Raw genomic sequence first — 127,297 nt, forward strand, 5'->3', positions numbered from 1 at the left:
ATTACACAAAATATAAACAAGAAGCTATGCTCATCAACAATCTCGATGAATACTTTGAAGACTCAATGCAATGAAGCAGATTAAATCAGTTTCAAAAAAAAAAAATCAAGCACATCAAATTCCATTTCCCACAATAGACACCCTAAATTGGTAAAAGATGCACTTCAATGTTGCGTAATTTACAAAACGAATACGCTATTTGCTTGTTTCAAATAGCAATTCTTAATAGAATTAGTGAATTAGGTAAAACATAGTTCGGTTTATTTTAGTTAGACTTCAACCAGTAATGTTTATGAAAAACAAATTTGTCTGTTTAAATTGAGTAATACCCCTATATAGCTTTAGGAATTAATTAACTAACAATTGAGCAACACCAAAAATTTCCAATATCAAAAAATGAGCAAGCTAATACTAACTATGAAAAGTGGAATAAGTAAAAGTTGACATGAAAAACTTAGTTTGAAGGGAGAAAGAGAACCTGGCTTTACTTTGTTGCTGAACTTTCCTAATTTCTTCATCTTGTTGTATAGCCTGAACTCATCAATTGATCAAATATTGTAAAATATTAATATCTTCAAATTTAAGAGAACGGAGAGAGAGAGAGAGAGAGAGAGAGAGAGGTGAGGAAGAGAAAGATACCTGTAGAGAAGTAAATTCCTCGGGAGCATCGGCTTTATCATCTTCTCTAGCAGACATGGCGGTTCTTTAAAAAGCTCAAAAGTTGAGAGTTCAAATTTCCAATTTGCAGGGTTTAGGGTTTCGATTATGAAATCGGAATGAAAATTTTCTTTTACCGTCGAGAACAATTGAAGTAGTGGGATGATTTATACGTGGATATTCACCAGCTCAATTTAATTGGTATTCGAGCTAAAATTCAAGTAAAAATTGAATAGTAGGTCCGAGTAGAATATCCGCATGCTTACTTGACAAAAGATAGCATATGATGGGTATTGAGATCATTTGGCATATATTGATGAATCAGAGATAACGTGCATATTTTATAAGCCATTAGGATTTTTCGTCCTATAGTCATATGGTTTTGTAACGGCATCTCTATTGCTTATAGAGTATGAGCACCTCGTGTTTATCCGATTATATACCGACATTCACAATAAGTCTAATTTAATTTAACTTAAGAGCAAGTATCTTAGGAGAAGATTCTGGTTCAATTCTCAATTTCTCATATAGCTCTTTCCTTCCTCCGGCCTACACTACAATCACAAAAATTTATTTTATCCACGGACAGAAGTGTTTGAAACAACAGCTTATCCTTTAAATGAAGTCGTTGTTCGAAACATGACTTACCTTTAGTTACTCTTTTACTAAAAAAAAAGATTATGCCAAGTTACGACACCAAGCTGATAACGAGACCCTGATTAGGTTAGGACCAAGGACGGGATCCTGCTTTGGAGAAGCAAACCTCAACGCCCAAGGTCCTTGTTCTTGCGCTTCTCATCCCGAGGATCACACAACGATATACTAAACTTTGATCTTCACAATGACCAACAGCTCACGCTTACAGACCCTTTTCCTCAAATTCCTAAAGGGCGATGCATAAAAAATGGGATTGGGGAAACAACAGTTGAGATAGTAAGCTCACATTAAACTTCCATTTTATGATACAACTAATGATTCGGTTTTAAGAATCCGATTGTTAGAGGACCAAATTACAGGATATATTTTACAAGTAGTTAATCTAGCACCTCAAACATTCTTCTCGCCAGCTAACAAAACTTCTTACGTAACACGAAGCTTCAGCACGTCTAACATGTCAATAAACAACACAGCAAGTACAAGCTATTCCGTTTAAACCTTTTCCTGCATTCGTTTCAACTTCCGATTTAAAACCTTTTTAAAATCAGAATCCGACAAAGACAATATTTGGTTCAACAGCAACTTCACCCCAAACTCTCTGACAAGGGCATATCTCGGCTTAATCCTTTCTTCTAAACTATAGCCAAAGAATTGGGGGAACTTGACAAGTTCTGACTGAGGAAAGCCCATAGTTAAAAAGAAGTTCCATTTTGGCATCAAGTTTTCTTCCAAACTAAAAGTATACAAGGTTCCATACCTTTGGATCATGGTCCTTAAATCCTCCAAACTATATCCTTTCTCCAGGAAAAATTCAGTGATAGGCTTTAGGTTTCCCTCGATGCTTAGTCCAAAAGTCTGCGGTGATCTTTGCAAAACAATAGTTATATCTATACCAAGCAAAGAAAAGTATTCTGCTGTAGGGCGCAAGTTATCCTCAACACTGTAACTTATAATATTTGGGCAACGGGTCAGAATCTTGCCAACATCCTCTACGGTGAGACCCATTTCATACAGAAAATCAACCGTCGACATTAGCTTTTGCCGGCTATACGTAAGAAGGGGGGGAAAACGGTATATCACTTTTGCCCATTTTTTCTTATCCAAACCTAAGCTCTCCAAGAACTTCATGGTGGGTATTAGGTTTTCGGAAAGACTAATTCCACATAACTGAGGTCTCTTACGAAGAATTATTGGAATTTCTGATTTTGGAATTCCAAGCTCAAGAAGAAATTCAACGACAGGCCTAACTTTTCCTTCCAAGCTGTAGTAGGCAAAAGCTGGGAACCTTCGTGTGACCTGCTGAATTTCCTCGAGATCCATTCCAAGTTCTATCAGATAAATAACATGCTGGGGAAGCTCTTCAGTAGGGACCGAACCACTGACCCGTGCCATTGCCTTAAGCTTCCGTGACTTGAAATTTACATCGGGTAGCTTTTTAGTGTCTAAAACCACATTTGGGGACACAGTTTCTGCTGTTATGTTTAATTTAGCAGGAGTATCTGGAAAGTTCTCCACCATGTCTACCAGATTACTTCCATGTTCTTTTTGGAGGTTTTCAAGGTAAGGAATAAGTGCATCTCTGATTTCCAGGGTCGTAAGCTCTCTACCTGCAAGGTAAAGAGAAACAAGAAACCATTTTATATCATACAAAGGCCTCTATGATAAATGGAAAAAATAAATTGATGTATAAAAACGGAAGGCAAACCTACGAGATAACGAGACTTATGAATAGAGTGAAGTTGGGAGACAAGGTGTTCAATGAAGAGATCTGACTTGTTTATGGTTCTTGCCGCAGCTGCATTGCTCAATCCCTGTTTTTTCAGGAATAACGTTAAAACAGCTTTGGCCTCTTCTTTCTCTGCTGCTAATAAAGTCAGGGGCACTCCTCTTAGACTCACAGCATTTACAGGCATTTCTAAGGCATCAAAAGATCACTACCATTAGAATACTTGTCAGTGCAGGATCAAAATCTATAAGAAACAAGTTGAACAACAAGAATTACGTATCACACTTTGCTTGATGATAATAAGTTTTAACTTGGTGTTGGGAAATGCTAGACACAAGTTAAAAAAGTTTACATGCCTACACATCATTGCTAAAGTCTTAATATGATAAGCAACAGGCACAGGAACTCGAGTCTTGCTTACACTTTTATTTTTAATGTAAGAACATTAGTTCTAGATGTTTCAGTGAATTTCTCTTTGGAGTTTTCTTCTTCACTTAGATTATTGCTTCCCAAGCAATTTAGCAAGGTATATGCTGTATCTGAATATTATATCTTCAGTTGTATTTTGTGATTATCATGAAAATTTTCTTAAGCGCATAAAAAATTTAATTTTGTATTGGAGCAAAAAGTTCCCACGCTGCAAAATGCAGTTGTTCAGCTAAATCCTAGCACCTTTCAACACCCATACATCAGCAACCATAGAATCTCATTGCCGCATCATCAAAACACATGAATTGAACAGCTTGTCGATTCACTTATTTTTCTTTCTTGGCAAATAGCCTCAATAAACAAAATAACAACTTGAAGCTCCAAATCCTTTCTCTTCTTCACAGTTCTTTCCTCATCCGCACAGGGAACTTCAACTCTTCTTTCCTCATTCAGAGTGCACTCCTCCTCTTCTAACTAAGTACTAAGCCACTTTTTCTATGAGCTTTTCTTCCTCACCTCATCTTTCCACATTATCTCAATTACGACTTCATCATCTCAATTACGACTTTTAACTTCCTTGTCAGCTTCTCTTCATTGCCTACTCTCTTGGTTGAATTCCTTACATCAACACTCCAAATTTTCTCCAAAGGGTTCAACTTCCGAAGAGCTTCCTCAACTTCTTGCAAGTGAATTAAATATGGCCCTTCTTATGGCAATGAAAGCACACCTTCACCATAGTTCACTTTTGCCTTCACCTTTCCTCGGTTTCCTCTTCTTTTCACCTCATGTCCAATCTTTTGATGGATTTCACTCACCGTTACCACTACACTTAGTGGCATCCTCAACTCCTTTATCATGAATAAGAACAAAGACTTTTCTTGTATTTTTCCTTCCACTATTTCCAACAAATTATTTCTCTCATCAAGGGTTTCAGTAAACCCTATTTGTATCAACAAGCCTTCAATCAATCTACTCTCAATTGAGAAGTTCAACCCTCCATCAACATGGCAGTTTGACACATCAACCTTCTTACCCCAACTTTCTCCCTCCACAAATTCAAAATCTCATATTTGGCTTCCAAGTAACCAACAACCTTAGTGATAAACAACCAAAAGCTTTTGGTACCACTTGTCATGAAGCAAAGTTATAATCAGTGTAAGAAAAAACACAACTAATACAATCAATGAAATAGAAAAAAAAACATAATTTATCTTGAACCAGCAAAAATAGTTCCTCTATTCTGAAATACTTGCTACATTACGATTATTAACCCTATTCATTGTTCAAGCTTATTTTATATATTGCACCTAATGTGTAAGAAAAACTGTCATCTAATCCCATATTTTCATTATATTATCTTTTTATAATTTTTATTTATGCATTATTTAAGGTATAAGTAATCAAAAATATGCATGAGCTTGCATAAAATGTAAAAAGTAGCAAGTACAATGCAACGGAGGAAGTATTTTTTATTGATGTTGTTCAACAATCAAATCCATAGATCTACAATGAGATCAAGCACACTCTAGCTTTTCATGTACCTCGCGCTCTCTACGCTCTCAATGGTGAGCTTAACTTAGCTCACAACCTCTTTAATAGGGTTCACATTTCACTCACAGCCTGTAGACAATGGCGAAGCCCTCCTTTTAGCTCTCTCTAGAACTCTTGAAGGTTACTCGCACTCTCTTCTCAAATTGTGACTTTCCCCTTTTGTTCTCTCTTGAACTTGTAATGCATCACATATGGCGTATTACGGGCATTATCTAGTTATTTATTAGCTTGTAAGATAGGTTAGCAGTGGAAAGTAGTATAAACAGAGGGAGAGAGAAAGAGATGGGTTACAATATGGCGTTTATATTAATACAAATCGCTGTTACATTACAATTTCAGTCCTATTTCGGCTGTTACTACAATCTGCCATTTTTTGCCTTAAATTACAGCAGTTTCTTGTTACACCCGAACCTGAGTTTATCACAGTTGGTATCAGTATGCTTTTTGATGATGCGTCGAGTAGGAGAATCAACGATCATCTAATTTACCACCAAGCTCAAAAGGATTTGGTGGCTTCTAAACTTGCTGAACACCAAAAACGGTGGGGAGCTCAAAAACAAACCATTGATAAAGTCAAGCTTGAAGTCAACAAATATCCTAAATTTGATTATTCTTGTCTTCCAAAACCCTGTAACAATCTTGTAGTCCTTTACTGTCACAATGGTGGCAACCAGTTCAATCAGAAACTTACCGACCTCTTCGCTTATATTTTTTCAAGCCCAATATGTACACTTATATTGATGAAGAGGATGATGACCTTGAGAACTCAAGGTTGGCCCTGATATTGAGAATAAGGTTCCCGATTATAAGCAATTACAACTATTCCCTAAAGAAAAGCGGGAGGAATTTGTGTGTGAGGGTATATGCCTATATGGGCACTGAGATTTTGGAAGCAAAATGATGTTGAATCATTTATGATACAATTTTAAGACTGTATTCTTGAGAATATAAACGGAAAGAAGCCATTGAAGGAGATGAAACAAGGAGAGGTTGTAGGATTTTAGACAAGGGAGATCTAGAAATTCCATGTGAAGAAAATGACGCTGCAAGGGAGGCTTTTTCAAGAAGGTAAAGCGGAAACGAATTTGTGTGTGAGGGTATATGCCTATATGGGCACTGAGATTTTGGAAGCAAAATGATGTTGAATCATTTATGATACAATTTTGAGACTGTATTCTTGAGAATATAAACAGAAAGAAGCCATTGAAGGAGATGAAACAAGGAGAGGTTGTAGGATTTTAGACAAGGGAGATCTAGAAATTCCATGTGAAGAAAATGACGCTGCAAGGGAGGCTTTTTCAAGAAGGTTAAGCGGAAACGAATGGTGGGGAGGATGGCCATGGGAACATGTCGAAAAACATGGAAATGGGTTAGGTCTCTCGCATGAAACTAGAGAAAATGGAAGTGATGATAGGAAACTCTGGTGGCAAGAGAGAACTTGCGATTGAAGAGGCCGATTCCCAAGTCCCAAGAGGAGATAAGGGAGAAGAGCCCGGTGGAAGGTGGTCATCTTGTGGAGGCAAAAGCTTAAAAAAAAATGAGAACATCAGCATAGAAAATCGAGAGAGAAAAAGAAAAAAAAAAAAAAAAAAAACCTAAGTTCAGAAGCCATATTTTCATGTATGTCTGAAAATATAGTTATTAATTGGCCTGAAAAATTGAGAGGGATCAAAATGTAGGGCTACAAAAAAAGAGGAGTTAGAAAAGGAAAGAAATGAAAGAATATGAAAAATCACAATAACATGACTTATGATCGAACCTCTTTAAGCTAAATAAAGGTGTTATGGATGCGAATGAAAGATTAAGATGCAGGGAACCCAAAGAAGAGGAAGAACATGCTTTAGCATTGTGAGTTAGGGGTCCTATAGAGGGCCCAATCCAACGTGGAGGTATGTTGGGTCCAGGTTTCGGAGGGGCTTGAAATTAGTATGGAAAAAGAAGAGGGAAAGAAGAGGAGAGAAAAAATCTAAGAGAAAGAGGAACTTGCAGTAGCAAACACTAATAGGAAGGGTTTTCGATTGGTTTGTAGGAAAAAGAGAATGTTGTTAAGGGAGAATGTTGGATTGTGGCATCATGAAAAGTTATTTTCAAGTTGTTTTTTGTCATGGGGTTACCATCACCCAACCGGTCAAAAAGGGGACAACCCACCCACAGATTATTTCAAATGAAATTGAACCCTTAATTTCAGACAAACAACAAAAGACTTAGGCCTTCTTCAAATTACAATACCAACCCAAAAAGTCCTCAAACTTGATTTTTGACATGATAAATTGGTCCTTTACTCACCCAATTTCTTTTAATTGCATTCTCTTTAAAACCTAAACTCTTACAATTAAAGATCAAGTCTATTTTCATCTACCTTGAGGACAAGGTGGATATTTTTGGTGTTTGGTATGCAATGCGTCACATGGGAGTAAATAGGGATTATCTAGTTAATTCGTTAGCTTGGAAAATAAGTTTATAGAGGCGTGTACTATAAATAAAGGCGGAAAGAGAAAACGCATCTAGAAAATATTTTGGGTTGAGTTTCTAACTTATTTTGGAGAGCAAGCCTCTCGAAAACTTGTAATTACTATTTCGCTATTATAAACATGTCAATAATATTATCACATACTCCTATATAACAATACAAATCACTATTACATCACATTTCAAGTCATACCTCACTTCTTACTAAAATGTGCAATTACACCCATACATGGCATACCAAATTGCAAAAACAAGATTGTATCGCATCGCATTAGTCGTGTTGTAAAGATTTTAAAAAGTCGAACATATAATTTTCGTGTTCTAAGCTGTAGAGAAATCACGTTATGGGCCATTTTGAGAGATATCTCATAGGCTAATATTTGGCATTACGGTAGCCACATCTCCATGTCATTACCATGATCGTAATCTTTACTGCATTTTTGCACTATATGGCATACACATTTCATCAAAGAACTCTCTAGAGGCAATACACGTTCTTTCTCTTTAATTTATCCTTTCTAAGGCCCCTGAATGAAATTAGGTTTATGTCTAGATCCACATTTGATTCTTGCATACCTTAGCTTAATTAATAAAGTAAATGAATTTCTTAAGCAAAAAAATTAGAATAAACAACTTATGTCAAGATCCACATTTGATTCTTGCATACCTTAGCTTCATTAATAAAATAAATGAATTTCTCAAGCAAAAAAAATTAGAATAAACAACTTACTTCAAGGTAATATGATTTGCGATATATTCAAAGCGATGATAAGATAGGTAATCACAAACCATGTTTCCCTTATATAGTATTTGGCTAATTATTTTAAATTCCTTTCCTCGTATTCTATCTTAGAATTTGCCCAAACACAATTTCCCTCCCACTTACAAAACCCTTAAACTCCTCTATACCAAACTATTAACCAAAAATGACCATCATTGCGCATCCACTTAAACACCAATTAACTGCCTCTAAGATGCTACCCCAACCCCAACATTAGACATCACCACACTATCCACCTTAAAGTCAAAAACACCACCACACCCTTATTAGTGTAACCTCCACTAACCATTGCACCACCAAAAGTAAGCACAACATCTAGAATATCACCCCTCACCACCACTGCACCACCAAAACCATCAATGTTTCCAAACCCAACACATTACCCCAAAAACATGAAAATTATCACAACATTTGAAATCACCGCCAAACTGAGAAATGGAGAATAGACAACAAAGGACTTAGAGATAATCATTTAACAAAAGCGTGAAGAATGGCTTTCAAGAGTTGGATTCGATCATGAAAACTTCATATTTTGCAAATGATGTCCAATGTCCAACTATTCAAAAGAATCTTGGATATCTGATATCCGACAACTCAAAAAATCCAAATATTCGAAGATCTGAATTCTTAAAAAATTGATATCTGAATCCGTATCCGAATTTTCGAATCGAATATCCTTTCTGAATTATAATTTCGAATCGAATATCCTAATATTCAAATCGGATATCAGATCGAATCATCAAATTTTTGGATCATCAGATAGTTTTGCTCATCCCTGCCCGAAACACAATTTTGCAATATGGCTCAAATATCTATGCACATATGCGCCCAATTTGGAAAATGAACTATTTTGAGGTAATTCAGATGTTTGGTATTCGATTTTGAGTTAGAACATATCAGATCTAAAGACCAAAACATTTCGATTTTTATAAGGATAACTTTCATTCTACTTTCGATTTTTACTACCTGAAAAATTTCAGATTTCATTATCATACCATAGTGTCATTTCTAAGATAACTTATACTCTTCCACAATGTCAATAAATGAATTTGAAATGCAAGAGTTGGGGATGTTTGGGAAGAACAACATGGGTTAAATGCACATAAAAACAAAGCACAATAACAATTGAACAACACACAAAGATAAATGAGGTATCTTTGGATACCTCCCCCTCTAAATAAGTTTACTTTCTTTAATGGAACAACATACACTAATGAATAAACATCACACAGCCTTTGAAAACACTCTCTCAAGATAAAGACCTCACCTTTAATGGTGGTCTCTCTCAAACACACTAGTACAAGAAAAAGGAACTCTATTGATATGAACCCTAGTCGCCTCTAGTGTAATAGCCTTTCTCTATTGATTTCCTAAACCTATTTGAGCCTTTAAATAGCCAACAATATGTTAGGAAAAAATGCCTTGCTCCCAAGCCAAAATCCCGCAAAACAGAAAACATCAGTTTTGGCCTGTATTATTTTGCTCGATCGAGCGGCCTTTAGTGGCCAACTACTGACCTTGTGCACTTGCTACCTCGTGCGAGAACTCCCTCCTTTGAGCCTTGCTTCGTTCAAGGCACAGCTTGAGACTCTCCTTGAGTGTTTGTCTTGTTCAAGCTATGTCTTGCCTTGCCCAAGACACTCCAAAACATCTCCATTCATCACTTCATCAAGCGACCTAAAGCTTATCCTTCCATTACACACATCACCACTCTCAAGTGTGCATGCCATGGAGTATGCTACTAGGTGATCAAAGTCACCTTCTACATCATGAGAGCTGATTCTTGCTTTAACAGAATTTAATCTTACCCTAATATTGTGCATGATTCTTCTATTTCCCAAACTACTCTTACCGTAGGACACACCAATCCAACATCACCCATTTGCAACCTCTAATTAGATTATTCCTTGTCCCTTCCATATACAAATCTTCAATTGGAATTTTCCCGATTCCCCACCAAATTCTAGCCCAAAATGAGCATCCGAGTACCCAGTTCAAATTCCATCTACCCTAAGTCACTACAATCTAAAACAGAACTTTCAGAAAACAACTGAGATAGTATATTGAACCCTTATTAAAAGCAATAGAGTATATAAGATAAAATGCCAAACACAAATGTTCAACTTCAACAACAATAATGGGTTAAAACTAAAAGTGATTTATTACCTTGGGCAAAACGTGCTTCCGTATGCTGCCTCCGAGAAAGTTTAACAGTTGGGGAGTTGCGCAATGAAAAGACGACGCTGGTAACAAACACGAGAGGGGGTCCGTGCAATTGGCACAAGTCTCGCTTAATAAGCACAGTGCTGTGGAAGTTCGCCGGAATGTCACTGTAAGTCATCGTTACCATAGATCCTGAACTCGTCGCCATTGACGGTGTTGCTCAGATAGTGGAAGTACAGATGGCGGAGTGAAGGGTTTGAGTTTGGGTTTGTGAAATAGATGGGTTAATGAAATTTGTTACTTCATCGATTCCTAATTGACGTTCTGATTTGTATTTTGGACGGTTATGTTTATCATTATTGTATTTATCTAAATACCAAGTAATTTCTAATTATATATCATGTTTTGTTTTTGATACTTTTATGTGTTTGTAATTATTAATGTGATTTTATTCATAAATTTATTTTTTTTATTATTAGTTTGTATAATTAGTTAGAGTTAGTTGAATGAATGTTGCTATTATTATATATATACATACATAGGGTTAGTTGAACAAATGTTGTTATTAGAATATACATATTAATATTATTAGGGTTAAATAGGATTAATTACTTAGTTTTAGGGGTAATTAGGGCTAAGTATATATTTTGATTTATGTGTGTTAACTTTATTTTGAATTAATTAATCACACTCAGGATGACAAAATATCATTCTTGGATGTATGAAAGTATTGAATCGTCAGAATTTATTAATGGCATATTAGAATTTTGTAGATAGTGTTAATATCCTTAGAGAGCACATACTTCGACGTGGATTTAGGCCTTAATATCATGTTTGGGTTTGCCATGGTGAGGAGGAAGTTTACAAAGAAAAAAGTGTTAATGAGGATGCCAATGAAGATGTAGTAGATCGTGTTGATGGGTATGAGACAGATGAAGAGAATGTCAATGAGGATGTAGATCATGTTGATGAGATGATGGAGGGAATCGAGGATGAGTGAGGAAAACGTCCTCGTGTTTTTGACTTGTTGACAGAGGCTTCTCAAAAGCCTTTTGTACCCTAGATGTACAACGTTCACCAAACTAATAGTCGTGTTGACAATTTTCAACATTAAGTCAAAGTTTAATTGGAGTGAAACTAGTTTTACTATGTTATTAGAAGATTCAATGAACTTCCAAAATCGACATATTATGCCAAAAAGCTCATGTGTCCTTTTGGCTTAGGGTACCAGAAGATTCATGCGTGTTCGAATGATTGTGTATTGTATCGGAATGAAAATGAGAACATAGAAGATTGTCCTAGGTGTGGGTTATCGCGTTACAAGCATAAAGGGGCTCGGGATACTAAAGGGCCGCCGGCTAAGGTATTATGGTATCTGCCAATAATTCCTAGATTCAAGCGCTTGTTTTCTATAAAGAAAGATGCGTTAAATTTGAGGTGGCATGCAGATAGAGTGAAGAAAGGCTACCTGCTCACACATCCATCTGATTCTCCGGAGTGGAAGAGTATTGATAGGTTGCATAAAACATTTGGGGATGAAGTTCCTAATTTAAGGCTCAGACTGTGTACGGATGGAATGAACCCATTCGGCAATCTTAATTCTCAACATAGTACTTGACCGGTATTGTTAGTGATCTATAATTTGCCACCTTGGTTGTGTATGAAGCGTAAGCACATTATGCTTTCGCTTCTTATCTTGGGTCCTAAACAACTTGACAATGACATAGATGTATATATTGCATCTTTCGTTGAGGATTTGAGAAAGATGTGGGATGAAGGCGTTTTCGTGTATGATGCACATGCTAATGAGGAGTTCACCTTGCGTGTAATGCCTTTATGCACCGTTAATGATTTTCCGGCATATGGCAACTTATCAAGTATAAGAAAAAAGGGAAAAAAGCATACCCAATATGTATCGATGACATGGAATCCACGTGGATTCCTAAGTGCAATCATGTATTCATACACCATCGAAAGTTCCTCCTACGAGATCACTAATATCGTAAGAAGAAAAAGATGTTCAACGGGGAGGTTGAGGACCGTGTAGCTCGTCGACCGTTGACCAGTTATGAGGTTTACGAACAGGTTAACGGATTTGAAACTGTATTTGGTAAAACAAGGCAAGTGCAAGGGGGTGAAGACCGACTATGGAAAAAAGTATCAATCTTTTGGAAGCTTTCATATTAGAGAGATCTACATGTTAGGCATTGTCTTGACGTTATGCATAGAGAAAAATATATGCGATGCCATACTCGGGATGCTCATGAACATTCCGGGTAAGACAAAGGATGTTAAGGTCGTGCGAGATTACTTTGAATGTAAGGGTATTCGTCCAGAGTTGTGGCCACAAGTTAAGATGAGTAAGAAAAGAAATAGAGCTGATGAAGTTGGTGGCAGTAACAAGGGAAAGAGTAGTAAGAAGAAGATGAGTAATGAAAAAAATTATTTGCCTCCAACTTGCTACACATTGTCCAAGGTAGAGAAGGGGACATTTTGTGAGTCTTTGTATGGCATTAAGGTTCCGTCTGGGTACTCATCCAACATAAAGAGATTTGTGACCCTAAATGCTGAGTTGAAGTTGGGAAGCATGAAATCTCACAATTGCCATGTAATGATGCAAGTGTTCTTACCAATTGCAATCCGTGAAATACTACCAAAACAAGTGAGATATGCTATTACCGAGCTATGTTCGTTTTTCAACACAATTTGTAGTAAAGTTCTTGATCCCTTTAAACTTGATGCTCTTCAAGTCGACGTGATTGTAACTTGATGCAACTTTGAGATGTATTTTCCACCTTCTTTTTTTGACATAATGGTTTATCTTATTGTCCATCTCATTCGTGAAATCAAGCTTTTGGGTCCAGTTTTTGTAAGGTAGTGTTATCCTTTTGAAAGGCACATGTGAGTTTTATAAAACAAAGTGAGAAATCCAGCACAACCCGAGGGGAGTATGATTCAAGGCTAATATGTAAATTTTATTAACCGCAAGCGCATGGTATACGTGTAGCTAAACGGGTCGAACTCAGGGAAGCGAGTTAACTAATTTGTTCGATTTATGACTACGAGACACGGATCAATAAGTAGTTGGGTTGAGAAACTAATACTATAATGCAAATAAAACTAATAATTAAAGTTAAGACAATGATTAATACGAAGATAATAATAATATGACAAATCTTGGGCGTCGGGAATCACCTAATTCTAACATTGGAGTCAATTACTCTCATAATTGTACGAATTTAAGTCATTAGAATAATTAAACGTAATCTAATTAACCTCAAGCTTTCTCTCTATTGATCAATATCGGTTTAAGACTTTACTAGTGTTAATCCTCAAACTTCCCTTTTATTGGCTAAACTAATAGGAATTTAACTTAAATATATCTCAATCCTAAATTAATCTTAATCTCAAACTTCCATTTTATTGAAAAGGTTAATAAAGATATTTAAATTAAGATTCATTAAGCATAGGTTTAATCGTAGACCCAAATTTCACACAATTAATTGATAAAATATCATCTCATGCTTCGAATTAGGGTTTTTACCCTAACCCTAGAGAGGAAAACTACTCACTAGACATGATGATAAACATGCAATTAATGATGAATGAAAACCAAACTGAAATACTACACATGACAATGACGAATAATTTAATGCAAAAGGACAAGTAAATAAGTAATAAAGCAAGAACACTTACTAATTCAGATGAACATAAACGCAAATTGCAATGAAAAATAAAAATGTAACAACAGAGTGCAACAATGAAAGCTCTCAAAGAAGAACAAAAAGAAAAATTCTGAAAAATTAAAAATTAAAACTGACTTAATGATAAAAAAAAAATAACTACCACTATTTATAGTGGCTCCAAAAAGTAATCGTCAAAACGCACGAAAAAGGCACCTGATGTGCTGGCGACGACTCGTGACATCAGGGGCGACGACTCGTCGCTTTTGTTTTGCCTGAGGTATCTGAGTTCAGTGAATGTGTGACAAGTCGTGGCAAGTTGGAGACGACTCGTCGCTTAGCCTTTGGATTGATATACATAGATCAGTAAGTATGCGACGAGTCGTGGCATATGTAGGACGACTCGTTGCTTTGGCTCTAAAATGCTCTGATGACTTCAGTGGATATGCGATGAGTCATGGTTGAATGGGGACGACTCGTCGCTTTTGTTTTGGACTTCATTTGCTCTGCGACGAGTCGTGGCTTTTTAATGCTCCTTAACTAGGACTCGTTTCTTTCTCTTGGGGCTTGTTTGGCTCGATCTCTTCACTTCTTATAGGGGTCTTAGGTTATTTCTCCAAGCCTTCACCCTCTTATCACCCCCGGAATCTAATAAAACTCCGATTTTTGCCTCAAAATTACATAAAATACAATATTAAACATATGAGACAACAATATCAAATAACACTATCAACACTACCTAAAACCCACTAAAACATCACATAAGGAGCATAAAAATAACATGAATAAGTGCATATAATCGCACTTATCAAAGGCACTGTGAGCGATGAGATTGGTAACTTCATAACCGAGTATATGGCCATGGCAAAGCCTATTGGACTTCCCACGTCTTGACATGAAGGAAGGCTTGAGGAAAAAGGAACAATTGGCTCCAAATCGATCACACCTCCTCAAGACAATCTTCAACAAGCACACTTGTATGTGTTGCATCATATTTCAGAAGTCCATTCTTTTTTGAATGAGCATTTTGATATATTACGCGCCAAATATCCTTCTAAAGGGGATAGGGCATTAATGTAGTTGCATAATAAGACGTTTATTGATTGGTTTCATAATCGAGTAATATGTGATGAACTCAAGGGTGTATCTGAAATTGCTAAGTGGTTAGCTTTTGGTCCTCGTGAGAATGTCAACAAATATGAGGGTTACAAGGTCAATGGGTTTACATTTTGGACTAAGGGTCAAGATAAGAAGTCATCTTATATACAGAATAGTGGGGTTTCTATTGTGGCGTCATGTACATTTTACGCGAGTGCCAAGGATCAATCGTCGGTTGATGCTAAATTGGTATAGTTCGCGCGGGTACATGAAATATGGGAGCTTAACTACTCTAGTTTCACTATTGGTCTTTTCAAATGCAAGTGGAGAGATAGTAATCGCCGATGTGTAAAAAGTGATGATCCTTGTGAATTCTCTCTTGTAGACTTAACTCATTTGTGTGATAGTGATGAGCCATTTATCCTAGCCACACAGGCCAAGCAAGTGTTCTACATTGTAGACCCATCTGATAAAAAATGGTCTATTGTTGTACCGAGAAAAAGAAGTATCCTAGGTTTGGGTGATGTTGAGGATAAAGAAGACTATGATGCTTTTGAAGACTCCCCGCCCTTTATCAATCCAAAATCCGTGAATGAATATGATGTAGATGTTAATTATATGCGTTAGATCACACAGAAGGAATACATTTGAATTAAGTGATTCACAAGGTATGAAGTCTAGATGCTTTTTTGGCACTTACTCGCTTAAATTAGTTCAAACTTAGTTTGTTTAGCATGAAACTTGGCACAAAACACTATTTGGTATATATTATTGTGTTGAAATGGTTAGAATCGAAAACAATAGTCATATGCTTGAAATTACGTACTAAGTTCCGTTTTAAAGGTTTTTTTTAAGCTTTTTTGGTACTTTCTCGCATAAAGTAGTTCAAACTTGGTTTGTTTGGCATGAAACTTAGCACACAACACTACTTGGTATATATTATTGTGTTCAAATGGTTAGAACTGAAAAAATAGTCATATCTTTGAAATTACGCGCAAAATTGCTGTAACACCCCGAGATTTTAATAACGTGAAAATTTAATATTTTAATAGTTTTTAAAGATTTTACGATTATATTTAATTAAATCTGAAATTAGTTTTAATAAATTTCTTGCATACATGAATTTAAATGTTAATTTATATATATATCAAAAATATAGTTACGATTTCTTAAATAAAGAGGCAATATAGTTACGATTTCTTAAATAAAGAGGCTCGAATCGAAATGATTATTTTATTAAAATGTGTGAGGCCGCGAAAGTGAATCTCTTAGTTAGATCTCGCAACAAAATGAACCGAGATAAAAAAAAATTAAATAAATAAATAAATAAAATAAGCTTAATAATAATAATAAAAAAAAAGAAACGGTATAAAAAAAAAATGAAACACACGAAACCCTAATGCGAAGCCGTCATTCTCCCTTCTCCCTTCTCCTCCTTTCCTTCCCTCCTTGCACCAGCAGCCGTCCTCCCCGCAGCCGCATCTCTTCTTCCTCCAAACCGGCAGCAACAGCCGGCTTTTCTTTCCCCACGCAAGCAGCAGCCACAGCACACTCTCCTCCTCCCTCGCTGTGTCTCGCCAGCAGCAGCCACGATCGCTGCCTTCTCCACAATCGCCAGCAGCCGCCACGGTCTAGACGCGTGGTGTTAACCGTCTAGTCTTCACTCCTTTCTAATTACCCCATTGTAAGCCCTCTCAAGTTCACTCTAAGTAATTTTGCTAGTTTTTAATCAGAATTTTACTAAGTTTATGAACTTGGAGTTAAATTTGTATGATTTTCATTAAATTCTTTTGTGGGTAAGAGTTTGATTGATGAATTGAACCTATTCATGATTTAAAGTTTGAAGTGTGATTAGAAATTATGGGATGCGTGTTGATTGTGTATTAGTTTGGTTTAATCTTATCATAGGTTATAGAAATAGTATTATCTTTAAATATGAAATAATTAGGGTTTGGATTTAGAAATGAAATTACAAATGATGTACGTCTATCTTATATTTTGATGGTGTGATGATTGATTAAATAACTTTAAAAGTTGTTTGAAACTTAGTTGATGGATTTTGTTGTGAAAATTAGTAATGGTGGTGATTGTAGTGCTTATGGAAGTGATCTTAGTTGTTAAATTGGGATAAATAGCTGCTAGTTGTTATGATTTGATTGTTGTGAATTACAAGTATTCTTATTAGGTTGTTATTGAAGTCATAATGCATAATCTTAGTAAGGCCATGAGAATGATGTCAACTTATTGTAAAAAGTTGTTAAGTTGCTTGTAGTGATGCTCGATTGTAGTCTCTCTAACTTGGGAGGATGTAGTGAAGAATGTTGCGATCTGACCACTTTAAGAATTGTCCTCACGTCATAATAGAGTTATATGTAACTTCGTGAGACTTAAGTGTGAATCGTCATAACTCAAAGTTAGTTGATGTAATGAAGCAGTCGACATAATCCTTTTATTCTTTGCCGATGGAAAAACTTGTGTTATTGTTGAATTAACGATGATGCTTGGTGTTGAATGAGATGCGTACGTGCTAAAAGTAATTGGAAACTTGTCGTGAATGGATGATAGAGGTTACTTGGTTTTTAGCTGGTATAACAAAGTAGTTAAGAGAACTTATAAGTTCTATTCCTAACTTGTATAGGTTCCCAGTTTATAAGAGGAAAGTAGACCCCTTAGTTGGGCGATTTTTGTAACTTGTGGTCGTGCATTGACGCTTGCAGGTACGTACACGCAGTAATTAATTATCATATTCATTGTTTCAAAGTATTATTCATATTTCATGATTATATGCATCGTATTAGAATTATAGATAGTCAGAAAGTAAGTCATGCTAGTGGATGGTCATAAATAGTGATATAGGCAAGTAGAGTGGAAGCATTAGGAGACTATGAGAACAAATTTCTAAATAGTAGAGAACGCACCATAGTTGTGTGTAGTATCGAAGTGTTTTTCCTACTTATTGAGCCTTGATTTATGATTAGTTGGCGTGACTCAGCTGGATTATGTCCGGTTGATTTATTAGTCCCCTAGGTGAGGTTCGACGGGACCACCGTAAGGGGGTATGAGCATGCTTGGGTCATTGGGCGCCGGGAGGCCGATAACGCCCTTTGACCGAGGTGTTACCATGAGGGCCTTGCAAACCCCAATATGGTGGCCTCTTTAGTTTTTCCCGAAGGTAGAACCCGAGTGGGTCAGCTGGAAGGGGCATGAGCTCATGCTTTGCCAATGGGCGCCGGGAGGCCGATAACGCCCTTGGCCGTGTCACTATGCCATGAATAGAGAAAGGATCCACTACCTTGAATATACCTTGAGAGGTTAGCAGTTGAAAGAGAAATTATGAACAAATAGAAGTGTTTAGACAAGTGAGTAGATTCATTATTGCCATACTATATCGTTACCTACAGTTTGTTCGATGACTATAATTGTTATAATTGTATTTATTACTGACGTGTGCATGTTGTTGTTGTTGTTTGCTCATGACTCTCTATGATGTTCCTGCTATGACGCATATGACTATGGTCATTATGTTGAGCAGCAGGAGGATCATAGCTTGGCATGTCAGGTATAGGAGCTTCTTTTGCTTTGCGTTGGGGAAAGAGCGGAGTACGATCGTAACAATTGTGTATAAATCGTCTTAATGCTTGTAGCTTCCATGATACTTGTAAAGTTTTCTTTTGGGGTTGTAAAATTTCTTTTGTATGGAGCCATGTGACTCCTCGTATGATCCATAGATCCGCTGCGTAGTTTTAGATGTACAGTAGGGAGAATACTTCTTTAGTATCCGTCAGATCGATGCGTTAACACTGGAACCACGATCCTCGTTAGAGTTGAAGTTTTGTGAAGCCGACGATGATTTGTTCCGTCGTGACGTATTCTTTTGAAAGGCGTTATAGGCCTTAGATTAGTTTAATCATGCTAATCAATTATAACTACATATATTCTATTCACATCCTCAGTTTTCAGTAGAGATGCTGTCGAAATTCCGCTCACTCACCCTTTTTAATTAATCCTTAGCGTTTATGTTAAGTATTTTCTCTTCTTTTCTTTTTATGTAACACCCGAATTTCCTCCCTTCCTTCACGATTCTGGTTACGTTTAAGGGGTTGGAAATTCAGGGGTGTTACAATTGCGTTTTTCAGGTTTTTTAAGTGTTTTGGCACTAACATCTATTATCTCTTAGTGCTTTCGAGTTTCGACAAGATAATAGTATTGATTGCAACTACTACACTCTCAAATTTATGGACGATCTCTTACAAGCTGTGAAGAATGTTGGAGTCGAAAATATTGATGTGGTATATATATATGTTACGTTCTTAAATTATAATATTATATATTTAAGGAAAAATTATAAGAAACTACCTAATCTCTATAGGTTTATTTGTAAAAACTACCTTATGTATTTTTTTTTTTGCAAAAACCTAACTAATCTGATATATTTCTCTGTAAATGACAACCACTTAACGGACAACGTTAGTTGACCGTTAAGTTTGAGGGTTTGATCAATTTAAGAGGTTAAATTGTCTATGTGGCAGGATCTCATTGGTTCTCGTTTTTTAAATAATTAAAATTAAAATACATAATTTAACAATATAAAAGATTTTTGACGTCATTTTTACCCATCATAACGATTTTTTTCTAAAAAATGGACGCCGTTATTAGTCATCTTATGGAGTAACTCGTTCGAAAATCCGGTTGAAACAAGTACTTATTCGCCTATTTTCCTATACGTAAACCGAAAATGATATTTGACGTCATTTTTACCCATCATAACGATTTTTTTCAAACAATGGAGGTCGCGATTATCCTTATGGGATAACTCTTTCGAAAATCTGGTCGAAACAAGTACTTATTCGCCTATTTCCCGACTCATAAACCGAAAAAGAAATTTAAAGTCATTTTTACCGATCATAATGATGATTTTTCAAAATCCGGACCTCGCAATTATTCTTATGGATAACTCTTTCGAAAATCCGGTCGGAACACACCCTTATGGGTAATCGCGAATATGCTGCTTCAAAAAATTAAATGGGCAAATAAGTACTTGTTTCAACCAGATTTTCGAAAGAGTTACCCCAAAAGGGTAATAACGACGTTCGTTTTTTTTGAAAAAAATTGTTATGATGGGTAAAAATGACGTCAAATATCTTTTATTTTTTTGTTTTGTTAAATTATGTGTTTTAATTTTAATTATTTAAAAAACGAGGACCAATAAGATACTTCCACATAGACAACTTAACCTCTCAAACTGGTTAAACCCTTAAACTTAACGATCAATTAACATTTTCCATTAAGTGGTTGTCATTTGCAGAGAAATATATCACATTAGGTAGTTTTTGCAAAAAAAAAAATACATAAGGTAGTTTTTTGCAAATAAACCTATAGATTAGGCAGTTTCTTATAATTTTTCCTATATTTAATATTATGTAAAATCTTAATGTAGTATTATATAAACTTTTTTAATTATTTCATATAATATTAAGATTTTATACAACACTCCAAGGAAAACACGCACTTTGAGAGAAGAGGAAATGCGCGAATTGAAGAACATGGTGGCCGTGTATCTTTCTAATTTATGAGTTTGGTAGTGTAATTAGTTTAGATTTTGGACTTATATATATATATATATATATATATATATATATATATATATATATATATATATATATATATATATATATATATATATATATATATATATAAAATTAAATTATTGTTAGATTTTAATATATATAATATATACTTTTGCCATTAATATTGTATATATGTATTATTTATGATATATATTATATATATATATATATGTTTATTACAATGATCGAGTGTATATTAGTGATGAATTTATGGTGCTTATTTGGTGATTGCAATTGTGTATATTAGAAATGAATATGCATTGGTTTATTAATAAAACGAAAAAAACCAAAAAAAAAAATTATTATATGCTGCGGTTCTATGGAAACCGCAGAATATATTGTGTTTTTTGAATTTAAAAAAACACACTATATTTTGCGGTTCCCTCAGGGCCGCAGCATACAATGCATTTTTGTGCTGCGGTTTTAAACCGCAACATTTAAAATAAGTCATCTGCTGCTATCACTAATACTTGGGGTTAACGCAGCATATAGTGGCCAAAAAAACCGCAGCAATTAAGGTTTTTTCCATTAGTGTGTATAACTCTAGGAAGTCAACTGTGAGAAGATGAGCAATTCCTTAGTTTGATTTTTTTTTATAAGACCAAATCAAATTAAAATTAATTTTGTTTGTGATTTGTAAAATTACCTAAATAAGCCAGTGTTTGATCACAATTTTTGGTCTTGGATTATGGATGATTATGGGTCAGGTCTAGATCGAGTTTAACCAGATGCAGACCCAATATCATTTACTTTTGTGGACCCATATCTAGACTCGGGCCCTTAGGGTCTAAATATTTTGGACATGAACCTAGATTGTTCGTCGTATTTGATGGAGCTAGAGTCATAATAGGGTTTTTAATGGATCTTGATTTAACTATTTACATTTACAGTTTTTTACATTAGATTCATCACCATCATTATAGGTTGTATATAAGTCTAAATTGAGTCCAAATAAATATAAAAATAGGTTTAGAGCTAATTTTAAATTAATTTTGAATTGTGTAATAGTATTAAATATAGAGCAGATTTGGTGAATCTGAAACAAATTTAACGGGTATAGATGTTAAATGGGTTTAGACAGAGAGATTGAGTTAGATATGGGTCTGAAGACCAAAGACCCAGACCGACCCTAACCAGACCCATACTAAGTTTTTCTTGAGGCTCGAAACCAAACCTGAATTCGCTGGGTCTCAAAAAATTAGACTCGGATCTAAAAATAGGGACAGATGTAGGACGAATCCAATAGAGTTTTAGACCCATAACCATCCCTACTTCGAATCATTAGTCAATTAAATTCAAAGAATAGGAGTATGAAATATGAGAAACATTTTTTTTCTCTTTTCGTTCCTTTTCTTTCATTCCATTTTTTAATTCAAAATTTTTTTTAATAGAATTTTATCTGATGTATTGAATTAGTTTTTATGTAATGATTTTTCAGAAAAATATCCATAAAGTTAGAATTATTCAAGGTTAAAAAGGGCTGGAATTATTTTCGAAAAATGAGTGGGGGATGGGATTATTCTAAACTTTTTTTTCTTATTTTATTTAAAATCAAAATCAAGCCAAACAATTTTTGAACTTGATAATGAATTCTAAACAACAAACCAAATTAAAAAACAAATGCAGTAAATCAAAACAATGAAAATCATAATAAGAAAAGTGAGGTGGAAAAAATGGAAGTTGAATTCTAGTTTAAAGGTATAATTTTGCTGCAAGTGCGCTCAAGTTTTCTTATTAGTAAGACTATTAGGTTCTTCAAATTCATATGTTAGGTTAGTGCAAAGTTTACTCATTTGTAGTTTAGTCCAATTTAAAAAGTGAAATTATATTTTAATTTGGATTCAAATTAAGTTTTTGATTTCTATTAGGATTAATCCTAATTCAAATCAAAATATTTTGACTTTTTTTATGTAAATCAAATTAACAGTATTGCCATATAATTTTTTTCGAATAACATTCAACCCTAACTATAGGCTACATCATAGAAATAAGGAAATTAAATTCTTTATCTATTTTATACTCATCATATGGTCTTATTATCGTATCTCACTTTTTATTTGTAGCCAATTTTTTTATTATCTAACAATCTTTGTTTTCAAGTGTGCCTCTCCCCTCTATTCATTTCCTTCAACTGATTCAAATTCCCTTTAAATATTAAGTAGAAGAAAAAATTGCCTAAATAATAATTCGTTTTTAACTAATTTTCCTACGATAATCTCAACTTTTGATAAATAACAAATAATTTCAACTACTCATCTTTCTCAACGATCCTATTATATTTGCGTGTTTCCTTTCATAGACGTACAGGTGGAAAAAACTAGTGATACATAAAGAACTCTTAAACAGTTTATATCGATCTTATTCAAAAAATCAAAATGTATAGAACAATGTTAGCAAATTGGCAAAAATCAAATGAACTCACTCAACTGTACTTAGAGCAAGAAGAACTAAATATTAACATCTCCTTTTTGCTTGTACACTTGAGGGACAATCTTCCTTTGGCCCAAGGAAACCTTTGCATGACTATGATACGTTTTCCCCTAGTTCGTTCAATTCTTGAACTAAAATAAAATGATATTCTGTAGTATTTTGGATGAATTCTTGATTATCCTAGTTTGTCTGTTTATTGAACATTTAAATATATGATTGAAATTTAAGTACTGAAAGCTAAAATATTTATCATTAAATTTGTTTAAAATATATAAATATCAAGAAATCTAATATCCATTTTATTCAAACACATACAACTCGAAATTAAGTACTTAACCAATTCATTAATTTATATGGGGTATAACACAATATATTAGCAAACAAGCAAATTAGCAATAACATTATTGACCATTATTTAGAGTAAGTTCCAAAACAAAATGCAAATTACAAAATGGTATTGTCATCTCAATTACTCACAATATCTTGAATAAATATCCCCAAACTTTTGTAAGAAGACCCACCATCTTCTAAAGCTTTTCTACTTTTTTCTCGAATTTCTTTCACTCTCTTCCTAGCTTCATCATCCATACACATTAATCTCCTAACACCATACTCAACCTCTTCCGCACTCACTTGAAAATTAGCTTTAAATGTCTTAAAATCACGTCGATAATCCATCCTAATCTCGACTGCTAAACCAAGCTCCTTAACAAGCGAAAATGCATTCAGTTGTTGCTCAGCATAAAGTGGCCATGTTGCCATAGGAACCCCAAACCACAAACTCTCTAACGTCGAATTCCATCCACAATGCAACACAAACCCACCAATAGCAGAATGCTCTAATATCGACACTTGTGGGGCCCACCCTATAATTTTTCCTCTTTCAGCCGTACGGTCCATAAAGCCTTCAGGTAAGGCATCTTCAAACGTCCCGTCCTCACTTGGCTTTGCAAATTTACCCTCCGGAGGTGGTTTCCGAAGAGACCATAAAAATCGATACCCAGATTTCTCTAAACCATTAGCTATCTCTTTTACTTGATCTGCATCAAAACTTCCCATACTCCCAAAACAGAGGAACACCACTGAAGAACAGGGCTGATCATCAAGCCATTTCATGATTGACATATAATCTTGGTGGGACCCACTTGTACTGTTTTTCCCAAGCTCTAAAATGGGACCCACTGGATAAACAGGAGGGATACTACCGTTAGCTACAAGATCAAACAAAGCATCTGTACCAATTGTTTCTAGCTCTACAAATGTATTAATCAAAATACCCTTAGATTTTCTCAATCCTCTCGCTAGTTTTAGAGACACCGTGGACCCACGTTCTTTATCGACGAGTGAAGCAGGGAAGTTTTTCGCTCTGAGTCGGTTTACAAACCCGGGAATAACAAACTCGGTATCAGGGTTCTCGAACTGAGTAAAAATATCGACCCCTTCATCATCAGCCATTGATTGAAAATGTAAGAGTACATTCATAAGGTTAGCTCCGGATGTGTAAAACACATACCAAGGGACTTGAAATTCATCGGCAATATAACTCATGTCTAGACAGAACATATCGAGGATTAACCCGGAAAGCTTGGGTGAACCAGATCGAATCCTTTCCTCGATGGCATGCTTAATGAGGGGTTTTTGGAGGTCTAGGTAGGTCTGAAAGAAGGCTGGAGAAGATGGGTCAGGGGAATTCGAAAGAGGGGGTAAAGTGTGGAAGATGAGACGAGTTGGGTACTGATTTTCACGTTTTTGGGATTGGATGAAGGCGCTGAGAGTGGAAAATGACATAGGGAAGTTGATTACGAGGATGAAGATGGAAAAGCGATGGTCGCGTTGGAGGATGAGTTTAGCCATGTTTACAGTAGAGAGGAGATGACCCATTCCTGGTGTTGGAATGAAGACTAGCTCCATTGTTGAAGAGCTTGTCATGTTTGGGGAGGGGTGAAGATGCGTGTAGAAATAATGTATGGAGCTAATTATCTCTATGGAGAAGTATATGTGTGGTAGACTCGTAGTTTATTAAGGAAAGGATCGTTGATTATATATGTATAGACTAATCTCTAACTATAAGTTTAAACTTTTGATTAAATTGATTTTTTATTTTTTATTAACATAAAAATCAACGTAATAAGAGATGACATTCGAATCTCAATCACTTTTTATTTAAAGTGAAATGTTCAACACTAATTATAAAGAGATCGTGTGAGGGGTGTGTTAGAGGTATAATATACCATGGGGCCTTAACCAAGAGTTTATTACGCTTTGATTAAGTTGCTTCCTTGACAATTTCCATTAAATGCACAATATTAATCATTAATATTTTTGCTTTCATATGATAAAAAAACAAAAAATTAATATTATGAAAATATATAAATTAAGTTAAATTTAATAAGATCTCATTTGATTGTGTTTTGAACACAAAGAAGTATATGTCAAATAAAATTAATTAAAATCATAAATACTATTAATTTCATTGTATAGTAGCAAAAGGAAGTTTTATTGGGAGTATGTCATTTGTTTTTTATTAATTGGACTGTATTAATGAAAATTTCCTAATTTGCATTTTTATACTTACCATATTTACAAATCTGTAGTTTTGATAAAACTTATGCATTAATGGATGTAATAAATCAAAATTATTCTAATTACACTTTTAAATAAAAATTTAAAGAACAATACATATTGCCCGATAAAATATATATTGTCTAATAAAATAGTGAAATTACACTACAAAGAAAATTATATTGCAGAATAAATTACATTTATTTTATTATAATTGATAGTACACTATATATAACATTACACTGCAGAATTACATTGCGTATAAAAGTATACTGCAATTTTAGAAATTTTTAGAAATATATAATTGTCCTTTTTTACAATAATTTTTCTTTAAAACTGAAATGACCTAAAATCAGTCATTTAAATTGTTAAACTATCATAATTGTCGTTTTTTTCTAACAATCTTACGTCGCCGTTTCTAGAGTGACTAGAGGAAATAACTAAGAATTTTCATATGCGACAAAGATAATAAAAATATATATCATCGTACTGAGAATATAGTGTACAAAAAAGTATTTTAAAACTTATAAACTCTTTATTAATAAGGTATTTTTATTAATATAAATTTCATTAAAATATTAACTTATTTAAAAATTCGTCTATTACACATAATTATTAGAGATAGGAGACAGTATTCCGGAATGATTGGACTCTATGACAATAATATTATCTTTTTGGTGCATCGAAATTAAATGTGGCATTCATTCACTCACAAAATATATCTTGTCAATTTTTATTTGTCCTTCATGACCTAGTTTTTGGTTAGGAATTTTATCTAAAATACTTTAGTCATTCTTAATTACTTGTAAAATTAGAAATATTATATTAGCTATTTATTTATTATTTTTAATTTGTGATTATTTTTTCATCCATAAGTTAAAACATAATTAAATAAGATAAACTTATTTTAATATTAAATTTTTATAATTTTTTATTATATATAACTAAAATATTGAGTATCAAATTAGTTAAGTTGAGATAAAATTTTATTTTTTAGAAAAGTATTACTATCTTTTGGTTCAATAAAAAGTGTGGTACGTAATCATTCATAGTGAACAATGTATGTTCTTAGTTTTTTATTATTCTTTGTAACCTAGTTTTTGGTACCGGAGAATTTTATTAATGTAGAAAATTTTATTAATTGACCAATTACTATCAATTTATAGAGAGTTTTCTATATCAAACAAAACTGAATTTTACTTATGAAAATTCAAATTCAAATTCAATGAATTGTACCTTATATTTTATGTATTATACTTAATTGAACGAATGTTTTTTTATGAACTCAAAGTATGTCAATAACAATCAGTGTACTTAATTCACCAAGTGGCACGTTTCGAGTCTAGCTCCAATGAAAAGTCCAGATATGTATCGTTGAAAGTCAACTATGCTTGAGCATCGAACGGATAAATCATCTCTCCACCTTTAGTGTAGTGTTGTGCGTACTATATATCTCATATGACTAGTGGTTGTCTTTGTAATCTGGAGTTAAAAAAGAAAATAATGAAATTGTTTCTGCAAAATCTTAACATCATTATTATTCTTCTCCAAATAGAAGTTTCATAAATATCAGTATATCACAATAATTTGCGTTTGCATTTTTTTCCCGATATATAATCATTTGTTAGGACAAATCTTGATTACCGAAGAATTGATTATCTCTATGGAGAAGTATGTTGTGTTGTAGTTTAAGGAGAGGATGATTGATAAATCTTGATTACTTACAAAGAAGGATATAGGATGGCATAAGTAACAGTAACACCTATGCTAACAATGCCACAATATTACATGTGCAAGAGTAACAAACTGACACCACAAAAACTAACTACTTCTAATCTATTCACTAACTATGAATATATATTATCAAATTTGTATAATTTTTTATTGAAAAAATTATTATTAATAATTCAATCTTTTATTCATCTGCGGTGAATAATCTTAATTTTGATTTATTTTTTAATAAGTTAACCTTTGCCTTTAGTTTGCTGTCATTAATAAAATATACTGATAGCAAACAAAGGGAAAAGGTTGAATTATTATAAAATAAAATGTTAAGTTGATAGCAAGTTAGGGACAAATGTTGAATTATTAAAAAAGAATTCAAAGGTAGATTATTCACAACGAATGGTTGAAAGGTTTATTAATATCAATTATTTCTTTTTACACGTAACTAAAGTTATTAAGGATTGAATTAATATATTAAACTGCGTGAAAATTCAAATATTACAACTTGAAGATATTTTGGAACGGATGAAATATATATAAAAATACATAAAGTAAAATTTCTATAAAATAATAAAATTTAGAGTCTAGAATTTTATTATTTTAGAGAGGTAGTACTATCTTTGTTTCGATAAAAAAAATGTGGTAATCATTCGCTTTGAACAATATAATATTTCTTGGTATTGTTTTTATTCTTTGTAGCCTAATTTTTGGTTAGAAATTTCACCTAAAATATATTCTCCTTGTTATCTAATGTTATGAATGGTATGTGTGACTTGAAAGCACAAGTTAATGTGTGTATTCATGTATGTGACTCTTGGTTTGTAGAATGCAAATGAATGTAATTATGTGGTGAGTATTCATGATGAATTATGGGTGTTAATGAAGATTAATGAAGAAGAAGAAGGGACTTGATTTATGGTAGCTCGATCAGAATTCTAACAGAAGGATCAGAAAGGTCGCTCGACCTACCCGCTCGACCGAGCGAGTCATTTTGGTAGGTCGAGCGGTCAGACAGAATGCTCCAGAATGCTGCTGATTCTCGCTCGACCGAGCCGCTCGACCGAGCGAGCTCCCTGTTTCGGTCGAGCGGATCCTCTGATATGCATGGGATGCTAGTTTTCGACCTTTCAAGTTCTTGGAGTTATTTCATATTATTCATTACTCAATATTAACTATGTATTCAAGTGAGCTATTGATATTCTAGTATCTAGTACTATATATAGGGCTCTCATAATCACACATCAAACACAACCCCTAAGCCAAACACATAGCCTTTTGTTTTTATCTCTTGCTCAATTGTAATTCTTCTTTTAGAAGTGTTGTTTATACTCATTCTTGATATAATATAAACAGAAACTACACACCACGGAGGACGTAGCCATCATTGGGTGAACCTCCTTAAATCCTTGTGTCTCTTTTGTTTAGTTTACATTGTCAAACGTTGTTTTGCTCATTGTTGTTTGTATTGTTCTTAGCATCGTAACGGTTTTGACAAGCGTTTTCATCTAATAATGTTCCCAAAAAGAATATTTACAGAATTTAAGAAAAATATAATCTTTTAGATAGTAAATATATTTTTTTAATTAAATATAAAGTTGTTGGAGAAAGATTACTACTATTGCATTGTTTAGTATTACCTATGAGATTTGGCGTGCTCGAAATGATGTTTGGAATTTCAAAGTTCTCATGGTGAATAAGATTTCTAAACAGGTGAAACTTGTTGTCAAGAATAGAGTTATCCACATTCCAATCAAAGGTGTTAACATATAACACCCTTATATTCGGAGTCTTTTTGATTAATTGAATTCAGTCCTGCTTCTCTTTATGCACATGAAGAATGAAAGTGAGCAAACCCTTCCTAGAAGGTGTGCTTCTCTTTCATGCAGATGCACATTAGGGAGGTGGTTCTTCTATTTTGAGGTACTATCTTGTACTGTTTGTTTCTGGATTAATGAAAATTTTTTATTTTTCAAAAAAAAATTAATGAGGAAAAATAGAAACCATAAACATTAAAAAAAATATTAAAAGAAAGTTGGTGGAAAAAATTGCTCAATTGGCCCAAGCCAGGACCAAAGAAATATATAACTTTTGGAGTGTGTTAATTTAAATTGTATTAATTTATAGAGGTTTTGCTGTACTTTCAATTCCTATATAGTAATAATGAATGAAATAAAAAATATGAATTTTCTTTAAGGCAAAATTATAAGAAACTACTTAATATATACCTCTTTTTTTAAAAAATTACCTTATGTAAAATTTTTTGCAAAAAACTACCTAATATAATACAAATGTTTGCAAATGACTACCTATTAACGATTTTCGTTTGTTGACTGTTAGTTTTACCCGTTGACCATCACGTGACCTAATAAATATCTCCTTCTTCTTAATTGAGCTTCGAAATTTCAAAAGCATTCTTTAATTACTCACTCATCAATGGCGTTTGGGTCTAGAATTCCATTGTGGTAGGTCTATTTTTTTAGAAACTAAATCTTGACTTTCGTTTTTGTATCAACTGTTATGTTTCTTAATTTTGGTGGAAAAATTATGGAATTCGTTATTGAATTCGTTTTGGTGTTAACTGTGTTTTGAAGACCATTTTCATTTTGTTGTTAACTGATTTATTTTGCTACTAGATTATGGAAAAATAATGGAATTTCATTGTTGAATGGGATTTGATTAGTATTGATTTTTAATGTTTCTGGGTATTGAATGTTTCTAGGAATGAATTTTTTTCTTAATTGTAATTCTATTGATTTTCAATATATTTTTAAGTTCGTTTAATATATTGATTTTTAATGTTTTTAGGTACTGGATGTTTCTATAAATGGAAATTTTCTCAATTGTAGTACTATTAACTTTTAATAAATTTTTATTTTTTTTCTTTTAATATATTGATTGATTTTTAATAGTATACTACTATTAGATTTTAATATATTAACTTTTAAGAGTTAGATGGTTGATTTCGCCTGTTTGAAAGAATGCTTCTGAAGTTCCAGACCCAAACGCCATTGATGAGTGAGTAATTGAAGAATGCTTCTGAAATTTCAAAGCTCAATTAAGAAGAAGGAGAGATTTATTAAGTCACGTGACACTCACGTGATGGTCAACGGGTAAAACTAACAGTCAACAAGCGAAAATCGTTAACAGGTAGTCTTTTGCAAACATTTGTATTATATTAGGTAGTTTTTTGCAAAAAATTTTACATACGGTAGTTTTTTTAAAGAAAGGGTATAAATTAGGTAGTTCCTTATAATTTTGTCTTTCTTTAAATATTATTTTCAATTAATTAATATTACAACCAAGGATTACCATATCTTAGACTTCATTTAGTTAGGATAGACTCCGAAATGAAGCACAAAAATAATAACTATCGGTAAAAAATTGCTTCGTACAAGCAAAAAGTCTAGCTTGGAGGAATTTCATGTCTTACTTTTATTATTAGCTTTAGCACCTATTGTTGAGATTTTGTGACTCAAATCGAGTTTAAAATCAGATTTAAGATGAACCAAGTGTGGTTCAAAAAGGTTGGATGCGTGGGGTGCGGAGATATGCGCCGGGCGCGGCCAAGCTTCTGTTTTGGAGACAAGGAAAGTCACGGCTCGCCACTGAATGTACGACCGCGAGTTTTCCAAGTGAAAGTTACTGTTTTGGGGAAACGTCAAGTCGCGACTTGCGACTAAATGGGCGGCCAGCAAGTTCGGTGTGACTTTTGCGGTTTTCAGTTTTCGCACGTTCTTTTTGATGGTTACTTAGTTTTTGAGCCGGTTTCTTTGTAATTGTCAACCTAATTTCTTTTTTATTAAGTGGCATACTATATAAACCTCTCTTGTAATTAGAGTTAGGGTATGCAATGCAACACAAAGTGAGGAAAACTAAGAGAGAAAAAGCTTGGAGAGGCATTGTTGTGGTTTCTTGTTCATCTTGTAATCTCCCAGTTTATAGTGAAAAGTTTATTCTCGGTGCCGATGGATGTAGCTATCACGTTGATAGTGAACCACGTTAATTTGTAAGTGTGATTTTTTTATTATTTATTTGAATCTCGATTTTTGCTTCCACTATTGTACAACACCCATTTTATGTGCTTAGTAGTTCGTACTTTGTTCCATGATACATATTCTAGGTTTTATCGGGATTTTATGCTTGTAAGGAGTTTTGTGTCACGTTTTACAAGTTAAATGTGATAGTAGAAGTAAAAATGGACTATATTAGAATATGGTAAAGTTGGGCCAAGAAGAATAGACAAAAAAAAGGCTAAATACGGTTGATATATATGTGCAATGGTTTTGTGGAAAAAAGTGTCCTTCATCACAATATTTGAGCTCTAGGCGAAATATAAAAAAGACTTTTGTATCTCTAAATTTTCGGTTCTTTCTTTCTCCAATTATAAATCATGTAATTTTTTTTCCACATATTAATGTCAAATAAATATACAAATTTAAGATCATATAATAATAAGGTATTTATGTACAAACTAATTATTGATAATAAAGATTAACTAAATTTGGTCCCATTTATAAGTTGGGCCTTAGACAATTGCACCTTAAAACTACTCTCAGGAACTACCTTGGCAAAAACTCATCCAATTGGATTATATTTAGTTAATAATAAATTAATAAATACCAATAAGCAAATTACAACCAATAAAAATCTATCACTATGATATCATATGATTCATATCACTATGAGATGGACTTATATATCAACTCATTTTTATTATTGGTTATTTTAAAATTGTAAATGATCACTTTAATTAACTCGCTAAATGTACATAAATAAGGCTTACAGAAATGCTCACCATAAGATGGTCTTATTTAAATATTTGTGCAAATTTTTTAAGCGATAAAATTTTTTATGACAGATTAACATGTGTTAAGTCTTTTTTTATGTATGCATCTTATATGATATATGATGATATAATATACAATAAAAATATAACGGCTAACGTCAAATAAATAAACATTTAATTAGTCTATAAGAAGGGTAATAAGGTTTAAGTTATAATAACAAGTAATGATAAAAATTTTAAAAGGGTTGTTAAAATCAAAAATCTGGATCCAATGGTGTCAAATTTATTCACGAACTTAAACTTTATCTATCTCATTATCATTATACCAGGTGATTCTTGTTCATGGAATATAACACACAAAATCAATAAAATAATTTTTTGACTCAAGAAAGACTTATAAAGAAAAGTAAAGCAAAATAAGACAAGATAAGACAAGACAATGCAAGATAAATATTAAGATTAATAACATGACTAAAAAAATAAAAACAATTATAAAAGCCTTTGCAATAAAAAAGTTATAAGTGACGTAAGTATTGGCTGACACAAGTGCGACATCTCCAATTAGTTTGATTTCTAGTTAAGCTCTCAAGGTGTTACTCACTCATGTCATTCGTAATTTGCTCTTTCCACATTTTGTTAAGCCCATCGTACCTTTTGTTTCCATCAGCCATGATTCTTTCCATCCTTCTCACACGTGCGCGTTCGTGACACATGTTCAAATCATCTCAATTTATCTATCTTTAATAAACACAACTATGCTTCAAAAAAAATCTACGTGCCACTTTTTATGATTTTTTTGTCTTTAAAATTTCACTAGTGTTTTTTTTCTTTGGACAAAGTGAAAATTTCATTAATCCAAACAAAGACAAAACAATCCAATCAGAGACAATTCTACACCTTTAAAAAATTACATCAGTATAAAAGTAAAATCCACCTTATAAGAAGAGTTGAACTACCTCACTCTTCGTAAGCATAAAGGCGAGAAGAGACTCAAAGGAGCATCAATACATAGCCTACTTAACAAAAAGCTATGTAAACCAAGTTTTACAATTTTCCAAAGGAAAAAGACAAAAAAATCTAATTTTCACATCATGTATAAGCTTCTTCATAAGACAATCAACTGTGCTCATACGAAGACGCCAAATTTGAATCATTTCTGGCCTTCCATATCAAATAAGCTAGGCTACAATATGCACATGATGATGAGGACCTTCTTGTATTTTGAGGTTCTCCAATTCTTGCTGGCAAGCTTGTGCATATCCAGTGGAAGATGAACTCCCAGCCAATTCTGCAAGCATTGGAGACATTGCTGGCTATAATGGCATTGAAAAAAGATGTGCTCCACAGATTCAGAACATAAACTGCACATGGGGCAAGTAGAATCAGTAGCTACCCCTATACGATGAAGCTTATCACATGATGAGCCACAAGATAAAGCGTGCTCGGGGAATAGAGAGTCTATTCCAAATAAACTTGTCCCATTTCACCATAGGGTTGGACACAACATAATGATGATAAATCTCATTAATCAAATATTTCTCCTGAAACAAACAAACAAACAAACAAACATAATGACAAATGTCACTATTATTATTATTATTATTATTATTATTATTATTATTATTATTTCATATAATAGAAGCAGACTTTATAAGAAGTTGTTGAGGAGTCGAGTAACAAGCTGAGCACCAACACCCTTTTGAATACAAAAAGCTAGTCTGTGAAAAATGTAAACCCTAGATTTAGTGCTACTAAAATTATTATTATTATTATTATAATAATTATTATTATTATTATTGTTATTGTTATTATTATTATTATTATTTTATCAAATAACAAATAATTAAATAATTAATAATTTAAATGAGCCCATTACTATTCATATTGAATTATTCTTTAAAATTAAAGTAATTAAAGCAATATTACTTTTAAATTTTCACATGTATATTAAAAAAGTATTTATTATAACGGTATGAAACTACTTAACTCTCTCTATCCAATGAAAATTTTTCCACATTTCTTTTTTATTTTGTCCGATAATTTTTATTTTTAGTGATGACCCACACTCGTTCTTCTTATCTACATATTTAACTTATATTTTCATCATATCTCCAAATTTTCTTGCTTTTCCATTAATTATACATTTTTTGCACTTTTTATTACTTCTCTTCATATACATCCAATTTCTACTTGGGGAAAAATTGGTGAGACAAAAAAAGAAATTAGACATCCTTGATCAAGTGCAATAACCAAATATAAATATGATAAATTATGAAGATAAAATATAATTTGATGATTTTAGGTGACCATAGCGTTTTATTATAAATCAACTTTGATCTATATATACTAAATGGATTAGTTTACAACTAATACTGATTATGATCGGATTCTACGAAATCACACATATAAGTATTGATCAAATGAAATTATACCAACTAATATAAAATGCTTATTGGTATTACAATAGGAGTTCATTTCATGGATTGATTGTGTGTTTTAATTAGAGTTTCAAAACACACATTAATATTCAATATGTTATTTGGAACATCACAAGACATATGAGGAGATAGTATTAATCTTGATTATGTGAACATAACAACTTAACAATTCATAAGAAGGACATAAGCTTAGTGTATGTACAATGCACTTCTTAGAATCATTTGCAATTGCTTTTTCTATAAAAATGCATAGTATTCTCTACATACATCATTTTAAACCCAAAAATTAATATAAAAATGATTTTTCATATCGTACTAGTAAATGAAGGCGATTCAATCGATATTTGTGGACTAATAATAGAGTGACAATAGTTTGACGATTTATTATCTTCGTACAATGCAGTGTATCATCATCCTCATATCTAGTGTATTCCGCTCATAGGAAACTATAATTAGGGTTTAGGGAGGGAAGAACGACGACAGCTTATACCCATAGAGAATAGTGCGGTCAAAGAGTTCCTTGGCTTAAGAAAAGTCTTAAAGAGAGAGAAATCTTGTACAATGCAGTGTATATCCAAAGCATTTGACATTCACATTTTGAGGGTATGATATGCTTATAATTTTAAATTAAAAGTTAAGAAAACTATTACATCTAGCTGAGTGTTTTAAGTCAATTTGAACACATGAGACCATAAATCGAAATCAAGATCACAATAAAATCCATAGAATAATTAATGAAATTAAAAAGGATATCCTAAAATTAGAGCCAAAATTCAGACAATATGAATACGATGATAATCGATTCCGTGCCTATTCCTTGTCCTAGTGTGGAGTTGATATCCAAGCTTCTTTGTAAAACTGAGCTAAAAGCCATTAATAATTGTAAGCTTCTCCCAAGAATGCGACAACACTGTGATTGAAGACAAAAATATTGGCAAGGCCTGTATTATCCGAAAGCAACCACGTCTTCAACACAACACTAAAACCAAGAACGAAACTCATCAAATCTTTTCGGATACCTCAGCGCTGACATCACTACCTTCACTTCTTTCCATGTAATTAAATCTGTTTTCTGTTTTTTATTTTCTTTCTTTTAGATTGTGTGAAAAGTCAAACGTTATAAGCATGGTTATTAAAATCACGATTCTGATCTACGATTTTACAATTTTACGATCCAAAAATAAGCGAGCGATTCGAATCGTCGGTAGAATCGTAAGTTGATAAAATCTTACGATTCAAATTAATATAAAATTTGTAGAGGTAGAATCATAACACGATTCTACGATTCTACCATTTACCTATTCAATTCTAGATATTTATTTTTGATTTAAAAAATTTTTCTTATGTACCAATTTTTCTTACAATTTAACAATCCATCATCATACTTTTAAAATTTTGAATTTCTTCATCTAGCTAGGTATGAAAATTTTAATTAATTATTAAATATTTTTCTATTTCATTCTAAAAAATGAAGTGAATAAAACTTTAATTAATAAATTTAAAATTTTGAGGCAAATAATTATGACTAGATAACAAATTTAAGTTTATTGTAGAACCTTACGATTTTACGATTCGATTCTACATGTCTGAATGATTTCAAGTAGAATCCGATTTTAACAACTTTGATTACAAGTGGTCCATTTGTTCTTTAAAAAAATCCCACAAGGAATGTTTACCATAATTAATAAAAATGGAATCTCTTAGATAGTAGATGCCCCCTCCGTTCCTTAAAGAAGTTCACATTTGTCATTTTGGTTGTTCTAATTATTGTTCTTATAAAGAATCTTTTTATTTCTATTACAAATTTTGAGCACAACTAACCTTATACATCTTCATTTTAATATTTTAATAATGCTTATGGTTCTCGCATATCTTACACTAACTTTATTTTTAACATTTTTATATTCATTATGGTCCATCCCACATGTTTTCACGAACTTTTTAAAAATATTTTTTATTAGTTGTATTTTTCTACTTTCTTTTAATATTTTAAATCTTTATGATCGTCACTTTACTCCATCAAATTTTTAATTTCATCATCATTAGTAAGGTTTGAGTGAGAGAAGATATAACACCCCGGCTCAACAGACGGCTGGTGACTACTCATGTAGACTGTAGACTGGCCCCACAAACCAACACAAGTCCTCCCAGCGCACTTAGGCCTCACTCGTGCGGCCCGGAAAAACTTTCTAGGAGGTCACCCATCCTAAGATTGCTCCCCACCAAGTACGCTTAACTGTGGAATTCTTAACAAATGGGCTACCATAAAAAGAACATGCATCTTGTCATGGTACTGTTTATTCAATTAATTTATTTATTTAATAATTAGCATCATATTACTAAAATACCCTTTGACCTTTTCAGTTGACCTTGACTTTTGGTCAACGAGCTTTTTCTGGAAGTCCCATCTTCCTTGAATGGCCCATGGGCCAGTTACCTCTAAAAAACCCTAACTCCCCACTCTCCCACAATGCATGGCTCTCCTTGTTTCAAGATGAATAACTGCCCACTCTTCCCATGATCAGTCCACCTCCCATTACTCCCACTACTCCCATGATAGTCCACTTCTTCTCAGAAACAACTTCCCTTCCTCACCATTATAAATAGGGGCTACCATCAAGAAGGGAGGATGATCTGAAACAACTTTCCTAGTATCCTTGCTTACACTACTTCCTTAGCCTTCCCAACCACTAGCACTAGCACTAGCAATCCCAATCCCGACCTTCCTTCTTGCATTCATTCTACAATCTGTCATTCATTAATTTCCGATCTACGTTCTAATTTGAGCGTCGGAGGGGTTTTCCGGGAGATCACCCCCGGACAAGGCTAACGTGTTGTGTTGCAGGAATTCAGGTCACTTCCTCTCACGAGTCGCTTCTCTTGATCACACTTCTACTTATCTCCAGGTATTTTGAGTGTCTTTTGCACTTCCTCGTTTCATCACCGAAACACATCTTGTTGATATGAGTAGTCTATTAATCCTTTTTAAAGCTAAATCTAGGATATCACAAAAGGTGACGGATAATCCATATCCGTTCTCCCTGTAAAGGGATCCATACTCCCTTCACAGGGTGGACTAGGGGAAAGCTGTCATTTTATCCCCAAAGTAGGAGCCCTGTTGCTTACCTGGGTTTCGATGCCGATTAAAGTTTTCGGTGGGGCTACACGCGTGGTATTTGTTGTCGTAGTCGGCGGCGGTGTCGTGGAGGGAAGAAAAAGCCGTTACAGGGAAGGATCCGTTTAACTACAGTACTTGTTGCTTTACAAGTAGTCGTTGACCACTCGAAGCTCAAAGTTTTTAACTCTTTTAAAAAATGGATATCAAATTTATTATTTAATAGGATAATATATCTGATATCAGTTTAAAGATTTTATTTTTCTTAATTCTCGTGAATATTATTTGTCGGAACTTTATTAGGAAAAGGATAGAGTACATTATTTTACTGAATAATAAATTTGATAATAATAAATTTGATGGAATAAAATAAGGACCATAAACAATAAAAGATATTAAAAGAAAGTTAGTGGAAAAATATGGGTACCAAAACTATTAAAAAAACATTTTTATAAAATTAGTGAGAAATATGTATGGACCATAAGCAATATAAAAATGTTAAAATAAAGTTAGTGGAAGAAATGTCAGGGACTATAAACATCATTTAAATATTAAAAAGAGGACGAATAAAGTATTTAGGAACGGATAGTATTTTTTTATGGTCCTAAAATATCCTCACACTTTCTTTTTTAAAGTATTCCTTACCTTTACAACATTTATATCTTAGATAGCATTCATATCATTATTTTTATTTTTATTTTTATTTATACATCCTCTGCTCTCTAGTGTTCTTACCCTTAAGTCCTCCTTCTCAATAAATTTAGAGGTGTTCATTCGGTTCGTCGAGTTGATTTCGAGCTAAGTCTTTCAGGTCAATTTGAAATTGGGTTCTGTGTCTATATTGTTTAATGTTTTAGATAATTGTAAATCATTTATGAAGTCGAGTCAAATCGAATTCGGTTATAAGATCAGATAAATTTCAGATCATTAAGTCCGTTTAGAACACCTCTTTATTTGTCGATTGTTAAACCACAAAAATTAATAGTTTGGTATAATGAGTTAAAGAAATGAGATACTCCCTTTGTCTCTAAGATTTTGCTACACAATTTATTTACTTATCCAATATACTGATTCAATTATTAATATAATTACAAAAATTGATTCATGATGCTTTCATTTAGACGAATCAATTAAGTGCCATTTGAGTATGTTTTTAATTATAGATCATGAATAAAATACTAATTAATACTAATTAATTTATTGTGCCCATAAAACAATTATTTAAAAAATGTTTGGAGGATGAAGAAATTTTTAGATTTAAGAGAGAAAATATATAAATGTAAAAGTAGCGATGCCTTGTCCAAAAATAAAAGTTAAGCAAATATATTAAAGCATACTAAAATAAAATGAGACATATCCAGTTAATTTAAGGCGTAAAAAATACTTTGTTCTAATAATCCGATTATATCAACAAATAAGATTCAAATCTAATCTTGTTCTATAATCAAAATATATCAACAAATAATTATCAAGTAAGATATAAAATTCAATTAAGGTAATTATTAATCATAATATATCAACAAATAATAATCAAATCAAATCTTGTTCCATAATCAAATTTATCCCTTTTTTTTAGTATTAATTAATGATAATAAGCATATAGATAGTAAACAATATATCAATAGATGATAGTACTCAAATATCTTCAAAAATAGGAGTAATCAAGTATTCTATTTATTCCTTTGAATTTGGTATTAGAATGATATTTTTCATTCTGATATGTCATATCATTAACATATTTAGTAAAAATTTCAAAGATACATAAATATTTGGCTTATATATTTCAACCAACATAACTAGAAATGAAAAGTGAATACTCTTAGTTGAACATACAATTTAAGACTAAATTCATCACTTGCCAAATAATCATCCACAATTCCGGATAAAAGTTATTTGGATAAAACTGTAAATCAATCTATCTAAGCCGAATAATAAATATAATTTCGACTTTTCATAAATTTGTTTGGATGTTAATTAGGAATTTCTAAACTGAAATATTTTGTTTTGTGTTAAGTTTGAGCCTATCAAATACTGAAAAACCAAAATTCTGAATCGAATTAAAAATATTAACTCACTTTACTTTAGTAGGCAATGCAAAAAAAAAAAAAACACTTAGCGCTCTTACAAACAAAGATAAGCTTTTAATTATTATTTTTTCATCCTAACTTTTGTTACTATGACTTTTAATTTTTTAATTAATTTATTTTAGTTTTTAAATTTGATTTGTAGTTTGATTTATTTTTAGGGAGAATATTTGGTTTGTTTTGGATTGTGATGACCAAATTTGATTTGGATTTAGATTGAAAAATAATAAACTGAATTAAATTTAGCCTAATTCGATTTTACGTAAAAATCAAATCACAAAGCAAACTTTCATGCCTATTCATAGTACTTCCTCTTTTCCTATGAAATTGTTCATCTTTTTATAACATAAATATTAATTTATATTTAGATAATAAGATAAAATATAACCAGAAAAAAGAAATGATTAGTATAGAAATATAGAGAGAAAATAACTTTGTCAATAAAATGAAAAAAGAAAGTGAGGTAATTACAAAGAAAAATAATAACGCAAATCATGATTCGATTCTCAAGATCAATAAATACATATGATAACCAATTATTAATAATTATACAATTAAATGTATATGTAGTTTAGCTTTCATGTATTATGGAATTAATGTTTAATTAATTTCTCTCTTCTGGTATGAAAAATATCTTACATAAGCAACAAAATGAAAAGTAACAGTACTTTCTCCCCGACCATTTCATAATAATTGATACACTTTCCTATTTTATCTATTTCAAAATATTTGGTACTTAATATATATATATATATATATATATATATATATATATATATATATATATATATATATATATATATATATATATATATATATATATATATATATACTCCCTCTTAATTATTTATCACTTGTATTTTGTCCCATTTAATTTTTAGTGACTATTATATCATTACTCTTAATTTGTATTTTATATTTAATCTATAAATTAAAATATAATCATATGTGATGTTATTTAACAATGTGTGATACTCCCTTCTATTCTTTTTATTTGTCCCATTTTTTATTGGGTAAAGTCACCTTATTTGTCTTATTTCTTTTTTTGTCATTGATTTTTTTACTTAAATATCCTTTGTTCACACATATAATGATCAAAATACCCCCACTCACACTACTTAAAAAGTTAAAATACCCCAATTACCCACCTTAACAATTAATCTAATCACTTAAAATACCCCAATTAGCACCTTTTTGATGGATCTTCTCCTACTCTTAATATCCTTGTCAAACCCAAATGTCCAAGTAAAAAGAATAGGAGGGACTATAATATTGCATATATATATATATATATATATATATATATATATATATATATATATAATTGGTAAGTCATACCATCTTCTTCATCCAAACATAAAACTAAAAGCAAACAAAAATGAAAAGCTCATCAGCGGAAATGGTATTCATTCCATCACCAGGAATGGGACACCTTCTCTCAGCCGTAGAAGTCTCCAAACGAATAATCCAACGAGATGAACGCCTTTCCATCGTCATTCTCATAATCGACGTCCCAATTACTTCAGCTTTAGTCACGTCCTTCATCAAATCCCAATCACAACACAATCCCTTCTCATCTCGTCTTATATTCGTCACTCTCCCTCCAGTTTGCAACCCACCTGATCCTTCTTGTTCCAACTTCTTTCAAGCCCTTATGAAGCTTTACAAGCCCCTCGTTAAACAAGCTGTCGAGGAAAGAATCCTGTTTGAGTCGTCCAGACGACTCGTGGGATTCATCCTCGACATGTTTTGTACAACCATGAATGATGTTGTTGCCGAGTTTAAGGTTCCGTCTTATGTGTTTTTCACTTCTGGAGCTAGTCTTTTGAATCTTATGTTGCATTTTCAGTCAATGGCTGATGAGGAAGGGATTGACATTGTTAATAGTGTCAAATCTGATTCTGAATTCAATGTTCCTGGATTTGTAAACCCGATTACAGGTAACCCGGCCCCCTTTCGAAAATGCAATTCTATTTTTAGCTATGTGGTTCCCTTATTATTATAATTAGGCTTTCAAGATAGTAGATCTATCTGTAATATCTAAGAAAATAAGAGATCATCAAAAATAGTAGATCCATGTGCAATATTAAATATTTTTAATATAAAAAATCTAAATTAGTTAAGGTTATTTGTAAATAACCATACAAAAACAAAAGAAAAATTAATAAAATAATTAAAATAAAAAAAGAAAAACAAAATCATTAAAATCATAACTCAAAAGCTTATAAGTACTTACCACCTACAAGTAATTTACCAAATTGATAAATCACCGTTATTTTTTAGCAAACCTCTTTTTAATCTTGAAAAAATGCAAGGACCACCTAAAAATATATGTTTTAAAATGAAAATGGGACAACAAATATGATTTGCCCATTTAGGAAAATGGGTAAAGCACCAGAGGAAGTACTATATCATATGATGTTTAATTAATTCAATAGTTTTTTTTTTTTAAAAAAAGATGTAGTTCAATGATTAGAGTAATTAAATATATTATAAAACGTTAAAAAATTAAATTTTAATTTAAACTATTATATACTTCCTCTGTTCTGTATTACATGCTACATTAGTATGGGCACAAATATTAAGGATTATGATCACCTACAATGTAGGTTACTGCTCACTTTATAGGATATTAATATTTTATTGTTGTTAATATTAAAAGAAAAAGGAAAAATAGTTTAGATAAGAAACATAATCTTATGTAGCAACAAAAACATAACAGAGGAAGTAAACATAATAAAAATCTTATCATTAGTAATAGACATTAAAAAAAACTGATTAGATCAAAGTTTAAAAAAATCAGAATAAGAACATGGATGAGAATCATTAATCCAAAACAGATCTCATCAACTACTAGAACCAGATCATCCTTTTCGTAATTTAAAACAAACCAAAAACAAAATCAAAAAAATAACATAATCAAAATCATAATCAAATTAAAATAAACATGAGAAAAAAAAAGAGATCAGATCCAACATTAAATAAATCGAAATAAGAACATGCAACAATATCATAAATCAAACCAGATCTGGTGAAAGACTAAAACCAGATCATGATTTTGGGATTAAAAACAGCTCAAAAACATAATCAAAAAAATAACAAAATCAATATCATAAACGTATTAAAATAAACATTAAATAAAAAAAAAACAGAGCAGATCAAAGTTTAAAAATATCAAAATAAGAACATGCAAGAGAATCATTAATCAAAACAGATTTCATCAACTACTAGAACCAGATCATCCTTTTCGGAATTTAAAACAAACCAAAAACAAAATCAAAAAAATAACATAATCAAAATCATAATCAAATTAAAATAAACATGAGAACTAGAGAAATTTCAGAAAACCCAGATGTAAAGCTTTAACCAAATACATAACCAAAGATCAGAAACGAAACCAGATCTAATCCCTCTTTTCGTCAAATATAGTGAAAGAAAACCAAAGAAATGAAATCAGATTCAAAGCCAAAGAATTGAAATTACAAACAAAGCCAAAGAGTTTGAGTTTTCTGAGATTGGTTAGAGAAAGAGAGAATGAGAGAGAGAGAGGGGGAAACGGCAATGGACGGGTAAAGAGATTAGGGTTAGGAGTGGGTAGGGGTTAGTTTATATAGGAAATTAATCAACGGTTAGATCAAGGCCAAACAAAATCCAACAGTTGATATCAATCCCACCATTATTATTAAGAAGTTGGGAAGGTTGGTTTAAATGGGAGAAATAATTAATTGAGATAGTGTATTTAAATGGAGAAAATAATTAATTGGGATAGTGGGTTATGGGAGATTAGGTGATTTTTTAATGAGAATAATAAATATGGAGGGAATATTAATTTTAATTGGGAATAGATAAAGATTAAATAATGGTAGGTAAAAAAGTTAGAGAGTTATAGAGTAGGATAAAAATAGGGGTAGGTAGAATTTTAAATGATTGTTTTATTACTAAAAATGGAAATGTAACAAGTAATATGAAATTACCAAAAATAAAATATGTAGCAAGTATTATGGAACGGAGGAAGTATTTTTTTAATAACTAATAAATTTTTATTACATTGTCATTAATCTTTATCTTTCATTATACATTCATTTTTTTAGTGTATGTGTTTATAATTTTGCTATTTTAAATTTATTAGTGTTTTTTTAAAGACTTATATAAAGTCAAAATACTTGATTTTTTTCAAAAATGGATAAATTTTAGAGAACAGTAAACTTCATTTATTAAATATAATTTTTAATATAATTCAAATTTATTTTAGTCTATATATTATATAATAAATGATTTGTTGATAAATGGATTATTTGATCACCTAATTCAAAATCTTGACTTTACCCTTACAGGTAAGATTATTCCATCAGTGTTCTTTGATAGGGAAAGTGGGAAGAATTTGATTCTAGAACATACTAGAAGGTTTCGGACTTCGAAAGGGATTTTGGTAAACACATTTAGTGAGCTTGAAAGTGTTGGGATTAATGCTTTGTTAGATATGGTAGCTAAAGATAAAATCCCTGCTGTTTATCCTGTGGGTCCAATTTTAGAGCTTGATAATAAGAGCAGAAGTGGATCTAAAGGACAAAATCATGAGTATATCATCGACTGGCTTAATGATCAACCTTCATCATCGGTTGTGTTCCTCTGTTTTGGTAGCATGGGAAGTTTTGATGAAGCTCAAGTTAAAGAGATAGCCAACGGTCTAGAAAACTCGGGGCATCGGTTTTTATGGTCGCTACGTAAACCGCCTCCTGAAGGTAAGTATTTTACTCCTTCCATTTTTAATACTCTCAGTTTCTCAAAACTGCTTTCATTTGCTATCTTGGGTTGCTACTATAAAGAATTTTCTATTTATATCCTAAGGTTTAGAGAAAATTAACTTGTTCATTAATTTAATTTTAACATTTATATATTATTTATGATCGAATTTTTTTTTCATTAAAATTTAGTCGGAATTGTAGTTGAAAAGTAAAGGCGGAAATTTTCCCTCCTTTTTCAATCTAAAAATTCCGACTAACACAAATTTAGTCAAAAATTCACTTGGAAAATTTCCGACTAAAAGTGAAACAATAGGAAGTCTAGTCGGAATTTCTAACTAACAAGGATTTAGTAGTTTTTTCGAAAATTCCGACTAACCCATTTCAGTTGGAAATTTAGTCGAACATTTTCAAGTGTTTTGTGTTAGTTGGAACTTTTAGTCGGTGTATGGTCTTTTTTCAGTGGTCGATCTCCATTTTTCTTCTTTTAGATTTCTGATATTATAAAATAATATATTAATCATATAAAAGATTCTATTTTTTTTTTGTGGAAACAAGAAGAATTTTATTATAATATTTATAGTTTCCACATATCTTCAACTAATTTTTTTAGCATTTTATATTGTTTATAAGTCTTTAAATATTCAATTATAAGTTTATTTATATTTTTTTAATGAATGTGATCTTTATAGTTTTCCTAGTTTTTTATTTTAATATTTTTTATTGCTTATGATCTCATTTTTTCTTCATTAACTTTATTATTTAATAATATATATTAAATATCTAAAAGATTCAATTTTTCTTAATCCCAAGAAATATTATTTGTTAGAACAATTTCAAGAAATGATGCGAGTAATTATTAAAATTCTAATTTTATTTTAATTTTATTTTCTAACAGGTAAAATTGGGATGCCAAGTGAGCACGAGACATATATAGACGCCTTACCTGAAGGCTTTCTGAACCGGACAGCCGGCAGAGGCAAAATCATCGAATGGGCCCCGCAAGTTTCGATATTATCTCATTCAGCTGTGGGTGGATTTGTATCGCATTGTGGATGGAACTCGACATTAGAGAGTTTATGGTTTGGAATACCAATGGCTACATGGCCGCTTTATGCTGAGCAACAACTAAATGCATTTGAGCTAGTTAACGAGTTGGGATTAGCAGTCGAGATTAGGATAGATTATCGACGAGATTGGAGGACAAGAGAAGAAAATTTTATAGTGACTGCTGAAGAGATTGAGAATGGGATTAAGAAACTAATGAGCATGGATGAAGAGACCAAACAAAGGGTAACAGAAATGAAAGACAAGGGTAGAAAATGTTTACAAGAAGGTGGATCTTCGTATGACTGCTTGGGCCGATTTATTCAGGACGTCTTCAATAACGTCTACTAGAGTTTTGTTGTCATAACTCATGTGCCATCAAATTTAGTTGTTAACTTTTGCTTTATAATGAAATAATTTTTTCTTTTGTTCTCTAAAATAGCTGTAATTGATCTAATAAATTTTCATATTAAAGAAATTAATACAAAGGAGTGTCTAGTTTCAATTTTTGTTTGATAATAATAATGTTCTTGTTTTAAGTTTAATATGTATTGTTTCGTTTCTTTTTTATTGTCTACTTTAATATTTACACGTTTTTAAGTTTAATACGAGGTTCACCCCAATATGGGCTCCGTCCTCGGTGGTGATTAGCTTGATTGTATTATGTGAAGAATCAATGGAGTTCTCAAGAACTCTTACAATGGAGTAATACACTTGGAGAACAAGAAACGAGAAAGAGAGAGTTTATGTTTGGCTAGGGTTTTGAATCACTTATGGAGTGAGTGTAGGGACTCCTATTTATACTAAAAGTCATTTACAAATGAATTGGAGAAGGCCCAAAATAAAACATTCCCGTATAAGCTTATCGCGCAAGAAACAGAGCGTGCTGCTGGGCCTCGCTCGACTGGTCGACCAAAATGGGGTCCTGGTCGAGCGGATCAATTCTTGGTTGAGCGGAGGATCAAAACAGCTACTGACTCGGTCAAGCTTGTTCACTCGATCGAGCAGAAGTGTATACTAGTCGAGCAGCTCCTAAACACCTCTCTACATCATCATACACATACCCACACACATCCATACACCATCACACATCATCATATTTTATTGGTGCACTCAAAGTCACACCAAAATTCCAACAGAAAAGAATAAATCTATAAATGAGAACCATCAAGAAGATGCTCAATTGAATGAACCTAACCGAGGTTTGAGGGAAAGGCAATCTCAAAGAGATGTCCAAGTTATCACAGAGAGGAAAGATCTTTTCACAACCCTCTCTAATAAGGTAAAGATATCTTACATGAAATTCATTCGATGAAACCAAGAATCTGAACTAACACCTACAATCTTGTAAAATTGGAAGTCTTCAAAGTGTTTTTAAAATATGGCCATAGTAATATAATTCCTCCGTTCTGAAATACTTGCTACATTTCGTTTTGGGCACTATTCATCGTTCAAGCTTATTTTATATATTGTGGCTAATATGTAAGTAAAAATATAGTTAGGTGGGATCTTGTTCGAATCGTCTAATCGAATACTTTCATAATATTAACTTTTTATAATTTTTAAAAGTGCATAAGTCAACATATAAAATGAACAAAATAGCACATTGAATTGCGTAAAAAGTCAAATATAGCAAGTATAATGGAACGGAGGAAGTATATCTCTTATCTTTTACCTTTTTCTAGATTCATCTTTTTTCTTCTCATAATATCAATTTTCATAGTTTTCATATATAATCTCAAACTTGTACTTAAACTTATATGCAAACTTATATTGCTTATTTGGGCAATGATTAAGTGATGATGAAGTCCCTGTACTTTGACAATTATATTTATTTTCTTTAAGTAAGTACACACTACCAATGTTGTGTTCTTAGAATATATTTTAAGATGATCATCATATCATCATCATCATACAATATACTAATTTATAAGCATTTGTATCATTTGTCACTATATCACCACTTCATATAATTATATAAGCATTTGTTTCAAGTGTTACTTCGTATAAGCGTTTATGATGCCAAGTGTCATGTCACTCCTTTCAACAAAACTCTCACATGCTTGTTGTACAATACTCTATGTATTGCATTTGCTTACTCTATATAATCTTACATTTTCAAATTAGACCGAAACTTTTCAACTCATCCATTTAATCAAACAACAATTATCCATCACCTATTTAATGGATGACCCAATTTATCTTGCATTTTCTTATTAAATTTTATTATTATTAAACTACTTATCTCCTTTACCTACTTTATGTATATCATATATATCAACATTTAATTTTCACATTAATAATATTAAAACTAACCTTTAAAGTACTCCTCCCACTCCAATTAATTTGAATTCTTTTCTTTTTCACAATGCAATATTACTACATTGATGATTATTATTAATATAACATTATTATTAACATTATATATATATATATATATATATATATATATATATATATATATATATATATATATATATATGTATATATACATATACATATATATATATATATATATATATATATATATATATATATACATATATATATATATATATATATATATATATATATATATATATATATATATATACATATATATATATATATATATATACATATATATATATATACATATATATATATATATATGTATATATAATATATATATATATGTATATATATATATATATATGTATATATATATATATATATATATATATATATATATATATATATATATATATATGTATATATATATATATATATATATATATATATATATATATATATATATATATATATATATATATATATATATATATATATATATATATATATATATCGTAATGTAGAAACGGAATTTCGAAACGGTAAACTGCAAAATCATTTCAACTCGCCCGTTTTGAATCAACTTGAGCGAGTTTTTGCACCATGCTAATGTAGAAACGGAAAAAAAAAATAGTTAACACGAAATATTAGCTATGGTTTAATGAATGATGCCAAGAATTAATTAAGATCAATAATATTTGGAGATTATCAAAGTTTAGTTAAAATAATTAAATAAGCTATAATTCCATAGAAATGGAGCAACAAGTACCTCTATTTCTCGAACACGAGCCTCCTGTAAAAGTTGTTGCTGGACTTTCTGTTATTTAGTTTGAGTTTTCAACGCCAAATGCACACGCCTTGGTTATACTCGAGGTTGAACAATAATCAACCATTGATGGTTGTGCTTTCTTATCGCAAAAGCTTGTAGAGAGAAAGAAAAGGAAAAAAATTACGGTTCATAAAAAATTGAGAGAGAAATTGAAAAGAGGTCAAAAAGTTTAGAGATACAAAGTAAGAAGAGTGGTTGAAAGAATTTGCAAATAATAGGTCATAAAGCTATATTTTGAATTATAAAAATTTGGCCCACTTATTACTTGTTCTAAGATTTTAAGATAAATTGTAAATTTTAAACTTTCTAAATAAGATATTTAGCCCAATTCAACATTTGAAATTCAATTCTATGGTGCCAAACAGGCCACTATTTCATTCATTATTATATGAATAAAGGAGTAAAAAGTATGTAATATGCACATTTTTTGGTGAAATTCCGAACCATATACTAGGTTACAACTTACAAAGGACAAATAAAAGATGAACAAGGTCATACAATGAGCGGTTACCACTTAGGCTCTTACCACACTTTCTATTGGCCCTAAAGATAACAAATTTGCCATATCAACAATGTCATCTATCCCATAGATTTAGAGTCCAATCTTTCCCAAAATTAATATGATCCTCAAATCTTTTTGTACCCTTATATGTAGCTATGATGCGCCCCTTAGACTACCACATACTCTTCCATACAGATAACTAGCTCCAAATATTATTTGTACACTTCTTCATCCCTGCCCAACACACCACCCTTGTTTCGTTCAATTATTATTTGCTTTTTAGTCATATTATTAATAAGGGAAATTACACATGATAGCATTCAGTTTTTATGAAATGTCAATGGTTGTACTTTTTTAAGAAAATTCCACATGATAGCATTCAATTTATGTACAAACTACTTGCCGTAGCATTTTCCGTTAAATTCTTGGTAAATTCCGTTTAATTCATTATTTTGTAAGTTTTTTCCACATGGTAGCATCCAATTTTTGTTTAATTCACAATTTTAACTTTAAATTCACCAATTTAATGTTTAAATAATGCCAACAATTTGAAAGAAAACAAAATTATTACAACATTGATGGACGTTAATGAATAAAACGGTGAATTAAACATTAAATTGGTGATTTAAAGTTAAAATTGTAAATTAAATAAAAACTGGATGCCATGTGGAAAAAACTTATAAAATGATGAATTAAACGAAATTTAACAAGAACTTAACGAAAAATACCACGGCAATTAATTTGTGCATAAACTGAAAGCTAACGTGTGAAATTTCCCTATTAATAATCATCAATTCAGGTCAGAGTCTCGTACCCGTATTACTCCAATGGAGATAGTGTTCATTCCAAGCCCAGGAATGGGTCATCTTATCTCAACTGTAAACATGGCTAAACTCATCCTTCAAGGCGATCATCGCTTTTCCATCTTCATCATCATAATCAACTCCCCTATGTCATTTTCGACCGTCAATTCCTTCATTGATTCCCAAAAACGTGATAATCAATACCCAACTCGTCTCATCTTCCACACTTTGCCCCCTCTTTTAAATCCTCCTGAACCGTCTTCTCCAACCTTCTTTCAGACCTTCCGAGACCTCCAAAAGCCCCTCGTTAAGCAGGCTATCGAGGAAAGGATTCAAGAAGGTTCACCCAAGCTTTCTGGGTTCATCCTCGATATGTTTTGTACAGACATGATTGACATTGCAGATCAATTTCAAGTCCCCTCGTATGTGTTCTTCACATCCGGAGCTAACCTTTTGAATGTCCTGTTTCATTTTCAATCATTAGCTGATGATGAAGGGGTTGATCTTTCAGCTGAGTTTGATGACCCGAATACCGAGTTTGCCATTTCCGGGTTTGTGAACCCGCTCAAAGAGAAGTACTTGCCTGCTGTATTGGTCGATAAAGAACTTGGGTCCGCTATGTTGATCAAACACGCAAAAGGTTTGAGAAAATCTAAGGGTATTTTGATTAATACATTTGTAGAGCTAGAAACAATTGGTACAGATGCTTTGTTTGATCTTGTAGCTAAGGGTAGTATCCCTCCTGTTTATCCAGTGGGTCCCATTTTAGAGCTCGGGAAAAACAGTACAAGTGGGTCCCACCAAGATTATATGTCAATAATGAAGTGGCTTGATGATCAGCCCTGTTCTTCAGTGGTGTTCCTCTGTTTTGGAAGTATGGGAAGCTTTGATGCCGATCAAGTAAAAGAGATAGCTAATGGTTTAGAGAAATCCGGGTATCGATTTTTATGGTCTCTTCGGAAACCACCTCCGGAGGGTAAATTTGCAAAGCCAAGTGAGGACGGTACGTTTGAAGATGCCTTACCTGAAGGCTTTATGGACCGTACGGCTGAAAGAGGAAAAATTATAGGGTGGGCCCCACAAGTGTCGATATTAGAGCATTTTGCTATTGGCGGGTTTGTGTCGCATTGTGGATGGAATTCGACGTTAGAAAGTATGTGGTTTGGTGTTCCTATGGCAACGTGGCCACTTTACGCTGAGCAACAATTGAATGCATTTTCGCTTGTTAAGGAGCTTGGCTTAGCAGTCGAGATTAGGATGGATTATCGACGTGATTTTAGATCAAATAAAGCCAATTTTCAGGTGACTGCTGAGGAGATTGAGTATGGTGTTAGAAAATTAATGTGTATGGATGATGGAGCTAGGAATAGAGCGAGTGAAATTCGAAGAAAGAGTAGAAAAGCTTTAGAAGATGGTGGATCTTCTCACAAAAGTTTACGGAGATTTATTGAGCATGTTTTGAGTAATGTTGGCTAGAGACTAAAATATGACTATCATTAAGTGGACGGCATTTTTGTTTTAGTGCTCCTCTAATAATAAATATATATGATGCTATTGCTGTGCTTGCTTGTTTTACTAATATGATTAATGTTAATTTTAAGAATCATATATTTCATTTTAGTTAGAACAAATAATGCTGAGTTCGTTTAGAGACTTAATTTGAAGAGTATATGCTGCTCAGAAAAAAATATTAATTTATTGTTAAATATGCAAGTTATTAGAGATAAACTAGTATATATATATATATTTGTGCAATGTACGAATGAATATATATATATATATATATATATATATATATATATATATATATATATATATATATATATATATATATATATATATATATATATATATAAACATACATACATATATACATATATATACATATACATATATATACATACATTTATATATATATATATATATATATATATATATATATATATATATATATATATATATTATATATATATATATATGTATATATATATAATATATATATATATATATATATATATATATATAATATATATATATATATATATATATATATATATATATATATATATAAAAGGAATAATGCAAGTACGTATTACTATGATCAAATTTATCGAGAGTATGACTTTTTTAAAACTAAAATTATATACTGAATTTTTTAAAAATATATTTATTGAATGCACTATTTTTCATTCACATAAATATATTAATTTCTAAGTTAGGTATATAAAATTGTTATAATAAATTATTAAACACTTTACCTAATTTACCTCCACATAGAAAAAAGATTCTAAATTAATAAAATATTGTTATGCAATCAAGTATGATCCAATAATATTATTTCATTTTTCAAGACTGCTTAAGAATAACATTTGTCATTTTTCAATATTTTTATTAGTATATACGATATGATGATATAATAATACTTTATATCAATATATAATATTATTCAAAATTAATTCCTTACATGCGTATAAAATATATTTTTGAAACAATTATCTCTTTAAGATTCTAATTTGGATATAAAGAATTAATGTATTGATATTTTTTAAATACTTACCTATAGGGGTATAAGTAATTTGGTGAAAAGCCGAACACCGAACCAAACCAAATCGAATAAGTAATTTGGTTTGACTATATTTTAAATTTGGTTTGGTTTGGACTGACTTTTAATTATAATTCGGTGTTCGGTTTGGACTCGGTATAAGGTCCAACAAAACAGAAAAACTGAAATCTTAAAGGCAAATTATATCTTCCATTTGATTTGTTTTAATTTTAGCCCTTATTTTTAGATTTTTGTTAAAAGTTTTTTACTTGTTCAAATTAAAAACCCTAAACTTATTAATATCTTTTTAGGAGCTTTAGAAAGAATAATTTTGAAACAATACATGCAAATTTGATTTTCGGTAGAAAATATATAAATCGGTACAATTCGGTCTATTCGGTTCAATTTGAATTGGTATTTTAAAATTCGGTTCGATTCATTTTGGATTATAAATATTTTAATTTGGATTTTGACTTGGACTGAAAATATCAAAACCAAATTTTATTCGGTTTGATTTGGATTTTTATCGAATCCAAACCAAAAACCAAACTTTCAACCCTAATTATTTCCTAATTTAACTTTAAATTTGGCAAAGCTATTAGAATTTGCCATGTGTTATTTTTCCATTTTTATTAGTATTTATTGGATTTGTATCGAATTCAAACCAAAAACCAAACTTTCATCTTTATTTACCTAATTTAACTTTAGTTCTGGCAAAACTATTAGAATTCGCCATGTGTTATTTTTTTATTAATATTTATAATTATGATTATGATTTATTATTTATGATATGATTATAATATTTTGCTCTTCCATATTTTACAAAATAAAAGCAATTCCGACACACACATGAAAAAACACTTTGAAAAACATATCAAGTATTTTCATTTTGCTTGCAACTTTTTGAAAAATATACAAAAGCTGGAACTTTTCTCTTAATATTGTAATTTAGGAACATATTTTTTATTGTGTCTATGGAAAACTTATTTACCATCATGCTAACGTCCATATAGGTGGATTTTTTTTTAAATCTGTCAAACCAAATCGCTACTTGAGATAGCATTTTGGTATTTAACTCAAATTACTATCTCAAAAGCGGATTTATCTCATTGATTTAAATTTATTTTTTTGATAATAATCAAACCGCCATCTAGTCTGACAACTTTATTTTTGCTAATATAGATCTTTACTCCGTGAAAAAGCAAACTAACATCTTAGATGAAGGTTGGTTGTTTAGTAATAATACCAAATTAATATGTATAATCACTAAACCGCTATCTATGATGACAATTTTCTTTTTCTTAATTTATTTTTAAAATATTGGCTATAACTAATCTCTATCTGAGAAAGCGATTTGTTTTGAAATTCTAACCAAACTGCATTCGCATAGGGTGGTTTGGTAAAAAAATTAAAAAAAACTCCCAACCTGATCACGGTAACATAAGAAATAAGTTTTCCATGGTTATAGTATGGAAAATAAGTTCTCAATTAACATTATCAAGGGCAAAGATTCAGCAGACGTTTATGTTGGAAACTTGATTACTCTCGACTGAAAATATTTAACAAAAGATTAAGTGAATAATTGAGAAAGAGGAATGGAAAAAATGAAGGTAAACGACTTTAAATTTTTGAGCTTGTTGTGTTGTCCTTCTTGTCTTCCTCACACGTGTGACTTCATATTGAATATCTTGCTATTCTCTTGTATATTGTTGGAGTTGTTGAGAGAAACATGGTTTTTGCATATTTCTCACTTCAATATGTTGGATAAATGATTTTAGGGGCTTAAATTTTAAACCTCTACAAATTTCACCACAAGCATACACTAAAAAAAAAAAGAAATTTAGACACTTTTTATGCGATGTTTTAATAAGTGTTCAAAATTTTAAATTCTACAATGCAACACTTTGCTGCCTTAAAATAAAACTTTTTATTTTGTTGATATTTTAACTGAGTTAGATGTTAAATAAAACTTTTTTATTTTACTATCTAGAAAAAAGAGTTTAGTTGCCTTGAGTTATCATTTGCCTCTCTATCATGCATCCTTGCTACATTTACATGATTGTTTAACTTCCTCAAAATATTATACATAGTGCATATAACCATGGACTGACCTAATCTTAAAATAAATAACATGCCCGTTAATTTAACATGCAAAAATATACTTCAAATATTACCAAATTTACAATAATCATATCAAAATCAAAACTACTAAATTAACTCAATCTAATAATAAAAATTGGTTAAAGTTAAACAAAAATATTTAAAGTATATCAGTTTAGGAGTTTACCCATAATCATTTAGATAAAATAACCAAGAAACCAATCTTCAATTGATAATATAGTCTTGTATATCAAACAATAAATATCCAAAATTTGAGTTTGGAAACCACATAGGTTCACTTAAAACGTCCAGTATTAGAATTCAGTTTGAGTTGTTACGGGTTATTTAAGAGGCATACAAAGATCATATCGTTAAAATTCCAACATGCAAAACACAAAATTAAACTAACAAAGCAGCTCGAACAAATTGCTTGTTCCAATGAGAGCTAGAGGCACTCGAATAAACATACTCCCTGCTTGAACAACTAAGTGCTCTTAAAAAGCTTTTGTCTACTTTCAACCCAAATCAGTTCGGACAAACATACTTCACACTTGATTATGTTGGGTCGTAAAAAAGACTTTTGTACATAAGATGAAAATTACAGAAATGCGTATGCTGAGGTTAGAGCTGTTCAAATATGACTTGATCCGAAAATCCGAATCGAAACCGAAAGTTAACCGACCCGAAAATATGTTTCTTTTTTAGGTTTATCGAATCGACATTAGCCGAACCGAAGTTGCACCCGAACTGATTTACGTCCGAAAATCGTAAATCGAACCCGGACTGCGACCTATTTTTATAACCGACATATAACCGTTAACCGAGATGACCCAAACCTAATAGTGACCAACCCGAGTCATACCCGACCCAATTCATGCTCAAAACCGAACTTGATCCAGCTAAAACCGACTTAACCTGAACGAATTTTTAATCGAAATGTTGTAAACCTGAACTAATTTTTAACATAGAGGTATGATCGACTCATATTCAATCATTTTATTAGTTAATCTAATGATGTGATAGAAATTTTAATAAATTAAATTTTATACATTCATGGTTTCATATATTTAGAGTTAATAATCAATGGTCAATGTTTATTTAACTATTTTTAATCAAATTAGATGAAAAATGATAAAACTTTAATTTTAATTTAAAATTTAGTCAAACAATTAAAAGTAACAAAGTAATAATCACTAACTGATTTGCATTTTAACTATTTCGTCTTAATTAAGGGGAGTCTTACCATCAATTAAAAGATGTCTAACAACTTAATCAGATATTCACTCGATCTATAGTAATTAGTAATTTGTAGCCGATTTCTACTAGAAAATAATACCCGAACCCCATCTGTACCCGGTAAAACTGAACCAATTATTAACTGATGACAGTCCGAGACCAATTGACTACTCAACATGAACTTCGACCGACACCGAACCGATGCTAACCCGATAGCTCAAATAACTGATCTTCAACCAGACCGTGACTAACCGACCTGACCCAAGTGTGACCTGCCATAACACGCATCCGAAAAATAACCGATCCGAAATACAACTAAACCGAATGACACCCGTTCGAAACCGACCCGATCACCCGAATGAACATTTTAGCTGAGGTGGATGTGCGGTCACACATTGATGGATCAAATTAGAAACTAAGAGTTTATAGAGAAATTAGGGGTTGCCTCTATTTCTGCATGAGTTACACCTCTCTGAGGACTTGAACCGAAATAGGGGTAGTTGGAGGTGCCTTATTCATGTTTTAGACTATTAATTCTCTTCCGCTTATTTGTTAGTGTTCTTGTTCTGGCTTTTACTTATTTTTTTTTTTTGTATTTTATTTATCTTTATATTGATGTTATTATTTATGTTTTTAAGGGTCAAGCTTGTGAGATAAGATGCAAGCTTGCGGAGTTAGCTTCAGCTTCAACTTATTCGTTGAAGGAATTTTTTCTTGATCTTTCTCGAGTTGAGGGACTCTTTGGTCGCACTCTCCTTTAAGGGTATGAGTTGCCGGCCTTTCTTCCCTCCCCAGACCCTGCTCATAATTTTTCGTTGCGTGGGACACACTCACTACAAAATAATTTGCTTTTACTGGGATATTTAGCAACATTTAATTTAAATGTCGCTATTTCAAATTACTAATAGTATATTTAGAGGATTTTGCGACATTTATTAGACCTTTTAGAAGCATATTAAAAAATCACACTAAAGTTTTTTGCAACATAGGATCTAGTGACATTTCTCACAAATGTCACTATAGACTATAGTAACAATTACATATGTCACTAAAGACCAAATAAAGTGTCGCTAAATCACTTTATGATAAAACTTTAAATAAAAACCAATAATTATTACGTTAAAAATATGAATAAAATACCACTATATTCAATATCGAAAAAATTAAATTTATTATATTGACTGGGTACGATGATAATGAATAATCAAATACCATATTAAGACAAATTATTTTTGCTTCAATTCAAACACGTATATTATGAAAACGTATATTATGGCAAAGTTACCGTTAATTCCCATCGCTGAGGGAAGGAAAATAAAAGTAAGACTGATGAGAGTTTTATAATTAGAGAAACGCGATGAGAAAAGTCAGCAACTAAAAAAAAATTGATGAGATAGCTAAGCCTAAGCTGGAAGCTTACTTACTCTTCTAAAGTACTCGTTACATTTTGATTATATGTACTATTTATCGTTCAAGCTGATCTTGTTTGAATCGTCTAATTGCATACTTTTATAATATTAACTTTTTACAATCGTCTAATCGTCTAATCAACATATAAACTAAGTTGCACTAAAACGGACACGGACACGACACGGGTACGGGAAAACACCAACTTAAAAATGGCGGACACGGGGACACGAAAATGGTAATATAATAAATATATCAAATTAAAGATAATTTTACAATCTTTCATTTGGTATATGTAAATAAACACTTTAAAAACATAAAACTCACATAGAATGCAAATAAATACCAAATAAACAATATGAGTATTTAAAAATAGTCATACAAACTAAGTATATGGTTAATATATATCTCTTTTAATTGTTTGGTTCTTCCTCCCTTTTCTCATTTTATTTACTACTACCTTCTATTATCTTTGATTTATCTCATTTTATATGGCAAAAAACAAAAGGAAAATGACAAAACAACAAAAACAATGAAAAATCAGAATTTGGTCATCTCTATTTCACTATTCATTATCCTTTCAAATTACTCTTCCCAAATTACTGATTCTGGAACGAGAAAAAAGGGTTCTTGCCATTGATTTCGAACAACCCACAGCAGCAGTGCAGCACCGACAACATCAAAGGCTCAAAGCACCAGGCAACAGCGGCGGAAGGCGTCTGTGATGGAGCAGCAGCCGGCGGTGGCGTGGTGCGGAAGTGCAACAGCGATAGTGGAGGTGAAGCCGTGGAGGAAGAGTTGTGTAGAGTTTTTAGGGTTAGAATGAAAGAGAGCTGAGAGGAGTGAGAGCAAGAGAGGGAAATCAGGGAATTCGAGTGTACTACTAATTGTTCATCTGTTTTCAATTTTTTTATTTTATTTATTTAATTTTTAAACGTGTCCTTGACTCTTGCCGTGTTGTGTCCTTGCCGTGTCCGCGTGTCCGGAAAAATATTAAAATATTGGACGCTTCATTTGGCGTGTCGGACACGGATTTTCGCGTGTCCGTGTCCGACACGTGTCCGACACGGGACACGCCTGTTCAGTGTCGTGTCCGTGTATCACAGCATATATATAAACAAAATAACGCATTGGATTGCGTAAAAAATAAAACGCAGCAAGTATAATAGAACGGAGGAAGTATAACCGAAAACCAAAAGCAATTATCTTTCTAAACTATAATCCTTATTATTTTTTTCAGGTGTACTCTTTAGAGACGGTCTTTTGTAAAGACGGCTCTCAAAAACTCAGCCCAAATCTAATTTGTATTAATTTAAAAAAAACTGCTGTTGAAGTCAAGTCGCGCGTGTCAAGTGGAATGTGAAAAATCACATAATATATTTGGTGTTATACCAGCATATATTTGAGGGTTATAACATAATTTATTTGGGGTTATAACATAATATATTTGAAGTTATAACCCTCAAATATATGCTGGTATAACACCAAATATATTATGTTATAACCCCAAATAAATGTTGTTATAACTTCAAATATATTATGTGACTTTTCACATTCCACTTAACACGCACGCTTTGATTTCAATATCTATTTTTTTTAAATAACATAAATTAGATATGGACTGGGCTTTTCAGAGCCGTCTTCACAAAAGACAATCTCAAGTAAGAATTTGTGTATTTTTTTAGATTTTTAGATGTGATTAATGGAATGAGTTAGACATTTCATTAGTTATTGTTTGATTTTAAAAAATTTTAATCCACTTTATTTCTTTGGATTAAGCATGAATCTTGTTATGTTTCCTTTCATATTTTAAGAATAATAAGAAGAAAGGAAAATTATTTTATTGTTTTTCTTACCATATTAATATCAAACAACCAATATATTTACACTTATTAATAGCATTTCTTTACTTAACCATTTCAATACTACTCCCTTTGTCCCGGTTAATTATTGGGAGCAAAGAGAATATTGTGATTTTTATGAAAAAGTGGATATTGGTAACTAGGGGTGACAAAAAAAACCGATCCGAAATATTCGATCCGGATTACCCGGTATCCGGTTATTAAAATCGGATAATTTACCCGATTTTTGCAAATCGGATCCGAATCCGGGTCACATTTTTTGGAAATCGGGTATCCGGTATCTGGTTTTAATATTATTATTATTATTATATTTATTTATTTATTTTTTTACTTTTTCATAAATAAAATAATGATGATATTTATTAAGTTAACCTTGGGTTGAATCTTAATATAATTTTTCTCCCACAGATATAATTTTTTTTTATAATTGTTCTTACTTAAACCAATGTGTAATAATATTATTCTTTAATTTCTTAATTTGTCTTTTATGACGAATTTAGTTAAAATTTTTAAAGAGTTAGCATTTGAACTTTATATAAAAAAATATTTTAAATAAAAATAGAGCTAAAAACGCATGGTTGAATGAAAAAAAGACAAAAAATAATAATAAAAAAATTCTAATTAAGAAAAATCGAGTATCCGATTTTCGACCCGGTTTAAACCGGGTCGGAACCGGATCACAATTTTAGGTATCTGAAAAAGCAGGTACCCGGATTTCCGGATCCGGGTCAACCCGGTATCCGGTTTTGAACACCACTATTGGTAACAAATGAATAGAGATAATGAAATGTGTGGATGATATGAAAAAAGAGTTAAAAATTTATGGATAAGATTTAAAAACAAGTGATGAACCATTGCCCAAAAATAGATTTGATGCAAAATAAACGAGACAGACCAAAATGACATCATCATCATCATCCTACCCAGTGTATTCCACTCATAGAAAAACTATGAACAGAGTCTAGGGAGGGAAAGATGGCGATAACTCATACCCATAAAGGAGAGCGCGACCAAAGAAGTCCCCCTACTCGAGACGATAAAGAGACGTAACTACACGGGAAAGATAACTTAAATGCCTGTAAATAAATAAATAAGTAGAACCAACTATAAAAAAAGAAAACAAAAACTAATAATAACACAAACGAGATAATCAAGAGGGCAAAAACACCAAAAGGTAAACTAAAACGACATCAATAGTCTAAAACATGGATATGGCACCTCCAACTAACCCTATCCCTAGTCAGGCCCTCAGAGAGGTTTAATTCATGCAAGTCAACTCTTATTTGCTCATCCTAAGTTCTCCTGAGTCTTTCTCGACTCCTCTTACCCTCTATTATAATACTTTCTACCCTCCTTACATGGGTTTTGAAAGTCTTTCTCTATACATGTCCAAACCACCTCAATCTATTTTCGTGCATTTTTCCAGAAATAGGAGCTACCCCTAGTTTGTCCCTAAACTCTTGGTTTCTAATTTGATCCACCAAAATAACAATTGATGCAAAATAAGATAGATAGAGTATTTTTTTATCTTTTATACCAAATGCTTATCTTTTTAAGCAATTAAATATATGAGATGTTTCTAAAGAGATTAAAAAATGATTCATTTCAATTCAAGTTAATATCTTATTTGCTTTTTACACATTATTCAATGCAACAATGCAATCAATCTTTAATTGTATAACGAAAAATTATAAAAAAATTAAATATTAATAAGCTTCACATCAAGACAAATCAAACAAAATTATACTTAATTATATTTAAACTTATAGATTAAAAATAAAATATAATTTAAAAAGTAAAATATTAATAGGGTAACTTGGACATTAACTCCAAATCGGGTAGAGTATTCTTTAATCACTTAGCCGTAGGCCGATCACCCCTAAATACCGCGTCTCCACTTGAGCGTCAAACGGACGGTGCTCATATACCCTATTTTTACTTTGCATTCTCCTCTCAACTTTTCCTTCCCCTTTCCATCTTCCAAACCAGAATTTGCCTTTTTCATTTTGTTCAATAATATCTCAAATACTCCTAATAAATCACAAATTTTGCTGTAAATTACTCGTATTTCCCTCTAACAAAACTTAAATATGCAGTAAAATCCTAGACTTAACGTGTAACAAAAAGAAGTTAGTTGAAAACTTGTATGCCATGAGCAGAACCAACAGAATCCACTGATTTAATTGCGTAAATTTCCTGTCTCTGTCCTCCTAGTTAATACACTCACAGAAAAATTGATGCAGTACCAGAATTTATTGTGATAGTTGATCTTCTCAACGGTTTCTTACAGCGACTTTTACTCTTTCAGAACCCCCATAAAATTTGACAAGACCTAGCTGTTTACTGTTTCCTAAGCTCATGAATTGAAGATAAAAGAAGGAAGAAAGAAGATGACTTCTATGGTGATGATCTACAGACTTGGGTTTCTTTTGATATTCGTTTCGGCAACAGAAGCAATTTTAAATTCAACTAATTGCTCAAGAATATGCAATGGAACAGAAATAAACTACCCTTTTGGATTCAGCCCTAATTGTGAGTTTCAATTAAACTGTACTATCGAGGGAAAAATGGAATTCAAAGGTTTAGAAATCAGGAATTTATCATGGGAAACCATATCACTGATTCTCCCACCGAATTGCACACGACCAATTCGTCAAATCAGTCGTTTTTTCGGCAAAAATTACGCTTTGACTACAAGAAATGGATTACTATTACAGAATTGTAGTACCCCTTTGTATGGATGCATGATTCCGGCAAATATAATAGAGACAAAATTTGGTGGGTGTGTAGGGAGGAGAGAGAATATGAGTTGTTATGCAACGGAGAATCCAATCGGAGGAGGTGGAATTTTGAGGTATGAGGATGTTGTGAACACTAGATGTGGGTTTTTGTATTCGTCAATTGTTGTGGATGATGTTGCTTCTGGAAATTATACTTCCGCTGCTTTGTTAGAGTTTCGGGCTATTCAGGTTGATTGGTGGTTGACCGGCATGTGTCGGTGTCACCCTAACGCTGTTTGTAGTACTGTTGGAGCTTCCGGTTTCCGGTGCCGGTGTAATGAAGGTTTTGTTGGTGATGGTTTCGTCAACGGCCGAGGTTGCCGGAACGGTAAGTCAATGTTTATGAATTTATATATTATCTATGTTTTTTATTGGTAATTTAATTTTGTTGTAGTTAGTATTCTATTTGTTTTGAGCTTATTGCCAACTAATCATTATACCTGGTCTCGCTCATAGACCAAGGTGGGGGAGATCCAAAATACAATCAAATGTTGTTAATGTATTAAGTATTGTTTTTAAAAAATATTGATAGGAAGCCTTGAATTTAAGATAATGTTGTCAACACCAATATTTTAACTAACTTAATCAATATACACTATATTTATTAGCATATTTCAAAATATTACTTGTTAAATGTTATCAGTTGACAGTATTGAACAAGGTTGCATCTGCCTCTTGACCAGGGGATGGTTGGCACTTGAGTCAATTGGAATCAAATAATCTTATTTTGTACTTCTAAGTTGTTGGTTTGGTTTTTAAATGATTTTAACATGAACTTGTTATTATTTGTGGATGTCAGCTTGTTTAGTTGGTAAAATCTCGTGAATGTCATACTTAGACATCGAATCTAGTCTCGAATGTTTCCATTGAAATTCATTTTGAAGAACTATTTGTTATGGTTTTGTTGGGTTGATAGGATTGATTTTTAGCAAGTAGTTATGAGTTGATGAAATAGTTTGGTCACTGGAAGGAAGTGGACAAATTTGACTAAGAATGGAGTAATAAAAAGGGGATTTTGCGTCCACCTAATTGGATATGGAATTGGATGCGTAAGTATTAGAAAATTGGAACCCATTGAACTGTATGTTTGATAGGGATTTCTGCGAAGTTGATGGGCTATTAAAGGCACATGGGACAGAGTTTGATATATTTTAGTTTAATTAATTAATAACTAACATATAGTCGGGCATTGACATTTGCAAATGATTTTTTCTTTAATGGTCAAACAAAGGTATGTGTTTAGATGTATGGGGATTCATGTGCTGTATTTGACTATATATATCCCAAGGAATAAAAAATGTGCTGATTTTATTTGCCGTGGGCAACTCAATATCTCCAGCCGATTTTTTATCATGTACCTTTACGCCATCCCCAATTAAAGAAGAAAAATGGTGGAAAAGCAGTTTTAAAATAGATAAAGAAATGAAAGCAGAGAACATGGCCTTGGAGTCATTTAATGTAGATCTTTTTTAAGTGTTAACTAGTATCCAGCCATCTTTTATCATGTACTGTCCGCCATCTTTTAGAAAAATGGGGAAATGGTGGGAAATTAGTTGGCCAATAATAATAGATGAAGAAATGAAAGCTGAGAACATGGTTTTGGTTTCATATAATGTAGATTTGTTAAATTTAAATTAGTATCTACTTGTTGATCAAAAAATGCCATTAGGGAATTTAGGCTTGGTTATGGATTCATCATTTTGTTTTGGGGGTTCTTTTGGGGATCCTTCTCTTAGGAAATGTCAAAGATTATCATATGATTAGATTTGATTGTAATCTTTACTAAAAATAGCTCTTAATTGGCTTTTTCAGAGGGTCAACTCATCTTGAACTTATTTGCCAAGGGGCAACTTGATGAAGGATTTTCAATAATCTAGCATGCATGATCATGGTTTATATAGTACTTGGTAAACTAGTGAGTTACAATGAGTACCTCTTGAAATTGTATGTGGTAATGGTGAATATTAGTGCTTCCATAGCTATAAGTAAGCGGGGCGAAATTCATTATTGGAGTCCATTATTACTTATTACATGGAGCAGAATGTGGTATGAGCCATGATGATGGTCAATACAAGAAAAAAACAGTACTTTAGGGTTGAATTGCATCAGAGAGACCGATAGAATCCTAGGTAAAAATTCATGAACACTTCCCCTTAATTAGGAACCTCTAATCAAACGACTAGCTAATGACTCATTTGGCTACATTCTCTTCTCCAATGTTAGATTTTATAAACGAGATTACGAGAATATAGTAAACCAAGTGGGATGGAGTAGAATTTCATATTTGTACTGAGAAATTTGTTGCAAGTGCCTTTGTGCCCCCAATATGTTTTTTTTTGGTTACTAGTGAGAAGATAAAACCCATAAGAAACTAATCACAACAAAATAAACACAAGACAAAACTAAAAAGACAAAGCTAAAAAATTAATGACTTAAACATGCTCCCTTACCCTCGTATGGGCTAGGCCAAACTACACTACTAAGGCCTATGGGAAACCATCTTGATGATGTTGAGTTCCTTAGGAATAGAGTAACTTTTTATGTTTGACAGAAATCAGCAGCTGTATTCACCTTGTGGTAATAATGCAAGATGGCAATACATATTTTCTTCATCTTAATAGAGATTGGCATCTCTTATGGAATTAGGGGAAGATAGAGGACCCTTAGGAAGATTGGAAGGCCTTCAATGTGATGTGGTAATGGTAGAATGTCCTAACAACCCGTTTGGTTAGTGGTACTAAATGGTGGTAATGAGAATGATTTATAGTGTAAAAGTTCATCAAAAGTTCCATATCATTCCCATGGTAATGCATTGGAATGAATTTTATGAAGAAAATGAGATGATTGAAGTTGGACAAGCATGGCCTTCAAGGTAGCCAAGAGATTCTTCAACCAAAATTACACTAGTTTTTCATTTCTATTACCACCGTTTATTACCACCTACCAAACGGGCTGTAAAAACGTTATTATCTTACCTAGTTCATATTCATATGTTCCTGCAAATGGAGTAAATGAAGCACTCGGGAAAAAAAAATTCACAGAGGATCCTAGCAGGAGATGTTATAAAATCAGATACGAAGGAGCTTCCTTCAATTGAGCATTTCGAGTACCTTGGATCCAATTTTCTTAAGGAGATCTTGATGAAGATATTACGCATATAATTCAGTGGGCGGGTCAAATAAAGAGTCTAAATACGATGAGACTGAGGTTCAGAAAATTTTAGCGGACTATTATTTGACCATAACTATTATATGGGTCAAATTGTTGCTTTTAAAAGAGACCATTGTAGATAGATGGGTATGGTTGAGATGCGGATATTAAGATGAATGAGTGGTCATACTCTAAATGATTTAATTGAAAATTAAAACATACAAAAGGGTCTTGCACTTGCAAACATTAAATGAAAAATGAGAGAAAATCGTTGACGTTGGTTTGCTTGTGTGCAAAGGCGTTCGAAAAATGCGAAAAATTACTATTATGAACTTTGAAGATTTCCCATGCTGGTTTGTTTTGGTTCATGTGGCTATCCCATGTGTTGAAAAGAACAAAAGTTTGGCATTGTTGTTGAGGCTAGTGAGAAATTATTGTTGAGATGATGGAGAAATAGGATCCTTATATTTGAGGAAGGGAGCTGGAGAGGGAATTTGAAAAGTCTGATTTGAAGGAGCTTTTGCCTTTTGGTAGAGGGAGGTAAAATATACGCCAGCATTACAGCCAAAATTTGCACTGAGGCTGTTTACATTTTACAATTGACCTTTAATTTTAAGATACAATAGTTTTTTGTTACTTTTACAAAGAATAAGAAGTTAGGATAATTTAAGAGTTATGTAATTACATTTCTTCGTAGTCTAACAATTAAATAACTACGAATCTTTCGCTCCAATCTGTAATATCTAACTACGAATCTTCTATTTCTAGTAATGCATAGTATTGCATACCATTTTATGTGGAACAATGGGAGTCTCTTTATGTAAATGAAATATGATAATGCAGGCATCTAGACCGATAGAAATCATAAAGGACTTGGGAAAAGTAAATAAACCAAGTTTCATTATTGATGAGCATTCACATGAAAGCAAACTTAAAACGGTTTGATTTTTTAATTTGACATCTATTGAAGGAAAGTTACCTACAATATGAACAATATACCTAGTTTATTTAGTTTCTTGTCATTTCTCTTGACTTCAGTTCTTTTTAAATGGGTATCATATCTTATCTGAAAGCAATTGTAATGCCTTTACTCATTTGGACTTTATTGATGCTGGATTTATGACTTTTAATGCTTGGCCGTGGTGAATTGGCATAATTTTTTTTATATAATAATAATTATAAATTTGCTACACTTTTACCTGTAATTTAAACTTTAGAACATGTCTCTATATATCTTTGATTGTTCAATTGACTGTTTTCTCTGATCATTTTTTCTCTGGACACTGAACAGGGTCGGTTTCAGCTGATGGTTTACCTAACCCTGGTCGAACTCGTAGAACTAAGTTCCCAGTTGTATTTGGAGGTATTCAATTTCTTCTACAACCACAACAACAATATTCTATTTCTCTAATGCTATAAAGTGGCTCCCACCTGAGGTGGGGTTTGAGAGGGTCGGATGTATGCAACATTACCCTTATTAATGATAAAACTAACAACGAGGTTTTTTCTGATTGACCCTTGGTAGCAAATATCATGACTAACTTTACATATATAAGAAGTGTACATGATTTAACTACTCATACTACTTCAGTCCATTATAATGCGAAACCAAAGAACTATATAAATCTTTGGCCCCTCCCAACATTATTTCATTTCTACTGCAGAATGTAGATATTCTTTGTAACCATCCTTTTTTGTGTGTTATCAGCTGCAGTGACATGATATAGTTTGGTTATCAACTTATTGGCTATTTGGCTATATTCTTAAAATGCTTGTTCATGTTCTAATTTAGCTCTTGAATATAGTAAAAAAAAATAGGAACTGATGACTAAGCAATGCATTTTACTTTTGATTTTTGCTTGTCGATTATCACTCGCCTTTTGGCTTTAGTACTCATCATTTGTAATTCCCGTTTACCCTCACCAGTAAAATTTCTAATATGTGATCATTCTAAGATACACTCTAAATCTTTTAGTTGCATATCATCTTTATTTGGAAGCTTTTAATGCTGCACCATTCCAATATTTTTGGAAGCTATTCCAATATTTTTGGAAGCTTTTAATGTTGCACCATTCCAATATTTTTGGAAGCTGCTAAAATGGCTCAACTGAATTTAAATGAAATCGGAAATTATAATCAAATGTGTTTGCTAACATGGTGTAACTGTTGAAAAACTGGCAGGCATTGCTGCTGGTACTGCTTCTATGTTGATATTTGCTGGTATTTGTTACTTTTATTGTCGTCGTTCTATCTTTATGAAAAGTCCAATGAGCGCAAAGCATCTTCTTTCTGATGCTGAAGGCAACACTCCTGTTCCTTTGTACCCTTATAAGGAGCTTGAAAGAGCTACAAACGGCTTTTCTGAAAAGCAAAGGTTAGGAACTGGAGCATATGGCACAGTTTATGTTGGAAGACTTCACAGCAATGAATATGTGGCTATTAAAAAGATTAAACATCGAGATACTGATAGTATTGAGCAAGTCATGAATGAGATCAAGCTTCTCTCCTCAGTCAGTCATCCGAATCTTGTTCGTCTTCTTGGTTGCTGCATAGAGAATGGTGAGCAGATCCTTGTGTATGAATTTATGCCAAATGGAACTCTTGCAGAGCATTTGCAGAGAGAAAGAGAAAGCGGCAAGGCCCTCCCTTGGACAGTACGGCTTACCATTGCTACAGAAACTGCCCAAGCCATCGCCTATCTTCACTCTGCAATGAATCCTCCGATATATCACCGAGACATAAAATCGAGTAACATACTCTTGGATATTGATTATAAATCTAAGGTAGCAGATTTCGGTCTTTCTAGGCTCGGGGGAATGGAATTATCCCACATCTCGACAGCTCCTCAAGGAACTCCGGGATATGTTGATCCTCAATACCATCAGAACTTTCATCTTTCTGACAAAAGTGATGTTTACAGTTTCGGGGTAGTCCTAGTTGAGATTATAACAGCAATGAAAGTAGTAGATTTCAACCGGCCTCATTCTGAGGTCAATTTGGCTGCCCTTGCTATTGACCGGATAGGAAAAGGACGGATTGATGAGATAATTGACCCTTATCTTGAGCTGCACAGGGATGCATGGACTTTGGCGTCTGTTCACAAGGTAGCGGAGCTTGCTTTTAGATGCCTAGCTTATCACAGAGACATGAGGCCATCCATGATGGAAGTTGCTCATGAACTAGAGCAAATTCGGCAAAGTGGGTGGATCTCCCTCGACGAGAATGTGTGCATGGGATCATCCGTTGTGTCTTCTTGTTCTTCACCACTTAATGGGAGCGAGCGATCATTTGGTGGTTTATCAATAAAGAAATCAGTAATAGGGAGCCAGAGGCTTATTATTACACAGAAGGCTATGAATCAGCTAGCTTCGTTGGAAGAGGGGAACGATAGTTCACCTGTATCAGTTCATGATCCATGGTTCAGCGAGCAAAGCTCACCTTCGACAAACAGCTTATTGAGTAATGTAATTCAGTAAGGTGGATGAAGTAATTCCGTCGTTGTATGATGTGCATAAATTGGTGATTTTCTGCTCATTCTGTTCATTCGTGTCGTTTTCCTTGTTGTACACACAAGGTGGTGGTACATATCTAGAACCGGAAAGTGAAACTATTGTACACATTATAATGTAGGATATGTATTGTAGTATGTTTATGTCCTGAAATCATTTATCTGCTTCACACACTTAAAAAGGTCTTATGATCTTACCGCAATTTTGGGCGAATTTTTATAGAAATCGTTGTTCCATTATGAGGATTTACTTTCACAAATGATCTCCATATTTATTTCATTTAGTAATGTTGTAGATGATGTTTGCTATTAAGGGTCAATCGAAAATAACCTTTTATCACTAACTAGAGGTGTTCATTTGGGTCATTGGATCGATTTCAGGTCACTTGTTTCGGGTCGGTTCAAAATAGGGTTGTATCTACACTGATTTTTACATAATTTTAAATTCATATTAACGTCGGGTCAAGGCGGGTTCGGTTATATAGTCGGATAAATATCGGATCATTTGTCGTAAACACCTCTATCACTAACAAAGATAAAGATAAGGTTACGTACATTCAACTGCTGATGGAATGATAGGAATGATGAGAGACAAAATCATAGTTGAAACTTGAAATGCAAGAAATGGTGCTCTTATTTTATAGAAAAAGTATCCTAAAAGCATGTAAACATTTTTAAACCATTATAAAGGATCTTTATCAAGAATATTTTGGTCAGAAATCATATTCTAAGTGCTTAAAAATTTGTTCTTTTAGTTAGTGTTTAGGTCAGATTCAGCCTTTACCACCTTATTATAGTAGTGTTAGAAACCGTGTATGAAATATATCTTTTTGGTCGGTTTGGTCTGTTTCCAAGTTGGCTCAACTTTGCTAAGCTTTAAAGCTTTTTAATACAACTGATTTCAAATGTGTGCATTCAATATAATATACTCCCTATGTTTCGGTTTAAATATATATTGTATATAACCCCAAGAGCTTTTTGGTTAAAATATATGACAGACAAATTGAAATACACAGAGTACAAATCATATGGAAACTAAAGTTTGTGAATGAACAAATATGATATTACAGCGAGTGTCACGTGATTCGCTAATCGCCTTGCGAATCGAAAAAAACGTATTGTGGCCGATTTTAGGCTATTTTTGACCATTTTGAGCGAATCACGAATCTAAAAGGCAAACTGACTAGCAAATTATTGCAGTAAATCAAGATTTTTGAGGATCAGACCCCAAAATGCCATTAACAATAGAAGTAGCAATTACAACACCAAAGACTTCAGCACCAGCAACTACACCAGCTTGAGCAAACCCACCAAAACTCCCTGCACTTTCAAACTGCTTTTCAGCTGCCACAACTCCTTTCTCAGCAGTTTCAATCCCTTTCTCGACGTTTTCGATTCCCTTTTCGACATTTTCGAAGCTTTCCTTCACTAGCTCCTCCGCTTGTTCTTCCGCCTTCTCTATCTTCTTTCGCAGCCCAAAGAGTGGGATGTCTTTGGCAAATGCTGATGGTAAATTGACTGCTGTTAGTGCTGTTGTTGCGGTTAAGAGGAAACAGTCTCTTCGGGTAAATGATGGTGGCCGGAGAGTGAGTCGTGGTGGGGTGTTGGTGGAGACGCAGTTACGGGTTGTATGTGGGGAGAATGTGGATTGGAGATGGATATTTGAGGCTGTGTACGCCATTGTTTGATCTCCTTCCTTTTCTGCTCAATTTGGTTGGTTGAAGAATAAAAACAGTGGACAATAGATTTGTGGTTTACATTTTGCGTTGAGTTGCCTATGTAAGCTTTGTATTCTGTTGATACTATTTGTCCTAACTACTTGTATGTTTGCAAGTGTTAGTTAGCTGAAGTTCTGGGTTGAAATTATTGATTTATTTGATTTGATCAGCTAAAAGTATTGACTGATAAGTTAAATGTTTAAGTCAGTTGTAAAAGAGATGTTTGATAAAAACTATTAATTAGTTATTGGTTGTTTATTAAAGAAATGTAGATAAAAAGCCATAAATCGATAAAAAAAACTATTATATGTATTTTTTTGGTTAAAATTATTTACCAAATAGAAATACTTTTTTTTAACTATTTGACTAATTAAAAAGTCAAAAACGAATAAAAATAACTAATAAAAAAACTAATTGCCAAACACGAGCTACTTCTATAGTTCTACTAATATGTCCTTTGGTGTGATTTTGTGGTTCTAGTTATATCAATCAAAGATTGGAATCCAATACAATTCAGAAGATTGGGTTTTGATTTAAAGCTTTGGAGCCAAAAATTAAATTATAAATATCTAAATCAATTTACAATCAGATATATTACATTTGTGAAATTGAAAGTAATATGATGAAGTGAATCTTCTTATGTTGGAACTTTTTATTGCTACTTGCTGCGCTATAAAAACTAATACTTTCTTTGGTTTTTAAATTTGCATCATAAAACTTAAAAAAAACTCATATATTTAAGTTTTAAATTTTAAGATGCAAACTCAAAAAAAAAAAACGGAGAGAATACTTCTATAAGAGCTTTTAACTACAAACATAGCATAATGTAAGAAACAAATGATATTAAAATTAAAGAGAGACAATGTGTGAATTGAAGTAAGAGCATTTGTTTTAGTGATCTAATTTTAGATCACATGACCAATTATTGGTGATCTAGATTGGGGTGGGTTGATAAAAAAATTGAGCAAAAGTAACCATGTGACCGGTTCTATTGAATGATTAACAGCTATTTTCGTAATTAATTAAATCTTTTATTAAAAAAAATTATACCAACGGTTATATTTTTTTAGATCTATAAAATGAGACCAATTTTGATATTTTTTGACATAATTATAAATTTATCTATCTATTTCCTATTTACCTACTTTTTTTGTTATAAAAACCAAAATAATCATCCCGAAATTCAAAAAAAAAACATGAATTTTCAAATAATCCAAATTATAGAAGAAATTCAAGTAAAAAAAATGAAAAAAATCTTCTAACAATTAAAGTACTCAAATTCAGTATCAAAATTTCCCATTTAATCATTCATTTTTGTCAAAATATTCCAAATTCTTCTTATTATATTCTTTAAAATATTCCAAATTCATCCTATTATATTCCTACAAATACCCAGAATTCTCAAATTATGTTTCATCACCATCATCAATCTCACAATGTTGACTCTAACAATGATAAATATTTAACTCCGATAAGGGATGTAGATGAAAATGAGATGGAGTTTGATGATGATGATGATGGTGATGAAAATGAAAGAAATGATCAAAATGATCAATATGCTGATTTTGTCATCAAGATGATGTTGATGCTAGCTTCTACACCCAACCATCATTTCACGATCTACTTTCACAATTTGGTTCACCAACAAACTTCACTCAATTAGTTCAACTATCCCAACAGCAACCTAATATTCAAACTCCTATACCTTCAAAGAAAAGTTGAGATTTAATTGAAGATATTGCTCTCATGTCTTTAGTTATGAACACAAATACAAATCCAATTGTCGGCACCAACCAAAAGATAAGAGTGAGGTGGCAAAAAGTTAAGGAAGCTTATTATAAAGCAACGAAGATGGCACGACCCCATCTGATCCCACAAAGAACCGTCGAGATGCTTAATGTTGTCGGGGTAGAGTTACTCTAACGTGTTTAAAATGGTCTGAAAGTTATGACGAGACTCTTGGGAGGAAAAAGAGTTGCACGAGAGACGAAGATGTGCTTAAAGAAGCGCATTTAATCCATCAAAAAAAACACGGTAACTTTAACTTGATTGAGCAATGGCAAATTTTAGGGAAATATAACAAGTGGAAGGAAGTGGTAAAAAGTAATGAAAAAAAACCATTGGATCAACGATCCTTGGTTTACTAACAACATTGATGCAACTGGTAAAAAGGTCTAAGTGCTTTATAAAAGTAAGTATTGCAGCTCTTCGTATGCTAGCATACGGGGTGGCTGTTGATCAAGTCGATAAGTACATCCAAATTAGCGAAAACACAGCACGAAAAGCACTTACTCGTTTCATAAAGGAAGTAATCAATCAATTTGGGCAACATTATTTGAGAAAACCAACACCACAAGATCTGACGAGATTATTAGCCTTTAGTGAAGAACGAGGATTCCCTGGCATGATTGATAATGTTGATTGTATGCATTGGGAGTGGAAGAATTTCCCAACAGCATGGAAAGGGAAATATCAAGGCCGAGCTGGTGTTGCAACATTAATTCTTGAAGTTGTCACTGATCTTGATGTATGGATATGGCATGCTTTTTTTGGGATGTCAGGTTCATATAATGATCTCAACGTACTATACCGATCACCTCTTTAGTTGATTTATTTGAAGGAAGGATACCGCTTGTCAATTTCACGGTGAATGGAAATCAATATGGAATGGCCTACTATCTCAAATGGCATTTTTGCTAAATGGGCTATTTTTATTCAGTCCTTACTAAACCACAAACACCAAAAGCAAGGCTATTTGCCCTCTCACTTACTTGGGATGAAGAACGACTCTCTGATATAATTACTTTTTGTATAATTATGCATAATATGATAATGGAAGATGAAAGAGATACATATACACACTATGCTAATGGTAGAGAGTTCATGGGAGATTGCTCACAAGGTCAATCGAAAAGGTACAAGTGGATTAAATGATGAGTTTGAGTATTACACAGATAGAATTGTTGATATCAACCGATACTTGACAAATAAGGATGATGTTGAAGATAGACAAACACATTTATTATTAAAAGATGAGTTTGTTGAAAATATCTGGCAAAAGTTTGGAAGGAATTGCAATTAATGTATCATTTAAAATTTTATTTTTTTTTAATTTGTGTATTTATTTTAGAAAAAATTTCCCAGAATAATTCGACCTTTACTCGATTTTCCTACAATAATTCCAATTATTGATTTATCATGAATAATTTGAACTTGGATTTTTGCCAAAAAAAACTATAATGACCGGTGACCTATACAATAGGTGATTTAAAAAAAAAAAATAGAAAATAAAAAATTTAATTAAAAAAACTAAAAGAAAAAAAAATTACCCATATCCATGCCCCTCCCAACCTCCACTATTCCATCCCATCTATTTGCACCTCCAAACCTGCCACCAATCCCTCCACAATAGTCACCACCCATCCTCTCTTCAACAACCACCAACCCAACAGTCTTCTCCACCGACCACCACCACTACAAGTCTTGTTGCGTCATTCACAACCGCTGATCAACACCGACCTTTGTTGAGTGGTCTTTTTTTGGGTGATGAAGATCATGAAAATTAATTGAAGGTGATGAAAAAGAGGGTAGGGTGTTATTGAGTAGGGTGAAGGATGGCATGGCAGTGCGTGAGTGAGGAAAGGGTATTCTGATTTTTTTTTATTTTTTTTCCTTTTTTTTTTATTATCTTTACCTATAAAAACCGATTATAATATGCACAATAATATTATACACAATAATATTCTTGGATAAGTGACTTAATAGTTTAGATTATTTCATTGTTAATCAATAGTTTAGATTATTGCAAGAAAATCAATTAAAAGTTGAATTATTCTAGGTAATTTTTCTTTTTATTTTATGTATGCGCATTGTAATATTTATTTGAATTTACTGAGTTTTTCTTAATAACTATTGATGTCAACAAATTTATATCTATTAAAAACTATTAATTTTATTAAAAGATTAAATTTTTTAATTATTAAAAAAGTAGATTTATTTTAATTAAATAAAAAACTATATTAAATTAGTATATAAAAATATTATTATGAAAAAAATAAAAATAAATATCAGATAAATTAAGAGAGAGATTGTATGGTAAGGTAAAAAAAAGTAAGAGAGAGAAGATATAACCTTTTAAAATAGGTCAATGTTAAAGAAGTTAGGTTAAAAGATGAACTTTTAAAATAGAGAAATATTGTGAAATAGTGGGATAATCTTTTTTTTTATAAAATTTTTAAAAATTGTGAGATTTTGATAGATTTACCTCAATATATATTTTATAATAAATATTATTTTTTAGAATTTTTTAAAATTCATAATTAAAATTATTTGACTTTTAAATTATATTGAAAACTATGCAAAAAATAATTAAAAAAAATAAAAACAAATGAGTATTATTTTATTATTTGAGAAATCAATGAGAAAAAAAACACACAACGAAAACCAAACTAATTGAAGTCATCTGCTTAATACATCTAAACCGACTCGAAATAAAAAAGAAATTAAAAAGCAGGGCGTTGCTAATTAAATTTATTTCTTGTTCTGTTTTTCCGCCACAACACCACCTCATAATTCCTACGGGTTTTCCATTTTCACCTCCCTGAAAATTCTTCCCTCTCCCTCCTTTACTCTACTTCCTTTCTAATTCCCCATTCCCATGGTGGCTGAACAATCGCCAACCCAGAATTCCTCATCAACAATTGAGGAAAACGGGGGTAATTTAAACCCTGATCCTTCCGAAACGACAAACGAGGCTACAATCCAGTCAAATGCGCCGGAACAGTCTGAATCCTCCATTAAAAACATTGAATCCTCCGAAATCTCAACCGTGACTGATCATGCGAAGTCTCTGGAATTCTCTGATGAACTAATGGAGAAAGGAAACTTGGCGTTTAAAGAAGGTGACTTCCCTGAAGCAGCGGAGTTGTTTAGTCGTGCCCTAGAAATCAGGTTAGGGTTTTGCCTGTTCCTGTTTGAAAGTTTCATTTTTACTTGGAAATGTGATTTACGGAGATTGGGGACTGTTTTTATGTAGTTGGATGATGTTTTGCATGAATTTTGAAGTTATTAGTTGAGATTTAGAGGATTACATTTTGATGCTGGTGCTATGTTGGTACTCCATGCTTCATCTATAGGGTTTAAGCGAGGTTTAATTGAATTCGTGATTTTAGGACAAGATTCAACATTTGATTCTTGTCGTCATTTTGCTAATATAGTAATGTGGTTAGTGCTATTGGTAATTGGACTTCTTGTTGGCAGAGCTCTGTTGGAATATACAGTAATACATTCATTAAATTGAGTAATTGGCCAGTTGTGAAAGTAAAGGTGATGGGAAAAAGTTATGTAAACTCACAACCTCCAAAACATTAGCTACACAACACATCTTTCCCTTTTCCATTTATTTCAATTATCTATCATGAAGATGTAAACTTAGATTTTTCATATAATTTTTCACTTTTGCCCGCAATGTCCCTCTTTTTAAATCTCTTAAAAGATCGATTTTCTATCTTCCTAACTAGTTTGTCAACAAACTACCTTAAACAATTTTCTCCCATCTTATAATCAATGTAAGCACCTATACCTTTTTTTTTTGTTTCAAATTCTATCTTTCAAAGTATATCTACTCATTCATCGGAACATCTGCTTTCCGATTACCCCATATCTCTACAAAATCATTCCTAAAAAGCCCAATATTTTGTCTAATGATTGTTCATAGAACTTACTGTTAAACTCCTAGGGCACACCTCAATCACATACTATACTCAAGTTATTTTCTTTATGTATGTCATTTGCGAAATTGTGCTAAAATGACATTTCATGTACACCGTTTTATTTCTACTTAATTTAAATCATTGCGACTTCAACTCTTGTACTATCATTCTAACTTTATATTTACCTCCTCCCCTATCTCATCTGCTAAAACAACATCGTCAGCAAGCAAGCAATTAGCGGCGGATCTAGAGATCTAGGGTTCAGAGTTTTATAGGGCACCATTTCGAAATTTCAGTAGAGTTCCATTTGTAAAATCAACAATTAAAATATTTTTTATATTTGCAAAATGACATGTAGAATTGCAATAATCTCAATACAAAGCCAAATTAATATATAAAAAGTAATGAATGAACAAGCCTTTATTTTAATAAAATTTAGCAAGTTTCAATAATTTTTTCGTATCAAAAATGAGAATCCATCACTAGGACTAAAGCAAGCCATACAAATGAGCAAATCATTGATTTTTTTACTGAATCGATTTTCAAGTGCATGTAATTGTTGATCAATCACACTTAGAAAAATCATAACATAAAGTTTGAAGAAAACCCATATCAATTATAGCATCAAAATAGTAAAATCACCAAATAAACCATCAAAAACAGCAAATTTAATCATGTGAACTTATAAACAAAGAACTCATTCAAGCCTTTTCAATTCGAAGACTGAAACCTGAAAATAGAATTTTCTAGAACCTTCACAAGAACACTTCTTGAGCATCTTTTCTACATTTTTCAACCAAGTAGGTTCATCAACAACAACCAACACCCTTAAACTAGCGGCAAATGTCTCACTTCTTGATGATGAAAACCCATCTTCCATTACCATTTTTAACAAGGCGTTAGAGGAGAAATCACAGTTGTAAGCTCTAATGACCAACACTCTCTAAATTTTAGGGAAATCTCAGTGACAGGCAGCGACACAGCGTCACAGTTGCCAGTCGGACAGGCGGATCATTATTGGCGGCTGGGCCTGGGGCAGGGGCAGGCGGTGACAGCGGCAGTGACTGGGGAAGGCAGTGACGGTGGAAGTGGCGACAGTTTAAGAATTTTTTATTTTTAGGGTTTTATGAGAGAGAAGGGAGAGTACTCATTGAGAGAATTTTGATTTTTTGAAAGATTGTAGTGTCGTGCTTTCCTTCACCCTTGAATTCTGAATCCTTTTCTATTTTTTTAAAAGTTACCTTGGGGCACGTGTCTGGGGGTGCCCAATAGTAGATCCGCCCCTGCACTCCACATGTCCTAACATTAGTCTTTACTTTTTTTGATACATATCTTACACCATATTAATGTATTTCCTGTGGTTTTTGTCATTGCATATTAGAGTACTTCTCTGGGTAATTTGATAAGATTGCGAAGTCATTTGCCTTTTTCAAGTCAATTAAAACCATTTGCAAGTCTTTTTTAATATTATTTACCTCATATCCAATGATTGTCTCATCAAATGAACTGGTTCTATCGTAGATCTTTATGACATTTGTTCCTTACTTTGATGGGCTAAAGATTTATTGTGTTTTAATTTCAGATTATGATGACTATAGTAAATGACTTATTATATCTTGCGCCCTTCTTATTTATGTGAAACTCCATATGATCTTTACCACCAATAGTCAATCAGGAACAACATCTTTGTTAGTGTTATAGGTTAATGTAGCTTACATTCGACCCTCAAACCCCACCTTAGGTGGGAGCCACTTAATGGCACTGGATAATAAAATGTGTTGCTGGTGTAGATATTTATGACATATGTCTGAATTGGTTCTCTAAAACATATACTCGTACGTATTTCTATTATTCTTTCCATAATTTCATAGTATAGCTAATGTGTTTTATGCCTCACACTTTGTCATGCACTCATGCCTATGTCCTTAGCCTTTTCTTGTTTTCTTGTTGTCATCCTATAAATATATTTTTCTCCTTTGTTAGAGTCCAGTTTGTCGAACACCACTTTGTAAGCTTTTAACTTTGCCTTGTGAATTGCTACTTCTACAATGATTTCATCTTTCTTATACGTGGTTAAGTTTTTGCATTCTTGCATTTGTCTAATGCAAGATGACAATCTTTATGTTTTTTTTTTCTTCTTCAGAGCATTCGGCTATGTTGTATTCTTTATTTCGATGATACTTCTTCGTACATCCCCTAAAATCTCCTGAGCTACTTGAGTAATACAATTGTTCATCTTTGTCTATGAACTCTTTAGGAACATTTAATTTTGCGTTCCTTTTTTACTTTCTTTTTCTTCAGGGGGACATTTAGAATAAGTAGTTTGTGTTGGGTAGCAAAATCTTTTAGCATAAACTTTTTTTCAGGGAACTACCTTTATCCATTCTTGTCAAATAGAATTCAATATGTGTTGCATTTACTTTAGTTTCTAAAAGTCACCAAATGAATGTCACTATTCTTGAATCATGTGTTAGCTACTAACAAGTATAAAAGTACAGAATCTAAGGACTCTTGTTATATTTGCGGTTTCATAACCAATCCCCCACAGACGCTTTTGTAGCCATTCTGGCTCTTAAAGTAAAAAATACGATAACGTTCGCGATTGCGTTAACGAAATGATAATGACGTAACAGGAGTGAAATGAAAGCTTCAAGAGGTTCGACAATGGAAAAACAAGATGAGCATAACAACCAAAAACAATAGAACAATGACACAATGATTTATGAGGTATCTTGGATACCTTCCCCTCAACAATGGTCTTAATTATAATGATTCAACAATAAAAATGTAAATAACCCTCCCTCTCTTGAGAATAAGCTCTCAAGATTACAAATACTAAATCAAAGTAAATAATTCTTTTGGTAAACACCCTAGCTTTCGCTCTTGAAATAGCCCTCTCTACAATGTGTTGTTGTGGTGATTGATTCTATGAATGATGTATCCTTTATATAGAAGAGGAATACATCATTCTAGAACTCCCTCTTAAGTCACCATCAAAACACAATTAACATCCAACAATAAACATTGCATATAACAAGTAATTAAGCACCCTCTTTATGCAAAATTAACATCTACAATTAACATAGCAATCAAACCAGAAATAATGCAACCTTTCAATGCCATCAATGTAGACCAAACTGACCAAAAAAGGAATCCAAAGCAGGTACTCAAACGAGCCCATGACCTGCTCAAACCCTGCACACAGACCTTCTGGATGCTTCTAACACTGCTATTGGGACGAGCACCCCTGCTGCAAGCTTTTGTTCTTCTTTCATTCGTTGCCTCAAGCAAGCAACCACCCTTCCATGCCTTGCCTCGTTCAAGGCAATTCCTCACCTTAATGAAGCCGTAAACGCTCCACATCGATCACTTCATTGATCGTTCCAAACACTATTTCACTACCATTCGACACATCCTCACCATCTTTCTCTAAAGTTACATGATAGGGCATATTTGATTAAGTGATCAAAGTCATTAGTTTTGGCACTTGCACTAACAGGGAATGATGTGTTTATCATAATGCCTAAATATCGGTCGAAACCAAAAGATATCCCTTGATACGGCCCAAAACGCAGTTTTTTTACACCTTTTCAATGCGGGAATATCAATTTGTTGCTTTTAAAAACCTTTAAAACGTGGCCAACGTGATGCAATGCGACCTTGTTTTTACACTATGTTGTGGCTTACTACTACAAGGCCCGTTTAAATTACCCCCAATATACAACTTACTGATCATCGGTATGTTATGAGGTATATTATCTACATCCACTCAAAATTTCATTTCGAGTGATTTCTCTCTTTTCACTTGTGGTGCATAAACACTTCAAACATATAAAATCTCTTTCCTATATATAATATTCGGTTTTATAATCCTATCAGTCTTACTACATACCTATACTACATCATTAATTGTTCGTTCATCCAGAATAACACCAACTCCAATCTTTCTGTTGTTTTTCTCGAACATTGTAATATATATTTGCGCCTTTTCCCTATTGTCTCTAATGTACTTTATCTCTTGTAAGCATTATATGTTAATCTTAACTTACCCTTGATTTTCGTTTACATCCTATTCTCATAGACTATGTACTTGAGGTCATTTTACACCATGATAAGGAATGTGGCGTGTCGCTTCTAGGCTCTAGCTGCAACCTTGTATATGTAACAAGCCATTTCTCATTTAACACTCTACTCAGTTAATGTGGCATGTCGCTTTCGCGTTGCAATCTAACAACTTTTGCTTACATTCCGCCGTCGTTGAGCAATTATGGCCCACGAGAATTGATTTTTGATTAATGGTCTTTAGATATAACTGTTTACTAAGATGGATGCCACAAATTTACGGCTTACCTTCAAACTGACAATGAGCAACTAGCATTCGTTGGTTAAGTTAAAAAGTATTATTGGAACCATGTAATAAAAACTCTCCCGTTAACACTTGTTATGTTATCTGTTTGAGAGGTTTCACGACGCTAAATCCCTTTATATAACGGTGGGTGAAATTTCATGGTCAAAATGACGCGTTGATCGTTACGCAATGTGTAATGCCTGTTATTCCGTCGTTATAACGATATTTCAACGTTACAATGTTATTTGTCTCCATGTTAAAACTTTATTAATACCCATTAACTTTAATTATTACGATCATTTAAATTATAGTTACTTATTTTAGTTGATAAACAAAGTTATTAATTAATAACTAATAATTTAATTAATTATACACTAAAAGAACCTCAAATATTGCAATTATGATAGCTATTGGCAAATTTTTTGCATTATAATAGTAGTTCAGCAACGAAAAGGCAATTATAAGTTCAAAACTCCCTTTGTGTGATTTTTTTTTTCAAAAATGACATTGTATCAGCCTCGATTTGCGGTATTATTCCATCTAACTGTTTTCTGCGACACCGTAGCCGTTTCCGCAAACGCATTTGCGACCATGGTTTTTTTTCTAGGATTTGAACTGGTTGAACTCATTATAACCTAATTGATCTTATACAAACTTATTGGAACTCTGGTGAACTTAAGTTAAACTTGAAAATGAGCTTTGTATTGAAATACTTGAAATATTCTACATCATTGTGATTTGTAGTTGCATATGACTCATTAAATCATGTACACTTCTTTTATATGAAGTTGCACATGAGGTTTGCTACCAAGGGTCAATCGGAAATAAATCTCTTTGTTAATTTTATTATTAACAAGGGTATGTTCGCGTACATCCGGTCTTCTAAAACCCTACCTTAATGGCATTGGGGTAATGGAATGTTGTATTGCGACAATCTAACGAGCATTATGTTTTTGGTTGAATGGTGTGAAATTCTAAATCTGGTGCGTCATTGAAGTATTGTGGGCGATGTTACCTAATTGGCTATTAGAGCTCTCATTTTTCCGAAAATATCCTAAAATGCAGTCCAGTTGATTTGTAAGATGATTGGTGAACTTCCTCTTGAAATAAGAAAAGCTTAAAATAGTTTAGAAGGCTTTGGTTTTTGAATTTTTAATTTGTGTTTATGAAGCGAAGCTTGTTCATTAGTTTTTGTATGGCTTTCCTTGTGCATGGATATTTTTGACATCATTGATTATGTTTAGGCAATACAACATGTTGCTTGCTTAGACGCTCCTTTATAATTGTTGGGACTTTTTGTTTATCAATTCTAGTGCGTAAGAGAAAACCCAATGTTAGAATATATGAATACTTTATAAGACAGGCAAATTTCATATATTTTAGATCAAAGGTGCTCGGTGTAGATGTTTGGAGTATATTTTCTTATCATTTTGTATATTGAGATTTTTTGTTGTCATGCTTGTAACATTACATTCTATCATTTTGTAGTTTAGTGGTTTTGTAACTTTCTCTAAGGTTTTCTTTGTTAGGTAATTGCAGTTTCTATGGACTATATGTCTATATTAAATCCTTAATGGCTTTTTGGAACACATGAAGATGTAATGTCTTAGGCTCTTAGCTTTCATTGATATTCGCTTTCATTGATATTCCAATCCCAAAATTTTTTATAGGTCGAAGTCCAATTGGTTAAAGAGAATAATTAAAGTTGCATAACTATGCTGCTGACTGCTATTCCTTCTCGACATTTAAGAGAACTATTGTTTGGCTTGTTTATAAAGTCCCTAGCCATCTTCACTTACTAATTTGTTTAGCTGCCGTTTTGCTGTTTTGCTCCGGGGTGAGAATTGATTTGTATTTTCTTATCCTTTTTGCAATTTTAATTGTTGAAACGGATCATTATTGTTGCTTCGCAGGGTTGCTCATTATGGTGAGCTTGCACCTGAATGCATTAAATCATACTACAAATATGGTATAGCATTGCTGAACAAAGCACAGGAGGAGGCTGATCCCTTGGGAGCTATGCCTAAGAAGGATGCAGAATCTCGGCAAGGTTCTTTTAAGAGAGAATCTGCAAAGAACTCTGTCGATGCTGAATCATCTATCGCCTCTGTATCAAGTAATGTTGAGCATTCTGCAAGTTCAAATCAGCAGCAGAGCACAGATGACGGTAATTCTATCAGTGTGTCTCTTAGATATCCATTATTTTCCCTCAAAGATCATTTTAGTACGATTTTTTCCTTGATATGTGGTAAAGAAGATTGTTTATTGTGATTTGTCAACACACATACGTTGCCATTATTATATATGCTTGAACACTTTTTTTGCTCCAAATTTATGTAAAAGAGGTATAATGCACTGCATATTCTCTCACTACTGTTTTTCCCTTTATTTGAAATAGTTCCCGACAAGGATGAGGGAGATGAAGAAAGCGATACAGAGGAACTTGCTGAAGCAGAGGAGGATGAATCTGACTTGGACTTGGCTTGGAAAATGCTTGATCTTGCTAGGGCCATATCAGAAAAGCACTCTAGGGAGACAATAGACATGGTTGATATATTGTCAGCTCTAGCTGAAGTTTCCCTTGAAAGAGGTATCATCTATAAATTTTTTTTAAAGCTGCCACGGACTACCTTTTGTTTTGTAACTGTTAAACCATCTTCACTGTTCTATTTAGCTTTCCTGGCTGTCTTATATCTTTTACTGGTACTGCTTTTCGCTATATCTGGTCCGACTTATTGGTTTCTCTTTGCAGAGGATATTGAGACATCTCTCAGTGATTATGAGAAAGCGCTTACGATCCTGGAGAGCGTGGTTGAACCAGACAGTCGTTACATTGCTGAATTGTATCCTTTTAGCTTTGATGAAGTCGGAAATTGTTGATGATTTAAAGTTTATCCAGGGATTTTAGATCATAAAATAATTCTTGGATATGGCTTCCCCTGCATAGCGCGTTAAGACATGTTCATGGCTCTAGTCAGGCTTCCTCCATCCCTTATGAATACCGTTAGTTCAGTGCTGATTGTTCTGGTATTTAGCGTGCTTTATTTGACATCCAATGTTTTTTATTAGCAGAATATAGATTTTATTTCGTTGTTTGTTCATTTGTCACCTTGATTATAAATGTAAGAAACTTTCGCATCTGCCTTTGCCTAGAGGTTGGCTCCAGGGCTCAAGAAGCCATTCCATATTGTGAGAAGGCTATATACATCTGTAAATCAAGGATGCAGCGCCTGTTAAATGAACTGAAAGGCATGCCTGGATTGACTACCTCAGCTTCTTATGATTCAGGTGAAGGTCTCAGTCATTCTTCCATCGAGTCCAAATCTGAAAATTCTGCTTCTGATAAACAAGCAGAGATTCAAACACTAAAGACGCTCTCCAGTGATCTAGAGAAGAAGGCAAGTTTCTCTCTCTTTTTATGTTGATGCACACAATTGCAGTCACGCTAACATACCCTATTCCCCAAGAATTCATATCACTACATTTTTAGGATCGACTTCTAAGCTAACTTCTGTCACCAGCTTGAAGATCTGCAGCAATTGGTGTCAAACCCAACATCTATCCTGACCGATATACTGGGATTGGCAGTAGCAAAATCAAAGGCTAATGAACAGGCCTCTGCTTCAGCAGGAGCAAGTTCATCGCGTGTTGGTGTTGTCGCTGGCAATGGAGATTTTGGTTCACCCACAGTATCCAGTGCTCACACTAATGCAACCAGCGAAGTTACTCATCTTGGTGTTTTGGGCAGGGGAGTCAAGCGTGTGAACATGAACGCTGAAAATGTAGAATCAAGCGCTAGTAAACGTGTTGATGTTAAACCTGACACAGGTGACAGTGGTGCTTGACCGGCTTCAGTCCCTTCAGATATCACTGCAATAGGATGGATTAGATACTTGTGAACTTCTCTCGCCCTAATTGAACGGTGTTCTTCATGCTTGTATGACATGGATCTTGGATAGTAGTTTGGCTTTGATTCCTGAAAATAATATGTTTGAGTGCCGGTTATGTTAATGTATGCTGTAGTTCTGCAGCCTGAGGGTGAGGGTTGCTGTGTTGGTCTGTTGTTTGTTGCCTTTATCAACTTCTCATGTGCCTTTCATTATAAGGATGGGGGAAGACGGGACTGTATTTAGCCCGTTTAGGAGGTAGCTAAAGGTGGTGTATCGTAATGTAAACCCCTTTGCAACGCACAATTGATATATTTAGAGCTAATTAAAAGTGTTTGCGGATACGGTCAAATTGTTGTTTGCTACAGGCTTGTGGGTTTTCATGTTAGGTTTTCAGGAACACCCTATTACGCTGGACATATTTTTTTCTAGAATCAAACCATCTGGGTCTGTTCTTTATGGCTTGCTATCCAGCCTATGTTGATTAGCTCTAACAACTTGCCTTATTTATTAAATGGTAAATTTTAGTATTAATCTTCACGCTTCTTTCCCTGATTAATCTAATTTGTCTTGTATGAGATAGTTTCATCATGACACAAATTTATATAATTAATTTATTTTTTTAATTGATTATTGATTAATTTAAGATTGTAATTGATCAATTTAAGATTATAAATAATCATTTTAGAGCTATAAAAATGATCACTTTAAGGTTATAATTGATCATTTTATAACTATAACTTTGTAAATGATTATTTTAAAATTATAAGTGATTATTTTAAGATTGTAGATCCAACGAAAATGGTTTTACCGTTCTACTATCTCATTTGAGATTTTGTGAAATTAATTATATTAAATTTACTTTGATATTTTCACCATTTGAAACAACGAATCACTTTAAAATGACTTAATTGGTTAGCAGATTAAATAAAAATTGACCCTATTTGATATGAAAACACCTAAAAATGTCATATTCGGAATTGAACTTAATGATCTGAAATTTCAACTGTCTGTCGTTTTGTTTATTTCATTGCAAACTTAAAAGAAAATGGAGCGCCAATTTTAATACTCTAGATAGCATTGGTCTGAGTTGGGTTTGATGTGTTTAAGGTCTTAAGTGGGTTACGAATAAATTTTAGCTTATACTTAAAATATTTTTACATTTTACAAGTTTTCATAAATATTAATACACTATATTTTATATAAGTCTAAATTAAGTCCAAATATATATAGAATTTAAATTTTTACTTGAGACCGTCTCTATAATAAACGTTTCAAGTTTGGGCCGGCCCAATTTTTAATTTTAAAAAAGAAAAATTAATCAAACTTTTTAAACACGTGCGTATAATTGGGTATATAATGATCTGTATTTGAAGTTATAATAATACATAGTTGGGTATATAATGGTTTGTATTTGGGGTTATAATATTATGTGTTTGGAGTTATAGTATTATATATTTGAGTATATGATAATCTGTGTTCAGAGTTATAACATTATATAGTTTGGTATATAATGGTTTGTGGTTGGAATTATAACATAATATATTTGAGTATATAATGGTCTGTATTTAGGGTTATAGTATTATATATTAGGGGGATTTAAAGTTATGTAGCTGGGTATATAATAGTCTGGTTTGGGATATAGTATTTTTATAACACTAACTATATTATATTATAATCCCAAATATATGTTGTTATAATCCTATATATATATATATATATATATATATATATATATATATATATATATATATATATATATATATATATATATATTATAACCTCAAACATATATTATTACAACTCAAAATATATTATGTTATAACCCCAAATATATTATGTTATAACCACATATATATCATGTTATAACCCTAAATATATGTTGTTATAACCCCATATATCTTATGTTATAACCGCAATTATATATATTGTTATAACTTCAAATAGATTATGTTATAACCCAAATAAATATTGTTATAAACCCCAAATATATGCTGGTATAACACCAAATATATCATGTTATAACCCTAATTAAATGTTGTTATAACAAATATATTATGTGACTTTTCACATTCCACTCACACGCGCGCTTTAATTTTAGCATCATTTTTTTTTAAATTAACATAAATTATATTTAGGCTAGGCTTTTGTGAGCCGTCTTTACAAAAGATGGTCTCTCAAGAGAACACCTATGTATAGAATAGGTTTGAACACAATTAAAATCATAATTTATTGTATGAGACAATTTTTTTTGTGAGATGGGTCTCATATATGTGTTAAAGAACCCAACTAATTATGCAAACTACAAAGTGTGAGTATATAAGCTCCTTGATTTAAAGTCTCTTACCGAGAGATGATTACTTACAAGAATAGCGGGTTAAAAATTTATTTTGGATTGTGTAACAAGTTAGTTTTATAGTGTGTTGGATCTTAACTGAGTCTAGAAAAATAGTCTAAATTAATTTTGGAGTTAAAGACCCGAGACCCAAACTCAAATCCATATAATTTTTAGATCAATATTAAAATTTAAATTCACCAAGTCTTAAAAAAATTAGACATAGACTCTAAAATTAGGGGTGGCTCTATGACCCTTCTTATAAAAGAAATAAAAAGAAAGACAATAGGCTGAGTTAGAATTGGGATAACACTCGCTCTCAGTGGATGGTCCTTGGTCATGACACCACTTTTAATATACAGCCTGTTCAGTAATGTGGTTAATGGTTAATTGGTTATCACTTTCAAATGAAGTATACAACAAGGTCAACAAACACTATATCCTCTGCCTTAGTTGACTTGACCTCATTTTTTGAAGATTCGTCTAATTTACAACAATTATACTATTATGTTACTTTAAGAATGGTTAATAATAGTGATATTTTTCTCACCATATGTTACTAGTCATAATAATTTCACATAAAAAATAGGGCCGGGTAAGACTATAATGATTTTTTGCATTAATCTGTTTGGCTTTGTTATAAAGCAAATAGATAAAGAAATGGACATTACGATAGGAATAGCATTTAAAAATTGTAATCATCTGTATAAACTATTTTGTGAAATTGCGTTTTTAAATGCAAGATTATTGTAATGTAAAGGAAGTCAAATGAAAAAGATCGAGGCTATGACTTCAGTATGTTAAAATCATCACTGATTTGAGATAAAAATTTGTTAATTTCCAATAAATTGAACTTATTAGTTAAATATTAAAACTACCTCTATTATTATTTATTGTTACACTTGTATTGTAACTACTGTTCATCAAACTATATTGTGTTTATATCTTGTTTTTTATTTATAAGCAAATACATAGTCAGTTAAAGATTATCATCATGTCCATTGTATATTCGCTCATAGGTTATATGGTCAAAGCATGGGCAAGAATGGAAGACGAAAAATCATATCCATAAAGAAGGATGCGGTCCTCAATTCGATAAATCCATAAAAAGGAAAGCAAAGCAAGATGAGACAAGACAAAAAATACAACAAGACATTGCTAAAAAAAAATAGTAAGGCTAATAACATGACCATAGAAATGTAAAAGCAATCAATCGTGAAGTTCTCCACCCTTTCCATTGACGCGTTTGTGTTTTTTCTAGACACGCGCAAAAACCATCTCAATCTACTTTCAGACATCTCTGTGGAGATCGGTGCAATTTGTAGCCTCTCTCTTTTTAATTAGTTTCTTGATCTTATCTATCATGGTGTGTCCACAAATCCACTTTAACATTCACATCCTTGCTATTTTTATCTCTTGCTTATATATCTTCTTATCTGGTCAATATTTTGTCCATAAACAATGTTGATTAGACTACAACTCGGTAAAGTTTATCTTTTAATTTGTTTGAGAATCTTCAATCACACAACACCCTTGTGGATGTTCTCCATTTGAGTCATCCAATATAAATTCAATGCATTAGATCTTCATCATTCTCCTCATTATTCTTCATTATTAATTCTAGATATTTCAACTTGATAGTTTGCACAATATCATCTCTTCAATCGATCACTTGAGGCTCTCCCTTCGGCTTCCCTGCTAAAATTGCATATTAAATATTCTGTATTATGATGACTTATTTACAATTTTTTTTATAATCGAAATGTCACTTATATTTTCTATTTATATATGAGATGATTATATTTTTTAGGATCTCACATAAATATTTTTTTTAATTTAGATTAGAGAAAATTGATAATCAAAGATGAATTTTTAAATCTAAATATAAAAAACGGTGGAATAAACGTGATAATGTAGCATGTGGTTAAAGAAACAAACATGAGGACTTAATAGGGGAATATCCACTTGCAAGTTGCAACCGATTAACATTCACGAGTACATAACGATTAACTACACCTACTAATTTTTTATTAATAAATTATTTGAAGTTAATAGCTTGTCACGAATTTGTATTGTACATTTGTACCTAATTAATTGTCTTTTGCACCTTGTCCAATGATTAGGTACAATTTATTTATCACTGTATTAAAAAAAAAAAGGTACAATTTATTTATTATTCAAAAAAAAAGGTACAATTTATTTTTTGTTTGAGCTATACCAAATTAATTAAACAATGTAGCGGGACAACATACCTCCGTTATCTTTTATTTTTAAATTTACAATGGTTTTTTAAAATTGGAATCTTTTAGTAACCAATAAAATTTTTTAAAATTACATAACTTACTTTTTAATCTATAAAAATTAACTTACATATTAATTTCCAATGAAAGATATGTAATAAACTTTTTAATATACCTAGTGAAATCTAATAACTTAGTACTTTCTCTACTTTCTAATGTTCTTCCCATTTATAATATTTTATTTTGAAGAGAGAAATTTAATTAAGATTTTTGAGACATATATAGATATAAAATATATGCATGTGAGATCACATTAGAGTCGTATTAATGTATACTTTTTTATTATATTGTTTATAATTTTTTATGATGCCAATTTTGAGATATTAAAACACAAAATTTACTTTATAAACTATTTAAAAAGTTAACGAGATGAACAAAAAAATACCGGAGCGGTATAACAAATATCAAATTCAAATTCTTTGAGTTTTTGAATTCAACTACTCCCTCTGTTCTCTAATGTTCTTCCCATTTAGAATATTTCATTTTAAGGAGAGAGAAATTTAATTAATGTTTTTGACATATATTTAGAAGATAAAATATATCCTTGTGAAATTTCGTTAGATTCATCCTAATGTGTACTTTTTTATTATGTATTTTTCATAATTTTTTATTTTGTGTATTTAGAGATATTTGAGGTTTAAAATATGCTTTAAAAACCGTGAAAAAAAACAAAGGGAGTACTATATATGAATTAAACTAAAAATGAGCAACTGCACTCTCAATTCAGCAAAAATCATGCGAATTCAGCAAGAATTTAATAATCAAATTCTTTCCCTCCCTTTTCAATCCTTTTTCATTACACTTTTTTTTTTTTGAATTTAGACGAGGCAATGAATAAATTCAATTATATTACACATCCTTTAACTTTATTTATTTCTAGATAAATAAAAAAAAAACAATAAACGCAACATTAATTAAGGTAAGCAAAGAGAAGTGGACCATAGAATCAGACATGGAATTAGATGAGGCAATCAATATACTGCCGTATGGAATGGAGTCTACAAGCTTAAATTTGGCCATGTAATCTTCTTTCTATTTAATTTCCTGCACAATCATTATCATCACTTTCATTTTAGAGTGGTATATGGTATTAGTTGGTGTAATAAAAATGTTTTATAGTGTAATGAAAGTTTGATCATAAAAAAATTTTTTTTCATAAATTTTTATTACAACCTAATATTATATGTTTAAATAGTAATGTATTAGAAATTATTTTGTGAAGAAAAATAATATTGTTGAAGAAGAATAAGCATGATTATTAAATTTGTCAAAAGACATTCCTATCAATATTACACTAGCTTTCCATTACAATTTCCACCATTTACTACCAATTACCAAACAGACAGTAAGTCTATTCTGTGATTTTGCACCATTTTTTTTTGGACAATATTTTCACTCTCTTTCTTATAATTTCATACACAAATTTATTATCTCTTTAATCTTTATCTTAATTAGTCATTTTTATCATTTATATATTTTATTGTCTTAATCTTCAATTTAATTTTAATTTTTTCACAATTTTCACACAAAAAGCAAATGATATTGAGAGGTAGAGGAGAATAATGCATTCAAAAATCAAATGTATAGACATTGCAAGCAGTTTCTATCACCTCATTGAAGAACAAAATTAATGCAATACTATTTACTACTCCTATTACCTACATACATACTCATTTTGGTGCTTAACGTTACAACCTACTTATTTATGGCGGTGGGGACTGCAGGGTTAGATAGATATCCCCATATTTATGGTTTTTCATCTACTACAATACTTGTAAGTCTGATTCTCTATATTTTTCATATTCCTTCGAATTTTGAATTTTGATTTTTAATTTGATTAAGGGTTGTCTTGCTTTTGTTTAACTTAATTTGCCATTAAATATTATGATTTGATCATAATTTTTATTAGTGAGATATACTTTATACAAAATGATGATTATAAGTTGTAGGCCATGCTTCTATGAAAGAATTATTAGACATAATCTTTGGCTTTAATTCCAAAAGTGTAGGGAATTTTTAATTAATTGGAGCTTTAATTTGAAGTTGCAATTGAAAGATAATTTAATTTAGCTTTGTGTAACCAGTGTGGCATATATCAAGCAATTAGTAGGAAAAATAATATTAATTTGGTCCTTTTTTTTTTGCTTCTTGTTAATTTTTGCACAGTTTTTAAAGTAAATTTTGAGCCTTAATATCTTTAAATACGTATCATAAAAAATTATAAAAATATATAGTGAAAAGTTATACATTAAAACGAATCAAACGAGATCTCACAGATATATTTTATCATCTATATATGTCTTAAAAATCTTAATCAAATTTCGCTCTTTAAAATAAAAGAGAAGAACACTAGTAAACGAAGGAAATATATTACTATGAATTAGTATTCAATTTGAAATTTATGGGTGCCTATTTGAACAAACAATTTGAAAATATCCTTGCATAGTTGAGTTCTATCTTACTTAAAGTATACATTTTTTTCCACTTTAAAACATAGCTAAAAAATAATATAAATAATCTTCAATGTAGGTGGAATATCAATACATATAACTAATATAAAATAACCTCATTTTAAAAAAATGGTTTATAATTTACTTTGTCATGATTTTTTTTCAATCCTTTAAAATGTGATGATGATGTAACCATCATTATTATTATCACACTTGTATCCTTATTTAATATATATATCATATAATAATGATTTAAACGAGTTTATTATTATTTATGTTCAATAACTTTTTGAAGTTAAAGACAATTAATACAATTAGTACACTAATTGCACAATGTTATATTTTTAGCTCTTTTAAATACTTTATTAGAAAAAAATTATCATCACTATGTATTACGTACACATATACTAATCATCATCATATTCATCATCTTACCCATTGTATGGGAAGAAATGTGGCAACTCATATCCATAAATAAGAATGCGATAAAAGAGTCTTTCGATTCGAAAAAGATCCACAGACAAATCTTATTATCAAAAATATATATAAATAATTTTTTTTGTGGGGACAGATCAGTGGAATGGGACGATAAATTTCGAAATAAAAGTAGAGTTATGATAGAGATGTATTATTAAATTAAAGAAATGCAACTGAAACATCAAATTCTTTTAGGAAAAGAGAAATGAAATAGTAATTTATTATTATTATTATTATTATTATTATATATAAATAATAAGTACTCTCTCCGTTTCTTTTTGTTCTTTTTATTTACTTTTTACACAGTTTTCAAACTAAATTTTAAACCCCAATATCTCTAAATACACATAATAAAAAATTATTAAAAATACATAATAAAAAAGTATACATTAAGACGAATCTAACGGGATCTCACGTGAATATATTTTATCTTCTAAACATGTGTCAAAAACATTAATTAAATTTCTCTCTCCATAAGATGAAATATTCTAAGTAGGAAGAACATTAGAGAATGGAAGAAGTATTTTTTAATTAGAAAATTTTTTAAAACAGCTTATTAGAAAAATAAAAACCACATGTTTATGAAAGACCAGCAAAAAGTTTCTTGTATGTTCATTCATGATTGCAATGGTGATGCTACACCCTTTTTATAGGGAAGAAGACCAAGCAAAAAAAGGCTTATGAAGAGCCGTTACAAAAGCAAGTAAAAAAGACAACAACCTACACAGAGAGTATTCTTTCTAGTACAAAGCCAGCTGGAATATTCTTGGGCTTAACACTCCCCCTCAAGCTGAGAGGAGGAAGGACGAACTCCAAGCTTGTGTAAAAGATGAGCATGCTGAGTAGTGGTAAGAATCTTAGTGAAGACGTCTGCAACTTGAGAATGCGAAGGAATGTTGGTAGATTGCACAGTATTAGCATTCACTTGTTCTCTGATGAAATGATAATCAATGTCCACGTGCTTGATTCGTTCATGATGAATTGGATTAGAAGCTATGGCCCAGGCAGCCTTGTTGTCATAATAGAGGATGGCAGCCTATATGCTTGAGTCCAAGATCTTTAAATAACTGTTTGAGCCATATGACTTTACAAATGGTGAGAGCCATGGCACGATAGTCGGCTTCTCCGTTGCTCCTTGCAACAATGCTTTGACGCTTTCCTTTCCATGATATGGGAGATTTCCCAAGCAAGATAAAAAAACCAGAAGTGGAACGCCTTGTGGCTGAGCAGCTTGCCCAATCACTATCACAATAAGCTGTTAGAGTGGCTAGAGATTGATTCGTCAACAGAATACCCTGAGCAGGTGAAGAGCTGAGATATCTGAGGACGCGTAAACCAGCTTGATAGTGAATATTTGTAACACTCCTAAATTTCCGACCTCTTATACTAAACTAAGACCGCAAAAGATGGGAGGAAATTCGGGTGTTATATTGAAATAAAATAAATAAAATAATATTAAATTTTAAAAGAAATTATGAGTAGAAATTTGGGTAGCATCTCTCCTAAAAATCGAACATGTGGTAAAGCAATTAGCACATTAAAAACATTAAACTTATTTAAGGCATCATTGCCTTTAAAATCTCACACCACGGCGGAATGATTCGTCGTCAGCTTCTCAAATCAACATGCCAAGTATGGATCGTGGTTCCAGTGTCAACGCTTGCGTTTAAAATGACTTAACTCTTTAAAAACCATACAAAGTTATAAACTACGCAGCGGAAAGACAAATATACAAAGGAGTACACAAGGCCTCATAATAAAACGTATACAACCAAAGTTTACAAAAGATAAAGAGCTACAAAATCGAAAGATAACGGTATGACACGGGTTATGCTTTGCCCTCATCACTCTCCCCCAATGCAATGCAATGCAAAAGAAGCTCCAATACCTGTCACGCCTGTCTATGATCCTCCTGCTGCTCGACGTCAGACCAAAGGCCAATGTGTCATAGCAGGACAATTATAGAAAGTCATCAAACAATCAAACATAAACACAAACACGTACACGTCAGTAACTAGCATCAAATATAATAAGGCCAACTACTAGGTGACATTATGTTATACAACAACATAAGATGATTTCATAAAGCACAAGCACAAATAGCAACCGTTTATTGTCCACCTATACTTTTTAATCTCATTACGTTCTTTCCAACCCGAACCATGTGTTCTTTGGTAGAATACAGGTCTTCACACTTCTCTTCTCAAAACATAAACTCTTGTAAAACACGCGTGGTATCAACTCAACCAAGGCATTAACAGACTACCTAACACATGACCTTATAGAGCTTGTCTATCTTTAGGTAAGTGTGATCATAGTCTATCTTTGGGATTGGTAATACCCTTAAGGTAACTTAAATTAGGCACACTTCTCACTAGCATAAACTATTACATCAATGAGTAAATTTTCTATCAATGAGTAAACTAACTATCAATGTGTAAGCTTTCTATCAATGAATGAACCTTCTATCATTAAATAACTTTCGATCAATAAATAAACTTTCTATCATTGAATAACTTTCTATCAGTGGATCTTTTCTCTACTTCATGGCATGGTGACACGGTCAAGGGCGTTATCGGCCTCCCGACGCCCATGGCAAAGTATAAGCTCATACCCCCTCCAGCTGACCCTCCCGGGTCCTACCTTCAGGCCAAACTAACACACTAGGATACTAATCCAGTGAAGAGGCCACCATATTGGGGGTTTGCAAGGCCTGCATGGTAACATCTCGGTCAAGGGGCGGTATCGGCTACTCGGCGCCCAATGACAAAAGTATGCTCATACCCCCATACGGTGATCCCCTCGGATCTCACCTAGGGGACTATTAAATCAACCGGACATAATCCAGTTGAGTCATGCCAGCTAATTATAATCTAATACTTTATCAAATGGGAATAACTCCCGCGTTCGACTATTAATGAGCGCCCTGGGATAGCAGAACGCCGAAACCTATTGAGCCACTCAAACAAAATATGAAATTCACCTATAAAGGAGTCTATCTAACTCCAAGTAAGGCATAATCCAATTCTTAAATAAATAAGGGGTTTGTCCCCGCCTTCGACTAAAACTCTCATTATCTAAACTATTCTAAGCGCAAGGATTTCATAGTCGATAACTCTTCATATAAAGTGTATTCACTAGTACCTCATAGTTTCGATACAATGCATATTATCACAATAAATAATAAACAATGATCTCTTAAAGGAAAAATGTATATAAGGGTTAATTACTGCGTGTACGTACTTGCAAGCGTCACTGCACGACCAAAAGTTACAAAAGTCACCTAACTAAGGTTGTACTTTCTTCTTATAAACTGGAAACCAATACAAGTTAGGAATAAAACTAATAAGTTCCCTTAACTACTTTGTCATACCAACTAAATGCACAAATAACCACTATCACCCATTCAACATGAGTTTTTGATAACTCTAGCACGCACACAACTTATTCAATACAAGTCAAAATTATTAACTCAACACAACCTAAGTCTTTTCACCAATTTAAAAGTAAAAGTATATGTGAATCGTTCCTTTTCATCAACTAATTTTGAGTATATCGGTTCGCGTTACCCAAAAATAACTAATCACAACTAAGCCTTACAATTTTAATATAACACTTATATAACGATAAAGGCAAATCTTAGAGTTATTGAATCGCGATATCATTTGTTACATTCTCCAAAGCTAGAAAGAACTACAATCAAAACAACACAAGCAACTTTATCAACCATCGACGATAAATTGACATGATGCTCTTGGGTTTACTAAGATTATGCATTTATAACTTCAATGACGACACACTAAGAGCATTTGTAATTCACAACAATCAAGTCACTACAATTAGCAACTATTATTCCCAATTAACAACCAAAACCATTTCTATAGTCAACTATAATAAAAATCATTACCAACTAAATATATCATTATCACAAATAACACAACTAAACCCTAAAACAACTTATGAAATTATCAAATCAATCATCGCACCACCAACATAAAACATAAGAGCACACACTATTAATATTTCATCCCTAAATTAAACCCTAATCAATTCATTATTCAAAGATAACATCTTTAATTACTACCCATACTAAGATTCAAAGAAACTAATACATAATCAACACACAACCCATAATTTCTAATCACACTTCAAACCGTAAATCATCAATATGTTTAATTCATCCATCAGACTCTTACCCACAAAAAGATTCAATGAAATTAACACAAAACCAACATCAAACTCAATACACTTAATAAAACTCTAAGGGGGCGTTTGGTTCGCACAAGGGAATCGGAATGGAATGAGGAAAGGGAATGAAGGAGAAAGGAATGGATTCCCCTAATTTAGCCTTGTCGTTTGGTTGTGTTCAGGAAACGGAATGAACTGCTCATTAATTCCCTTTGTGACTGTTTGGTTCAAGTTAAGGAATCAAATTATAAGTTTTTCATGTAGCTAATCTTTAATCATTAAGAACAACTTGATAAAAACAATGAAACAGAAATTACTTCAGATTGATAAAATCAATCAAGCAAATCCAATTACACCCATTAAAATACAATCAAGCTTTATAAAAACAATCAAGCAAATCCAATTACACCCATCAAAATACAATTAAGCTTGATAAAAACAACTTCAGATTGAACCCAGAAATTCAATTAATCACAGAGATTAGGAATAGAAATTCAGAGATTGAACCCAGAAATCTTCGATGCAAGAACAATGGTGGTAGAACAAGAACGCAGCAGAACACGAACATAGATTCATCAATGGCGGTGGAACAAGAACGCAGCAGAACACGAACAGAGATTCATCAATGGCGGTAGAACAAAGATTCTTCAAGAACACGAACAAGAATGCTACGAACAATGGCGGCAGGCGCAGAAACTTCAGGAAGGAGGAGTGAAGAGAAGAGACGAGAACTTGAGGGGGAGGCGCACCAGCAGTGTACTAGGGTTTGAAACGAGAACTTCATGAAGGATGGAGGCGCGAGGAAGGAGAAAAATGGTGAGGAAGGAGGCGCGAGTACTGAAATGAGGGAGGGAAAGTGGAGGGTTGCTGAATGAGGGAGGGAATGGAATGGGAAAGTGGAGGGGGAGGTGGGGAATGAGGTTTACCTCATTTGGGTAAACCTAAAACTGAAATGGGGGAAAGGAAATCATTGAAAATGGGAACCAAACAACATCAAAGGGAATGGGGTATTTCCATTCCCTTTCCTTTCCTTAAGACCCCCAACCAAACGCCCCCTAATTAAAAACTAGAAAATTAATTAGAGAGAAGAGGAGATGACTCACAATGGGGAAATAAGAAAAGACGGGTGAGAAGACAAGTGTTTAATGTAATGGTGGTGGCACAGGAGCGACAAGGCATTGCGGTGGGCCTTGGTGGCGGTATTGGCAGCAGTAGCTGCTGGTGGGGGTGCACGAAAATGCAGCAGCAACTGCTGTTTTGGGCGAGGGAGTTTCAGGGTTGCTGCCGGCTGCTGCTTTGTGCGTGGATGGAGCGGCTGCCGGTGCTGGTGGAGCAGGGAGGAGCTGCGGCTGGGCTTGGGTGGATGAGTAGGCAGTCGTGAGTGAGAGGAAGAGTAAAGGGCTGCTTGCTTTTGTTTGAAAATGAGGGAGTCTCAACCTAAAACCCTAAGTCCTCTTTTTTATTCTATTTCACTTATCTATTTATTTGTTTATTTATTTATTTATTTATTTATTTTTGATTAACCTCCTTGTAAGGCCCAACTAAAAGACCCAACTTTGATGTGCTCACAAAATAAATAAAGTAATAATTTTAATTCGAACCATTCTTATTTTTGTAATCGCAACTCTACCTTTTTATATAACCATGTTGACATTTAAATTCGTGTATGAAAGTAATAAACTAAGATTAACTAAAAATAATTTAATATAATTTTAAAATCTCTAAAAATTATTATAATGTTAATTAATTACGTCATTAAAATCTCGGGGTGTTACAATATCAGTAGGACTGTGCATAAATTTACTAAGAACATGTAAAGTATAAGCAATATCAGGCCTAGTGATTGTCAAATAAATGAGCTTGCCAATGAGTCTTTGATATGGTTCAGCCTTAGGCAAAGGAGTGTCAGTGCGTAGTTGCAAGTTAACATTCATAGGCAATTTGAGGGGTTTGCAAGTTTGCATATTATAAGAGGCAAGAAGATTCAGAGTATATTTCTTTTGTGACAGAAAAAATCCTTGAGGCACATGATCAACCTCAATGCCGAGGAAATATCTTAAAGGACCTAAGTCTTTCATGTTAAATTGAGTTTGAAAAAAAACTTTAGTGGCATTAATTAACTCAATATTACTACCAACTACAACAAGGTCATCCCCATATACTAAAACAACAACTATATCTTTAGAAGTAGGTTTAACGAAAAGAGAATAATAAGACTTAGATTGAATAAGAGAATCATTTTTGAGAGCACTACTGAGTTTAGCAAACCATTGCTGAGGTGCCTGTTTCAAGCCATACAAAGATTTGAGCAATTTGAAAACATAAGGGAATTGCAAGCGAGTTTGCTCCCCCTTAGAGCTAACATTAGAGGTATCACCTGATTTAGTGTAGCTAGGAGGCAAACGCGTGTAGATAATTTCATTTAAATCACCATGAAGAAAAGTGTTTTTTACATCCATTTGATGAACAATCCACTGGTTTACAGCAGCTAAAGCAAGAAGAGATCTAACTGTTACCATTTTTGCTACTGGAGCAAATGTTTGCTCATAATCTTCACCAGGTCTTTGATGATTTCCAAGGATCATAAGTCTTGCTTTATGTTTGTAAAGGGTGCCATCTGCATTATACTTTGTGCGATATACCCATTTGCAACCTATAGGTTTCTTATTTATGGGTAAAGAAGTGAGCTCCCAAGTGTTGTTTTGTTCAAGAGAAGAAAGCTCCTCATTCATAGCCAAGACCCATTCAGGTTTTTGTATAGCATCTTCGAAATGAGGAGGATCTTTATTGTGAAGAGATTGAGACATGAAACAAGAAAAATCTTTGGAGACTTGAGTGATAGTGCCACACTCAATTTGGGCAGAAGTAGTGGAGGCAAAATGACTCGTAACAACATAGTACTTATGTCAAGAAGGAGTGCGAGACACTCTTTGAGATATATAAGATGTAGAGATGGAAGGAGAAGCCTGAGAAGAGGAGGTAGAGAGGGGGGAATAGTGGAGAGAGAAGGAATAGTAGGGTCAGTAGAGAATTGAGTATTGATATTAATACTTTTATCTGACAGGGAATCAGGAGTGGAGAAAAATTTGCATGGAAAAATATGTTCATGGAAACTGACATCTCTACTAACAAAGATCTTTTGAGTATAAAGATTGAGTAACTTGTAGCCTTTTTGAGATGAAGGATAGCCTAGGAAGATACATGGAATACCTTGAGAAGAAAATTTATTAGTTGTGCGTGTAGGATTAGATGCCATGGCAAGACAACCAAAGACTTTTGAGGTGAGAATAAACAAGATACTGATCATGCAAGACTTCATAAGGTGTTTTGAATTGTAAAACAGAAGTAGGCAGCCTATTTAATATGTGGACAGCACTTAAAAAATAGTAACCCCAATATTGAAGAGTAAGTCCAGCTTGAAATCTCGAGGCTCTAGCCATTTCAAGAACATTTCTATGTTTCTGTTCTACCCGTCCATTTTGCTAAGGGCGGTCAACACACGATGTTTGATGAACTATACCAAAAGTAGAAAGAAATCTCTACATTTACAGTCATCAAACTCCAAAGCATTATCAGATCTGAGAACTTGAATACTTTTGTGAAATTGATTTTTAATCATAGCAGCAAATTTTTTAAGAACATTGAAAGTATCAGATTTGTGTTTCTATAATTGCACCCAAGTTACTCTAGAAAAATCATCAACCATAGTAAGGAAATACCTGTAGTTGGTCTTAGTGGGAACTCTATAAGGACCCCAAATGTCAATGTGCACAAGAGAGAACGGTTGAGAAGCTCTGGATGGACTTAGTGTGTATGGCTTTTTAGTAAATTTTTCAAAAGGACAGGTGATGCATACTTCTCCAGCAGTAGGTTTAAGATGAGAGAAAGGTGCAACCTTTTTAATTCTATCTAAGGGAGCATGACCCAATCTATGATGCCACAAAACACTAGGAGGTAAAGGTGGTATACCTTGAATCATGTTAGGAATGTGTTTGGAGTTGGCAACAGTACTATTGTGAGGTTTTGGAGAAAGTGAAGATGTGTTATCAATGAGATAATATAAACCATTAATCACTTGGCCCTTACCTTTAACTTTACTAGTTTCTTGATCAATAATAGTGCACGAAGTAGGCTCAAAAAGGACTTTACAATGTTCATCTTTGCTTAACTTGTGCACAGATATAAGGTTATGTTTAAAGGTAAGGACATGCAGCACATCATTAAGGGTAAGGTCTGTGTTGATGAGGACAGAACCTTTGTGGGAGATGACAGAATTTTTACCATTAGGCAAATTGATCCTAGACTAATTATGAAGATTAAGGGGATTTAATAAAAGGAGTAGGTTTCCAGTCATGTGGTCAGAAGCTCCTGAATCGATGATCCAAGCTTCCTTAGTTATATTATCATGAGAACAATAGGTCATCCCAGCATATGCATTATCTATTTCCTCCTCAGTATCAGAAGAAGTGTTTTTAGAAGGTAGAAGTTTAAGAAGCTGCTTTATTTGACTTGGAGTGAAATTAACACTAGATGCAGCATTGGAGGAGGAAGCATCAAAAGTGTGGTTGGAAAAGAAAGAGGTTCTTTCTCCTCTACCAGTTCTGCCTCCTCTATTCCACCTTCCAGTTTTGCCTCCTCAAGTGTGAATGGGTTTAGATTTAGTGTCTTTTTGAGATAAGGGATGCCAAGGGAGATACCTAACGATAGTCCAACAATGATCTTTGTCATGGCCTAATCTGCCACAGGCTGTGCATGAGGGTGAATTAGAATTTTGGATAAACATGGCAATGTTGTGATCTACTTTAGAGTCACTAAGAACCTCTCTTTGATTTTCCTCTTGTTGCAACATGTTACATGCCTCATCCAAAGAAGATAAAGGTTGTAACATAAGTAAGTGACTTCTATGGGTTGACAAAGAATCATCAAGATCACCATTAAGAAACTGAAAAGGTTTTGTTCATCCATATGAGTTTGCAAAGTCTTGAGAAACAAATGGATTTCAGAAGTAATGGTAGTAATAGGAGGAAGAGCATTAAGAGACTCAAGTTCCTCCCAAAGAACCTTCATTTGAATGTAATAATCAGAGATGTACTTGCCATTTTGTTTGGTTTCAAAAATTTCTTTACTGAGCTTATATTTTCATGAACCATTTATAACAGAAAAAAGTTGTTCCAACTGAGTCCATATGCTTGAAGCACTATCAATAAACATAATAGATTTCTTTATAGATTCAGAAACATTATTAAGAATCCATGAGATCACCATATTATTGCAGGTGTCCCAAGCTTCTTGCTTTATGGAATCAATAGGATCTCGTGTAGTAGTTGAAGTAACAAAGCCAAGCTTTCTTTTTGAGGCAAGACCAATCTTAAAGGACCTTCTCCATGCTCTATAGTTTTCAGCTCTAGTGAGCTTGTCAACCACTATTGAGTGTATAGAAATTTCAAAAAAAAATTTCTAAATCATAAACTGAGTGCATAGAAATCTGAAACAGGTGATAAACAACGTATGCTCTGATAACATGAAGATTTCCATGCATAAAGTATCATGCAAAAATAAAAATCACATGTTTATGAAAGACTAGCAGAAAGTTTCTTGTATGTTCATTCATGATTGCAATGGTGATGCTACACCCTTTTTATAGGAAGAAGACCTAGCAAAAAAAGGCTTATCAAGAGCCGTTATAAAAGCAAGCAAAAAGGACAACAGCCTATACAGAGAATATTCTTTCTAGTACAAAGCCAGCTGGAATATTCTTGGGCTTAACAAAACCATATAATAAATCAAATGAGGAGGTCTTAATTAAAAAAAGTGACTTGTGAAGTTAACAAATCACCCTTATGCGGTAGGATTTGATAGGATGAGAATTTTATGATTTTAATAATTTATCTTTTTTAATTTTATTTATTTTATTATTATGATTTTTTCTTTTTGTAGTGATTTACAAATAACAGTTACTGATTAAAAATTATTGATAATCAAATATGCTAAATTGCTAATCATCATGAAATAAGATAACTTCAAACTACTCTTGTTGACATTGACCAAAATGCATCAATCTACCAAACAACAACCACCTTTCTTATATTGATAAATCACTTGAAATCGTATGCTTTAGAAATGAAAGTCAAACAAAGCAAATAGTCCATACTACATTTTGAGGTCAAACTAGATCATTTGGCCTAATATGTTAATTGTTAGGAGTAGTAGTTTCACTAGCTATAAGTGGTTTGGTGAAAAACTAAAAATCAAATCAAATCGAATTATAATTTGTAATATTTAATTAATTGATTACATAGATAATATAAATTAAAATAAAATATTTCTTCTATTTTGTATTATTATTAACAATAAATTGTTTTTGAAAAATTCAAAATGAGAAAAAGTCTTAAGAAATCTAAAAGAAGGACAAGTGTTAAAAATCCAAAATAAAAGAAGAGAAATCAAACATAAGGGATGGACAATTAGAAATAAAGTTGTGAATGGAGAAATGGGCTCTTATTAAAGACAACGTTGAAACTTGGTCATAAATTGGCTACGATTTGGCGACCGCATCAAAAATGACGATAAACTGGCTACAGTTTGGAACGTTACCAAAAATGGCAACGGACCGAAGACGACCTAAATATATTAAAAATGAAAAGTAAAGTATCAAACATAATTAACAATTCAATGATATTGAAATACTTCAATAATTATTGGAAATAATAGCTTTAGGTTAGGGTGACTCTCGGTAGTACTTGTCCTTGTCTGATTTAGTCTTGGTGCTTAAGTTTGCTTCACCCAATGATCGTAAGAGGGGATAGTACTAAATTAATTCTCCCGCAATTAATCCCTAATGCACGCTTAGGACCTTCTCTTCAAATATTAGCAACTTAATTAACTTGTTTAATTAAATTCTGAACAGTTGTTGAACAGAATAAGTTATTCATAAGGATGGCAATGGGTACTGGACTCGACCCAGATCCGTGAATCTGTATCCGTTTTCACGGATCTGGGTCCTAAAAATATAGACCCGTCGGATCCGGGTCGGATTCGGATCCTTTTAAATTTCACGGGTCCGGATCCGGATCTGAGAAAAATACCCAGACCCGGACTCGCGAATCTGGAGGACCTGTTTTTTTTTTTTTTAATTTTTTTTTATCAGCCTAACCCTGAATCCCTTATTTGAATTTGAAACCCTGAATCTCGGCCTCTCCCACTCCCAGTAGCAGTCTCCTTCCTAAATCCCAATTCCCAAACAGACTCCCATCTCCCACTCTCGGTCTCTCGCTCTCCTCTCGCAGTCTGAGACTCTGAGTCTCTGAGACTCCCTCCCTCGCTCCCAGACTCGTTTCCAGACAGTCGACTCCTCCCAGTAACCCAGTAGCCCAGCGCCATTCATCCATCACCTTCGAAACTCGACAGTCGACAGGCGGCTAGAGGTAATGAACCCTAATTTTTTTTCCTACACTACTTTTGATTTATGTTGAGTAGTAAATATATGTCTAATGTTGAGTTTAGTGGTTGATTTATATTGATTTATTTGAGTTTAGTGGTTGATTTGTCCGTCAATTTTTCTGGATTTTGTTTTAGCTGAATAACGAAATTGATTCATTTATCGAAGGAATTTGGAGTACTTAATTGTTTTTGTTTTCATGAATTTTCAGTTATTTTTTCACATTTCAATTGAATTTTTTGTGTTAGATGAAGCTTTTTTGTTTCCGAATTTGCTTGAAAAAGAAAACAGCAATCTAAACACATTTAAAAAAAAAAGGACCCGTTTTGGACCCGGATTCGGTACTGGATCCGCAGTATCCGCAGATCCGGATCTGGGTCTTGCAAAACTAGACCCGCGGATCCGGGTCCGGATCTGGATCCTGCTCTTGAAAACGGATCTAGATCCGGGTCCACCTAGACCCGGTCCAGATCCGACCCGTTGTCATCCCTAGTTATTCATAATTCTAACAATTGTTGATGCTTAGGTTAAACTAGATAAATTTTCGTGTAAAACACGGATGTAATAAATATTTACTTATACGAATACATTAATTTTAATTTATAAAGTTAATTTATTTACAACATAAACTTAATCTTTAAATCTTTATTTTTGTTAGAATAATATAATTGACGACAAGGCGAAAAAATAATTTATAACACAATTATATTAAAACATATATGTGAAAAAATAGACAAAAAATTACCTTCAATCAATATAATTTGTAGATTTTTATCATGTATAATTAAAATATTTAATTAAAAAATTAGTAATCGTGTATGTGTAAATAAGTTACTATATAACTCTTAACTTCTTATGTATATTGAAACTATAAATTGATTTATTTTAAAAATTATAAAAGTATTACTATTAGAGTGAGATACATATTATTAATATATTACTATATAAAACATAATCATAAAATTATGCACTAAATAATATAAATTATAAGTACTTACATAAAATAATAGAAAATTTCTACACATAAAAGATAATATAAAAATAATTTAAATGTTTAATGTCTTTGAAAAACCTTAAAAAAAAGTTTTAAGCCTAAAGAACATATTTTTAAATATAATAATTAACATATAACTTAATTTAAGTATTTATGTATTATAAACTTGTCAAATATAAGTGATAAAATTATCATTTGAAATTTATTTCATCAGTATCTTATCCTAATTATTAATTATTATTTACTTAAATTATTAATGTGTAATCTATTTAATTTGTTCAATTTTTTTAATATAGCCATGTAAGTAATATACATGATTATCTATGAAAAACTTTCAATTATTTTCTTTTCTTAATTTATTACAAATTTATTTTAATGAAAATTAATAATTTACATAAATAATTAATATGTTATTTGATAATTATCCATTTTAATTAAAAGATATTACATATTTTAGATGATTTTTTATGGTAAAAAATTAGTTAATAAGGTAAGTTTTAAAATCTTTTATAACTAATTAATTAAACAAATCTAATTAGAAAGATATTACATGACATGCTAAAAAATATTTTCCTAATAAGAAAATAAAAAAAGCGGGAAAATTTTTATTGTAAAATCGACATATGTCTTAATCGTTTCTTCATTAGTATGTTGTATAGATTCTATATTGTAGTGTCTTGTATTGAACTTCTATCACATTTTGAATGTTTTGTTGTAGTTTTATCTTTTATGTACTTTGAACTTCTATTGCATTAGCGGAATGGTTTTATATTGAACTACTACTTAATTAGTATATGTCCGTACAATGCACGAATATATTAATTTATTAAGTTATATAAAAAAAAATTTATTGAATATAATTGTTTATTTTTCAAAACTAACCATTATATTGATCATAATTAATAACTATATTTTACCAACTAAAACGATGATTAGTAAAATGATTCTATTTCACTGATTAAAATAATTTTTACGATTAAAAATAATTTTTACGAATGGTAATTTTTCTTTCCTAAATTAACCGATTAATCTGAATATCTATTAAATTTAAGGTTTACTAAACAGAGGCTAAATTATTGTGCAAACATTATATCAAACTTCCTTCTATGAAATGAATATACGGTATACTCGTACACAAACACTTTATTTATGGCATGCTCAAAATATATACTTCTATAAATTTTTTTTATCATAATTATCATTGTAAGAGTATTCTAGATAAGATTTTAGTTATTATAATGTAAATATTGAAGTTAGCTGAATAATTAAGTTGACGAATTATTTTTTGATGTTACATAATTTAAGAGTTTTTAATTATAAGGTTATTTATAATTAACAACTATTTTATATTTTAATTACTTTTGTATCGTAAATAAGGTATAATTAATAGTTTACTCATTTAATTTACTGAAATCAAAGTTACCCAAAATATTTTTTTCTTAAAAAAGTGTATTTAAAAAAGGAAAAATTGATATTAATAATCCAATCTTTTATTCATCCGCTGTGAATAATCCCACCTTTAAATTATTTTCTAATAATCCAACATTTGTTTTTAGTTTGTTGTGAATAATCTAACCTTTATTTTTATTATGCTAGCAGCATAACCTATTAAGTATGTTGTTGGCAAACTTATCACAAAGGTTGGATTATTAGAAAATAATCCAAAGGTGAGATTATTCACAGCGGATAAGTGAAAGGTTGGATTATTAATGTCAATTTTTCCTTTAAAAAATTAAAGGTTCTAGAATTGACTTTTTTCTACTATTATTGTTCATTAAGAAATAAAGTTTAATTAAAACTCAAAAATTTCCATATTTAATTACTTAAAATTTAGGAGGCAAAATATGATGTATAAAAGTAGCATGTGTCATATTCTTTTATTGTTTTAGTAGAATGTATGATGATTATTAAAATTGTTTGTATTGAACTTTTCTTGTAGTATGCATTAAATTTGGAAATATAATCCCGGCATTAGGAAATGTATTAAGGGTAGCAAAATAGTGATTAATATGATGTATTAACTCACAAAATACAGTTTCATTTAATTTTTCAGATTTGATATGTTTTTGATTTGAAAGGCTAAGAACCTCTCTTTGATGAAGAATAACAAGAAAAATCAAGAGAAAAATAGAGCATAAATCAATGGACGCACAAAACACTATGCAAGAACACAATAAGATGCTTAAAGATGTTTTAGACATCTTCTCAATATAAATTGTATATCATTAATGATTGAACAATAAAATAGTGACAATAGCCTCCACACCTTTAATGGAAAACTCACTCTATTAGAAATTTAGAAGAATGAATTCTCTTGGCTTATAAACCTTACCTAGCTTCTCTCTATGCAATAGCCTCCACACCAATCCTAGCTAGTGTGATTTAGGCTACATATAGGCTCCTAATTTAGAGGGATATATAAATTCAAGGACAAAAAGACAACTTACCCCCACGTATTGTGCAAATCAGAAACTCGCACTTTCCCCTGCATTTGGGTGCTTGAACAAACACCTATTCAGTTCCTATTATTGGATCATTGCGATGAATACCTCAGGCACTTTTCTTTCATCCCATGCCTTGTTCAAGGCACATTCTATGACCTTCCTTATACAGCTACTTGTCTTATTTAGGCACAAATGCATTGTTCAACGCACCCTTCATACACCTCATGATCATTTTATATAGTGAACCAAATTCGAAACCTTAAACTCTTCTGTGCAATTATACACCTATCATCTTCGTCTAGAGTGCAAACTATGGAATAAAAATGAGATGATCAAAAATCATATTCAAGCCTTAAATTTGTTTTATTTAAGTTTTTTACTTTACTAACATTTTTTAAGTTTTGCTTTTTATTTTACTACCTCCGTAACAAAATACTTGATACATAAGTACTTCTCATACTATTTGTTAATCAAACTTATTTTATATATTAAAAAAATATAGTTAAATGTTTGCATATTTCTCATAGTTTCTCATAAATTACCAATTAATTTATTTTTCCAAATTACCCAACCAAATACTTATACTTTGTATAAATTTGATGGAACAAAATGGAGTATAAATTTTACTCCCTCCTTCCCGGTCATTTATTATTATTTATTTTATTTTGTCTCATACATTTTGGATTATTTTAATTTTTGAACAATATATAGTTCACTATTTTTTAAATCTCATTTCATTTATTTTGACTCTTTTTAATTTTATGCATATAATTTATTTTTTTTAAAGTTTTTTTCAATTATCAACCTTTTCCATAACAAAACATATTATTTCTCTTTCATGACTAGTACTTCTTTTCTTTATTTTGATTTTTGGATTGATTGCAAGGAGATTCTAACTTTGATTGAAAACAGGTAGGATATTTCTAAATTTAAAAAATAAAATTTTAAAAAACACAGTAGAATATTCAAATTAGAAAAAGAGGAAAGTAGACTGTGGTTCATACCTCTTTTTTATGAGAATAAAACTTAAAAAACTCGGCCAAAATCCTTGTCCCATTTTCACTCACTGGATTCCAATACCACTTTTCTTCTCTTTTCTCTCCTCTCCCACTCTGATCAGATCATTTCCCACTGTTTATTTTCCTCCTTAATTTCTATACAGTTTTCAGTTTCTTCCTCATGCTCTTCCGGTAACTGTACTTAACCTTTCCAGCTTTCCTAGCAACCAATAAAAAATAGATTAATTAAGAGCAACGAATGGCAGCTGTAAAATCTGGTACTTCTTCTCCAGCCAAAACTCAAGCATGGTTTTGCACTACTGGTTTACCAAGCGATGTTATTGTACAAGTCGACGACATGACCTTCCATCTTCACAAGGTATTTCTCTTTTTTAAACTTTTTTTTTTGTGATGGTGGGTGTATTAATTAATTGAAGTTCTAATAAATGGTGTGTATTTGATTGGTTGAACTTCAGTTTCCATTAATGTCAAAGAGCAAGAAGCTTCATGACCTCATAAAAGAGCAAGAAACAAAAAATATCCAAAAAGTAAAACAAGTTCCAGAAAACGACAACGTTTATGAAGTTAATACGAACTCTGAAGATGATGAAGAATTAGTTGAGCAACAACACTGCCACGTGTCTTATGATAATTTTCCCGGCGGCTCTGAAACATTTGAAACTGCTGCCAAATTCTGTTACGGCGTTAAAATCGATTTATCCGCCGGAAAAGTGGGCCCACTACGATGTGCCGCCGAAGTTTTAGAAATGACGGAGGAATATTGTGAAGATAACCTCATTTCCAAAACCGAAAGATTCCTCACAAATTCCGTCCTCAAAAACATCAAAGATTCCGTCAAAGCGTTAAAATCATGTGAGAAATTAACGCCTTTGGCGGAAAACCTAGGTATTGTTGAAAGATGCATTGACGCTATTTCCTCTAAAGCGTCGCTTTACGATCCGTCGTTATTCGGGTGGCCGGTTAACGATGTCTCAGGAGGAGACACTAGAAAGAAGAATGTGTCGAAAATGAAAGACGCATGGGTTGAAGATCTTGCTCTACTTAATTGGCAGTTCTTCAACCGAGTCATCACGGCGATGCGAGAAAAAGACATTAATCCTGAGGTTATTGAGAGCTGTTTGATTTACTATGCAAAACGATGTTTTCCAGGAATCAGTCGTTCCAACCGGAAGCCATCATCCTCATCATCATCAATGATGGCTTCTGAGGCGGAACAGAGGCAGTTGTTGGAGACGATTATTTCGAATCTACCACCAGAAAAAAGCTATAAATCGCAATCAGCGACAAGATTTCTCTTCGGATTACTTCGTACTGCTAATATCCTCAATGCTTCAAATGAATGTAAATCGGCACTCGAGCAAAAAATTGGAGTCCAACTCGAACAAGCAACGCTAGATGATTTGTTGATTCCTAGTTACTCTTATTTAACAGAAACTCTGTATGATGTTGATTGTGTTGAAAGAATTTTAAGCTACTTTTTGTCCTACTATGATGGTAGTGAAATTGAAGATGGTGATGATCAACCAGTAGAAAATATCAGATCTCCGATGATAATGGTTGTCGGAAAACTTATCGACGGTTACCTTTCAGAAATCGCTTCGGATGCTAATTTGAAGTCGGAAAAGTTCATTAAATTGGCATTGTCTCTTCCTGAAAAAGCTCGGTTATACGACGATGGCGTTTATAGAGCTGTTGATGTCTATCTCAAGGTATGTGCTATTACTATCAGAATATATCATTAATGGTTTATTTGTTTTGAAGAACAAGATTCAGGATTTCATATCCAAGTCTTACCTTAATTAAATAAGTCTTAATTAACAACATTTATCGTTTAGTGGTTTGAATGTTGTGTATTCACGTACATCAAAGTAGAATCATTCACATAGAATAATACTGCCAACTTATCCAATCTATGTTTTAATTATTATTCAAAAAAAATCTATATGTTGAAATTTATCAGGCGCATCCATGGCTATCAGAAGCAGAAAGAGAGAGAATAAGTGGAGTAATGGATTGTCAAAAGCTAACACTAGAAGCATGTACACACGCCGCACAAAATGAGCGACTGCCTCTAAGAGCCGTTGTACAAGTCCTCTTCTTTGAGCAGCTACAACTCCGTCATGCAATTGCCGGAACTCTCCTAACAGGCGACATTGCGCCGAGTGAGTCGGCACCACCATCGGTGAGTGAGGAGGAGGAGGTTCTAGAAAGAGTCAATAACAACACCACAAACAACACATGGAGAGAAGCAATAAAGGAGAATCAGGTACTGCGCTTAGATATGGATAGTATGAGAACAAGAGTTCATGAGTTAGAAAGAGAATGCTCTACTATGAAGAGAGTAATACAGAAGATTGATAAAGTAGGTGGAGGTAATACTTGGAGAAACACGATTACACGTAAATTTGGATGCAAGTTTAAGACTCAAGTTTGTGATTCTAATGAATCAACGGTAGTGGAGTCCAGAAATGGAAGAACTAAGATCAAGCAACGATGATTTTTTTTTTTTTAAATTTAATTTACTAGAATCTTAATTTAGTGCATTTGTGTTGAACTTTGATTTTTCTTTATGAGTGTTTTCGGAGAAACTGTTGTTATATAATATCAGAACAGTACATTATTAATTTAAAACTTTCATAGAAGTACTTCAAATATTGTTAGATTTCGTACAATTTGAATTTTTTCAAAGTATGTGTATAGTTGGAAAAAAAAAATATTTTTTCCATTCCTTTGAGTTTTTGAGTTTGTTATTAAATGTTATATTTTTTAGGAATATTATCAATGGTACCCATGTACTATAGCAAAATAATAATGGTACCCCAGTGTATTTCAATGGTATCCCCGAGTATATGCTAATTACAACCGTGACACTATTAATGATTTTTACGTTAAATGTCCGTTAAATTTTGAATTTAACCTAACCATGGTTAGTTTCTTCTTCTTCCCTTTTCCCTTTCCTCTTCCTGCTCTCCTTCCATAACTGCTTCATCTCAAGTCCGACAATGATTAACCCGAATATGCAGAAAAGAGCGAATTGATTTTTTGTCGCCGGGGAAAACATTGTTGATGACATGAATTGAATTTAGACAGAAATAAAAGCTTAAAAAAGGCTGAACCAGGAGAAGGAGAAACAAAATAATGTTCCAAAGGTAGGACCCACAAAAACCACTGACCCACTCACGATGTAACCGAAGATCTTGTGAGCAGAAATCGACTCGATGATGGCTTATTTAGATTGTAAATTGTGTTAGCAACTTGTATAATATACACTCTTGTGTAATGGCTTTGGGTTTTTCTAATTTGAAGAAATTCTTCTATCAAGTTTGACTAATTTTATTACCTTTTGTTGTTGTTTAATTTTGAAGAACCGTGATGCATTTCGTTTGTCAGATTTGAAGAATTTGTTCTTCAATTTATTTGGGTTTTTATAATTTGAAGAATTTCTTGTTCAATTTATTTTGGTTTTTTTAATTTGAAGAATTTCTTCTATCAAGTTTGACTAATTTTATTGCCTTCTATTGTTCTTTAATTTTGCAAAATCGTGAATTTGGGTCTCCATCAACCAAATAGAATACAAACACCCTCAACCTCAGATATACTTTTCCCTCTTTTTAAAGGTAATGTTTAAGCAATTTTGCTCAAAATTCAGTAAAATTCGAATCCAATTTTCTCAATCTCAGTATTGCAATGTCAGAAGCTAAGTGGGGAATATGTAACCAAACCCAGATTTTTCTGAGACACACTTAAAAAAGATTTTTTTTCAGTAAAATACATACCCTAAATTTTCACCCACCAACCATATACTTTGTATTAAAACTCTTGGCAAAAATCCCTTTATTATTTGTTCAATTACTCCAACATATAACACCATCCAAACCAGAGAATTGCTTGCATATAAAGGAATACCCTAAATGGGAAATCAGCACAATTTGAGTTGTTATCTTTGCTATCACTTCAAAAACAAACAAATTGGAATACAGTAGGACCAGTAGTACTTCACCCACCAACCAAATTGTGAAAATCAACTAAATGCAGGATCATTGTCAGGCTTGAGATGAAGCAGCCATGGAAGGAGAGCATGAAGAGGAAAGGGATAAGGGAAGAAGAAGAAACTAACCACGTTTAGGTTAAATTCAAAAAAATTTAACGGACATTTAACGAAAAAATCATTAATAGTGTCACAGTTGTAATTAGCATATACTTGGGGGTACCATTGAAATACACTGGGGTACCATTGTTATTTTGCTATAATACAGGGGTACCATTGATAATATCCCTATTTTTTTTATCATAACATGCGTAATTTTTTATCATAGCAAATTCAAAGAGATATATAAAGGAATACGCATTGAGTACTACTCAAATTTATTTTTGAAATGGAGTACTACGCATACTAGTTCCATTTGTCTTGGAATTAATTAGGAAAAATTACCGTGAATAATACAACCTTTCGTTAATTTCCTTACAATAATACTAATTATTGATTAACCATGAATAATACCAACTTAAAGGAATTTTTTCCTAGAATGATATCAACTTTAGTTTATTAACTAATTTACCAAATTTTTTTGTCATATAATCTCCTATAGTTTGATTTTTAACATGTTAGGTATATTTTAGGAAAACACCCCTCAAAGTTGGTAATATTCATGGTTAATCAAAAGTTAGTATTATTATATGAAATAAGCAAAATATTCTATTATTCCTGATAATTTTTCCATTAATTTATTAATTATTGATTTGAGTATTTCACTTGAGTCTAAAAAAGGTGATTGGTGGATAAGTGAATAGTAATCTCTTCCTTTCACAATATTAATTTAATTTAACTTTTTAGGCATCAAATATCAATCATAATTCGAGCTTTAATAGATATAAATATGTTTTGTAAAATATGATAAAATATACTCCTTCATATTCACTATAATTGTCTTATTAGATTTTTTTGATATTATTATCCATCACTCCTAATTTTTATTTTATTTTTAATCTATAAGTTAAAACATAGTTAAGTAGCTGATCTTATTTCATTTACCTCAATATAAATTTTATTAATATCAATTTTTAAAAAATTAATTAAACATAATTTAAAATATTTAGGATAGAATTATGCATTGGTAAACAAATGATGAATAAGAGAACATATATATATATATATATATATATATATATATATATATATATATATATATATATATATATATATATATATATATATATATATATATGTATGTATATATATATATGTGTGTATATATATATATGTGTATATATATATATATATATATATATATATATATATATATATATATATATATATATATATATATATATATATATATATATATGTATATATATATATATATATATATATATATATATATATATATGTATATATATATATATATGTATATATATATATATATATATATGTATATATATATATATATATATATATATATGTATGTATATATATATATAGGTATGTATATATATATATATATGTATGTATATATATATGTATATATATATATATATATATATATATATATATATATATATATATATATATATATATTTATATATATATATATATATATATATATATATATATATATATATATATATATATATATATATATATATATATATATATATATATATATATTATAGAATCTCACTTCATGTATTTTAATTTTTTTATTTTCATAAAAAATCATAACTTTTCATTTATGTATTAAAATATTAATTCTAAAAGATAACTCACTAAATCAGAAGGAAGGAGTAGTTAACTTCATTGGGCCAAAAATTATTACTCCTTCCTATTCAATTTAAATGTCCTATTTAGTATTTCAATACTATTTATTAATCAACTTTTAATATATACTTTGTTTTAAATCTATAAGTTAAAATATAGTTAAGTGTGATCTTGTTTGATTTTATAAAATTTTATTAATATTAACTTTTTATAATTTTTACTCAAATACAATTAGAGATAATCAAGAATGAAAATGTATATCGATAAAAATGTCAATATTAAATGAGATATTTAAAGAAAATTGGGGGAGTATAAAAAAGTTAGGGAAACCGTAAAATTGGGGCCGGACTTTTAACGTGGAGGGTAAAGGGGACCGCGAGAGGGATGATGTTTATAGGGGATTGGCCCTCCCTGCCTACGGTAGTGGGGGGAAATTGGGGGATTACAACTTTTAAAGTGAATGATTCAATTTGGGGAGACCAGTGGAATTTGGATGGAAGATTATGACTTGAAAGTTTTACTTTTATAGTCTTGTTTTATTAACTTTTGGCACATAAACTAATAAGTTATATATACTCGGTTAAATTTCTAGGATAATTTAAAAATAAGAAAAATTATATAGAATATAAAAATAATATGGTCATATACACACAAAAATTGGATAAACTTATTAAAATGCATTGAAAAAAAATAATTATGCAAATAGATGCGACATACGAGCAATAAGCATGGGTGGTAGTTTGGAGGCATTGGGGGTACTCATAGCTAGCGGTGCTAATTGCTAAGTAAGCTATTGTGGGTGAATAGACAATGTTAACATGGTGGTGATGTTGCCTAGCTGCTACGTATACCACCATGTGCTTTATTGGTATACATTTGGTTTACGACTACGAGAGTGTATGAATACAATATTATTTTAGGGTATATTTTTACAAAATTTTCTTTTTATTTATTACTAGTATATTATTATCTTATTTTAGTTTTAGATATTTATCAATATGCATATTTAATATAATTATCTGAAGTTGTTTTAATTAAAAATTATAAAATACAGCAAATAAATAAGTAGTTAAGAAAGATAGTTTCTTTAAAAACATACATAAATAAATATTGTATTTCATTACAAACAATTTAAAATGATAGTTGCTCATACAAAAAACTATTACATTTCTTATATTTAGTTGTTTAATATTTATCATTACATTATCCAACTTTAAATCATAATAATAATTTATCCAAGAAGGCCCAAGGACAATGTATTGCGTTATTTACATATATGAGATCTAGCATAGTATGATTGGTCTCCTTGAAACGAACATTTAGGTTTAGGAATTGGAGTAATAACATATGCATTTTCCAACCTATTAATCCATCTATCACTATGCATATGATGATTATTCAACCAAAAGTGGACATCTTTTCAAAGTGATAAAATTGGGTAATAATTGATCAACTTTTATCTTTTGATTGAAATAATCCTATCAAATAATCAAGTCATCAATGGCCTAAAAAGTAGACTTTGGCATTAGCTTTATTGACAACTTAGATCAAAACTAATGATGACACACGCTCTTATTGCGTAATATCTTCACAAATATGTGGGAAAAGTATTATTTAATTACATAGCCAGAGAAAAGAAGAGCTAATTGAGAATATAATATAGTACGTAAACTGAAAAAGGTAATACTTTCTCCTATTTAATTTATTTGATTTATTTATTTTTTTCATTTTTATCGATGTGATAAAATTATGCAAAGTTGATATTAATAGTCTTTGCATTGAGACAAATAAAACAAAATTTTTTAAAAGTAAAATACAAATTAATAATAATTAGTGAATAGTAATAAAAAAATAAATTGAACAAGTACAAACAAGAAGCACTTAACTTGCTCCAATGCAACTGAAAAGAGGTTCCAAAAAGGTTAGATTTGCAAATACTTCTGTTTTGAGGTAGGTGGTAATTAGATGATTAATAAGATCATGGATAACCTGCTTAGTTTTGAATCTTGATCAATTTGACCATAGGATTCTTGTTTGTGATTGAGACAACTTTTTTTTCTATCAATTATGTTTTTTTTTTCTAATTAGTTTCATCATCATCATTTTTAGTATATCCTACTCATAAAAAACTATAGTATGGGTGTAGGAATAGAAGAACGACGACAACTCATACCCATAGAGGAGAGTGCGGTCAAAGGGTCCGTTGGCTCGAGAAAGGTCTTCAAAGAGAGAAAAACCTGCAACTTACAAATAGAATTAAAAATAGATACAAATAACTAAAAATAAAGATAAAAATAAAGAAGGTAAATTAATTCATTGTATTACATTATTTTACTCTTACATTCTACTAAATTTTTAATTTATTTTAGTTTAGTAAAATTGATAGTAGAATAGGCATCATAATCATAATCATAAACATATTAATAAATCATAAATACTAATAATTTTTATTGGAAAATAACAAATAACATTATACTTGAGAAATGACTGACTTTCATCATTTATAATTTGCTTACGTGGTATTTGTTGATTTATTAATATCTTGTAATTGCTATGTTTTTCTTGTTTAATCGAATAGATATTTTTTGAAAGTATTATTAATTGCATAATATTATTAAATTATAAGACTTTTATTGAATATTCAATTGAGTTAAAATATTTTTGAAAGATATTACTCCATAATGAGGAAAATATTATTTTCACATACTCCCTCCAACTCAATTTATTCATCTGATTTCATTTTGCACACATACTAATACATTTATTTAATCCTTAATATATCTAATTTAACATAATTAAATAGAGTATAATTTTTACATTAAGATGGAGCAAACAAGATATCACTTGTTCATGTTTAAATTTGGAGTAATTGATGAATTGTGCCAAAAAAACCTAATGGAACGACTAAATTGAATTAGAGCATATTCCATCCATTCTTTTTTGTTCTTCTGATTTACTTTTTGCACAGTTTTCAAAGTAAATTTTGAGACATAATATCTCCTAATACACATCATAAAAAATTATAAAAAATAAATAATAAAAAAGTATTTATTAAGACAAATCTCACGACATCTCATATATATATATATATATATATATATATATATATATATATATATATATATATATATATATATATATATATATATATATATATATATATATATATATACACACACATAGATTAACTCGACCTAGGCATTAACAGAATACCTAACTCATACCCTTATAGAGCTTGTCTATCTTAAGGTAAGCGTGATCATAGTTCGTAATACCCTTGAAGTAACTTAACTTAGGCACACTTCTCACTAGCATAAACTAATCTATCAATAATAAGTATAGGTTCTATCAATGAGTAAATATTCTACCAAAGAATGAACCTTCTATCATTACATAACTTTCGATCAATGAATAAACTTTCTATCACTGAATAGTTTTCTATCAGTGGATCTTTTCTCTACTTCCTGGCATAGTGACACCTTTAAAGGGCGTTATCGGCCTCCCGGCGCCCAATGGCAAAGTATGAGCTCATGCCCCCTCCAGCTGACCCTCTCGGGTCCTACCTTCGGGCTAAACCTAACACACTGGGGTACTAAACCAGTGAAGAGGCCACCATATTGGGGTTTGCAAGGCCCGCATGGTAACACCTCGGTCAAGGGGCGTTATCGGCCTCCCGGCGCTCAATGACCCAAGCATGCTCATACCCCCCTTACGGTGGTCCCGTCGAACCTCACCTAGGGGACTAATAAAACAACCGGACATAATCCAGTTAAGTCACGCCAGCTAATCATAATATAGTACCTTATCAGATGGGAATAACTTCCACTCTCAACTATTAATGAGCGCCCTGGGATAGCAGCGCGCTAAAACCCACTGAGCCACTCAATAGAATATGAAATTCACCTATAAAGGAGTCATTCTAACTCCAATTAGGCATAATCTAATTCTTAAATAAATAAGGGGTAGTTCTCGCCCTCTATTAACTCTCATTCTCTAAACTATTCTAAGCGCAAGGATTTCATAGTCGATAGCTCTTCATGTAAAGTGTACTCAATAGTATCTCATAGTTTCAATGCAATGTATATTATCACAATAAATAATAATGTCTTAAAGCAAATTGCGTATAAGGGTTAGTTACTGCGTGTACGTACCTGTAAGCGTCACCGCACGATCAAAAGTCACAAAATCACCCAACTAAGGCTCTACTTTCCTCTTACGTAATAGGCATCTATATAAGTTATGAGTAGAACTATTACGTTCCCTTAACTACTTTGACATACCAAACTAAATACCAATTTAACCGCTATCACCCATTCAACATGAGTTTCCGATTACTCTAGCACGCACACAACCCATTCAATACAAGTTAAAAATTATTAACTCAATACAACATAAGTCTTTCCATCAATTTAAAGTAGAAGTATGTGTGAATAGTTTCTTTACATTAATCAACTTGAGTTATAGCGATCCACGTTACTTTAGCATAACATATCAATTCACACTTAAATCTTGCGATGTTCATGTAGTGCTAATATGACGACAATGACGAATCTTAAGTTTATCACATCGCAATATCATCCATTATATTCTTCAAGGTTAGGAAGAACTACAATCACGACATCATAACTAGTAACTTTAGCAACTCTCAACAATAAGTTAGACACTATGCTCATGACTTATTGAAATTACGTATTTACAACATCAATAACAACCTAATAAGGTAGTAGTAATTCTCTACAATTAAATCAATAACAATTAGCAACTCCTACTTCCAATTAACAACCAAAACCATTTCTATAGTCAATTGTAATCAAAACATTACTAATTGCCACCACGATAATCAACAAAGTCTCAACTACTTATAAGATTATTGAATAAATCATCACATCACCAAAGTAGCATACAAACACACACACTACTAGTAATCATATCTCTAAATAAAACCCTAATCATTTCATTTCAATGACAATTCTTTTAACTACTACCCATACTAGAATTCAATGAGACTAATACAATACACAATCAACACACAACTCATGAACATGGTAGATTCTAATTAAAATTAGTAAATTAATCAATTGGAAAGTGAGATGCTTACAAAGATTAAAACTAGTAAGAATGGTGAAGAGGAGGATGAAGGTCGTGGTGGTGGTGCACGAAAGCCAAGAAGGGCTGGAGAGGGCCTTAAATCGAACAGCAATTGGCGGTTGTTCGTGGGTCTGCTGCCGGCCAGCCACAGCGAGGGAGGAGGGAGTGTGCTGCGGTGGCGAGAAGAAAACGCAGCTGCTGGTCAGAGGAGAACGCAGCCTTGCTGCTGCTGCTTGCGGGAAGGAGAAGGCGGGCTGCTGCTGGTCGTTCACTGGTGGCGCAGGGGAGAAAAGGGGTTGCTGGTGTCCTCGTGGCTGCCGGGCTGCTGTGCGGGAAGGGGGAAAATGCGGGAGTGAGGGAGGAAGGAAGAAGAAGAGAAAGAAGGAGGAGAAGAAGGAAAGAAGTGACGGCTCCCTCTTGAGTGTTTAGGGTTTCAACGTTTTTATACTCGTTATTTCTATTATTATGATTATTATTATTATTATTATTATTATTATTATTATTATTATTATTATTATTATTATTATTATTATTATTATTATATATTTATTTATTTTTCATCTCGATTTGTTTTCTTACGAGACCCAACTAAGAGACTCACCTTCGAGGGCTCACACATTTTAATAAATAATCATTTCGATTCAAACCTCTTTATTGGAGAAGTCGTAACTATATTTTTAATATATATATAAGTCGACATTTAAACCCGTATATGAAAGAAATTTATTAAAACTAATTCGGAAATAATTAAATAATAATTGTAAAATCTTTAAAAACTATTAAAATATTAAATAATTACGTCATTAAAATCTCAGGGTGTTACAGACTACCCCCCCTTAAAAGGAGTTTCGTCCCCGAAACTAGCGCAACCAAGTGCCAAATTGTGAAAATTTATATTTCTAATAACTCAAGGAGGCGTCTTAACGATTTTAAGCCTAAGGAATTAACTCAAAGATCGTGACCTTATTGACACTATTATACTCACTCTATCCAAATATTCCTGCATATTTCGTTCCGAGCATTCATAACCATCTAAATTAACTCAACACCCAAACAAAGCATGTAAATGTCACACAATTAACTTAAAATAATCAATCAAAAGCATGTAAAAATCATACAATTGACTCAACACGGTCAATCAAAAGCATGCAAATATCACACCAATTGATTCACACAATCAATCAAAGCATGTAGATATCACACAGATAGGTTCAAACAATGAATCGAAAGCATGTAAGTTTGTAATAGGTTGTTATCATAGAGACAAAAATGCGTGAAAACGCAAGAGAAAATGCGTGTAAATGCGCGAAATTTTACCGCATTCTACCCCCCTTAAAACTTAGTTACGACCTCGTAACTCACTAACCTCGAAACATATGCAAGGATAGTGTGGTTAGACCATGGAACTCTAATTATTTCATCTCTTCGATCTCAGTGCTACATACCCTAGTATCTAGGTCTCAATATGTTCTCTTAGTAAGACAACTCTTCTCAATGTTTACAAAAATAACAGAACTAGCAGATGTGGCTTTTAAAAAAAAAATACCACTTGAGTTCGTAACAACACGAAACGTCCTGTTATCTAATGTAATTCTCAAACAACTTTTTTCAATTCTACGTGACCACCTAAGGTCGACTTTGTGATAATCTTGAAATGTACGGAAGGTTTAACTATTATAATTTGAACCATGAATGGGGGTAAAATATCAAAACAACAAAGTCCTAAAAGTAAAGTGCACGAAGTTGCTCAACACTTAACTCGTATTACAATTAGAAACCCTAGACCTGAGGATACTTGAATTTTACAAAACTGATTGGTTATCACCTCCCAAATCGATTCACCGCTAACTTTACTTATCATGACATAATCCTAACCTTTTACTTAACATGAAATGCCTTTTTTTATTAACCATATATGATCAAATCATTTTATAACATATTAATTCATACATCAAGAATCGATTAGTAGATTAATAACTCAAATTAATAACTCATAACATAATACATGTTTCATGTATATAATCCAATTATATATACCACATTTTTAGCAAGTTACTGTAGTTAATAGTTATACGTTCACAACCATGACACTAATACACATATTGTAATCATTCAACAATAACATCCTTTATCCATCATAATATCAAATTATAATTACGATAATGTGAGGATGATTTACAATCATGAAGACATTTTTCAACTATTCACCTACCATACAACTAGATATGTTGAAAGTATAGAATTTTTTTTATTTTTTTATTTTTTTATTTTTTATTTTTTATTTTTTTATTTATTTTTTATTTATTTTTTTATTTTTTTATCAATTAAGATCACGAACTCATATATGACTGAAGTAATGCATCATGTTCATATATAACGACAACACTAATGGTACTAATAGGGTAATAATAACAGTGATGATCAACAAAGATGGCATTTTATGTATACAAAAAAATGCAAGATGAACACACCTACATCATCGCAATTTCCCATATCAATAGCAAAGCAGTTATGTATCATTCAGTTCGATAAAGTTGTGATACCAACACTAATTTCACAATATCCAACCTACATCATAACATTTCCATCTCAATACTACCTCTACCTATAAGACCGTTATCGCAACCATATGACTGCTACATTAACTATCCTAACACTATACTAAGGTACAACAACACAAGCCAACAAAATAACGCAACACTTGAAATTATGCATTACAATTATTCCTTCGCAAAAAAAAATTGGAACTCAATCACCCTTCGACTAAGAGGCGAAACTTAAAACTAACAACTATAACATAATCGTTTGTATTAAAACACGTCAAAATTTCAAAACTCTTTCATCAAATGCTTATTATGATCCAATGATTTAGTAACATCAAATTAAAACTCTTCTTAACACAAGTGCGAATATTATTTAACTCTCTTTATCGCATAATAATGATTGTGTATAATAATCGTTTAAGACATACTCCATTATCTTGATTCATCTCTCAAGTTATAATTATTTGCATACTCATTGTCGTTTCTTCAATGTTTAGGTTTAAAACACCTGGACTTTTATTAGGACCACATTATCTTTAATAACCCAACTTATCACATCAATCATTATTAAAACAATAACTTGCATAGAGTCAACTTCATTTAGAATCTCATCTGAGTCTTATCATTTCGATACACTAGCAGGGCTATTAAATTGGTAATCAATGAGAAATTCTAAAAGACTTCAAACATTTAACTATATCTTACGTGCACAAGGACGCTTATTCCACCTCATCATCAGGTTATTTTATCCTTATGTCTTGTAATAGCCCAGAAGGCCATGAGGAAAACAAATTATAATATCACTGATTCCTTTTTAATTTCAAATATCATTTTATCCAGTTAACGCTTTAAAACCGTCACGGTTCTTCTTCACATTATCATCCGATTAAAATATTCATCACTCCATATAGGCATTTAATGAGACAAAATGTCTTAACTCAATAGTGCTCCCTTGAATCAATCCTTAGGCCCTTAACATGAAAATTTGTTTACGATGATTATTCTTTAACTATCCACTTTAATATGAAGTTATCGACTTATGTATGAATGATATATCATGTCTCAACGAAATACAGAACTCAAAGGACTTGCGAACAATAATTTTCTCCTTTGATACTCAAACTCATATGTCTTCAAGAAAAAAAAATCACCCTTATTTTATCCAAGGAATCCCTTTAAATAGAGATTTAAAGGTTGTTAGCCTTCGACAAACATGAAATATTATATTCATTATGATGAGAGTTGAATGCTTACAAATATTAAAATCAATGACAGAGGACCTTTATAGTATATAATTCATCAAAATATATATAAAGTGTTTACTAAGGCTGATAGGTTGACTATCGTTTTCACTCTCAACTGATTCTCAAGGTCTCACTACAAGCATAATATGTTGGGTTTAGAACTAACAAATATATGTTACATAAACCAATTTAAAGCATCAGTCTCAATCACTGTATGAGACTAAAAACGTTTATTGGTAGACACGTTTATGCCACACTAAAACTCAACACCAATGTTACTATAGCTAGTTACAAAGGTCGAGAGCCTCAATCTAGTAAGAATTATAACTTCAAATAGAAATATTAAAGCGATTCTAGTATGAACAACAATACTAATGTGATAATTTGGTTCAGCTAATATAGCATTATCTTTAAACACTTAGCGGCGTTGAAAACAATCTCTTAACTTCAACTCAACACTATATAAAGAATATATCAATAATACTCTTATAGATCATGGTTCGAAATTGGGGGTTGAATTCTCAAACTATAAACTCTTAACGTGCTCTCGAACTTCTGCTTATATTAATATGTAGGTTTTAACGCATCTATACTTTAGCTATGACTGCATTATTATCATCAACTGGTGATTAAAAATTTATTTACAAGGTATCGCATACAAGACCCTTTTCTTTCATTTACAATACATCAAATTCTTATTACCCTTTAGCTCTTATGCTTATTCTAGTTCAAACTACCTATGCTCATACTTGCACAGTCATTCAACATATTCAAGAGAATTATGATCACCACCTTCTATGTTATGATATGATGGACGAATGCACCCAACAAAGGAAATGCTCAAGCAGATAATAATTAGTGGGTTCATGTATAGAATCAATATCAAAACTAGTAAGCTTTATGAAAGCAATTAACATGAACAAATACTCAAACACATAAGGCTAAATTTCATATAATCATCACGAGCAAGAGGAAGTTCCCGTTGCAACCAACTTCTCTAGAATTTCTTCATTCATACTTTATATCTTCATAATGACTACTTGTAATACAACTCATGAGTTGAACCAAATACTCAAAAATTTCATTATTTCTTGATAATACATCATTCAATTCTACTGATTTGTTAAATCATGTTATCATTCAAACCAGCATCATGATTATTATTTATAATAACACACATGAGAATAAGTCTCATAACAAGCTAAACAAACTATATATTGATCTATGCACGTGCAATGGTAATCATTATGCATGAATGTGTAATGTATGCACCTATCCCATATCTACCCAAACTCTCACGAATGACTTCTAACTTCAGGCAATTTCTAAACGATTTTGAGAACACAAAGCGTCGAAAATAGGGACCACTGGCTCTGGTAACCACCTGTAACACCTCAGAATTTCCTACCCCTTAACGAAACCAAAACCGTAAAGGACGGGAGGAAATTCGGGTGTTACATAAAAGAAAAAGGAAAAGAATTTAGATAAACTTTAATTATTAACTTTTAAAAGGTGAGTGGAAATCTTGGCAGCATCTGCCTTAAAACTGTGCGCCTTTGTAGAAAAACAAAAGTTAATTAAGAAGCTAATAAAGTAAAGGCACTAACGGCTTATCAAAACTATATCACGACGGAATGATTCGTTGCCGGCTTCTCAAATCAACATGCCAAACATGGATCGTGGTTCCAGTGTCGACGTTTGCGTTTTTTAAAAAGACTTAACTACTCAAAACCATACAGAGTTATAAACTACGCAGCGGAAATACAAATACACGTGGGAGGACACAAGGCCTCATAACAGAACATATACAACCGAAATTTACAAAAGATAACAAGAGATACAAAATCGAAAGATAGGGTAATGCACAAGTTATGCTTCGCCCTCATCACTTTCCCCAAATGCAATGCAATGCATAAGAAGCTCCAGTACCTGCTACGCTGGTCTATGATCCCCCTGCTGCTCGACATTAGACCAAGGGCCAATGTGTCATAGCAGGACAATCATAGAAAGTCAACAAACAAACATAAACACAAACACATACACGTCAGTAACTAACATCAAATAGAATAAGGCCAACTACTAGATAGCATTATATCATAAAACAAATAAGATGATTTCATAAAACGCAAGCACGTATAGTAACCGTTTATCGGCCACTTATACTTCTTAATTTCATTACGTGCTTTCCAACCCGAACCATGTGCTCTCGGGTAGAATGCAGGTCTTCACGTTCCTCTCTTCAAACATAAACTCTTGCAAAACACGCATAGCTTAACTCGACCTAGGCATTAACAGAATACCTAACTCATACCCTTATAGAGCTTGTCTATCTTAAGGTAAGCGTGATCATAGTTCGTAATACCCTTGAAGTAACTTAACTTAGGCACACTTCTCACTAGCATAAACTAATCTATCAATAATAAGTATAGGTTCTATCAATGAGTAAATATTCTACCAAAGAATGAACCTTCTATCATTACATAACTTTCGATCAATAAATAAACTTTCTATCACTGAATAGTTTTCTATCAGTGGATCTTTTCTCTACTTCCTGGCATAGTGACACCTTTAAAGGGCGTTATCGGCCTCCCGGCGCCCAATGGCAAAGTATGAGCTCATGCCCCCTCCAGCTGACCCTCTCGGGTCCTACCTTCGGGCTAAACCTAACACACTGGGGTACTAAACCAGTGAAGAGGCCACCATATTGGGGTTTGCAAGGCCCGCATGGTAACACCTCGGTCAAGGGGCGTTATCGGCCTCCCGGCGCTCAATGACCCAAGCATGCTCATACCCCCCTTACGGTGGTCCCGTCGAACCTCACCTAGGGGACTAATAAAACAACCGGACATAATCCAGTTAAGTCACGCCAGCTAATCATAATATAGTACCTTATCAGATGGGAATAACTTCCACTCTCAACTATTAATGAGCGCCCTGGGATAGCAGCGCGCTAAAACCCACTGAGCCACTCAATAGAATATGAAATTCACCTATAAAGGAGTCATTCTAACTCCAATTAGGCATAATCTAATTCTTAAATAAATAAGGGGTAGTTCTCGCCCTCTATTAACTCTCATTCTCTAAACTATTCTAAGCGCAAGGATTTCATAGTCGATAGCTCTTCATGTAAAGTGTACTCAATAGTATCTCATAGTTTCAATGCAATGTATATTATCACAATAAATAATAATGTCTTAAAGCAAATTGCGTATAAGGGTTAGTTACTGCGTGTACATACCTGTAAGCGTCACCGCACGATCAAAAGTCACAAAATCACCCAACTAAGGCTCTACTTTCCTCTTACGTAATAGGCACCTATATAAGTTATGAGTAGAACTATTAAGTTCCCTTAACTACTTTGACATACCAAACTAAATACCAATTTAACCGCTATCACCCATTCAACATGAGTTTCCGATTACTCTAGCACGCACACAACCCATTCAATACAAGTTAAAAATTATTAACTCAATACAACATAAGTCTTTCCATCAATTTCAAGTAGAAGTATGTGTGAATAGTTTCTTTACATTAATCAACTTGAGTTATAGCGATCCACGTTACTTTAGCATAACATATCAATTCACACTTAAATCTTGCGATGTTCATGTAGTGCTAATATGACGACAATGACGAATCTTAAGTTTATCACATCGCAATATCATCCATTATATTCTTCAAGGTTAGGAAGAACTACAATCACGACATCATAACTAGTAACTTTAGCAACTCTCAACAATAAGTTAGACACTATGCTCATGACTTATTGAAATTACGTATTTACAACATCAATAACAACCTAATAAGGTAGTAGTAATTCTCTACAATTAAATCAATAACAATTAGCAACTCCTACTTCCAATTAACAACCAAAACCATTTCTATAGTCAATTGTAATCAAAACATTACTAATTGCCACCACGATAATCAACAAAGTCTCAACTACTTATAAGATTATTGAATAAATCATCACATCACCAAAGTAGCATACAAACACACACACTACTAGTAATCACATCTCTAAATAAAACCCTAATCATTTCATTTCAATGACAATTCTTTTAACTACTACCCATACTAGAATTCAATGAGACTAATACAATACACAATCAACACACAACTCATGAACATGGTAGATTCTAATTAAAATTAGTAAATTAATCAATTGGAAAGTGAGATGCTTACAAAGATTAAAACTAGTAAGAATGGTGAAGAGGAGGATGAAGTTCGTGGTGGTGGTGCACGAAAGCCAAGAAGGGCTGGAGAGGGCCTTAAATCGAACAGCAATTGGCGGTTGTTCGTGGGTCTGCTGCCGGCCAGCCACAGCGAGGGAGGAGGGAGTGTGCTGCGGTGGCGAGAAGAAAACGCAGCTGCTGGTCAGAGGAGAACGCAGCCTTGCTGCTGCTGCTTGCGGGAAGGAGAAGGCGGGCTGCTGCTGGTCGTTCACTGGTGGCGCAGGGGAGAAAAGGGGTTGCTGGTGTCCTCGTGGCTGCCGGGCTGCTGTGCGGGAAGGGGGAAAATGCGGGAGTGAGGGAGGA

General features: G+C 32.2%; 10 protein-coding genes and 1 long non-coding RNA gene across 12 annotated transcripts in view; 6 read left to right on the top strand and 5 right to left on the bottom strand.

Annotated features, from left to right (window-relative positions):
• The window catches only part of LOC130807775 (uncharacterized), a 2,922-nt gene extending 1,859 nt beyond the window's left edge, over positions 1 to 1,063 (bottom strand). The window contains exons 1-2 of the mRNA XM_057673109.1: positions 640 to 1,063; positions 479 to 531 (exon numbers count right to left, since the gene is read on the bottom strand). Coding sequence (XP_057529092.1) covers positions 479 to 531; positions 640 to 696 — 110 coding nt within the window. The 5' untranslated portion in view covers positions 697 to 1,063. The remainder of the gene's footprint in view (positions 1 to 478; positions 532 to 639) is intronic.
• Positions 1,064 to 1,586: 523 nt separating this feature from the next.
• On the bottom strand, positions 1,587 to 10,764 carry LOC130807772 (transcription termination factor MTERF5, chloroplastic). Its single transcript, XM_057673107.1, has 3 exons — positions 10,437 to 10,764; positions 3,020 to 3,229; positions 1,587 to 2,921 (listed from the first exon to the last, which is right to left on the bottom strand). The coding sequence occupies exons 1-3, from the start codon at positions 10,639 to 10,641 to the stop codon at positions 1,807 to 1,809; spliced, it is 1,530 nt and encodes a 509-aa protein (XP_057529090.1). The 5' UTR covers positions 10,642 to 10,764; the 3' UTR covers positions 1,587 to 1,806.
• Positions 10,765 to 16,598: 5,834 nt separating this feature from the next.
• On the top strand, positions 16,599 to 20,177 carry LOC130807776 (uncharacterized). Its single transcript, XR_009040649.1, has 3 exons — positions 16,599 to 16,898; positions 17,853 to 17,931; positions 18,747 to 20,177. It is a non-coding gene; the product is annotated as an uncharacterized LOC130807776 (long non-coding RNA).
• A 3,406-nt stretch (positions 20,178 to 23,583) lies between these two features.
• Positions 23,584 to 25,290, bottom strand: LOC130807777 (anthocyanidin 3-O-glucosyltransferase 2-like). The gene has a single exon (XM_057673111.1). It carries the CDS (start codon positions 25,198 to 25,200, stop codon positions 23,737 to 23,739), a length of 1,464 nt encoding a protein of 487 aa, XP_057529094.1. The 5' UTR covers positions 25,201 to 25,290; the 3' UTR covers positions 23,584 to 23,736.
• Positions 25,291 to 40,819: 15,529 nt separating this feature from the next.
• Positions 40,820 to 46,289, top strand: LOC130807778 (anthocyanidin 3-O-glucosyltransferase 2-like). Its single transcript, XM_057673112.1, has 3 exons — positions 40,820 to 41,921; positions 44,316 to 44,723; positions 45,622 to 46,289. The coding sequence occupies exons 1-3, from the start codon at positions 41,360 to 41,362 to the stop codon at positions 46,119 to 46,121; spliced, it is 1,470 nt and encodes a 489-aa protein (XP_057529095.1). The 5' UTR covers positions 40,820 to 41,359; the 3' UTR covers positions 46,122 to 46,289.
• A 3,314-nt stretch (positions 46,290 to 49,603) lies between these two features.
• On the top strand, positions 49,604 to 51,835 carry LOC130807779 (anthocyanidin 3-O-glucosyltransferase 2-like). Its single transcript, XM_057673113.1, has one exon. It carries the CDS (start codon positions 50,260 to 50,262, stop codon positions 51,709 to 51,711), a length of 1,452 nt encoding a protein of 483 aa, XP_057529096.1. The 5' UTR covers positions 49,604 to 50,259; the 3' UTR covers positions 51,712 to 51,835.
• A 9,401-nt stretch (positions 51,836 to 61,236) lies between these two features.
• Positions 61,237 to 69,080, top strand: LOC130807789 (wall-associated receptor kinase-like 14). Its single transcript, XM_057673128.1, has 3 exons — positions 61,237 to 62,490; positions 66,604 to 66,675; positions 67,494 to 69,080. Exons 1-3 carry the CDS (start codon positions 61,773 to 61,775, stop codon positions 68,786 to 68,788), a joined length of 2,085 nt encoding a protein of 694 aa, XP_057529111.1. The 5' UTR covers positions 61,237 to 61,772; the 3' UTR covers positions 68,789 to 69,080.
• Positions 69,081 to 69,795: 715 nt separating this feature from the next.
• On the bottom strand, positions 69,796 to 70,670 carry LOC130807791 (uncharacterized). Its single transcript, XM_057673129.1, has one exon. It carries the CDS (start codon positions 70,499 to 70,501, stop codon positions 70,025 to 70,027), a length of 477 nt encoding a protein of 158 aa, XP_057529112.1. The 5' UTR covers positions 70,502 to 70,670; the 3' UTR covers positions 69,796 to 70,024.
• Positions 70,671 to 74,979: 4,309 nt separating this feature from the next.
• LOC130808625 (NASP-related protein sim3) lies at positions 74,980 to 84,828 on the top strand. The gene is made up of 6 exons (XM_057674078.1): positions 74,980 to 75,488; positions 82,511 to 82,764; positions 82,996 to 83,187; positions 83,350 to 83,440; positions 83,725 to 83,995; positions 84,119 to 84,828. Exons 1-6 carry the CDS (start codon positions 75,196 to 75,198, stop codon positions 84,440 to 84,442), a joined length of 1,425 nt encoding a protein of 474 aa, XP_057530061.1. The 5' UTR covers positions 74,980 to 75,195; the 3' UTR covers positions 84,443 to 84,828.
• A 7,813-nt stretch (positions 84,829 to 92,641) lies between these two features.
• On the bottom strand, positions 92,642 to 108,250 carry LOC130808700 (uncharacterized mitochondrial protein AtMg00810-like). 2 transcript variants are annotated; one of them, XM_057674160.1, is made up of 2 exons: positions 108,115 to 108,250; positions 92,642 to 93,366 (listed from the first exon to the last, which is right to left on the bottom strand). In XM_057674160.1, the coding sequence occupies exons 1-2, from the start codon at positions 108,165 to 108,167 to the stop codon at positions 93,063 to 93,065; spliced, it is 357 nt and encodes a 118-aa protein (XP_057530143.1). In that variant the 5' UTR covers positions 108,168 to 108,250; the 3' UTR covers positions 92,642 to 93,062. The 2 variants fall into 2 exon arrangements, 1 of the variants encoding a protein (XP_057530143.1); XR_009040721.1 differs by lacking the exon at positions 92,642 to 93,366 and adding an exon at positions 106,509 to 107,420 and having other exon boundaries at positions 108,115 to 108,245.
• On the top strand, positions 108,028 to 111,022 carry LOC130808699 (BTB/POZ domain-containing protein At5g66560). Its single transcript, XM_057674159.1, has 3 exons — positions 108,028 to 108,487; positions 108,585 to 109,838; positions 110,090 to 111,022. The coding sequence occupies exons 1-3, from the start codon at positions 108,368 to 108,370 to the stop codon at positions 110,624 to 110,626; spliced, it is 1,911 nt and encodes a 636-aa protein (XP_057530142.1). The 5' UTR covers positions 108,028 to 108,367; the 3' UTR covers positions 110,627 to 111,022.
• The last annotated feature ends 16,275 nt before the right edge of the window (positions 111,023 to 127,297 follow it).

The sequence above is a fragment of the Amaranthus tricolor genome, chromosome 3 (assembly GCF_026212465.1).
Source record: "Amaranthus tricolor cultivar Red isolate AtriRed21 chromosome 3, ASM2621246v1, whole genome shotgun sequence".
Taxonomy (NCBI): domain Eukaryota; kingdom Viridiplantae; phylum Streptophyta; class Magnoliopsida; order Caryophyllales; family Amaranthaceae; genus Amaranthus; species Amaranthus tricolor.

Excerpts from the sequence above, each read along its gene's own strand:
- LOC130807791 (XM_057673129.1), bottom strand. The coding sequence starts at position 70,501 with ATGGCGTACACAGCCTCAAATATCCATCTCCAATCCACATTCTCCCCA.
- LOC130807772 (XM_057673107.1), bottom strand. The coding sequence starts at position 10,641 with ATGGCGACGAGTTCAGGATCTATGGTAACGATGACTTACAGTGACATT. Across the intron at positions 3,230-10,436 it reads GGAAGCACGTTTTGCCCAAG|AAATGCCTGTAAATGCTGTG; the intron begins GTAATAAATCAC and ends TTGATGCCTTAG. Across the intron at positions 2,922-3,019 it reads TAAGTCTCGTTATCTCGTAG|GTAGAGAGCTTACGACCCTG; the intron begins GTTTGCCTTCCG and ends TTTACCTTGCAG.
- LOC130808700 (XM_057674160.1), bottom strand. The coding sequence starts at position 108,167 with ATGGGACAAGGATTTTGGCCGAGTTTTTTAAGTTTTATTCTCATAAAA. Across the intron at positions 93,367-108,114 it reads TTTATTCTCATAAAAAAGAG|ATATCTCAGCTCTTCACCTG; the intron begins GTATGAACCACA and ends ACGCGTCCTCAG.
- LOC130807777 (XM_057673111.1), bottom strand. The coding sequence starts at position 25,200 with ATGACAAGCTCTTCAACAATGGAGCTAGTCTTCATTCCAACACCAGGA.
- LOC130807789 (XM_057673128.1), top strand. The coding sequence starts at position 61,773 with ATGACTTCTATGGTGATGATCTACAGACTTGGGTTTCTTTTGATATTC. Across the intron at positions 62,491-66,603 it reads CGGCCGAGGTTGCCGGAACG|GGTCGGTTTCAGCTGATGGT; the intron begins GTAAGTCAATGT and ends GACACTGAACAG. Across the intron at positions 66,676-67,493 it reads GTTCCCAGTTGTATTTGGAG|GCATTGCTGCTGGTACTGCT; the intron begins GTATTCAATTTC and ends AAAAACTGGCAG.
- LOC130808625 (XM_057674078.1), top strand. The coding sequence starts at position 75,196 with ATGGTGGCTGAACAATCGCCAACCCAGAATTCCTCATCAACAATTGAG. Across the intron at positions 82,765-82,995 it reads GCAGCAGAGCACAGATGACG|TTCCCGACAAGGATGAGGGA; the intron begins GTAATTCTATCA and ends TATTTGAAATAG. Across the intron at positions 83,996-84,118 it reads CCAGTGATCTAGAGAAGAAG|CTTGAAGATCTGCAGCAATT; the intron begins GCAAGTTTCTCT and ends TTCTGTCACCAG.
- LOC130807778 (XM_057673112.1), top strand. The coding sequence starts at position 41,360 with ATGAAAAGCTCATCAGCGGAAATGGTATTCATTCCATCACCAGGAATG. Across the intron at positions 41,922-44,315 it reads ATTTGTAAACCCGATTACAG|GTAAGATTATTCCATCAGTG; the intron begins GTAACCCGGCCC and ends TTACCCTTACAG. Across the intron at positions 44,724-45,621 it reads ACGTAAACCGCCTCCTGAAG|GTAAAATTGGGATGCCAAGT; the intron begins GTAAGTATTTTA and ends ATTTTCTAACAG.
- LOC130807779 (XM_057673113.1), top strand. The coding sequence starts at position 50,260 with ATGGAGATAGTGTTCATTCCAAGCCCAGGAATGGGTCATCTTATCTCA.
- LOC130808699 (XM_057674159.1), top strand. The coding sequence starts at position 108,368 with ATGGCAGCTGTAAAATCTGGTACTTCTTCTCCAGCCAAAACTCAAGCA. Across the intron at positions 108,488-108,584 it reads TGACCTTCCATCTTCACAAG|TTTCCATTAATGTCAAAGAG; the intron begins GTATTTCTCTTT and ends GTTGAACTTCAG. Across the intron at positions 109,839-110,089 it reads CTGTTGATGTCTATCTCAAG|GCGCATCCATGGCTATCAGA; the intron begins GTATGTGCTATT and ends GAAATTTATCAG.